At 38.5% G+C, this 110941-nt stretch overlaps 8 protein-coding genes and 2 long non-coding RNA genes across 15 annotated transcripts in view; 6 read left to right on the plus strand and 4 right to left on the minus strand.

Annotated features, from left to right (window-relative positions):
• The window catches only part of LOC137250380 (protein transport protein Sec24D-like), a 12766-nt gene extending 7610 nt beyond the window's left edge, over positions 1-5156 (plus strand). For 2 of the 4 annotated variants that reach the window (XM_067783051.1, XM_067783053.1), the window contains exon 10: positions 2799-2873. The gene's annotated coding sequence lies outside the window, so the exon portion shown is untranslated. Of the gene's footprint in view, positions 1-2623; positions 3184-3242 lie in introns of those variants that run through there. The other 2 variants (XM_067783052.1, XM_067783054.1) reach the window with 2 other exon arrangements.
• A 1315-nt stretch (positions 5157-6471) lies between these two features.
• LOC137250376 (cobalamin trafficking protein CblD) lies at positions 6472-8760 on the plus strand. Its single transcript, XM_067783036.1, has 4 exons — positions 6472-7212; positions 7268-7434; positions 8124-8288; positions 8352-8760. The coding sequence occupies exons 1-4, from the start codon at positions 7002-7004 to the stop codon at positions 8634-8636; spliced, it is 828 nt and encodes a 275-aa protein (XP_067639137.1). The 5' UTR covers positions 6472-7001; the 3' UTR covers positions 8637-8760.
• Positions 8761-19552: 10792 nt separating this feature from the next.
• On the minus strand, positions 19553-20342 carry LOC137248207 (COMM domain-containing protein 3). Its single transcript, XM_067779081.1, has 2 exons — positions 20124-20342; positions 19553-20055 (listed from the first exon to the last, which is right to left on the minus strand). Exons 1-2 carry the CDS (start codon positions 20245-20247, stop codon positions 19592-19594), a joined length of 588 nt encoding a protein of 195 aa, XP_067635182.1. The 5' UTR covers positions 20248-20342; the 3' UTR covers positions 19553-19591.
• An 821-nt stretch (positions 20343-21163) lies between these two features.
• LOC137248208 (piggyBac transposable element-derived protein 3-like) lies at positions 21164-23248 on the plus strand. Its single transcript, XM_067779083.1, has 2 exons — positions 21164-21425; positions 21515-23248. Exon 2 carries the CDS (start codon positions 22128-22130, stop codon positions 23118-23120), a length of 993 nt encoding a protein of 330 aa, XP_067635184.1. The 5' UTR covers positions 21164-21425; positions 21515-22127; the 3' UTR covers positions 23121-23248.
• Positions 23249-25307: 2059 nt separating this feature from the next.
• On the plus strand, positions 25308-27695 carry LOC137250374 (uncharacterized). Its single transcript, XM_067783034.1, has one exon. The coding sequence runs from the start codon at positions 25502-25504 to the stop codon at positions 27641-27643; it is 2142 nt and encodes a 713-aa protein (XP_067639135.1). The 5' UTR covers positions 25308-25501; the 3' UTR covers positions 27644-27695.
• A 300-nt stretch (positions 27696-27995) lies between these two features.
• Nle (notchless) lies at positions 27996-54556 on the minus strand. The gene is made up of 4 exons (XM_067783035.1): positions 53343-54556; positions 52537-53014; positions 28308-28413; positions 27996-28221 (listed from the first exon to the last, which is right to left on the minus strand). Exons 1-3 carry the CDS (start codon positions 54316-54318, stop codon positions 28401-28403), a joined length of 1467 nt encoding a protein of 488 aa, XP_067639136.1. The 5' UTR covers positions 54319-54556; the 3' UTR covers positions 27996-28221; positions 28308-28400.
• A 1030-nt stretch (positions 54557-55586) lies between these two features.
• Positions 55587-62333, plus strand: LOC137248209 (uncharacterized). Of its 2 annotated transcripts, XR_010952122.1 has the most exons (3): positions 55587-56000; positions 56077-56541; positions 61846-62333. It is a non-coding gene; the product is annotated as an uncharacterized lncRNA (long non-coding RNA). The 2 variants fall into 2 exon arrangements; XR_010952121.1 differs by having other exon boundaries at positions 55587-56541.
• A 940-nt stretch (positions 62334-63273) lies between these two features.
• LOC137250367 (uncharacterized) lies at positions 63274-71325 on the minus strand. Its single transcript, XR_010952927.1, has 8 exons — positions 68865-71325; positions 68575-68804; positions 68244-68517; positions 67903-68190; positions 67665-67843; positions 67476-67609; positions 64894-65278; positions 63274-64834 (listed from the first exon to the last, which is right to left on the minus strand). It is a non-coding gene; the product is annotated as an uncharacterized lncRNA (long non-coding RNA).
• A 64-nt stretch (positions 71326-71389) lies between these two features.
• Positions 71390-95392, plus strand: LOC137248682 (putative nuclease HARBI1). Its single transcript, XM_067779585.1, has 5 exons — positions 71390-71659; positions 79496-79557; positions 91718-92805; positions 92870-93369; positions 93443-95392. Exons 1-3 carry the CDS (start codon positions 71390-71392, stop codon positions 92532-92534), a joined length of 1149 nt encoding a protein of 382 aa, XP_067635686.1. The 3' UTR covers positions 92535-92805; positions 92870-93369; positions 93443-95392.
• On the minus strand, positions 94984-103175 carry LOC137250366 (uncharacterized). Of its 2 annotated transcripts, XM_067783014.1 has the most exons (3): positions 101332-103175; positions 97604-101209; positions 94984-97303 (listed from the first exon to the last, which is right to left on the minus strand). In XM_067783014.1, the coding sequence occupies exon 2, from the start codon at positions 100199-100201 to the stop codon at positions 98945-98947; it is 1257 nt and encodes a 418-aa protein (XP_067639115.1). In that variant the 5' UTR covers positions 100202-101209; positions 101332-103175; the 3' UTR covers positions 94984-97303; positions 97604-98944. The 2 variants fall into 2 exon arrangements, with proteins under 2 accessions (XP_067639115.1, XP_067639114.1); XM_067783013.1 differs by having other exon boundaries at positions 97604-103175.
• Positions 103176-110941: the final 7766 nt, after the last annotated feature.

Raw genomic sequence — 110941 nt, forward strand, 5'->3', positions numbered from 1 at the left:
ATAGAATGGAAGAGGTGTTAGATAGGCCTCCAACCCCACCAAGGTGATGATGTGTCCACTCACATTATCGATTGGTACCAAGGTAAGCGAGACTTGGGGGCTGGTCAGACCCGCTTTGACCTGTGTACTTGGTACATGCGTGAGGTTAGGTCTTCGAAGACAGGCACTCACGTAAAACCTACACTCGCTGTTGCTGGTAAGTCAAAATACAAATTGAAAAAAATTTCTAATCTTAAATTGTTAAGTAAAATTATGAAAAGATTGTGTCCAACTCCGGAAGAAAAAACTATAAAATTTGTGTCAGTGAAATGATAATTATTGCTTTTGATTGGTATTTTGAGGCATCGTCATCGAGTTCCTTCTGATCGTATATGCCGGTTCTTTTGCATTCTTTTACATGCATAAAGTGCCGTTTAAGCCTTCCTCACCCACTCCTCCACGTTGAGCTTCCATGACAGCTTACTGTCTAGGATCATTCCTAGATATTTTGTGCAAGGTTTCCCCGTAGGGTCGCCCCTCCTAACTTAGGCCTGGTCCAATTAGGGGCCTTGTACCTCTTTGTAAACAAGACCATATGCAACGTCATCTGCATAAACCGTAAGTTTTTCTGGTCCCTCGTAGAATCCCCTAAGCAGTTGGTTAATGACCAGCGTCCACAGCAGAGGTGATAGCACCCGGAGTGCCCCTGTCCACTAATTTCGTGGCCGCATACAATCCCCATTGCGATGTAATCTTACTGCAGTTTAACATGCAGTCGATCCATCTGGGTAAGGCTGGATGTACTTTAACGTAATTAAGACCATCAATAATCACCCATTTAGAAAGCCCCGGCAATGCTTAAGAAGACTTCTAGAGCATATTCCTTATATTCCAGGGCTTTTTCTATGCTTATTACCACCCTATGCAATGCGGTGTCTACTGACTTGCCTTTGGTGTACGCTTGTTGTGTTGTGGAGAGCAGCTTTTCATCCACGTTGGACTTTATGTACACATCTATCAGCCTCTCAAAGGTTTTGAGCAGAAATTATGGGTCTATAATCTTTGGGATACACGTGACCGATCTTCCCCGCCTTTGGTAGGAAAGCTACACGAGCAGTTCTCCAAGAGTGCGGTACATGATTCAGTTTATGCACCCATCGAATATTATTTTAAGCCATCCCACGACCGCCCTACTTGAAACTTGTAGCATGGCCGGACATGTACCATCTGGGCCCGGCGATTTCACCACCACTACGAGGTCCTCAGTAGTGTAATTAGGCAGCATATATGAATGCAGCTATTTCCTTACCATTACTACAGCTCGCACCCGTCCTTCCGTTTGCGCATAGTAAACGCCAAATCCGCGCGCGCTAAGTCCAGATCCCTTTCTTCCCGATGGAAGCCACGGCTCCTGGATCAGCGCGTTAGGAGGAGGAGTTCGCTCGACGCCACTTTACTGTGTTGGAGGTTTATCTGTATGACTCGCAGTACCAATGGGCTGCTTGTCCCCCTCCAGCACCTTCATCGTGACGTCGTCGTCCTCCTCTAGCCCTTTTGGTTTAGAGTGTTCGAAGCCCCCTTCAGCCTCTTGTACCTGTTGTGCCGGGTGTTCCTCTGTGCGACTCACAGCACCATCTGGCTGTTGGTCCCCTTCTACCACATTCGGGTTGACGTGGGCTACCTCCACCTGTCTTTTTTCCCTTAGGCTTTTGAGGTCCTTTTCGACGTCCACCGTGTTAGGACTTTAATACCCGCGACTTCTTTTCCTGAGTCGCATATACATTTTGCCTGTACCTAAGGAGATTTTTCCAAGCTGCGCGTACAATATATCCTCCGCCTGCTTGTTTATTTGGAAGATGTATAACTAACCTTCGTCCGTAGGCCGAGATACAGTAAGGACCTTCGAATCCTGTGTCGGTATGTTCGGATTCTGATTCTGCAAAAGTCGCAGTGTATCCTCCGACTTCATCACGCATGGTATCCATACCTTAACTTTTGTTACCTTGGGGATTTGCGCTTTATCCACCATCTCAAAACGAGCGTTCGTGCCCTGCCTTTGGAGGTTTGGAACCACTTCCTCCAGCCATCGCAAGCTCGCGATGTTGTCGCACGCTATCATCTTCATACCATTATACCATCCCCCGAATCAAAGGTTGGAAGGAGCTTACTTGGTTATTCCCGCATCATCTTAAGCATTAAGCTAATAAGCTCCTTTTCTACAGATCTGGAGATCGGCTAAGACCTCACACCAACGACGATTTTCGTTACAATTGCTAGTGCATGCTCTCCAAGATGTAGATCCTGATCGAAAGTCACACCCAAAATTTTAGGGTGTAAGACAGTCGGTAGGGTAATGCCATATGGTCGACATTTGGCGCGGTCATGTTTTAAATAAGGTCACCGATGATTTGGTTGGTGACAATATCAGGTTTCGCGAGGCGACAAAACTGGAGAGATTGGGGAGATAGCTGTTTATTTTATTACAAAGCTCATCGATGTAGGAAACAATAGCATAGGCGTAGAAGCAATAGTGACTCCTGGTGGTAAAGGTAGCTATTGATATGTAGAAGTTAAGCAGAAGTTTGAATATGAGTTTTTTAAGTTATAGCAAAAAAAGCGTTGAGGATTTTTAATATCTTACCAGGTACCTTCGTACATGTTTCTAAGAATGAAGAATAAAACCTATTCAAACTCAATTTTCACCAGGACAAAGCCGCTGAGACTTCGCTATACTTTAACATACAATACGTTACCCCATTTTAGCACAACTATCATTTTTTGATTTTATTAAATTTTATAAAATGTTTCTTCCTCTACAGTTCTATTTCGGTATGGGATGGTAAATATGGCTTTCGCATTTTCTCCATCAATAACTGTGAAAAGGTGGAAGAAATCTATGCGTGTAAATCTCACATGTTATCTTGGTCGAGCGTTTCTTCAATAGCTCTCTAGTGGTGATGGTGACAGCAGAGAAACCCAACTGTTTACAAATGTTACACTTCAAAAAGAATCAAAATATCTGCCATTGCGTCTACGGCTCAAATACCCACAGTATATGAATGAATCGATTGCACCTAATTGTCTGCCTAACGGATAGTATACATATTCATCAAATCGAAAATATTGCACCAAACGAACTGGGTCTGAATACTGAAACAGTACACATATTCAAAATCGATGAGGAGGCTGTGATGATGGTATAGGGTGAGTTGTTGAATAACATACGAAAACCACTTTAACCCATCTATATATTTGCATTACAGCTAAAGCGTTACAAACAGCAAAAATTGCTGGCGCCAAGCAATTGGAAAAGGCAGTGAAGCTTTCATCACACCGTACGGATGGTGTAAAGTTAGAAACTGCTGTTGTAACAGCTGCCACCGACACAACGGTCATCTCTACTTCGCCGAGTAGCGGCTCGTCCGACTATCTATCGAAGACAGTATAATCATATCTTTTGCCAACACAGGTTAGCGATGTGCATGCACAGGAAATGATTTCAATTGGAAAACAAAAATCAATTAAGAGAGTTGATTTATTATTAAAGTATTTACTTTTCTTTATATCAACAGTATTAATTTAAGTTGCAATATCACGTACATATATAATAAGGGCGGCGGCCACCGTGGTGTGATGGTAGCGTGCTCCGCCTATCACACCGTATGCCCTGGGTTCAACTCCCGGGCAAAGCAACATCAAAATTTTAGAAATAAGATTTTTCAATTAGAAGAAAATTTTTCTAAGCGGGGTCGCCCCTCGGCAGTGTTTGGCAAGCACTCCGGGTGTATTTCTGCCATGAAAAGCTCTCAGTGAAAACTCATCTGCTTTGCAGATGCCGTTCGGAGTCGGCATAAAACATGTAGGTCCCGTCCGGCCAATTAGTAGGGAAAATCAAGAGGAACACGACGCAAATTGGAAGAGAAGCTCGGCCTTAGATCTCTTCGGAGGTTATCGCGCCTTACATTTATTTTATTTTTTTATAATAAGGGATGTGATACGATTGCTGTCGGAATTAGATTTGAAACCAATCAATACTCCTGCTATGGGTTGTAGAATTATTGTTTGAATAATTAGATTTAGAACAATAATAAGTCTGACTTAATTACAAGTCGTACATTTTTAAGTTCATCAATTATGACAGCAATCGGATTCCACGACACCTTTGAATATTATTGATCTGAAAAAAGAGTAAACCTAATCTGAATTTCTACTAAGCTTTAAGTTGTAGATTATTCAAATAATTGGAGTTTTTTCTAAAGCTTAAAATTATTTTCTGCTCGCTTAGAAAAGATTTCAATTGGAAAACAAAAACCAATTAAGAGAGTTTATGTTATTATTAAAGTACTTACTTTTCTTTATATCAATTGTATTAATTTAAGTTGCAATATCACGTACATATATAATAAGGGATGTGATACGATTGCTGTCGGAATTAGATTTGAAACCAATTAATACTCCTGCTATGGGTTGCAGAATTATTGCTTGAATGATTAGATTTAGAACAATAATAAGTCTGACTCAATTACTAGTCGCACATTTTTAAGTTTCATCAATTACGACAGCAATCGGATTCCACGACACCTTTGAATATTCTTGATCTGAAAAAAAAGAGTAAATCTAATCTGAATTTCTAATTAGCTTTAAGTTGTAGATTTAAATTGATTCAAATAATTGCAGTTTTTTCTAAAGCTTAAAATTATTTTCTGTTCGCTTGGAAAAGATTTCAATTGGAAAACGAAAACCAATTAAGCGAGTTTATTTGTTATTAAAATACTTACTTTTCTTTATATGAACTGTATTAATTTGAGTTACAATTTCATGTGCATATATAATAAGGGATGTCGTGATACGATTGCTGTCGGAATTAGATTTGAAACCAATCAATACTCCTGCTAAGGGTTGCAGAATTATTGCTTGAATGATTAGATTAGAACAATAATAAGTCTGACTCAATTAATAGTCGTACATTTTTAAGTTCTTCAATTACGAGAGCAATCGGATTCCACGACACCTTTGAATATTTTTGATCAGAATTTATACTAAGCTTTAAGTTGTAGATCATTCAAATAATTGGAGTTTTTTCTAAAGCTTAATATTATTTTTTTGCTCGCTTAGAAAAGATTTCAATTGGAAAACAAAAACCAATTAAGCGAGTTTATTTATTATTAAAGTTCTTCTGTTTTATATGAACTGGATTAATATAAGTTCCAATTTCATCTACATATATAATAATATTGAAAATAATAAATATTGAAAATTCAATTTTTTTGGTTCATATTTTATTCATATGGCTGCTCCTGGTAGAGTAAATCTGCAGGTAAAATTCACGTTATATGGCGGTTATATAAATGGTAAAACCGCAGTAAAATTGATTGTCAAATGGCTCGAAAATGTAGAGTGAAATGACGGAAAAATGACCGCCATTTGACGAGCATTGTGACGTGGGTGAGCAGCACAGTACTATGCTCACATCCTATAGGTGGGAGCGGAATGCACTATCACATTAATAGGAACGAAACGGAAAATTTGGTCACAAAACCTAATCCGCCCATGCAAAAATGACTATGAATATAACCGCTGCAGAAAGTCACAATGACCGTAAAATGACTAGTAAAATGACGTGGAGCGATTTTGCAGGGTTGTGACGTATGTGAGCAGCACAGTACTATGCTCACATCCTATAGGTGGGAGCGGAATGCACTATCACATTAATAGGAACGAAACGGAAAATTTGGTCACAAAACCTAATCCGCCCATGCAAAAATGACTATGAATATAACCGCTGCAGAAAGTCACAATGTCCGAAAAATGACTAGTAAAATGACGTGGAGCGTTTTTGCAGGGTAAGTGTGTTATCTTATCTGTCAACTGCCTGACAGGCTGTTCAATACATTGTTTACTATATAGTTTGGCAGCTTAATTCGAGGTTATGTTGCGAATAGAGTGGAAGGCACTCGCAAGCCGTGAAAATAGGCACTCGAATGGAGTGGAATGAAGAACAGTAGGAAGACCAGAGTTGCATTGGATCAATCATTGCATCAATATTAAAGATAAATTTAGAAAAAATAATTAAATACTTGAGTATAAGCAAACATTTTCTTTCAATTACTCCAATTAAGGTGTCCTAGATGCTATATATTCCAAAATTATAACATTTTATGTCTGTTTAAAAATTTAACTTCAATTTCCCTAAGATTTCCGTAATATGGCCATTAGTGTTGTTTGTGTGTGTGTGCAAATTTTGAGCGATCAGCTGCTAGTTGCACTACTTGCTAAAGTTTACAATGGTTCAATATGGCTACTTTTCACGGGTGATAGAAAGAGATACAGAATGAGACAGTGATAGTTATTTACAAATCAGGTTATCCCATCACTTTGGAATTTTGACGTTTATGCAGAAGATATCACACTTAGTCATCATTCACAATGAGCCAGAGCTCGATAACTCAATGGAACGGTCCTATTACAACAATCACATGAAAATTGCCTATTTCAACATTCCTCGTGTTCCAATCATGGTTCAACTATAAATCATTGTTTATTATAAATCATTGTTTACTATAAATAATTGTTTATTATAAATCGTTGTTTACTATAAATATAAATAAAATTTACAATGGTGCATGCAAGAATGTACGTTTTCATACATCTCTTCCATTCTTAAAGCAAAGGCAATCCATTGAACAGCTATTGTGAAACTTTTGATTTGACAACCGAAAGAAAAAATAGACGAAGTACGAAAATATATTCGAAATTAACTTGTGTTTTTATCAAAACATCAAAATAAAATCCTCCACGTCTGCTTGTGGCAAATAGATAACTAAAAACCTAGAAGAGAGTCCATATATTCAAAGTTATTGTTTAGACCAGAAGGAAAGTAACAAAACAAAAAGAACAAATAGCTGGCTGTGCAGTTTCGAAAATCGAAAAATTATATTGGAAGTAGTTTAATTAAATAAATGTTCAGACTTTGAAACAAAGAACAATATACATAATAATACACTGTAAACAAGGCCATTTTAATGTCACTTTCGCTTTTGCGATGTCTTAATAGGGGTGGAGGAGGGGTGCTAAATGCCTTCAACAATGCTACTAAATTAACACTGCCAACGTCGTCATCAGCATCAGTGCCAATATTAGGTGTCACCAGTTCAGCAAGCTATTCACGACGTAGCGATTCAAAGAATCTTGATAGCGTTTTTAAAGTGGTCAAATCGAAAGCGCGCGAAGAAGGTAAAATAATTGAATGTGCTTAGAAATGTATCTTCTGAATATAGCAAAATTTCAGATGACTCTACTTTTCTTGGCGGCGAGTGCGGGCCAAATTGGGAATTATTAGCACCTAGAGGAAATCGTTTTTATTTTCCAAATGCAGTTGGTCCCGCATGGCAAAGTGCATCAACAACTATTACACTCGAGGCGCCACTGGAATCACTTGTTGATTTTGATGGCAAGGTAATTCTAAAATCCAGTTACGCAAGCTTATATTATATGAATTAATTAATACCTACAATGTTTACACACACGAGCTTGTGCTGAGGTAGGAGCGTCCTCCGCCTATTACACCGAAGATCCTGGGTTGAAGTTCCGGGCAAAGCAGCATTAAAAATTTAGAAACAAGTTTTGTCAATTAGAATAATGTATTTTAGAATTTTTTTTTTTTTGAACTCACAGGCCGATTTAATATACATATGTTGTTATTTGATATTTCGACTTCAGTCTGAAGTCATCATCAGGAACCTTCAGATATGTTTATAGAGTCTTCTAGTAGAAAAGTCGAATAAATAAACAAATAACATATATTATTTTTATTTAAATCGGCCTGTGAGCTCAAATAAATGGAAAAATAGTTTATACCGATGGCCAAAAACGCAACAAAACCCTTAGAATATTGTTATGGCAGTGATTTGGCGAACACTCGATAGTGTATTTCTGCGATGAAAAGGTGCTCAGTGAAAACTCATCTGCCTTGCAGATGCCGTTCGTAGTCGGCGTAAAACACGCAGGTCCTGTCTCGCCAATTTGCATGATCAATTTAAAGGAGCACGACGCAAACTGGAAGAGAACAGTGACCTAAAATATTCGGAGATTATGGCGCCTTGTATTTATTTGCACACAATTTTTTATTAATATTTTGTTTGCAGGATACGAAACAAAATACAATGCTGGTATTCACGGTCCGTGAATGTCCATCTTTAATCAGAAAATCACTGCACGAACTTTTTCCAGCACCTGAAGTAGTATCAAGTGAGAAATTAGCTTTGATGACTTTGCGCTTTTCAGGTGATAATGAGCAGGGCGCAAGAAAGGTTTGTAGCGACTGACTCTACATAAAATATAAAAATATATATTAAAGTATTAAAAACTTACAGTTTGTTTTAGCAGCACGTGAAATTACCGCACGCTTACGCTTGCATGGGTATTGGGCCGATTTTATGAATCCTTTTAGTGGCAAACCATTTTATTCTTGGGCAAATGGTAAAAATCTTTATAAAGTCGATGATCGCTTTAGAGGTCTTAATATGAAGCTAATCAAAAAGAATCACTGTACGGTCATTAGTACCGAGGATGGGGAAGCAATTTTTTCTGGCGCCATATACACAAATGCCCCATGTGACTATTTACAAATTAAATATTTAATTGACGAACAGGTCTAGCAAAGAAAAAACAGATATTTTATTTATGAATCCAAAATTGTTATTAGTTAAATTACAAAAACAAATTTTATATTTGTATTAGTTCACACCTTAAAAAAGCCTTGTTATTACAACAATGGGATAATTGTGCTGTGTTAATCTTCTTCATAGAGTTGGTAAATAATTTTTGTATGGCCTTCTAATCGTATTTTTTTGGACGCCTAAAATAGTATTCAAAACTGTTATTGATGCCGAAAATCGGAACTATAGTACGTATTTCAAAAAGGCTAACAATCAAGTTTTGAAAGGCAAATGAATTTTAAAATTTACAATAGGGTTCGAGTTGGTAGTTTAGGGATGTAAATCTTAGATATTAATTAATAGAAAACAACCTGGATCCGTTCAAATGATGAACCGAAAATTAACAAAAATAAAGGTTCTGCAATTTGTAGAATCAAGATAAATGACACCGTTGAATTTCAAAATCGGGATAGAAACTGTAACCGATACCGTTTCTGTCACAGAAACGTATTATTATCGGGTTTGTCAATCCATATATTTGTGTTTCTTCAGTCTCCACCGCCGTTTTGAGGTTAGCAAACATTTTTTTTGCAATGATTTATCGTCGGCTTATATTCAATACCATCGATTTTGTTGTTGTAGCGATAGACACTACCCGAGTTTCCCGCTCAAGCGTACATCCGTGTCCTTCTGGCAATAACGCTGCCCAGCAGGTCGCATCAACTACCCGCTGTTGCTCGCACCAAATGCCTCGAGCTAATGCGGGCGCTTTAAACCATCACTACGTAGCATGGATAGAAGCAATGCCGAGCACCGTCTTATTCTTGGCGATTTCAAGATATACCACGGCCTCCGACATTCCAGCTTGCCAGTCGACTGGCACTGGAACCGATGCTTTTTGTTAACTCAAAACGAAAATATAACGGTATGCCGAAATCAATGGAGTTTGGAGGCAAAGTTGCTTCCTCAACTCAGGAAGCATGTGAGCTCTTTGTCGACTTCTTCGGGTCGGTATTTAACAGGTTCCGGACAGTTAGTACGTCATGTGATACAACTGCCATAGCGGAGTCTGTAAATATTGGTCAGTTCACGGTTACAGAGGAAGAAGTCCTGGAGTCCCTTATGAACCTTGATGTATCTAAGGGGGCTGGATATGATCTTCTGCCACCCTTGTTCTTAAAGAATTGTGCAGTTTCACTCTATCCGCCTCTTACTAAAATCTTTAACAAGTCCCTTGAATGTGGTAATTTCCTTGACGAATGGAAAGTGGCATTCTTATCGCCAATTTATAAGTCTGGCCCTCGAAACAAGGTAGACAACTATCGACCCATTGCCAAGCTATCCATCATCCCAAAGCTGCTGGACAAAATTGTAAATGACCAGCTATTTGCAGTTTTTAAAAACTATATTGTTCCTCAACAGCATGGTTTTTATCCAGGGAGATCCATCAGCACAAATCTCACAATATTTGTTAATTTTGTGGTTAATGCGATTGAGGACGGCGAACAAGTGGACACTCTGTAACTGATTTCGTAAAAGCTTTCGATAGTCTCAATCATAATCTTTTACTTAATAAACTCGAGAAACTCGGAATCCACTCCAACGCCCTAAGTTGGCTCCAAGTTCCAAAACAGGAAATTAATAGTAAAGATCGGCAGCAATCTCTCCAAGCCTATAATCGTTACATCAGGAGTACCACAAGGTAGTCATCTGGGCCCTTTACTTTTTTCTTTATTTATAAATGATATCTGCCAATGTTTTAAATTTTGTAGTTGCCTGATGTACGCTGATGATCTAAAACTTTATTACAGAGTTAAACACATTAGCGACTGCATAGAGCTACAGCAAGACATCTGGAATTGATAAAATGGTGTAATAGTAACGGTCTTTTCTTGAACTTCTCCAAGTGTAACATCACATTCACTCGGAGAAACGCATGCATAATGAACAGCTATTACTTTAACGATAGCGACTCATTCAATCGTACAACTACTGTTAAGGATTTAGGAGTATACTTAGACTCGAAGCTTAGATTCGACTTTCATAGGGAGTACATAATCAGTGCTGCCAATTCAAAACTCGGCTTTCTCAAACGTAATTCCAAAGACTTTTTTGATCCGCTAACGCTGAAGTCTTTACATTAGCCTTGTAAGATCCACTTTGGAATATGCCTGCATCATTTGGGACTCAGACTTTGTAACACATTCCAGCCGGTTAGAAAGAGTTCAAAGGAGATTCACTAAATTCGCGCTTCGACGAATGTTCACTTTTGAATCGATGCCATCTTATGCACTAAGATGTAGAATTTTAAATATTCAGTGCCTTAATACTCGAAGGAAAATTTGTGGTATTTTCTTTATCAAAGACATTTACGGCAACAAAATCGATTCTCCGGAACTACTTTTTCTTCTCCCCTTCTATGCACCTGAAAGGTGTCTAAGGGACAAATACATTTTCTACGTCCAAACGCGTAGAACGAATTTTGGAAATGATGAACCTATTCACAGAATGATCTCCTTATGTAACTCTTTTTGCAATCATGCCGATTTTAGCTCATGTAAAGAACATTTTAAAGCTGATGTTATTGATTACTTTCTTTTCAATTAATATGTTTCAGTATTCCTATTACTATATAAATGTTCTTACATGTAGTTTTATTTAAGCCGTAGCGAATTTTTTACAAAAATTTTTGTTATAATGTCGTTGTATTTATAAATTGTTACCATATATTTTTCTATCTCGATAATTTTTGTTTAAGTTGTTACATATCTGTGAGGACTATGTCCGGTAGATAATAATAATAATAATAATAAAGCATCTGACGACCTACCCATACTCCTTTCAATGCAGCGACCGGCTAATTTTATTACTTCAGGAAAGCGCCCTTTTCTTTATGTTTGCATGACAGATCCGATACTGGAGCGGGAAAAGGGAACGGTAATAGCGGAAGCAGCAAAATAAAATGCATCCGGCCCCAATGAAAAGAAAACCGGTCGCTACCTGTCTTTCACGAGCTTTCCAACAACTAATTTCGCTGATCGCATTCACTAGTATTCCGACAATATTGAATTAACAATAGAATATGATTTATAGCGAAAATAAGGTCAACAAAAGTTGAAACAGGGTAGGATTGTGAACACGTTCTTTTCAACCTCCCAATTTATTTTGAGCTGTGTTGATCGGAGACTCATACATTCCGGCAGCATAAAATACCAATATAATAATTTTATTACTTCAGGAAAGCGCACTTTTCTTTATGTTTGCATGACAGATCCGATACTGGAGCGGGAAAAGGGAACGGTAATAGCGGAAGCAGCAAAATAAAATGCATCCGGCCCCTAGGAAAAGAAAACCGGTCGCTACCTGTCTTTCACGAGCTTTCCAACAACTAATTTCGCTGATCGCATTCAGTCGGTCTTAAAAGGTGGACCGCAAATTATCTGGGTGGTCGGCAGGCATCGGTGCAATTTAGAAACGAAACATCAAAACCAAGGAGAATTAAACAAGGGGTGCCACAGGGTGGTGTCCTATCCCCCATTTTGTTTAATTTCTACATATCTAAGCTACCTTCACCACCGGAAGGAGTCACAATCGTTTCCTACGCCGATGACTGCACAATAATGGCCACAGGCCCAGGCCCAAAGATCGATGCGCTATGCAATAAAATAAACGGCTACCTCCCTGACCTCTCCAGTTTTTTCGCCTCGCAAAACCTGGCATTATCACTGACTAAATCTTCCGCGACCTTATTTACAACATGGACGTCCCAAATGTCGACCATTTTGAACATCCACGTCGATGGGACTACGCTACCGACCGTCCTACACCCCAAAATCTTGGGTGTGACGTTTGATCAGGAACTACATTTTGGTGAGCACGCAGCCGCAATTGTTCCGAGAATACAGAGCCGTAACAAAATCTTCAAATCCCTCGCTGGCAGTACCTGGGGAAAAAATAAGAAACGCTCATGGCTACATACAAAGCAATTAGCCAGCCGATTATGTGCTACGCGTCACCCACATGGTCGCCAAGCCTATAAATTACCCACTGGAAGAAATTACAGGCCTGCCAAAATACCGCTCTCAGAATCGCCACGGGCAGTCTTCTTATGTCCCCAAAACACCATCTGCATAATGAGGGGAGAATACTCCTCACCAGGGAGAGAAATGAGATGCTGATCAAACAGTTCCTGTTGAATACCCAGAAACCTGAGCATCCCAACAGACATCTGATTGATAAACCAGCACCGCCTAGGGGCTTAAGGAGTTGTTGTTGTTGTAGCAATGCTCGCCCCTCCTAATAGCCGCGACCGATCACAAATTGTCATCAATATCCTCTAACGGGAGTCCAAGGAAACTTGCCGTTTCAACAGGGGTGGACCATAAGGAAAGGGGTGTTAGAGGCGTTGGTTCCACATTACAATTAAAGAGATGGTTGGTGTCATGTGGGGACACATTGCAAGCAGGGCATACATTTTGTATGTCGGGGTTGATTCTGGATAGGTAAGAGTTTAACCTGTTACAGTATCCAGAACGAAGTTGAGCAAGAGTGACACGCGTTTCCCTGGGGAGTATGCGTTCCTCTTCTGCGCGTTCTGGATATTTTTCTTCAAGTACTGGATTCACCGGGCAATTCCCGACATAAAGGTCCGACGCCTGTCTATGGAGTTCACCAAGGACCTGCTTGTGTTTTTCCGCTTCATACGGCTGGGTTCTCAGGTGCCGTATTTCCTCAAAATGCTTACGGAGATGACTCCTTAGGCCCCTAGGCGGTGCTGGTTCGTCAATCAGATGTCTGTTGGGATGCCCAGGTTTCTGGGTATTCAACAGAAACTGTTTGGTCAGCATCTCATTTCTCTCCCTGATGGGGAGTATTCTCGCCTCATTATGCAGATGGTGTTCTGGGGACATAAGAAGACAGCCCGTGGCGATTCTGAGAGCAGTATTTTGGCAGGCCTGTAGTTTCTTCCAGTGGGTGGTTTTTAGGCTTGGCGACCATATGGGTGACGCGTAGCACGTAATCGGCTGGCTAATTGCTTTGTATGTGGTCAAGAGCGTTTCTTTATCTTTTCCCCAGGTACTGCCAGCAAGGGATTTGAGGATTTTATTACGGCTCTGAATTCTTGGAACAATTGCGGTTGCGTGCGCACCAAAATGTAGATCCTGATCAAACGTCACACCCAAGATTTTGGGGTGTAGGACAGTCGGTAGCGTAGTGCCATCGACGTGGATGTTCAATATGGTCGACATTTGGGGCGTCCATGTTGTAAATAAGGTCGCGGAAGATTTAGTCGGTGACAATGACAGGTTTCGCGAGGCGAAAAAACTGGAGAGATCAGGGAGATAGCCGTTTATTTTATTGCATAGCTCATCGATCTTTGGGCCTGGGCCTGTGGCCATTATTGTGCAGTCATCGGCGTAGGAAACGATTGTGACTCCTTCCGGTGGTGAAGGTAGCTTAGATATGTAGAAATTAAACAAAAGCGGGGATAGGACACCACCCTGTGGCACCCCTTGTTTAATTCTCCTTTGTTTTGATGTTTCGTTTCTGAATTGCACCGATGCCTGCCGACCACCCAAATAATTTGCGGTCCACCTTTTAAGACATGGCGGAAGGGTAGACCCTTCCAGGTCTTCCAGTAACGAGCCATGGTTGACCGTATCAAAAGCTTTTGATAGGTCTAACGCTACGAGTACTGTTCTATGGTGGGGATATTGATTCAAACCGCAATTTATCTGGGTGCTAATGACATTTAGCGCGGAGGTAGTGCTATGGAGCTTTCTGAAGCCATGCTGATGAGGGGCTAGCTGCAAATGTGCTTGGAAATGAGGGAGCAAAATGGCTTCAAGCGTCTTTGCCACTGGCGATAGGAGAGATATCGGACGATATGACTCACCTACGTTAGCTGGTTTCCCAGGCTTTAGTAGCGGGACCACCTTGGCCATTTTCCATTTCTCGGGTATGACAAAGGTGGAAAGAGACAGGTTGAAGACATGCGCTAAATATTTGAAACCCTCTTTCCCTAGGTTTTTAAGCATCGGCATGGCTATGCCGTCTGGGCCCACTGCTTTGGATGGTTTAGCGCGACCAATGGCGTCCTCAACCTCTCTAGCGGTGATGGTAATTGGTGACGCGCTGAGTTTGTGTTTATGTGCACGTCTATTGGCTCTCCGTCTATCTTTGTCGACCGTAGGATGCATTATATATTGTCGGCAGAAAGCGCTCGCGCATTTTTTCGCATCCGACAGCACCTTATCGCCAAAGGCGATGGAAACTTTGTCTTTGTGCTTAGTCGGATTCGATAGGGACTTTACGGTGGACCAAAGTTTACCTACACCGGTAGAGAGGTTACAACCTCTTAGGTGCTCTTCCCATTTCGCCCGCTTGTGTTCGTCCACAAGCAATCTGATGCGTTGGTTTATATCCCTTATTTGGGGGTCGCCTGGATCAAGCTGTCTTATAAGGTCGCGTTCCCTCGCTAAGCTCGCGGCCTCCGCCGGGAAGTGGGGCCGGATTTCGGGAATTCTCCCGGCGGGAATGAAATGTGCCGAGGCGGATTCAATGACCTTACGGAAGGCACGCTCCCCTTGGCGGGCATCAGTCGGGATAGGGAGGGTAGCAAAGCTGCTGTCTGTTGCAGATTTATATTCTTCCCACTTTCCTTTTTTGAAGTTTATGAAAGTGCGTTTTTCGGTGACGATGAAGTCGGCGGTACGCTCGAACGAAATAAGTATGGGCAGGTGGTCGGATGCCAATGTTACCATCGGCTGCCAGTTGACGCAGTTTACGAGTTCTGCGCTCACGATTGAGATATCTGGCGAGCTATGACAGCTTCCTACCATACGTGTGGGGGCGTCTCCGTTAATTGTGCAGAACGTCGTTTCGTCTATTTGATCCGCCAACATCTCACCCCTACTGTCCGCCCGCAAGTTTGAATGCCATAGGTCGTGATGGGCATTGAAATCGCCTAAGATAATGCGATTGTTGCCAGTGAGTAAGGCCTCGATATTAGGGCGGTATCCACTGGGGCAACAGGTGACAGGAGGGATGTAGATGTTGATGATTTCTAGATTTGCATCACCTGACCGGACAGATAGGCCTTGACGTTCTAAGACATTGTCACTGCGGTCGATGCCAGGATCAAATATATGATATTGCACAGAGTGGTGTATAATAAACGCGAGGCCGCCTCCATTTCCGCTCTCGCGGTCTTTCCTGTGGACATTATAACCAGAGCAGGTCTGCAATGCAGATCTTGCTGTGAGTTTAGTCTCTTGAATCGCAGCAATGCGGATGTTGTGCCGCTTCATGAAATCGACTATCTCCGTAATCTTCCCATTTAGTCCATTACAGTTGAACTGCAGAATTCTGAAGTGCATGAGGGGTGACGCCGCCACTCTAGGGGTAAGTGAGGGGTGACTACGCCTAGGTTGTGGAAGGCCAGGACGCAATTGCTGTTGTGGCCTTGGGACTGGGCGCCCTTGGGCAAGCATAGGGGTACCCGGATGATTTGGGTTTGCGACCTGGCAACATGGCGCGATGAAACCCGTCGAGGGGTTGTCGTCGCGGAGACCAGAACATCTAGGAAAGTGGCACCACCCAAGGCAGGAGCTGCATTGAGCGGATGTCGCAAACCTATATATTCTGTGCTGGCAGACGGTGCAAACGGAGGCAGGGACTAAGAGTCTGTTTCCCTGACCTGCACGATTGCTGCCAGAAAAGAGGGGAGGAGAAGAAGACGGGGGCAGGGGCTGATGCTCAGCATTGCTACCAGCTCTACTACGAAGGTAGTAGTTATGAGTGGTATCAGCTGTTTGAGTTGTTGGCGCCGTGGGGCGCGAGCAGCAGCGGGTACTTGTTGTGGCTTGCTGAGCAGCGAAGCTGCTGGAAGGTAGTGGGGATACGCTTAGGCGTAGACTACGGGACGCCCTTGGGCGTGAGCAGCAAGGAGCCACAAAAGATTTATAAAAGTTACGTGGACGTCGGGTATTGGGATCAAGCCCAGAACAACCTGTCCGATGCAACCATCCCTTGCACGAGACACACTGAACAGAGTATGACCGTCCTAAAAAGATTCTTTTCTGGCAAATGCAGCAAAACGATTTCTCAGGACCGGGGTGAGGAGACGGACCCGGATTGGGTTCGATACCTTCCCGGAGTAAGAGAATATGTAGCAGTCCTGCTGCAAGGAGCTGCTGGGAGGATGACAATTTGTGGGAGGGACGAAACAAATTAAATGGGGTCACACTGAAATGACAGTCCTTGGTCGGAAAAAATCCCGAGTCGCTCCGGTACATAGAACCGACTGCCTTGGGAAGCGGGGCTTAAGGAGTCATCTCCGTGAGCATTTTGAGAAAATACGGCACCTAAGAACCGAGCCGTATGAAGCGAAAAAACACAAGCAGGTCCTTGGTGAACTCCATAAACAGGCGTCGGACCTTTATGCCGTGAATTGCCCGGTGAATCCAGTACTTAAAGAAAAGTATCCAAAACTCGCGGAAGAGGAACGCATACTCCCCAGGGAAACACGTGTCACTCTTGCTCAACTTCGTTCTGGATACTGTAACAGGTTAAACTCTTACCTATCCAGAATCAACCCCGACATACAAAATGTATGCCCCGCTTGCAATGTGTCCCCACATGACACCAACCATCTCTTTAATTGTTATGTGGAACCAACGCCTCTAACACCCCTTTCTTATGGTCCACCCCTGTTGAAACGGCAAGTTTCCTTGGACTCCCGTCCCGTTTGTGATCGGTCGCGGCTATTAGGTGGGGCGAGCATTGCTACAACAACAACATCGCATTCACTTGTATTCCGACAATATTGAATTAACAATAGAATATGATTTATAGCGAAAATAAGGTCAACAAAATTTGAAACAGGGGAGGATTGTGAACACGTTCTTTTCAACCTCCCAATTTATTTTGAGCTGCGTTGATCGGAGACTCATACATTCCGGCAGCATAAAATACCAATATAATTGAAAAATATGTGTTCCAAATTTTGTTACCTTATCTGGAAACACGTCCTTTCCAACTACCCTTAAAAAAGTGGTTCCCAGACTGTTGTTGTTGTAGCGATTAGGTTACTCCCCGAAAGCTTTGGGGAGTGTTATCGATGTGATGATCCTTTGTCGGATACAGATCCGATACGCTCCGGTAACACAGCACCATTGAGGTGCTGGCCCGACCATCTCGGGAACGATTTATATGGCCACATTAAACCTTCAGGCCATACCTCCCTCCCCACCCCCAAGTTCCATGAGGAGCTTGGGGTCGCCAGAGCCTCGTCTGTTAGTGAAACGGGATTCGCCGCTCGAAGGTGAGGTTGACAATTGGGTTGGAGAAGCTATATATTGCGCTACACAATCCCTTGAATCCCTGGTTCCCAGACTGGTGCTTTGTCATGTTAGTAAATATGCTGATCGGAATCACTTGACGTTCCGACAGTGTATTCAATAAAATTAACTATTCAGTTCCATTCCGACTGATGGCTGGCAAAGCGAGCATGCTTTCGCAAGGCCATCGCTTCATCTTCGGCACGCTTTTCTGGCCAGTAGAATACCCGAAATGATATCCCATTTCACGGACCAAAGCTGCAAACTTAGCAAGAGAACGTTGTTGTTGTTGTTGTAGCGATAAGGTTGCTCCCCGAAGGCTTTGGGGAGTGTTATCGATGTGATGGTCCTTTGCCGGATAAAGATCCGGTACGCTCCGGTACTACAGCAGCATTAAGGTGCTAGCCCGACCATCTCGGGAACGATTTATGTGGCCACATTAAACCTTCAGGCCATTCCCCCCTCCCCACCACCAAGTACCATGAGGAGCTTGTGGTCGCCAGAGCCTCGTCTGTTAGTGAAACAGGATTCGCCGCGGATAGGTGAGATTGACAATTGGGTTCGGAGAAGCTATATATTGCACTGGCAACCTGAAGGGTTGCGTTACACAACCCCTTGAATCTGGTATTTTAGTCGCCTCTTACGACAGGCATACCTACCGCGGGTATATTCTGATCCCCTAACCCGCTGGGGCCAAGAGAACGTACCTAGCGAGAATACTTGACCCTTGAGATCTTCATATTAGGAATCTCAACTTGGATACTATGCGGATGGTAAATGAACACAAACGTGCCAAATAGGAATAGCATCTAAAGAGATGCAGTCTCTCTGCGGATGTGGGCAAACTGTGGTCAACCGTCAAATCCCTGTCTAATCCAACCACACAGTCCAGTATCCATCCACGGCTTTACGACGTGGAAGGAGCAGATTACGCAAATATTGTACACTTAGACACTTGGAGACCAATTGCAAAGCGAGTAGCATGGCATTCATATGGTACACTGGTATGAATGTTGGAGAGTCGAGTTCAAGACACGGTTCACGAGAAGCTAGCTGATGAAGAAGTGAAATTCAGAAACATGTCCTAGTAACCATGGCCGTTTGCAAACTTTGCAATTATTCTCTAATATCAATAAGAGCAAGTCTCGCTAATTAAAAATACAGTTGTACGCCACGTCGATGGTGTTACGCTGCCGAGTGTCAGTCACCCAAAAAATCTTAGGGGTAACGTTCGATAATACTCTCACCTTCAAGGCGCATGCCACCGAAATTGGTATCTTAAGTATACAACCGCAACAAAATTCTCAGGTCGCTTACCGGTGGCACCTGGGGACTATTCCCCACGTACCACGTACATAAAAATTGACCAGCCGCTAAAGTGCTACGCGTAAACAGTTTGCTGGCCTGGTCTTAAAAACATATACTGGAAAGGCTGCAGGCATGTCAAACTAATTCCCTCGAACTGCCACGGGATGTCTTCTTATGACCCCGGCGATTTGTCACGTTACTCTTGCAAAGGTTGGCTATCTATGTACGTAAGCTTGCTCATCTGCTCATCAAAATCATAAATACGTCTTGTTCATTCGTAGGGATATTAGGTATGTACATAAATATTTATTCCGAAGCTATTTTTTCACAATGCCGCTCTACCTCTTTAAGTTTGTTAATTAACAATTGCATCTCCTCCGTGCTGCAAACAAATTCAACAACAGTTTCACGCTCTCCTCGAGTTTCATGGTATCGTCCAAGGTTCAAAAGAAAACTTACTTCGCCAGAACTGCTGTCGGATGTCGATGAACGTACATCTGCAGTAATACGCCACTGTATGTCTGTTATGTGCGGAAAATCACTGCCCAGGCGATGATGACGCAAAGTCAAGTTAATGCGATTATCTTCATATGTACGCACCAATTCCTCCAACACATCATCATTAATGTCAAAACTTTCTAGAAGTGTACGCAAGGAGCTGCCATCGCAACCATACTTTGTGGCTTCAGCTAATAACAAGACTATAGCATATTCACTAAGTTTCGCTTTATCAGCATTTGTCGCATAAATATCTGGAGCAGATGGTACATCTTGAATGGGAGAGGTACCACTTATTAGTGGACATATACATATGTATGCGAATCTCCGCCTCACTTACTTGCTTCACAAGAAATAACGTGCTTAAGAGTATTTGCTATGAGTTTCTTGGTAATTTCCATATTAACATCTTTTCCCAAATGCTGAAGACCTTTTACAACAAGTCCGGATAGTTTTATAGGCATTTTGATAACAATTTTATTGTTTTATTCATGGCAGAACGACACAAGTGGTAGCATGGCATTGTACAGGTTTACAAGTATGATATGTATGAGAGGGAAACAATTCCTTTCCCTTTCTAACACACGGCAGTTTGACACTTCGGTCAGTGTCAAACTAGCGTGGAACCCAGTGGAACCTGCGTGGAACATGAGTTTTGACACTGAACGAAGTGTCAAAATTACCGGGGTTGCTTCGTCGAAAGCGACACAGGGAAGCAAGAAAGGGATCGGAATTTCAGATATGGGTTGCTGTGATGGTAAATTTTTTTGAACGAATTTAGTAGGAAATTTTAAGTGCACCCATATGGGTCCTTTAGAAAATTATAAAAAAGTCTTCAATTGGGGTATCTGAGGACGCGTAGTTATTCCAGAATTAAGAATACAAACACGTGAGTTAAGTTTTTCTACCCGTTCAAAAGTTCTCCGCGAAAAACAGTTTGAAACCGAGGTCGACTGCAATAACCCGTCCAAAAAAGCGGAAAGAAAAATGAATAGACACGTTTTGTCCTGTTGTCAATAGTCCGAAGAGAAAAAGTATTCGAATTATTGGAAGCGAGGCCAAAACGGGTCTATTAATAACTCCCCCGACGGTTTTGGTCGTGTTTTAGCAATCGTACCCGGTAATAAAGTATCACAATTTGTTAATTAAAATTCTCCAAAATATATGGTTATTAAAGAGAGATGTAATTAAGTGCTCGTTTGAAAGTAAATAAGTATATTTTTTTGTAATATAAGAAAAAAAAATTTTAAGCAGTTTTCGATAGCAGCTACTAAACTTTTTTTTGTCCTAAGAAGTACAACAGTGCCAAATAGCATCCACAAAAAAAACGAACAAGAACAAGCATTTTATCAGGTGAGCGTGGCTGTATATGATGTTTTATACATTTTTTTTTTAATAAAATTATGTTAAACTTCTTGATCGTTAAAAAGATCGGTAGTAATATGGGGATGTATTTTTACTTCAAGCTCAAGGCACAGTAAACCTTTGTCACTCAATGAAATCATTTATGAATTGGAGAAATTAGATGATGATAGTCCATTTCCAAGAAATGTAACCATCTTTCCACCGGACAACGCCAATTGTGAACTTAACGATGAAGATTCCGGTGATGAGGAGATAGTAACATTGAGCAATCTTCCAGGTTTGATATAGATCTTATATAAATGTTTGAGAGTTTATTGTGTGAAATATTATTTTATATACCTAACATCGTTATTTTTATGTATGTAGGTTCTCAACTAAGAGCTCCGGCAGAGATTGAATGCATGTCCTCTGACAGTGATGATGACGATGTACCTTTGTCTTTTTTGGCTAAAAGGGGTCGAATAACCGAGGAACCCATAGCTGAGCAACGTGAATCAGAGCTTTCTCTACCCAGTTTAACTACAACAGCCATTACTTTCGTTGATCCAAAAGTATCCAACAAAGATAAATATACTTGGAGAAATCGCCACAATCCCTGCGGCCAACTAGAATGGGGAGAAATTCAGGGGGCACGATACCCTTAAAGTCCATTATATTATTTTGATTGTATGTTTGACGATGGCGTAATAGATCTTTTGGTTACATACACCAATATTTACGCCACTCAAAAAAACAAAGTTGGTAATGTAACAAACAGCGAGATGAAGTGCTTTCTGGCAGTTCTCCTTTATAGTGGATATGTTGTAGTTCCAAGAAGATACATGAATTGGGAAAAATCATCCGACACTGATTTCGATATTGTATATAACGCCATTTCAAGGGATAGAATCACATTTATCATGACTCACCTTCACTGTTGCGACAACACTCAAATAGCTGCGAAAGCGACAAATTTGCCAAGCTGAGACCACTGTTCAGTATGTTGAATGAAATATTTCTCGATATGGCTCCTTTTGAAGAAGTTTACAGTATTGACGAGGCTATGGTGCCTTACTACGGAGGACACAGCTGTAAACAATTTATCCGGGGAAAGCCAATTAGATGGGGGTATAAATTTTGGGTTTGTGCGACTAGATTAGGATATGTATTATGGTTTGATCCATACCAAGGCCAAGCAGCAGTTATTCCATCGGCTTATAAACAGTTAGGTCTAGGAGCTGCTGTTGTTTTACGTTTTTCTGATTGTTTACAATTTTGTTACCCAGATGTGCTTTTTCACCTATTCTTTGATAACTTCTTTTCCTCTATTCCTCTCTTTCACGAATTAGGTGAAAGAGGACTCAAAGCCACAGGAACAATTCGCGAAGACCGTACACAAAACTGTCCTTTACCGTGCAATAAAGATTTCAAGAAAACAGAAAGCGGCACATTCAAGTACAAGTCAAGTCAACCTGGAGATATTTTGGTTTGTAAGTGGAATGACAATAGTGTGGTGACTGTGGCATCAAATTCTGAAACAATAGAACCTTTACATAAAGCAAAACGATTTTCCCAGCAGCAGAAGAAATATATAATGATTGATCAGCCAGCAATTATAAAAAGTTATAACCAAAATATGGGTGGGGTCGATAGGTCCGATCAAAACATCGGACTCTATCGTACATCTGTTCGTGGTAAAAAATGGTATTTTTCATTATTTTCTCACTGCTTGGACATGGCCACACACAATGCATGGCAACTTTACAAAAGAAATGGAGGAGAGTACGATCATCTCTTATTCCGGAGAACTGTCGCCAGAGGTAACTTGGAAACACATAAAAAGAGTGAAAAACGCGGTCCCTGCCCTACTCCTAGAACTTATAGGGAAACTTCACGTTACGATAAGATTGATCATTTAATACAGTGCAATGAATCTCAGCTTCGATGTTGGATTTGCAAAAAAAATACAAACTTTACTTGCCAAAAGTGTTAAATTCATTTGCACCCTAAATCATGTTTTGTAGCATATCATACTCCTATATAGATAAACTGGGTACTAATTTTTTTCTTTAAATAAATTAAAAATAAAGTGAATTGAAATGAAAATGAAATAAAATAAACCATTTTCAGTAAAAAAAGTTGTTTCTTTGGTTGGAATAGGGTAAGATCGACTAACTTGTACTTAAATGGGCAGGTACCTACCTGCTTATTACTACTGATCGTTATAAAGATCATCATTTTCCAAGGTTTTCAGAAAACTCAGATTTTTTTTACTATTTTTCCTTGTTTACTAGATGCATTATGGTAATAATATTAAAAAATCACGTTGTAACTAGACAAAAAATAGTTTTAGTAAGAACCGGGTTAAGCTTATAAAACACAAGGTTATCCTTCCATTGGTGTTAATCTATAACACCATGTTATATATTCAAATTTTAATGTCTTTAAATTGTTGTACAGTTGCTCCACCAACACACAGGTAATACACTAAGGCCAGAACCATGTGCATAAGATTCTGCGTAATTAAGGTTATTATATATTTAGATTTAATGGTTTACTCCAAGTACGATGAATTATATTTAGATTTAATGGTTTACTCCAAGTACGATGAATTTTAACCTTTTCAACTATTTTTAATAATTTGTTGTCATTTCGATTCCCTCACTATCCGCCATTTTGTTCTCAACCGCATGAATAGCGTCCTTTTATAGCACGCAGTTGAGTTGTGTGGAAACGAACTTAACGCGACGACGTTACAACACGAAGTGGATAGTGTTTTTCAAACATTTGTTTAGACGACTGGTATATTGCATTATTTACATATTTTAAAATGTTTGCATAACTGGCTGCTCATTAACTTGATTTTAGAAATGGATATTATATATATTTTCTGTAAACACATTTAAAAGAAAAGTTGATTTGAAACACAATGGGCAATTCATGGCACTTCAATTTATTAACCGCGAGCAAAAAGAACTACCTACCTGTCAAATAATAGCTGATAGGGTGAACGGCTGCCGCGAATGGCCAGAGAATGGAAGAAATGTTTGTTTTTTGCTCGCGGTTATTAAATTGAAGGGCCATGAATTGCACATTTGTTTCAAAACAACTTTTGGTAAAAGTCTAGTTGATGGGTCGACTGCTAATACGCGTAAAAAAATATCGGAGAGGTGTGAAAAGACGCGTATTAAGCTCTAGAACAATAATCCGAAGGCGGAAAAGAAAAATTGTTTCTCTGTACGGAGATATTTGCAGTTGAAGTTGGAGATTTTCATGTGGTTGTTGTAATGCTGGGATACCCACGCAAAAAACTTTGTTTTGCGCGGATATAGTTTTAGTCTCCAAACCGGTGTTGGACCCACCCAGGGTAATTTTTTATAAGTGCGGCCGAAGGCCGCCAACGCAGAAAGCTGTTCTGGGCAAAAATACTATGGATACTACCCCCGGTTTCGGAGGTACCCGTGGGTCTTTTTTCGGTTTTAATAAATCCAGATAGAAGCCTGGTTCAATTTGTGAGCCAGATAATTTGTTAATAACTTCTTTTTAGCTTGGCAACACTGCCTTTAATATACCTACTTTTTCAAAAATAGATGTCGCTGCTTAGCCTTTCTCCGTATGAGTTAAATGAAAAACAGCGGCGACATCTGCCTATAACATTTCACGTGTGCGAAAATTTCACGACATCTGCTTCTCAAGTCTCTCAATGATCCAGAGCATTCCCGTGAGAATTGAGCGAGCCGGAGCTGTAAAACTCACAGAAAGACGGCAATTGTTTTTATCAAACATTCGCCGCTATAGTGGCTATACAATGCTATAGCATTGTAAACTTTACCAAGTAGCGCAACTAACAGCTGATTGAAAACTTGCACACACACACAAACATCACTAATGGCCATATTACGGAAATCTTAGGAAAATTGAAGTTAAATTTTTAAACACATAAAATGTTATAATTTTGGAATATATAGCATCTAGGACACCTTAATTGCAGTAATTGAAAGAAAATGTTTGCTTAAACTCAAGTATTTAATTATTTTTTCTAAATGTATCTTTAATATTGATGCAATGATTGATCCAATGGAACTCTGGTCTTCCTACTGTTCTTCATTCCACCCCATTCGAGTGCCTATTTTCACGGCCTACGAGTGCCCTCCACTCTATTCGCAACATAACCTCGAATTAAGCTGCCAAACTATATAGTAAACAATGGCCACTAGTATGAATTCACAATGGAAGGAATATAAAGATTTTTCACTTGTATGAGTTCACAATGGTATCAACTCCCAATAAATGTTTGCAACGTATTTATAAATCATATCATATGAAACTCAAATCCCCATATAAGGCACAGTTAATTCCAATCTTTACAGCGTCATGTCGGTATTGGTTCGCCATGCGTTCTCAAAATGCTCCCTGCTTAATGTGATACGCGGTTTCAAGAGTTTGATCGATGTACATCCAACAGTGCAGAGATCACTTCAAAATGGCGATGCAGTTGTAGCATTGGAAACAACAATTATTACACATGGTATGCCATATCCAAAGAACATTGAGACAGCACTCGAGGTGGAACAGCTAGTAAAAGAAAATGGAGCAGTAGCAGCAACAATCGCAATTATAAACGGCCGTTTAAAAGTGGGTTTAACGCGAGACGAAATGGAACAACTTGCATCTAAGTCGCCCAAGGATGTGCAAAAATGTTCAAGACGGGATTTATCTTATTTAGTTGCAATGAAACGGAGTGGTGGAACCACTGTAGCTGCAACTATGATTATTGCACATATGGTTGGTATAGATATATTTGCAACAGGAGGTGTTGGTGGCGTACATCGTAATGGACATATAACAATGGACATATCTGCCGACACCATAGAATTGGGGCGTACGCCGGTGGCAGTAGTCTCAAGCGGTGTTAAATCCATTTTAGATATACCACGTACGCTGGAGTATTTAGAAACACAGGGCGTATGCGTAGTCACATATAAAGTTGATAGCCTGGCATTCCCTGATTTTTATACACCTGATAGCGGTTGCAAAGCATCACACAATCTTAATGGGCCTTCCGATGCAGCTGATTTAATAAAATCCCTAAAAGAATTAAAACTTAAATCAGGCATTTTGATCGGTGTACCCATACCAGAACAATATGCAGTCGATAAAATTATGATAGAACAGGCAATCAAACAGGCTACATATGAGGCACAGTCACGTGGTATAACCGGGAAGGATATAACACCCTACTTGCTGGCAGCAATAGCAAAAATAACCAATCGACGTAGCCTTGATGCAAATGTGGCTTTAATAAAAAATAATGCTTGTACGGCAGCACAAATAGCACGCGAATTGTATAAGAAAAACAATACAAGTTATAACGTGTTAAATGCAAGTATATATAACACCGCAACTTCTTCAGCAGCAGCACCACTTGTTATTGGTGCATCCATTTTGGATCTGTCCATAACTATGCGCGACGAGTTTCCGCCCATATTTGATGGCGCTACGTATCCTGCAGTGACAACTGAGTCCGCGGGTGGTGTAGGACGTAACATTGCTGAAGGCATTTTTAAGTTGTATGGATCAACAAATTTTATTTCTATTGTTGGTAATGATCAAATTGGACAGAGTTTGTTAAAAATGATGCCAACACAACTGCAAAACTTTGTTAGTGTGGATGATAAGGGTGCCACATCGCTGTGTACATTGCTTCTAGACAAGGAGGGAGATTGTAAAATCATCTTGGGTAATATGGAGATACATGAACAAATAACACCAGAAATGATTCAACAGCAAGAGGAGAAACTAAATAATGCACCTATTATCGTTATGGATAGCAATCTGTCATTGGCAGCTATGGAATGTACACTACAATTAGCGTTGAAACATCAAAAGCCTGTATTTTTTGAGCCCACCGATATGCGTATTGCTCACAAACCATTTACATTACCAAGAAAACTTACAAAACAAATTAAAATTATATCACCAAATATTTACGAACTATATACAATCGTAGAAGCTATCACTAAGAAGCCGATAGCTGCTAAAAGTAACAATACAAAAAATATTGCATTGGATGAAATAAAAGATTTGCTAGCATTAGTAAATGATCAGTTCGATTGCATTATTTTGACATTGGGCGCGCAAGGTGTAGTACTCAGTTTCAATGTCGATATGGTGGCATCTGGTAAATCGTTATTCGATGCAAACACTGGAAAATATTTGCCGCCTAAAACAACGTCCCAAAAAACAAACAATTCTGGTTCTATGCGATTTTATAACGCTTTAAAAGTTGAAAACATAAAAAATGTTTCAGGTGCTGGTGATAGCTTTACAAGTGGTTTCATAACTGCATTATTGCGTGGCTATAATATTAAGGCTTGTGTAGCATTTGGTTTTGTATCAGCAGAAAGAGCTTTACAATCGAACTCAGCGGTACCTACATGTTATTTTAAGAATCAATTTGAAGAATCAGTAAGCTTAAAAAGAGTTTTAAAAAATCTTAAAGAAATAATTTTGTGAGTTATATCCTGCACAGCATTTGAATGATTAAAATTAATTTTTTTTATACCAATCCAGCTTGTGAAGTTTTTGTGACTAAATTCTTGCTACCATACAGTTGGAAAAAGTGTCGGTATTACTTCTACGAGCCACTTTACAGTTTTCTCGTCCTCGCAGTCAACGAGGAGGAGCCCTGCTTGGAAGCACACCCCGCAAAAGACTAGGGCATGCCCATACCCCTGAACACTCCGTCCATTATACGCTGTGGGAGATCCGTCAGGTCCTCCTGACTTAGGGCATCCACTGGGTAGTTCTGGGCTACAGCTATTCGGATACCCCTGAGGGCTAACAATAGTGCCATAGTACAAATAGATTTATTTGTGTACTCACAATCGTTTATTTTTAGGAAATTATTTTAATAAAATATAGCTAAACAAAAGCACTACGACCAAAATTGCCCAAAGCTCGCTAATAGCCCGAATGTCCATCTTTACAACCAAAACTTTATTTATAGATTTGGATTCCAAATAGGAGCAAAAAAGGGACCCGTACATAAAAACAGCAATCAGAAATAATATATATGATGATAGTAAGCACATCTATAAAAAATAGTAATGTTATATATATATAAATATATATCGATATTTAAATATTTAATGTCTAAATAATCTACAAATATACCTACATTCATATACTTGCTGTTGCAAATTGTGCATTTAGAGTTGAGACATTTTTTGAATATTTTTGCTGTTTATGTCCTCTTATTTACGTATCGGCATTAGTAAGCCCACCTGCAAATAAAAGGAAGGTATACATTTTGCGAGTAATACATGATATCATCAATGTGGGAAGGAGTATCAACACTCAGCAAAGGTGAGCTTTGCTCTAAAAGAAAAAGTTTACCACCGTGGTATGGTGGTAAAGTGCTCCGCCTACCACACCGAGGATCCTGGGTTTATGCCCCAGGCAAAGCAACATCAAAATTTTAGAATAAAGTTTTTTTTTAACTATAAGAAAACTTCTAAGCGCAGTCGGCCCTCGGCAATGTTTGGCAAGCACTCCGAGTGTATTTTTGCCATGAAAAGCTCTCAACGAAAACTCATCTGCCTTTCAGATGCCGTTCGGAGTCGGCATAAAACAAGTAGGTCACGTCCCGCCAATTTGTAGGAAAAATGAAAAAGCACGACTCACATTGGAAGAGAAGGTCGGCCTTAAACCTCATCGGAGGCTATCGTGCTTTACTTTTTTTTTTACTTTCTAGTTCTTCCAACTATTCACATGAACCTTGTTCACGTCGTAGATGAGAAGAGGTCTTGCACGATAATAGTAACAGCTGCATAAAAATCTGAAGTACAGAGCCACAATAAAATTCTGAGGTTCTTGTTGTTGTAGCAGTGCTTCGTCCCACAAATCGTCATCAATATCCTCTAACGGGAGTGCAAGGAAACTTGATGACCGATGGCATCCTCAACCTCTTTGGCGGTGATGGTAATTGGGGACGCGCTGAATTTATGTTTATGTGCGCGTCTGTTGACCCGCCGTCTAACTTTGTCAACCGTAGAATGCAATATTGTGGTTGTTGTTTTTGTTGTAGCGATAAGGTTGCTCCCCGAAGGCTTTGGGGAGTGTTATCGATGTGATAGTTAGTTAGTTATTTATTACGGCTTAAAACCTAATTCAAGATAAAAACAGTTGTTGTTGTTGTTGTAGCGATAAGGTTGCTCCCCGAAGGCTTTGGGGAGTGTTATCGATGTGATGGTCCTTTGCCGGATTCAGATCTGGTACGCTCCGGTACCACAGCACGATTAAGGTGCTAGCCCGACCGTCTCGGGAACGATTTATGTGGCCACATTAAACCTTCAGGCCATCCCCTCCCTCCCCACCCTCAAGTTCCATGAGGAGATTGGGGTCGCCAGAGCCTCGTCTGTTAGTGAAACAGGATTCGCCGCAGATAGGTGAGGTTGACAATTGGGTTTGGAGAAGCTATATATTGCGCTGGCAACCTGAAGGGTTGCGCTACACACCCCTTGAATCTGGTATTTTAGTCGCCTGTTACGACAGGCATACCTACCGCGGGTATATTCTTACCCCCTTACCTGCTGGGGGTATACAAATTGTACTATTCTATTATAGGTAGAGTTTTACAAAATTCATATAATTTTGCCTTAAAAACTAAGATTTCATTGCAGTTTTTAATTTCCAATGGGAGCTCATTGTAACCCTTTAGGCCTATGTAAAAAATGTTTTGCTTATCTATTTCTGTTCGAAAAAATGGCAATTTAAAATTATGTCTATTTCTAGTATTTATATTGTGTGTTTGCTCCATTAGAACTACGTTACTACCTAAATATTCAGGTTCATGGTATGAAAATAAATTTTTTGCTTGACACTCAACCAGTTCAACTTTCTTAACATATCAGCCGTTCTAGCATCTCTACGTTTTTTAAGAATAAACCTCATACATCTATTTTGAAGCTTTTGTAGCTTATCAATATCTTTGTCCGCTATTATGAATACTATCGATGGGCAATACACAAAATGTGGTTCAATAATAGATTTATAAAGAATTATTTTATATTTTTCTTGTATATACTTGGTAGATCTCTGCACAACACCAATATTTTTCGCGGCTTTCGGAACTGTGTAGTTTATATGTTCTTCAAATTTAAGTTTGTTATCAATTATAATCCCTAAATATTTTATGCTATTAACTTTTTGTATGGTTTCATTATTTATTTTTAGCCCACTTAAGTCCTCATCATTAATATTTTTTCTTGTTATGACCATATATTTGGTTTTGTTATACCTTTCATGAAAATGAAATGGTATATTAATTTCGGCACGAAACCGAAAATTGTAAGTCCTTAAAGGAAAATAGATAGACCCACCATTAAGTATACCGAAATAATCAGGTTGAAGAGCTGAGTTGATTTAGCCATGTCCGTCTGTCCGTCTGTCCGTCTGTCCGTCTGTCTGTTTGTATGCAAACTAGTCCCTCAATTTTTGAGATATCTTGATAAAATTTGGTGAGCGGGTGTATTTGGGTGTCCGATTAGACATTTGTCGGAACCGACCGGATCGGACCACTATAGCATATATCCTCCATACAACCGATTTTTCAGAAAAAGAGGATTTTTGTAATATCTTACCCAATTTAACAGATTGAAGCTTCAAACTTCACCATATACTTTCGTATATTGCACATATTGTTGCCTGAAAAAATTGATGAGATCGGTCGTATATATAGTATATATCCCCCACAACCGATTGTTCAGATAAGGAACTTTTCGTAATTACTGCCCTATTTTAAGAGCTAGAGGCTTCAAATTTCAGCGAATGCTTACGTATATAGCATATATTGTTGTCTGAAAAAATCATAAAGATCGGTGGTATATATAGTATATATATGGTGGTATATATAGTATATATATATAGTATATATATATATATTTTCGCAAATTTTAGCCCCATTTTAACAGCTAGAAGCTTCAAATTTCACCGAATATTTAATTATATAGCATATATTGTTGTCTGAAAAAATCATAGAGATCGTTGTATATATAGTATATATCTCATACAACCGATTGTTCAGATAAGAAACTTTTCGCAATTTCTACCCCATTTTAACAGCTATAAGCTTCAAATTTCACCGATTGCTTACGTATATAGCATATATTGTTGTCTGAAAGAATCATAGAGATCGGTTGTATATATAGTATATATCTCATACAACCGATTGTTCAGATAAGAAACTTTTCGCAATTTCTACCCCATTTTAACAGCTATAAGCTTCAAATTTCACTGATTGCTTACGTATATAGCATATATTGTTGTCTGAAAAAATCATAGAGATCGGTTGTATATATAGTATATATCTCATACAACCGATTGTTCAGATAAGAAACTTTTCGCAATTTCTACCCCATTTTAACAGCTAGAAGCTTCAAATTTCACCAACTGCTTACGTGTATAGCATATATTGATGTCTGAAAAAATCATTGAGATCGGTGGTATACATAGTATATATCTCATACAACCGATTGTTCAGATAAGAAACTTTGCGCAATTTCTGCCCCGTTTTAACAGTTAGAAGCTTCAAATTTCACAAAATGCTTTCGTATATAGCATATATTGTTGTCTGAAAAAATCATAGAGATCGGTGGTATATATATTATATACTTCATATAAACTGTCATATTGACCCCTTTTTTACGGCTAGAAGCTTCAAGATTCATCAAATTTCATCAAATAGTTACGTTTGCGTCATATATTTTTGAAATACGTGATTCGTAGCCATAGTTTTTACATGCAGACCACAAAAAACGTGAAGCATTGCATCCTCACACAGACTACCTACCTATTTTTTATTTTATATTTATCTTAAAAATCGTTTAGATATGTTCAAATTTCACCAAATGCTTACGTGCATAGCATATATTGTTGTCTGAGAAAATCATAGATACCGGTGGTATATATAGTATATATCCCATACAACCGATTGTTCAGATAAGAAACTTTGCGCAATTTCTTCCCCATTTTAACAGTTAAAAGCTTCAAATTTCACCGATTGCTTACGTATATAGTATGTATTGTTGTGTCAAAAAATCATAGAGATCGGTGATATATATAATATATATATGATGGTATATATAGTATATATATATAGTATATATATTTTTTTTTTTACGATTTCGTCCCCATTTTAATAGCTAGAAGCTTCTAATTTCACCAACTGCTTACGTGTATAGAATATATTGATGTCTGAAAAAATTATTGAGATCGGTGGTACACTTAGTATATATCTCATACAACCGATTGTTCAGATAAGAAACTTTACGCAATTTTTGCCCCGTTTTAACAGTTAGAAGCTTCAAATTTCACAAAATGCTTACGTATATAGCATATATTGTTGTCTGAAAAAATCATAGAGATCGGTCGTATATATATTATATACTTCATATAAACTGTCATTTTGACCCCTTTTTTACGGCTAGAATCTTCAAAATTCATCAAATTTCATCAAATAGTTACGTTTTCGTCATATATTTTTGAAATACGTGATTCGTAGTCATAGTTTTTACACGCACACCACAAAAAACCTGAAACTTTGCATCCTCACACAAAGTACCTACCTGTTTTTATACCTTTCATGAAAATGAAATGGTATATTAATTTCGGCACGAAACCGAAAATTGTAAGTCCTTAAAGGAAAATAGATAGACCCACCATTAAGTATACCGAAATAATCAGGTTGAAGAGCTGAGTTGATTTAGCCATGTCCGTCTGTCCGTCTGTCCGTCTGTCTGTTTGTATGCAAACTAGTCCCTCAATTTTTGAGATATCTTGATAAAATTTGGTGAGCGGGTGTATTTGGGTGTCCGATTAGACATTTGTCGGAACCGACCGGATCGGACCACTATAGCATATATCCTCCATACAACCGATTTTTCAGAAAAAGAGGATTTTTGTAATATCTTACCCAATTTAACAGATTGAAGCTTCAAACTTCACCATATACTTTCGTATATTGCACATATTGTTGCCTGAAAAAATTGATGAGATCGGTCGTATATATAGTATATATCCCCCACAACCGATTGTTCAGATAAGGAACTTTTCGTAATTACTGCCCTATTTTAAGAGCTAGAGGCTTCAAATTTCAGCGAATGCTTACGTATATAGCATATATTGTTGTCTGAAAAAATCATAAAGATCGGTGGTATATATAGTATATATATGGTGGTATATATAGTATATATATATAGTATATATATATATATTTTCGCAAATTTTAGCCCCATTTTAGCAGCTAGAAGCTTCAAATTTCACCGAATATTTAATTATATAGCATATATTGTTGTCTGAAAAAATCATAGAGATCGTTGTATATATAGTATATATCTCATACAACCGATTGTTCAGATAAGAAACTTTTCGCAATTTCTACCCCATTTTAACAGCTATAAGCTTCAAATTTCACCGATTGCTTACGTATATAGCATATATTGTTGTCTGAAAGAATCATAGAGATCGGTTGTATATATAGTATATATCTCATACAACCGATTGTTCAGATAAGAAACTTTTCGCAATTTCTACCCCATTTTAACAGCTATAAGCTTCAAATTTCACTGATTGCTTACGTATATAGCATATATTGTTGTCTGAAAAAATCATAGAGATCGGTTGTATATATAGTATATATCTCATACAACCGATTGTTCAGATAAGAAACTTTTCTCAATTTCTACCCCATTTTAACAGCTAGAAGCTTCAAATTTCACCAACTGCTTACGTGTATAGCATATATTGATGTCTGAAAAAATCATTGAGATCGGTGGTATACATAGTATATATCTCATACAACCGATTGTTCAGATAAGAAACTTTGCGCAATTTCTGCCCCGTTTTAACAGTTAGAAGCTTCAAATTTCACAAAATGCTTTCGTATATAGCATATATTGTTGTCTGAAAAAATCATAGAGATCGGTGGTATATATATTATATACTTCATATAAACTGTCATATTGACCCCTTTTTTACGGCTAGAAGCTTCATTATTCATCAAATTTCATCAAATAGTTACGTTTACGTCATATATTTTTGAAATACGTGATTCGTAGCCATAGTTTTTACATGCAGACCACAAAAAACGTGAAGCATTGCATCCTCACACAGATTACCTACCTATTTTTATACCTTTCATGAAAATGAAATGGTATATTAATTTCGGCACGAAACCGAAAATTGTAAGTCCTTAAAGGAAAATAGATAGACCCACCATTAAGTATACCGAAATAATCAGGTTGAAGAGCTGAGTTGATTTAGCCATGTCCGTCTGTCCGTCTGTCCGTCTGTCCGTCTGTCCGTCTGTCTGTTTGTATGCAAACTAGTCCCTCAATTTTTGAGATATCTTGATAAAATTTGGTGAGCGGGTGTATTTGGGTGTCCGATTAGACATTTGTCGGAACCGACCGGATCGGACCACTATAGCATATATCCTCCATACAACCGATTTTTCAGAAAAAGAGGATTTTTGTAATATCTTACCCAATTTAACAGATTGAAGCTTCAAACTTCACCATATACTTTCGTATATTGCACATATTGTTGCCTGAAAAAATTGATGAGATCGGTCGTATATATAGTATATATCCCCCACAACCGATTGTTCAGATAAGGAACTTTTCGTAATTACTGCCCTATTTTAAGAGCTAGAGGCTTCAAATTTCAGCGAATGCTTACGTATATAGCATATATTGTTGTCTGAAAAAATCATAAAGATCGGTGGTATATATAGTATATATATGGTGGTATATATAGTATATATATATAGTATATATATATATATTTTCGCAAATTTTAGCCCCATTTTAACAGCTAGAAGCTTCAAATTTCACCGAATATTTAATTATATAGCATATATTGTTGTCTGAAAAAATCATAGAGATCGTTGTATATATAGTATATATCTCATACAACCGATTGTTCAGATAAGAAACTTTTCGCAATTTCTACCCCATTTTAACAGCTATAAGCTTCAAATTTCACCGATTGCTTACGTATATAGCATATATTGTTGTCTGAAAGAATCATAGAGATCGGTTGTATATATAGTATATATCTCATACAACCGATTGTTCAGATAAGAAACTTTTCGCAATTTCTACCCCATTTTAACAGCTATAAGCTTCAAATTTCACTGATTGCTTACGTATATAGCATATATTGTTGTCTGAAAAAATCATAGAGATCGGTTGTATATATAGTATATATCTCATACAACCGATTGTTCAGATAAGAAACTTTTCGCAATTTCTACCCCATTTTAACAGCTAGAAGCTTCAAATTTCACCAACTGCTTACGTGTATAGCATATATTGATGTCTGAAAAAATCATTGAGATCGGTGGTATACATAGTATATATCTCATACAACCGATTGTTCAGATAAGAAACTTTGCGCAATTTCTGCCCCGTTTTAACAGTTAGAAGCTTCAAATTTCACAAAATGCTTTCGTATATAGCATATATTGTTGTCTGAAAAAATCATAGAGATCGGTGGTATATATATTATATACTTCATATAAACTGTCATATTGACCCCTTTTTTACGGCTAGAAGCTTCAAGATTCATCAAATTTCATCAAATAGTTACGTTTACGTCATATATTTTTGAAATACGTGATTCGTAGCCATAGTTTTTACATGCAGACCACAAAAAACGTGAAGCATTGCATCCTCACACAGATTACCTACCTATTTTTATACCTTTCATGAAAATGAAATGGTATATTAATTTCGGCACGAAACCGAAAATTGTAAGTCCTTAAAGGAAAATAGATAGACCCACCATTAAGTATACCGAAATAATCAGGTTGAAGAGCTGAGTTGATTTAGCCATGTCCGTCTGTCCGTCTGTCCGTTTGTCCGTCTGTCCGTCTGTCTGTTTGTATGCAAACTAGTCCCTCAATTTTTGAGATATCTTGATAAAATTTGGTGAGCGGGTGTATTTGGGTGTCCGATTAGACATTTGTCGGAACCGACCGGATCGGACCACTATAGCATATATCCTCCATACAACCGATTTTTCAGAAAAAGAGGATTTTTGTAATATCTTACCCAATTTAACAGATTGAAGCTTCAAACTTCACCATATACTTTCGTATATTGCACATATTGTTGCCTGAAAAAATTGATGAGATCGGTCGTATATATAGTATATATCCCCCACAACCGATTGTTCAGATAAGGAACTTTTCGTAATTACTGCCCTATTTTAAGAGCTAGAAGCTTCAAATTTCAGCGAATGCTTACGTATATAGCATATATTGTTGTCTGAAAAAATCATAAAGATCGGTGGTATATATAGTATATATATGGTGGTATATATAGTATATATATATAGTATATATATATATATTTTCGCAAATTTTAGCCCCATTTTAACAGCTAGAAGCTTCAAATTTCACCGAATATTTAATTATATAGCATATATTGTTGTCTGAAAAAATCATAGAGATCGTTGTATATATAGTATATATCTCATACAACCGATTGTTCAGATAAGAAACTTTTCGCAATTTCTACCCCATTTTAACAGCTATAAGCTTCAAATTTCACCGATTGCTTACGTATATAGCATATATTGTTGTCTGAAAGAATCATAGAGATCGGTTGTATATATAGTATATATCTCATACAACCGATTGTTCAGATAAGAAACTTTTCGCAATTTCTACCCCATTTTAACAGCTATAAGCTTCAAATTTCACTGATTGCTTACGTATATAGCATATATTGTTGTCTGAAAAAATCATAGAGATCGGTTGTATATATAGTATATATCTCATACAACCGATTGTTCAGATAAGAAACTTTTCGCAATTTCTACCCCATTTTAACAGCTAGAAGCTTCAAATTTCACCAACTGCTTACGTGTATAGCATATATTGATGTCTGAAAAAATCATTGAGATCGGTGGTATACATAGTATATATCTCATACAACCGATTGTTCAGATAAGAAACTTTGCGCAATTTCTGCCCCGTTTTAACAGTTAGAAGCTTCAAATTTCACAAAATGCTTTCGTATATAGCATATATTGTTGTCTGAAAAAATCATAGAGATCGGTGGTATATATATTATATACTTCATATAAACTGTCATATTGACCCCTTTTTTACGGCTAGAAGCTTCAAGATTCATCAAATTTCATCAAATAGTTACGTTTACGTCATATATTTTTGAAATACGTGATTCGTAGCCATAGTTTTTACATGCAGACCACAAAAAACGTGAAGCATTGCATCCTCACACAGACTACCTACCTATTTTTTATTTTATATTTATCTTAAAAATCGTTTAGATATGTTCAAATTTCACCAAATGCTTACGTGCATAGCATATATTGTTGTCTGAGAAAATCATAGATACCGGTGGTATATATAGTATATATCCCATACAACCGATTGTTCAGATAAGAAACTTTGCGCAATTTCTTCCCCATTTTAACAGTTATAAGCTTCAAATTTCACCGATTGCTTACGTATATAGTATGTATTGTTGTGTCAAAAAATCATAGAGATCGGTGATATATATAATATATATATGATGGTATATATAGTATATATATATAGTATATATATTTTTTTTTTTACGATTTCGTCCCCATTTTAACAGCTAGAAGCTTCTAATTTCACCAACTGCTTACGTGTATAGAATATATTGATGTCTGAAAAAATTATTGAGATCGGTGGTACACTTAGTATATATCTCATACAACCGATTGTTCAGATAAGAAACTTTACGCAATTTCTGCCCCGTTTTAACAGTTAGAAGCTTCAAATTTCACAAAATGCTTACGTATATAGCATATATTGTTGTCTGAAAAAATCATAGAGATCGGTCGTATATATATTATATACTTCATATAAACTGTCATTTTGACCCCTTTTTTACGGCTAGAATCTTCAAAATTCATCAAATTTCATCAAATAGTTACGTTTTCGTCATATATTTTTGAAATACGTGATTCGTAGTCATAGTTTTTACACGCACACCACAAAAAACCTGAAACTTTGCATCCTCACACAAAGTACCTACCTGTTTTTATACCTTTCATGAAAATGAAATGGTATATTAATTTCGGCACGAAACCGAAAATTGTAAGTCCTTAAAGGAAAATAGATAGACCCACCATTAAGTATACCGAAATAATCAGGTTGAAGAGCTGAGTTGATTTAGCCATGTCCGTCTGTCCGTCTGTCCGTCTGTCTGTTTGTATGCAAACTAGTCCCTCAATTTTTGAGATATCTTGATAAAATTTGGTGAGCGGGTGTATTTGGGTGTCCGATTAGACATTTGTCGGAACCGACCGGATCGGACCACTATAGCATATATCCTCCATACAACCGATTTTTCAGAAAAAGAGGATTTTTGTAATATCTTACCCAATTTAACAGATTGAAGCTTCAAACTTCACCATATACTTTCGTATATTGCACATATTGTTGCCTGAAAAAATTGATGAGATCGGTCGTATATATAGTATATATCCCCCACAACCGATTGTTCAGATAAGGAACTTTTCGTAATTACTGCCCTATTTTAAGAGCTAGAGGCTTCAAATTTCAGCGAATACTTACGTATATAGCATATATTGTTGTCTGAAAAAATCATAAAGATCGGTGGTATATATAGTATATATATGGTGGTATATATAGTATATATATATAGTATATATATATATATTTTCGCAAATTTTAGCCCCATTTTAACAGCTAGAAGCTTCAAATTTCACCGAATATTTAATTATATAGCATATATTGTTGTCTGAAAAAATCATAGAGATCGTTGTATATATAGTATATATCTCATACAACCGATTGTTCAGATAAGAAACTTTTCGCAATTTCTACCCCATTTTAACAGCTATAAGCTTCAAATTTCACCGATTGCTTACGTATATAGCATATATTGTTGTCTGAAAGAATCATAGAGATCGGTTGTATATATAGTATATATCTCATACAACCGATTGTTCAGATAAGAAACTTTTCGCAATTTCTACCCCATTTTAACAGCTAGAAGCTTCAAATTTCACCAACTGCTTACGTGTATAGCATATATTGATGTCTGAAAAAATCATTGAGATCGGTGGTATACATAGTATATATCTCATACAACCGATTGTTCAGATAAGAAACTTTGCGCAATTTCTGCCCCGTTTTAACAGTTAGAAGCTTCAAATTTCACAAAATGCTTTCGTATATAGCATATATTGTTGTCTGAAAAAATCATAGAGATCGGTGGTATATATATTATATACTTCATATAAACTGTCATATTGACCCCTTTTTTACGGCTAGAAGCTTCAAGATTCATCAAATTTCATCAAATAGTTACGTTTACGTCATATATTTTTGAAATACGTGATTCGTAGCCATAGTTTTTACATGCAGACCACAAAAAACGTGAAGCATTGCATCCTCACACAGATTACCTACCTATTTTTTATTTTATATTTATCTTAAAAATCGTTTAGATATGTTCAAATTTCACCAAATGCTTACGTGCATAGCATATATTGTTGTCTGAGAAAATCATAGATACCGGTGGTATATATAGTATATATCCCATACAACCGATTGTTCAGATAAGAAACTTTGCGCAATTTCTTCCCCATTTTAACAGTTATAAGCTTCAAATTTCACCGATTGCTTACGTATATAGTATGTATTGTTGTGTCAAAAAATCATAGAGATCGGTGATATATATAATATATATATGATGGTATATATAGTATATATATATAGTATATATATTTTTTTTTTTTACGATTTCGTCCCCCATTTTAACAGCTAGAAGCTTCTAATTTCACCAACTGCTTACGTGTATAGAATATATTGATGTCTGAAAAAATTATTGAGTTCGGTGGTACACATAGTATATATCTCATACAACCGATTGTTCAGATAAGAAACTTTACGCAATTTCTGCCCCGTTTTAACAGTTAGAAGCTTCAAATTTCACAAAATGCTTACGTATATAGCATATATTGTTGTCTGAAAAAATCATAGAGATCGGTCGTATATATATTATATACTTCATATAAACTGTCATTTTGACCCCTTTTTTACGGCTAGAATCTTCAAAATTCATCAAATTTCATCAAATAGTTACGTTTTCGTCATATATTTTTGAAATACGTGATTCGTAGTCATAGTTTTTACACGCACACCACAAAAAACCTGAAACTTTGCATCCTCACACAAAGTACCTACCTGTTTTTTATTTTATATTTATCTTAAAAATCGTTAAGGTATGTAGATCTGTTCACTATATATTTCTTATCTTATACATCCGATTATTCGGAGATTACGAACGGGATAAGATCATTGTTCAGCCCCATTCATGAAAGGTATGAAGTCTTCGGCACAGCCGAAGACAGTCCCGTTCTTACTTGTTTATATTAAGCTTTAGCCTATTCGCACATAGCCATGTGTATAAATTGTTGAGATCATTTTGCATTTTTAATACCGCATTAGTAATATTATTGTCACTGATCATAAGTAATGCATCATCCGCAAATAGTTTGATATCACATTCTTGTATCGCATTAACTATATCATTTATATCAGGCATGCTTAACCAACGAACCGATATCATTTCGTTACGATAATTAACGTTAATAAACGAAACGAAATGACTTTGTTTCGTTTATTAACGTTGATAATCGTAACGAAATGATATTGGTTCGTTGGTTAAGCATGTCTGATTTATATATATTAGGAACAATATTGGTGCCAGGACCGAGCCTTGTGGTAAGCCTATGGGCACTTCCAATACATCAGATATCGCTGTTTTTATAACTGTTCGCTGTTTCCTATGTTTTAAATAACTGCGGAACCCAACAAGCTCTATGTCTTTAATACCAATTTGTTGAAGTTTCTTGATTAGGATCATCTTTCCACTCCGATATCACAAAGTTAAGAGCTGTTTCACACGAATGTTTTTTCCTAAATCCCGACTGTTGATTGACAAGTATTTTGTTTTAGTATATATATTTTACCAATTGATTCTTAACATAAACTTCAAGGATTTTAGCGTCACTTGATATGATGTTTATGGGTCTAAGCTCTTCTGGCTGTATTGTCTTTTTAATTTTTTCAACTGGAATCCCCGTTGACATTTTCCACTTTTCTGGTACAATACCATCTTCCAAACTGCTATTAATTATTTGGGCATAGAAAAACCCTGTATACACTAGAGAGTCCTTCATTACGCCATCCGACAGAATGTTCCTGCCACCTATTTTGTATTTAAACTCTTGCAGGATTTTTATAACTTCATCAGTCGTTATTTTAGGAAACTTAAATTCAGAATTGGCTTGACTACCGCTGAGTGCTATATCGAAATATTCTATATTGTTATTTATTTCTATCACACTATTTATAAAAAAATTGTTAAGGCCATTTGCCAAGGCAAGTTCATCTTCTACCAATATACCATCGATTACAGCAGTTGCTATAAAGAGTATATTAGTAGGAAAAAAAAATACTAAAGGATTTCCTTCTACAATGAAGCTTAACGATCATACTTCGAGCGATAATGCCATAATTGCTAATATGTTTGCGGATTATTTCAAATCTAGCTATTCGAATGCATCCGATTCGGTGCCGTCAGATTATACATCTAGTTTGTCCCCACTGAATTCAGCATTAGTTCCTTTTATTAGTGCTGAGAATGTTCTTTGGCATCTGGAAAATCTGAAAATATCTTACATTGCTGGACCTGATCAAATTCCGCCGGTTGTGCTAAAAAATTGTGCACAATACCTATATCGACCTCTAGCTTGTTTATTTAATGCCTACCTGAAGCAAGGGATGTTTCCTATGAAGTGGAAAGAGTCATTTATAATTCCTCTCCATAAGAGTGGCAGCAGATCTTGTGTCACAAATTACAGAGGAATAGCTAAACTCAATGCCATTCCCAATCTGTTCGAAGCCATTGTCACAAAGCAACTGGCGTTCAGTCTATCTTCGGTTATTGACTTATCACAGCACGGATTTTGTAAGGGAAAGTCAACAGTGTCTAACCTTCTAGAGTTCACGACCCTTGTATCCAATAGCTTTAAATCTAAATGCGAAATGGATGTTATTTACACAGATTTTAGTAAGGCGTTTGATAAAGTATCCCATTCTCTGCTCTTACACAAACTCGACCGGTTAGGTTTTCCTCCTTTACTTCTCTCTTGGGGTTCTTCTTATTTAAATAAACGTAAACAAACAGTTATTTTTAACAACTGTTGGTCCAAATTCATCAATGTAACTTCTGGTTTTCCACAAGGTAGTCACCTTGGTCCTGTGTTATTTCTACTATTCATTAACGACCTACCAAGTGTTTTGAAGCACTGTAAGCCGTTGATGTATGCGGATGACGTGAAACTTTTCAGTTGGATCTGAACAGCCTAGTTGTATGGTATAATGCTAACGTCATGTCACTAAACCTTCCGAAGTGTAAGTTCATGTGTTTTACACGAAAACCCTTTAATTCCCATGAGTATGTGATTGGAGACTATGTTATTAAGCAAGTTACCAACTTCCCTGACCTATGTGTTACAATGGACCTTAAGCTTGACTTTAGGTTACATATAGAAACTTGCGTTAATAGGGCTAAAGGTACTTTGGCGTTCGTGAAGAGGTGGTCTAAGGAATTTAATGATCCGTACGTTACTAAAACTCTTTTTACATCATTGGTGAGGCCAATATTGGAATATGCTTCGATAATCTGGAGCCCACGTTATCAAATTCACTGCGATAAACTGGAATCGGTCCAAAAACAGTTTCTGCTTTTTGCTTTGAAACAATTGCCTTGGGACACGTCAAGGATTCTTCCACCGTACTAGTGATGGACGATATGGCGATTTTGAGCTATCAGCGAAAATAGATATGGCTATTTTTGAATATCGGCTATTTTTTATAGCTATAGCGATCGATTTATTTCAACAAGCGATTCCATACAGAAGAGCGATTTTGAGCTATCAGTGAATATAGGTATGGCTATTTTTTACAGCTATGGCTATTTTTTACAGCTATGGCGATCGCTTTAATTTATCTTTAATAAGCGAATCTGCAATTATTTGTATACTTGTATATAAAAAATGAATGTTTAACTCTTTTTACCAGAGTAGATTGAATGTTATACATTTATACTAAATTAAATTTTATTAGAATATATGAACCAAAATTGGAATAAAAAGAAAAAAGTATGTACCTTTAATTGTAAACTAATGTAATGTGAAATTCTAATTTTCTGAGATGTTATGATATATATTATTAACTGGCTGACGACAATATGTTCAGACTCGTATTACACTCAATGAGATGAAACTAGCTGAAATAAATGTATATGCATCTTTGTTTTATAATTTTGTTAATTGAAAATGCTTTGATTTTTAAATGTAAGAGGAATCAACCCGAAATAAATCTGTATATGTAACACCATAAAAACATGATTTATTTACTATATTATACTACACCGATGTATTCAGAAATACTCCGTATGAATTTATTCTGAAAGTTGTATTTGGCTGCATAAATTTGTACAGTAAAGTGAATCAATTTTTAATTAAAAATACAGAGGAAAAATATAGCAAATTCTTCAAACTATTATAAAAATATTCTTTAGCAGAAAATTAGCCACCCACTGCAGTGCCCTAGAAATTAGCCGGAGAATTCAACCATATACAAACCATATGACAAATCTTGAATTGCATTCTCCCAAAAACCTTAAATTTTGAGTTAATCTGTTTACAATAAGACGAGTGATATATGTTTCTATAATTCTTTTATTTTACCATCAAAAACACAAATTTTATAAAACTGTTAACGGCTACTGCCTAGAAGTATGAACTTATGAATAACACAGGCAATCAATCTTAGGCCAAGTCTAAAGACCCATGTCTATTTGGCGTCACATAGTGTAATTAAAAACAAAAAAATTCAGTCATTCCATTTCTTTTATACATTTCATGAAATTAAAGTTTAAACTTATATTGCTTGTTTAATATTTTGACAAATATTAATTATTTTATTATAAATACTTAAATATAAAATCAAAATATGACGAATTTTATATTTTATGATTGGCGTTTAAAAAGATAAGGATTTTAGCCTTTTCATCATCTAAGCGCATTCTTCTCTCGCTTAAAATAAGGCCGGCTTGAGAAAAAAGTCTTTCACAGGGAACCGATGTTCCTAAACACCCCAACTTTTCGCGAGCTATAGGAGATAGATTGGGATACTTGTAATTGTTTTTCTGCCACCATAAAAAAGGATCAACTTTTCGTGCAATTACAGTTTCTTCTATATACCTCTGCACTTCGATAATTGCTTTTGAATGAGTTGTGCCTTGCGGTCTCTTTGATCTTTGCGTTGATTATTCTTGAGTTCGATCTTTCGCTTGTCTGTAAAAATTACCCAAACCACGTGGCTGCTTTTCTAGCCGACTTCACAATGTCGTCGTTCTAGTTGTTGCACAAGTTTGCTTTGTTCCGTTCGCTGTTTCGGAAAGTAAAGCACACAGATGAGCAATGATGAACGATATCTCCCTATCGATGATTGCATCGCTGCTATTAGTATTAGAATTTCATGCTGAAGGAAAATCGCCAATCGCTATAATCGCTATTGGCGATATTCTGCCAGAGGTGATTGTCATTCAAAAGAATCGAATGAAGAAAAAAGCCAATCACTGATATATTTGGATTGCAATAGCTATAGCTATTAGCGATTTGTCAATAGCGGCGATGCAATCACCAATAGCGAAATATCGAGCCATCACTACACCGTACTGCAGCCGGTTAAAACTATTACAGTTGCCTACATTACAGAGCCGTAGGGAGATGCTTAATGTCTTATTTATAGTAAAACTCTTAAGAGGGATGATAGCTAGCCCATTTCTGCTTAGCGAAATTAAGTTCAACGTGCCAGTCAGACCGTCTAGATATTTTCAACAACTGCATATAAGTACATGCAGAACGAACTTTGAAATGCATGACCCACTTCGTGGTATTTGTCATGATTTCAATAATCACTGCAAAAATTTAGATACATGCGATCCGATTTTCAGGATTAAAAAGTACCTACTTACTACCTTAATTATGTAAGGTGTAACCCCCTATACCTCTGTGTCTTTGCATTTGAATGATTTAATACATAAGTATGTCTGTATGTTTTGTTTGTTTTTTATACTATACGTTCTTTAGTCTGATTAATTGTTAAATTTGTGGACTAATAAATAAATAAATAAATAAATTACCGCTTTATTAATACCATCGTTATCCCGCGCCAAGCAGACCGTCAATTTAAGGTACTTCCACATATCTTTGGCGTTGTTTTCATTCATTATAACTTTATTTTCCATGTATTAATTTTCTTTATTTTAACTAGGTTTTTATACATTTTATTAATATTTTTGTATTCTTCCCACAGTCCTGTCTGTATAGCACATGTATACAAATAAAATTTGTTTATTTATTTGTGCAAGTTCTCTATCGTACCACTTATTCATTAGTTTTATATGTACTTCTTTTTCATTGGTTAAATTTTCCATCGCTTGCGTTAAAATGTGGTTCACTAGTTCAACTTTATCATCTATTAATAAATTTTCATTGAAAGTAAAATTAAAGGACCTAAGTAGGTTTAATAAACTGTCATTACTATATTTATCCCAAGCAATTATTTTCTTAATCACTCTCATTTTATATGATTTAGATATTTGAACATTGAACATTATTGTTTCATGATCAGAAATTCTGTATGCTTGCAAAGATTTACACTTTATTTCTTCAGAATTTGAATATGTATATGAGATCAATTTTAGATTCAGTTGTATCCGTTATTCGTGTATTAAAATCTACTTTTTGAACCATACCCATCACGGAAAATATTTCATTCAGTTTTGTACTGTATGTTGATATGTGATTCATGTTGATATTAAAATCACCAACTAGTATATTGTGGTTACTTTTTTCATATTTATCAATTAATATTTCATTTAAATAGTCTAGGAAGGCTGCATCACTAGTGCTGGGCGAGTGGTAGAGCACCCCTATTTGCCACTTTTTTCCAAGTTTTTTCAATTTTATTATAATGCACCACAAATTCATGTTTACACTACCATTATATATTATATTAAAATTTATTTCTCTATGTACATATATTAATCACTCTCATTTTATATGATTTAGATATTTGAACATTGAACATTATTGTTTCATGATCAGAAATTCTGTATGCTTGCAAAGATTTACACTTTATTTCTTCAGAATTTGAATATATGAGATCAATTTTAGATTCAGTTGTATCCGTTATTCGTGTATTAAAATCTACTTCTTGAACCATACCCATCACGGAAAATATTTCATTCAGTTTTGTACTGTATGTTGATATGTGATTCATGTTGATATTAAAATCACCAACTAGTATATTGTGGTTACTTTTTTCATATTTATCAATTAATATTTCATTTAAATAGTCTAGGAAGGCTGCATCACTTGTGCTGGGCGAGTGGTAGAGCACCCCTATTTGCCACTTTTTTCCAAATTTTTCAATTTTATTATAATGCACCACAAATTCATGTTTACACTACCATTATATATTATATTAAAATTTATTTCTCTATGTACATATATTAGTACTCCGCCAGTATGCCTACTGTGGGAAACACATCTTATCATTTTAAAATATGCTATTTCTAATTCATTATCTTCAATATCTTTTGTTGTACACGTTTCAGAGCATAATATGATTGCCGGCTTGAGAACTTTAACCGTCCAATTCACTTTTATTCGAAACTATACTATTAATGTTTAGGTAAATACATTTTAATATATTGTTATCAGCTTTTGCAGACTTGCTTTTTCGATTAACTTTTGCGGGAATATAATCTTGAAGTTGATTTGTAACTTATGAGTAGTGCGTTAGTTGCTAATAGCCAAGCCTATGATTTTTTGCACTTAAGTGCTTTAAATAAACCGGGCATTGTCGGCTATTACACAAGTGATTTACATCTAGTCCTAAGGTTAATTTTTCATTGGCCTTTATGCAATTTATACACTTGTTTATAGGCGTTTCATTACACTCCGTGGTTTTATGTTTACCCAAACATTTGCTGCACACCTCATCACTTTTACACTCGGTCGCTTTATGGTTGTATCCTTTACATTTGAAACATGTTGTCAAATTAACACCATCGTAAAACCTGCATCTTTCCCATCCTACGTTTAGTTTATCTTACTTCATAACGTTGGTAAACATATCTTCATCCACCTCTACAATTGCATTATAGTAGTTTTTGTTGTTTGTTTTGACATTGTATTGTTTAATAATTTTTATTTCGCCCTGCTCTCGGCATTTGTTTTGGTTCTTTAAACACTCTATTAATTCATTATTATTTTTTTCAAAGTGCAAACCAGTTATAAATATTCTTGGTTTATAGTCCCGTGGGATCTTTATTTCATATTCATCACTTATTTGTTTGTCCATAATTTCTTTGATTTTATCTCTTTCACTTTCATTTATAATATCAATCACCATAACACCATTTTGGCCTGCTTTGATATCAGTGATTTTTAGCTCTTTAGGGTTATTTTTATTGTTTAAATCTTTTTTTTTTCACTAGTTTGTTTTGTTTTCGGCTTCACAATGATAGGAGTGCGTTTCTTAAATGGTCCTTTGCCGGATACAGATCCGGTACGCTCCGCGGTACCACGGTACCACAGCACCATTAAGGTGCTAGCCCGACCATCTCGGGAACGATTTATGTGGCCACATTAAATCTTCAGGCCATTCCCTCCCTCCCCACCCCCAAGTTCCATGAGGAGCTTGGGGTCGCCAGAGCATCGTCTGTTAGTGAAACAGAATTCGCCGCGGATAGGTGAGGTTGACAATTGGGTTTGGAGAAGCTATATATTGCGCTGGCAGCCTAAAGGGTTGCGCTACACAGCCCCTTGAATCTGGTGTTTTAGTCGCCTCTTTCGACAGGCATACCTACCGCGGGTATATTCTGATCCCCTAACCCGCTGGGGGAACCCTTCCAGGTCTTGCAGTAACGTGCCATGGTTGACCGTATCAAAAGCATTTGATAGGTCTAGCGCAACGAGTACTATTCTATGGTGGGGGTTTTGATTTAAACCACAATTTATCTGTGTGCTAATGGCATTTAGCGCGGTGGTGGTGCTATGAAGTTTTCTAAATCTAAGCTGATGACAGGCTAGCTGCAAATTTTCTTTGAAGTAGGGGAGCAAAATCGCTTCAAGCGTCTTGTCTACTGGCGATAGGAGAGATATCGGACGGTACGACTCACCTATGTTAGCTGGTTTCCCAGGCTTTATCAGCGGGACCGCCTTGGCCATTTTCCATTTTTCGGGAATGACAAAGGTGGAAAGGGACAGGTTGGACATTTAATTTTTTTTTTTTATTTATTTATTTAAAATTATAGTCGACTCAAAAACAAAGCGGTCGACTGCTAGAATAGTAAATTCAATTACAAGAAAAGAATTAAAGTAAATTATATATAATTATACGCATTACAATTTCAATTATAGTATACAGGAAGTAACAATGTTATGGGGGCCATCGTGAGGAGCTCAGAAGGGAGCTTAAGCGAGGTGCTCATAAAGGAACCGGATGCCCAGTAGGGGGCACACGCGAAAGAGAAATAAAATTAAAATATCAGGCTAAACCAAAGATATTTATTTATTTATTTATTTATGCAAAGGGGCAAACGAACACTCAAGGCTAATGCAGTTGTACAAATTGTGACGTGAACACCAACGACGCAGGGGACTATTTCTAGCAAAATTTTGCTGTGCTAAATATTTGAAACCCTAACTTTGTCAACCGTAGAATGCATTATATATTGTCGGCAGAAAGCGCTCGCGCATTTTTTCGCATCCGATAGCACTTTATCGCCAAAGGCGATGGAAATTTTGTCATTGTGTTTAGACGGATTCGATAGGGACTTTACGGTGGACCAAAGCTTACCTACACAAGCAGAGAGGTTACAACCGCTTAGGTGCCCTTCCCATTTCGGTAATAGTCTAGTTGAGGGGTCGACTGCTAATACGCTACCAAAAATATCGAGAGAGGTGTCAAAAGACGCGTATTAATCTCGAGAACAATAATCCGACGGCGGAAAAGAAAATTTGTATCTATGTCCGGAGATATTTGCAGTTGAAGTTGGCGATTTTCATGTGGTTGTTGTGGTGTTTGTACCCACAAAAAAAATTGTGCATCACCGTGGCGGTTTTTCGTTAATATCTTTTGAACGAGTTAATATTTTTATTTTCCGCCTTCTGATTATTAATACTGATGCCAAGACGCGTCGTTTGACACCTCTCTCGATATTTTTGGTAGCGTATTAGCAGTCGACCTCTAGACTAGACTATTATCTCCATTTCGCCCGCTTGTGTTCATCCACAAGCAATATGAAGCGTTGATTTATATCCCTTGTTTGGGGGTCGCCATATAGGAGGTAGTTCCATTTAGTGTGACGTTAGCCACTTGACTTTTGCGGGGACAGTGACAATTTCACCAAAAACAAGCTACCAGATTGAAAACTGTTGCGAATTTTTCTAATTTTGATGGATTTCATATTAACGGATACGACTAAATTACTTTCATAGTTATTTTAAATAAAAAAGAAAAAGAATGAGTTGGAAATATTTTAATACGAAATATCAGAAAACCAGGTTTTTAATAAGTTTTTCGAGCTCCCCAAAAATTGTTTTGGTGGAAGGAACATGGATCGAAGTATGCAAAGCAAGGGAATATAGCCTTCTTAAGTGTTCGTACGTTTGCTCAGAACATTTTGACAAAACACACACCTTTGTCAATTGCTTTCTCAAAGGAGGTCCTTAAAACCAACACCTCAATTTCTTGATAAATTGGCTACAATTCCACATTTTTTATTTTTTTATTTATTGTATAATTCAAGCGTTGAGCTTTAGGAGGGAATTGTTAAGCCATTTTTTAGGGAGAACATTACCCTGTAGATCTGCAGGTTAGTCACTAGTTATGAGAGTGTTTTTGCCCGTTGTACCAATAGTCACCTTGAGCAAAGCCGCTTTTACACATTCTGGGTCCTTTTAGCATTGACATAGATGTTCAGACCTTGGCGGTACACTTTTTGCATGTTTTACTGTATTCTAAATCGATATATATGCATATAATCCGTGCTAAAGCATTTTATTATTGTCTCAGATGACCACTGCGTTTTCATCCTAAAGGAAATTTCCATCTCGAAAAATCAAAATTTCGCCTTAAATAGAAACGGTATGGCAACGCTTCTTGCAAAACAACGAACATTATGAAACTTCAAAAATCTCCAAATACGTCAAAAAATTTTGAGTGGAACTACCTTCTTTTTTGTACCATGCTTTGGACTAGGTAGGCAGTTCCAAAGTAAAGTCCTCTCTCGGCAAACGAAAATCATACTCTACAAGTCACTATACCCTTTCTGCTATATGGGGCAGAAGCATGGACCACAACAACAGCAGATGAGCCGGAAAGTGAGGCCGAATTTCGGGAATTCTACCGGCGGGAATAAAGCGAGCCGAGGCGGATTCAATGACCTTGCGGAAAGCACGCTCCCCTTGGCGAGCATCAGTCGAGATAGGGAGGGCAGCAAAGCATTTGTCTGTAAAGAATTTGTATTCATCCCACTTTCCTTTTTTAAAGTTTATGAAAGTGCGTTTTTCTGTGACGATGAAGTCGGTGGTACGCTCGAACGAAGTATAGGAAGGTGGTCGGATGTTAATGTTACCTTTGGCTGCCAGTTGACGCAGTTTACGATTCTTGCGCTCACGATTGATATATCCGGCGAACTGTGACAGCTTCCTACCATACGTGTGGGGGTGCATGCAGCCGCAATTGTACCGAAATAAAAACCCTCAAATCTCTTGCTGGCAATACTTGGGGAAAAGATAAAGAAACGGTCATTACCACTTACAAAAGCAATTGGCCAGCCGATTGCATGCTACGCGTCCTTGATATGATCGCCAAGCCTAAAGACTACTCACTGGAAGAAGCTACAGGCCTGCCAAAATACTTCCCTCAGAACCGCCACGGGTTGTCTTCTTATGTCCCCTGTACACCATCTACATAATGAGGCGAGAATACTTCTCATTAGGGAGAGAAATGAAATGCTAACCAAACAGTTCCTGTTGAATACCCAGAAACCCGGGCATCCCAACAGACATCTGATTGATGAGCCAACACCGTAAACATTACGAGGAAATACGGCACCTGGGAACACAGCCGTATGAAGCCAAAAAACACAAGCAGGTCCTTAGTGAACTCCAGAAAACAGGCGTCGGACCTCTATGCCAGGAATTGCCCGTTGAATCCTGCACTTAAAGAACAATACCCTAAACTCGCAGAAGAGGAACGCACACTCCCTAGGGATACGCGAGTCTAGTTCAACTTTGATCTGGATACTGTAAGTCCCCCCCAGCGAGCTAGGGGGTTAGAATATACCCGCGGTAGGTATGCCTGTCGTAAGAGGCGACAAAAATATCAGATTCATTAACAGGCGAGATCCGACGACCCCGAACTATTCATGGATCTAGGGGGTGGGAGGGCGGTATGGCCTAGAAGGTCGCATGTGGTCACAAGAATCGTTCCCGAGATAGTCGGGCTTGGTAGCGGAACGTACCGGATCTGCATCCGGCAAAGGACTATCGGGGAGTGTCCTTATCGCTACAACAACAACAACACCAACAACAACATACTGTAACAGGCTAAACTCTTACCTATCCAGAATCATACCCGACATACAAAACATATGCCCTGCTTGTAACGTGTCCCCACATGACACCAACCATCTCATCAACGCCTCTTATTATGGTCCACCCCTGTTGAAACAGCAAGTTTCCTTGGACTCCCGTTAGAGGATATTGATGATAATTTGTGATCGGTCACACCTATTGGATGGACTGCTACTACTACTACAACAACAACAACAACAACAACAACAACAACAACACCAACAACATCATCAACAACATTAACAGAATAAATTATTTCTTATTTTGACTCATCACATACGCAATAAATTCCCTGCATGCGAAGTCCCAACATGACACAATTCTTAACATATAATTGGAACCAGCAATATTTGACGGGTGATTATTTCGGATCTTGTGGTGAATTCGCTGTTATTAAAGCAAGACGCGCCTTGCTACCAAACAGCTGGGAGGTTTTGTAATAATAAACGCTAAAGAAGACATTTATCATGTCTCCGCATGTAGGATTATGCGTAAAAAGGTGTTTGCATTATCAATTTTGACGGAAAAGTTAACTTTCAAAAAATAATTTATAAAATCCCTTAACTTAATTATGCAATACTTACAGTTTTACAACTTTATCCTTTCCTCCAGATGCTACTCGGCTTCCATCTGGCGCCCAGTCTACAGCGAAAACTTCATCTGCATGCCCCGGCAGTTCTTGTGACAATTTTTTCGTTTGAACGCTCCAGACTTTTAACGTTGAATCTTTACTACCACTAACAATTAAACGTGAATCTGCAGACCAAGCTATTGTATACGCTGCTTGAACGTGTCCCCTGAATGTAGCTATAAATTGACCATCTTGGGCACGCCATAAACGTATTGATTTATCGAAAGATGCAGATGCAATAAGTTTTACATCTGGTGAGAATTTAACATCATTGACGACATTTTGATGGCCTGTCAGGCGTTGTATGCATTTATTTTTATTAGAATTCCATAGGTAGAGAGTGAAATCATCCGAGCACGATACCAGAGATTCTACGTCATCTGTACAAACTTTCTTGAATCTTTGCAATGCCATCTCTTTTAGTTGCTCCTCTGTAATGATTAAGATTTGAAAATTTTAATAAAAAAACATATATGCATATATCTGTATCTGAGATGTTGACAGTCGTAACTCCAAAAAGGGGTTATTGTAATTTTTAACGTTACTCGGTCTTCTTGACCTTTTGGCAAAAGATCGTAGCTCAGATATTGTTGGTTTTCTATACTTTTAAACTTGAACATTTTCCACATCCATTTCTCATTGAGGTAAAAATTTACTTGCTTTCCTCATTTATCAACATGTGCATTATTGGACATATGAATGTTTATTTCTATGTATATATAAATTAGAGGTACTTAGGCCTTAGTAATATACACTTACTTGGAATATTTGAATATTTAAGCTTACGATCGGTGACTGGATGGAAAGGTCCCGTACGCAGTACATAATCCGTACTCAGAGCAATGTTATTCACCCAATGTGCATGTCCGGAAAAGGTTCGACAAAGCACTCCATCACTTGCACGCCACATTTTGACAGTGCGGTCTTTAGACGAAGTGTATATAAGGCCACAACCTCCCCATCGTACCGCTGTTACCGCACCTGTGTGTCCTGCAATATTAAGAACACATTGACCGAGCACAATGTCCCATATGCGACAATCGCCATCACTACCAGCACTGGCTAAGCGGCGACATTCGGGATTTTGGTGATATGGCTCCCAACTTAAGCAGTTTATCCATTTTTTGTGACCAGTTATTGTACGTCCAACTTGTTTACCATTAGTTGGATTCCACAAAATTATATTACCAGCTTTACAAGCACTTGCTAACACTTTGCTATCGGGTGACCATGACACGCACATCACCCATTGTTTATGTCCTATACATGTGTAATGTGGTGTCTCGGTATTTAAATCCCATAACCGCACCGTTGCATCTCCTGAACCACTGGCTAAATGCTCGCCGTCAGGACTAAAGTTAATGGAAATCACTGCTTCAGCATGACCAGGCATAGAACTTGTACAACGTGTGACGGGACGCACTTTGAAAACTGCTTGTGGTTGATATACAATTTGAATTACATTTTCGGTGTCAATTTCATTCAAGTTCAACGTGCCGTAAAGTGTATTCTTGATTTCTTCGTCATCCACAAAAAAGAGATAAGGAGTGGGTTCTTCGTTTTTTAGTAATGCATTACAAATTAATCCTAGCTGCTCAACTGTTACAGAAACCGGTAAATCAATGGGCGGACCAGCCTCTTCACCTGTGTCCGATACAAAACGAGCTTGCACGGTTCGTTCATCGTCGATTGGTTCTTTAACTTCGATTTTTTGCCGTTTGGGCATCTTGTCCATCAAAATTGATGAAATATCTACACGTGCGACCTAGAGATGTTACAAACAAAGCGATGATGGTCTTTGTCGATATGGTGGTGTGATAGGCTTTCACTATGACCCTACAAGAAACGCTGATAGCTTTACTAAACACTCGCACTTGTAATTGACAATGCTGATCCTGCGATGACGTAAACATTGATACTCAAATTTATGTATGTTCCTTTGTTCGCACACGCATATCCGCGTGTACCCAACGACAGCCTATAATCATGAAAAAGGACTCAAACTGGGAAAGCTTCGGACAGCTGGTACAGAACAAAAGAACATACAGCAGATACCATTATGCATGTGAGACAGATACATAATTCTCAACGGAATTTTATGTATGCGAGAACAGTTTATCCGATTTAATCATGTTGTCACTACTGACTGTCGCATGACAATCAAATGATTATCACGGTTGTTTTGTTATTTTTTAAATTGCGCAATTTTCAACCGACGAATACCAAATAAAAAATAAGTTTAAAAAATGAAAAAGAGAGCATTTCAAAGCTCCATGCTAAAAGAAAGAAAAACAATCGAAAATAATATTAAAAAATACAAAAAGCTGTCGGAATGTGTGGGGCGCACTCAAAAAATTGATGCGGGAAAAATAATAGTGGTTAGTGGTGATTCATTTTTAAATGTGTTTCCGCATGAGGAAAGCGCTATTCTGTTGTTTTGGTATTTTCTGAATTTAAATTGAACATTCTGAACTCGAATTCTTATAAAACTATTTATTTTAAACAAATAAGAAACACGTATGCTTTTATCACGTACAAAATTAAAAACGTAATGAAATAAAGTAAATAAAAAGCAAAAAGCATTGTTTCATTTTTGGCGGAATATAACAATGGTCATTTATGATAGTATAATAGTCAAACCTGATATCTACAGTAAACTATCATTTATGAAACTTTTTGATAGTTAGAGTGTCAGCACTGATCCAGGAAAAGGAATGAGAGTGAGCAGTACGGCTATATACTTAATCAGTAGGTCATGTTGGTGTATAAGAAGGAGACAAAAACACACGTACACAGTTGTTTACATCACATTTGCGCAAGCCCCCTTAAGTTTGTGATAGAAAGTTTGTATGAGGCGATGATCGTTAGGTTGACATTGCTGACAATCAGATGATAGTCATATGATCAGTGTTCTTGTAGGATAGTTCACCCACACATTCAAAGCTTTTTTCGCTCTCCACTAACACATCGACGTTTCTTGCTGTCATCGAAATGACAGCGTCATCTTAATACGGCAATTTATTAATTATTCCGGGAAATATTTTAAAACGATGAAAAACTATAATTGTGGTAATTAAACTAAAAAAGTGCTTGTGCTACGGGCTTTTAGGTGTGACGAGTGTTAGCTGTTTATGCACTTCTAAATTAACCTGGCGCATTAACTAGAGGCAGCCAAGTCGTCTTGCCACCAATTGGAATTGGAAGATTCGATTTCCAAAACCAAAAAAGGTAACGGTTTCAAGAGTGCGCACAACCTAAACAAAAGACGCGTGTCGAGATCCGTTTTTAGAATCTGAAAGTTGTATAGAATCGACGGGATGGCCTAGAAGGTTTCAGGTGGTCATACTCAATCGCTCCCGGGGAGTACCTTATCGCTACAACCAAAGCAACATTATTTACTCTGCTTTTCATTCATACGTATGTGTATTTTTAAATAATAAAAAAAATGTATATTCTAATATACATATATCATCTCTGCCGGGGTGCGATTCAGCTCAGGATATGCCAAAACAACAAGAAACCTACAATTAAATGCAGATTCACGTGTCATTTGCCAAGGATTTACCGGTAAACAAGGTACTTTCCACAACCAACATGCTTTGAAATACGGTACAAAATTGGTCGGATGTATCTTCCCAAAAAAGGGTGGAACTACGCATCTTGGTTTGCCAGTATTTGCTTCGGTAATTTATATTGATTTGTATTGATTAAAAATTGCAATAGTAGATAATGTAAAGCTAAAAATGCAACTGATCCGCATGCAACTGTTGTTTATGTGCGGCCACCAGGAGCTGCTGCTGCTATCATAGCAGTATTACAAGCACGACATTTCTTTGATTGGTTGCATAATCGAAATTGTGCCCTAACATGATATGGTTCGCGTTAAGCACGCTATGTTAAAGCAAAATAAATCTCGTCTAGTCAGGCCCGATTGTCCAGGATCATCGCACCAGAAAGGGTAAGTAAATTGCCTACCATATTAAATATATAAACAACATGAATGAATTTGTTAGTGATAATTTTTCATGCTTTTGTTGATAATCAACTGAAGAAGGTAAATACCAAAGAGTTCGAAGTTCATGTAAATACCAATTGATTTCTTTAAATAGCGTTTGGAGAACAAAACCCATATGTATGTATGCATACAACTGCATAGAAAGGGAGGGATTAATTAATTATGATCAGTAGGTTTATAGGATTTTTATTATTTTCCCTGCGTCGCCGTTGCCATTACATTGCGTTAAGAGAGGACATCAACACCTTACCCACAACCAGTTAAAATTTTAGTAAATTTTGCTCTTTTCATTACTGATTCAAAACGTGGGAAGTTATATATGTAGCATTCCATGGAGAATGGTAAATTTTAGCAGACTTTCGCATTGCGGTCATTATTAATATTCAATCCCTAGAAGGTTCAATGTAGTCATATCAATAGGTCCGGAGATGGTCGAGTTAGTACCTCAATGATGCTTGTTACCGGAACGTAGATAGATAATTTATTGAGGATTGCACAGTGATTTGTACATCTCCTTCACAGCACCTCATCGTAGCCGAGTTCTTTGATGAACCCTAGCAGAGTTCTTGGCTTGAGGAATTAAATGTGGGAATGCACTGGCCATGGTGAGCCCATAAACTTAGCCCTACGTTTTGAGATTGCTTCGTATTCTTGGAGGATATGGTCCGCCGTCTGCTGATCGATCACAAAATCGGAATGTGTTATTCGATAGTATGCCCACTTTCTGCATACGGCTGCTCAGTCTATAATGCCCTGTAAGAAAGCTCTTGGGATTCTTCGGTTATCTTTCTATAGGTCTATTATCGCCCTGTAGCGACTTGTGCCAAGGAAACAGAAAGTTTCAACAGGGGTGGACCATAATGAGAGGAGTGTTAGAGGCGTTGATTCTACAATACAGCCAAAGAGATGGTTGGTGTCATGTGGGGCCACATTATAAGCAGGACATATGTTTTGTATGTCGGGGTTGATTCTGGATAGGTTAGAGTTTAACCTGTTACAGTATCCAGATCGAAGTTGGGCTAGAGTGACTCCCGTTTCCTTAGGGAGAGTGTGTTCCTACTCTGCTAGTTTTTTTCTTTGAGTACAGGATTCACCGGGCAATTCCTGGCATAGAGGTCCGACGCCTGTTTGTGGAGTTCACTCAGGACCTGCTTGTGTTTTTCAGCTTCATACGGCTGTGTTGTCAGGTGCCGTTGTTGTTGTTGTAGCAATGCTCGCCCCACCTAATAGCCGCAACCGATCACAAATTGTCATCAATATCCTCTAACGGGAGTCCAAGGAAACTTGCCGTTTCAACAGGGGTGGACCATAAGGAAAGGGGTGTTGAAGGCGTTGGTTCCACATTACAATTGAAGAGATGGTTGGTGTCATGTGGGGACACATTGCAAGCGGGGCATACATTTTGTATGTCGGGTTGATTCTGGATAGGTAAAAGAGTTTAACCTGTTACAGTATCCAGAACGAAGTTGAGCAAGAGTGACACGCGTTTCCCTGGGGAGTATGCGTTCCTCTTCCACAAGTTTTTGATAATTTTCGTTAAGTACTGGATTCACCGGGCAATTCCCGGCATAAAGGTCTGACGCCTGTTTATGGAGTTCACCAAGGACCTGCTTGTGTTTTTTCACTTCATACGGCTGGGTTCTCAGGTGCCGTATTTCCTCAAAATGCTTACGGAGATGACTCCTTAAGCCCCTAGGCGGTGCTGGTTCATCAATCTGATGTCTTTTGGGATGCCCAGGTTTCTGGGTATTCAACAGGAACTGTTTGGTCAGCATCTCATTTCTCTCCCTGATGGGGAGTATTCTCGCCTCATTATGCAGATGGTGTTCTGGGGACATAAGAAGACAGCCCGTGGCGATTCTGAGAGCAGTATTTTGGCAGGCCTATAGTTTCTTCCAGTGAGTGATTTTTAGGCTTGGCGACCATATGGGTGACGCGTAGCACGTAATCGGCTGGCTAATTGCTTTGTATATAGTAATGAGCGTTTCTTTATCTTTTCCCCAAGTACTGCCAGCGAGGGATTTGAGGATTTTGTTACGGCTCTGAATTCTCGGAACAATTGCGGCTGCGTGCTCACCAAAATGTAGATCCTGATCAACACACCCAAGATTTTGGGGTGTAGGACCTTCGGTAGCGTAGTGCCATCGACGTGGATGTTCAAAATGGTCGACATTTGGGGCGTCCATGTTGTAAAAAAGGTCGCGGAAGATTTAGTCGGTGATAATGCCAGGTTTCGCGAGGCGAAAAAACTGGAGAGATCAGGGAGGTAGCCGTTTATTTTATTGCATAGCGCATCGGTCTTTGAGCCTGGGCCTGTGGCCATTATTGTGCAGTCATCGGCGTAGGAAACGATTGTGACTCCTTCCGGTGGTGAAGGTAGCTTAGATATGTAGAAATTAAACAAAAGTGGGGATAGGACACCACCCTGTGGCACCCCTTGTTTAATTCTCCTTGGTTTTGATGTTTCGTTTCTAAATTGCACCGATGCCTGCCGACCACCCAGATAAATTGCGGTCCACCTTTTAAGACATGGGGGAAGGGTAGACCCTTCCAGGTCCTGCAGTAACGAGCCATGGTTGACCGTATCAAAAGCTCTTGATAGGTCTAGCGCTACGAGTACTGTTCTATGGTGGGGGTATTGATTTAAACCGCAATTTATCTGGGTGCTAATGGCATTTAGCTCGGTGGTAGTGCTATGGAGTTTTCTGAAGCCATGCTGATGAGGGGCTAGCTGCAAATTTGCTTGGAAATAAGGGAGCAAAATGGCTTCAAGCGTCTTTGCCACTGGCGATAGGAGAGATATCGGACGATACGACTCACCTATGTTAGCTGGTTTCCCAGGCTTTAGTAGCGGGACCACCTTGGCTATTTTCCATTTCTCAGGTATGACAAAGGTGGAAAGAGACAGATTGAAGACATGCGCTAAATATTTGAAACCCTCTTTCCCTAGGCTTTTAAGCATCGGCATAGCTATGCCGTCTGGGCCCACTGCTTTGGATGGTTTAGCACGACCAATGGCGTCCTCAACCTCTTTAGCGGTGATGGTGATTGGTGACGCGCTGAATTTGTGTTTATGTGCGTGTCTATTGGCTCTCCGTCTATCTTTGTCGACCGTAGGATGCATTATATATTGTCGGCAGAAAGCGCTCGCGCATTTTTTCGCGTCCGACAGCACTTTGTCGGCAAAGGCGATGGAAACTTTGTCTTTGTTCTTAGTCGGATTCGATAGGGACTTTACGGTGGACCAAAGTTTACCCACACCGGTAGAGAGGTTACAACCTCTTAGGTGCTCCTCCCATTTCGCCCGCTTGTGTTCATCCACAAGCAATCTGATGCGTTGGTTTATATCCCTTATTTGGGGGTCGCCTGGATCAAGCTGTCTTATAAGGTCACGTTCTCTCGCTAACTTTGCGGCCTCCGCCGGGATGTGGGCCGGATTTCGGGAATTTTCCCGGCGGGAATGAAATGTGCCGAGGCGGATTTAATGACCTTACGGAAGGCACGCTCCCCTTGGCGGGCATCAGTCAGGATAGGGAGGGCAGCTAGGCGGCTGTCTGTAAAGGATTTATATTCTTCCCACTTTCCTTTTTTGAAGTTTATGAAAGTGCGTTTCTCAGTGACGATGAAGTCGGCGTTACGCTCAAGCGAAATAAGTATGGGCAGGTGGTCGGATGCCAATGTTACCATCGGCTGCCAGTTGACGCAGTTTACGAGTTCTGCGCTCACGATTGAGATATCTGGCGAGCTGTGACAGCTTCCTACCTTACGTGTGGGGGCGTCTCCGTTTATTGTGCAGAACGTCGTTTCTTCTATTTGATCCGCCAACATCTCACCCCTACTGTCCGCCCGCAAGTTTGAATGCCATAGATCATGATGGGCATTGAAATCGCCTAAGATAATGCGATTGTTGCCAGTGGGTAAGGCCCTGATATTAGGGCGGTATCCACTGGGGCAACAGGTGGCAGGAGGGATGTAGATGTTGATGATTTCGAGGTTTGCATCGCCTGACCGGACAGATAGGCCTTGACGTTCTAAGACATTGTCCCTGCGGTCGATGCCAGGATCAAATATATAATATTGCACAGAGTGGTGTATGATAAACGCGAGACCGCCTCCATTTCCGCTCTCGCGGTCTTTCCTGTGGACATTATACCCAGAGCAGGTCTGCAATGCAGATCTTGCTGTGAGTTTAGTCTCTTGAATCTCAGCAATGCGGATGTTGTGCCGCTTCATGAAATCGACTATCTCCGTAATCTTCCCAGTTAGTCCATTACAGTTTAACTGCAGAATTCTGAAGTGCATAAGGGGAGACGTCGCCACTCTGGGGGTAAGTGACGGGTGACTACGCCTGGGTTGTGGAAGGCCAGGACGCAATTGCTGTTGTGGCCCTGGGACTGTGCGTCCTTGGGCAAGCATTGGGGTACCCGGATGATTTGGGTTTGCGACCTGACAACATGGCGCGATGAAACCCGTCGGGGGTTGCCGTCGCGGGTACCAGAACATCTAGGAAAGTGGCACCACCCAAGGCAGGTGCTGCATTGGGCGGATGTCGCAAACCTATATATTCTGTGCTGGCAGACGGTGCAAACGGATGTAGGGACTAAGAGTCTGTTTCCCTGACCTGGTGTTCCGTCGTGCCTGGTGTTGTTGGGTGAGCGGCCACGCAAGGCAGCAGGGTACACATGCACCATTCAGGAGGATACCCTCGCTGAGCCCAGAAAATCTGGGAAAATTAGATGTATTGCTCAGATCCAGCAAACGAGTATGTTCTGTACTGGCATATGATAAACTTGCAGACAACCAAACGTTTACTTTCCTGTCCAAAAGGGAATTGGTGCTCGGCACTGCTGCTAAAGAAGAATACACGTAGTCATATCAATTCGTTCCCGGGTTACTCGGGAAAGCAGTTTTAGCAGTACTTTGCCCGTTTCAATTTGCACATCCATTCAAAGAACTTCGCATAATGGATTAAACAGTCATCTGCATTTATTCGTTTTTGTTTTTGTAGCACGCCTAATTTACTATCTATTACCCCAACATCTATCAATTATCCCTTGTTATAATCTTCGGGTACCCCCGCTACCGGAAGATGCCTTGGCATGGTGGAGGTTCACTTGAATTTACTTTACAGGTCCTGATTCTGGTTATCTGAAATCCCCTTGAGTATCTTGGATTTATTAAGTACTTCCGGTTATATTAAAAACTTATTATCTATCCTTACTGATATTCGTTTCTTTTTCATTCTAGGTAATTCGATTTGACGATGTGGGCATAGCAATATTCCAGCTGTGGCTGTAAGAAGAACGTACATTTGCTCAAACTACAAGAAAACTGCGACAACTGTCCCTGGGCCTTTTTAGTATCACATATAAGGCCCTACCACGCATATTATGGGAAAGGGTCAAGTTCAAAGGCTCAACATCACCTGCAAATCGACTTTGATAGCACGAAATATGGCTGCATATATTCCGGTATTATATCTACAACACTCATATCTATGCAAACTGATACTAACAACACCACCCGCGCAGGAAAAATTGAGCACCATCAGTGTGAGCTTCGAAACTCAAAATGGTTTCAGAAAGGGCACGACTACGAATGAGTTTATGTCTTACATATGTAGTTTGTACATATAAATATGCACATATGTAAGGTTTACTAGAAAATTAAGGAAATTATTTGTAAAAACTATTGTATACATAATTTATTCATAATTAAATATTATTTAAACAAAAGGGACGCGTTTCATTCATATATAAAGCGAATTGACAGAAGGTAACCGGCACGGGTAACCGATAGGCCAGTTACCCGTGTTGTTGTTGCATATGTTTTGGTTAGCGATAACGAAAACATACCTAATGAAGTAACTTAAAAATGTATATAACATCGAGCGAGAAGGAATGTCGAAAACACAATAGGTAAGAGCGAGAAAGCGAGTCACACGTACACTATTTTGAGAGAGCGCATGCGTTACCTTTTTCCCGACAGCAATGTAAAAGTCATTAAGACGATAATTGGTGACCAAGTTATTGGTAACGATTAAGTAATCGATTAGGTAACGGGTAGCTGTCTTGTAGGGGAGAAGGTGGCGCCATAGCGGAACGATACAAGGTGGCAGCATGGTGAAATACCTACAAACATAAAAATCCCATGTACTTTGTTTTCGTAAATTCGATGGACAAATGTCAAAATCGTACTGCGCCGGAAGTTGATGTATGAAATCAAATAAAAAAAGTTTATAATCTGCTGTTACATGGTGCCACCTTGTATATTTCCGCCATGGGTGGCGCATTGCGCATGTTAACATTACCTGCAAAAACGCTCCACGTCATTTTACTAGTCATTGTGACTTTCTGCAGCGGTTATATTCATAGTCATTTTTGCATGGGCGGATTAGGTTTTGTGACCAAATTTTCCGTTTCGTTCCTATTAATGTGATAGTGCATTCCGCTCCCACCTATAGGATCTGAGCATAGTACTGTGCTGCTCACACACAGTCACAATGCTCGTCAAATGGCGGTCATTTTTCCGTCATTTCACTCTACATTTTCGAGTCATTTGACAATCAATTTTACTGCGTTTTTACCATTTATATAACCGCCATATAACGTGAATTTTACCTGCAGATTTACTCTACCTGGAGCAGCCATATGAATAAAATATGAACCAAAAAAATTGAATTTTCAATATTTATTATTTTCAATATTATTATATATGTACATGAAATTGGAACTTATATTAATCCAGTTCATATAAAACAGAAGAACTTTAATAATAAATAAACTCGCTTAATTGGTTTTTGTTTTCCAATTGAAATCTCTTCTAAGCGAGCAAAAAAAATAATATTAAGCTTTAGAAAAAACTCCAATTATTTGAATGAAAGCTTAGTATAAATTCAGATCAAAAATATTCAAAGGTGTCGTGGAATCCGATTGCTCTCGTAATTGAAGAACTTAAAAATGTACGACTATTAATTGAGTCAGACTTATTATTGTTCTAGATCTAATCATTCAAGCAATAATTCTGCAACACTTAGCAGGAGTATTGATTGGTTTCAAATCTAATTCCGACAGCAATCGTATCACAACATCCCTTATTATATATGCACATGAAATTGTAACTTAAATTAATACAGTTCATATAAAGAAAAGTAAGTATTTTAATAACAAATAAACTCGCTTAATTGGTTTTCGTTTTCCAATTGAAATCTTTTCCAAGCGAACAGAAAATAATTTTAAGCTTTAGAAAAAACTGCAATTATTTGAATCAATTTAAATCTACAACTTAAAGCTAATTAGAAATTCAGATTAGATTTACTCTTTTTTTTCAGATCAAGAATATTCAAAGGTGTCGTGGAATCCGATTGCTGTCGTAATTGATGAACTTAAAAATGTACGACTAGTAATTGAGTCAGACTTATTATTGTTCTAAATCTAATCATTCAAGCAATAATTCTACAACCCATAGCAGGAGTATTGATTGGTTTCAAATCTAATTCCGACAGCAATCGTATCACATCCCTTATTATATATGTACGTGATATTGCAACTTAAATTAATACAATTGATATAAAGAAACGTAAGTACTTTAATAATAACATAAACTCTCTTAATTGGTTTTTGTTTTCCAATTGCAATCTTTTCTAAGCGAGCAGAAAATAATTTTAAGCTCTAGAAAAAACTCCAATTATTTGAATAATCTACAACTTAAAGCTTAGTAGAAATTCAGATTAGGTTTACTCTTTTTTCAGATCAAGAATATTCAAAGGTGTCGTGGAATCCGATTGCTGTCATAATTGATGAACTTAAAAATGTACGACTTGTAATTAAGTCAGACTTATTATTGTTCTAAATCTAATTATTCAAACAATAATTCTACAACCCATAGCAGGAGTATTGATTGGTTTCAAATCTAATTCCGACAGCAATCGTATCACATCCCTTATTATATATGTACGTGATATTGCAACTTAAATTAATACTGTTGATATAAAGAAAAGTAAATACTTTAATAATAAATCAACTCTCTTAATTGATTTTTGTTTTCCAATTGAAATCATTTCCTGTGCATGCACATCGCTAACCTGTGTTGGCAAAAGATATGATTATACTGTCTTCGATAGATAGTCGGACGAGCCGCTACTCGGCGAAGTAGAGATGACCGTTGTGTCGGTGGCAGCTGTTACAACAGCAGTTTCTAACTTTACACCATCCGTACGGTGTGATGAAAGCTTTAGCTGTAATGCAAATATATAGATGGGTTAATGTGGTTTTCGTATGTTATTCAACAACTCACCCTATACCATCATCACAGCCTCCTCATCGATTTTGAATATGTGTACTGTTTCAGTATTCAGACCCAGTTCGTTTGGTGCAATATTTTCGATTTGATGAATATGTATACTATCCGTTAGGCAGACAATTTGGTGCAATCGATTCATTCATATACTGTGGGTATTTGAGCCGTAGACGCAATGGCAGATATTTTGATTCTTTTTGAAGTGTAACATTTGTGAACAGTTGGGTTTCTCTGCTGTCACCATCACCACTAGAGAGCTATTGAAGAAACGCTCGACCAAGATAATATGTGAGATTTACACGCATAGATTTCTTCCACCTTTTCACAGTTATTGATGGAGAAAATGCGAAAGCCATTTTCACCATCCAATAACGAAATAGAACTGTAGAGGAAGAAACATTTTATAAAATTTAATAAAATCAAAAAATGATAGTTGTGCTGAAATGGGGTAACGTATTGTATGTTAAAGTATAGCGAAGTCTCAGCGGCTTTGTCCTGCTGAAAATTTAGTTTGAATAGGTTTTATTCTTCATTCTTAGAAACATGTACGAAGGTACCTGGTAAGATATTAAAAATCCTCAACGCTTTTTTTGCTATAACTTAAAAAACTCATATTCAAACTTCTGCTTAACTTCTACATATCAATAGCTACCTTTACCACCAGGAGTCACTATTGCTTCTACGCCTATGCTATTGTTTCCTACATCGATGGGCTTTGTAATAAAATAAACAGCTATCTCCCCAATCTCTCCAGTTTTGTCGCCTCGCGAAACCTGATATTGTCACCAACCAAATCATCGGTGACCTTATTTAAAACATGACCGCGCCAAATGCCGACCATATGGCATTACCCTACCGACTGTCTTACACCCTAAAATTTTGGGTGTGACTTTCGATCAGGATCTACATCTTGGAGAGCATGCACTAGCAATTGTAACCAAAATCGTCGTTGGTGTGAGGTCTTAGCCGATCTCCAGATCTGTAGAAAAGGAGCTTATTAGCTTAATGCTTAAGATGATGCGGGAATAACCAAGTAAGCTCCTTCCAACCTTTGATTCGGGGGATGGTATAATGGTATGAAGATGATAGCGTGCGACAACATCGCGAGCTTGCGATGGCTGGAGGAAGTGGTTCCAAACCTCCAAATGCAGGGCACGAACGCTCGTTTTGAGATGGTGGATAAAGCGCAAATCCCCAAGGTAACAAAAGTTAAGGATACACTGCGACTTTTGCAGAATCAAAAGGGCTAGAGGAGGACGACGACGTCACGATGAAGGTGCTGGAGGGGGACAAGCAGCCCATTGGTACTGCGAGTCATACAGATAAACCTCCAACACAGTAAAGTGGCGTCGAGCGAACTCCTCCTCCTAACGCGATGATCCAGGAGCCGTGGCTTCCATCGGGAGGAAAGGTTTCTGGACTTAGCGCGCGCGGATTTGGCGTTTACTATGCGCAAACGGAAGGACGGGTGCGAGCTGTAGTAATGGTAAGGAAACAGCTGCATTCATATATGCTGCCTAATTACACTACTGAGGACCTCGTAGTGGTGGTGAAATCGCCGGGCTCAGATGGTACATGTCCGGCCATGCTACAAGTTTCAAGTAGGGCGGTCGTGGGATGGCTTACAATAATATTCGATGGGTGCATAAACTGAATCATGTACCGCACTCTTGGAGAACTGCTCGTGTAGCTTTCCTACCAAATGCGGGGAAGATCGGTCACGTGTATCCCAAAGATTACAGACCCATAATTTCTGCTTAAAACCTTTGAGAGGCTGATAGATGTGTACATAAAGTCCAACGTGGATGAAAAGCTGCTCTCCACAACACAACAGGCGTACACCAAAGGCAAGTCAGTAGACACCGCATTGCATAGGGTGGTAATAAGCATAGAAAAAGCCCTGGGATATAAGGAATATGCTCTAGAAGTCTTCTTAAGCATTGCCGGGGCTTTCTAAATGGGCGATTATTGATGGTCTTAATTACGTTAAAGTACATCCAGCCTTACCCAGATGGATCGACTGCATGTTAAACTGCAGTAAGATTACATCGCAATGGGGATTGTACGCGGCCACGAAATTAGTGGACAGGGGCACTCCGGGTGCTATCACCTCTGCTGTGGACGCTGGTCATTAACCAACTGCTTAGGGGATTCTACGAGGGACCAGAAAAACTTACGGTTTACGCAGATGACGTTGCATATGGTCTTGTTTACAAAGAGGTACAAGGTCCCTAATTGGACCAGGCCTAAGTTAGGAGGGGCGACCCTACGGGGAAACCTTGCACAAAATATCTAGGAATGATCCTAGACAGTAAGCTGTCATGGAAGCTCAACGTGGAGGAGAGGGTGAGGAAGGCTTAAACGGCACTTTATGCATGTAAAAGAATGCAAAAGAACCGGCATATACGATCAGAAGGAACTCGATGACGATGCCTCAAAACTAACAACCAAAAGCAATAATTATCATTTCACTGACACAAATTTTATAGTTTTTTCTTCCGGAGTTGGACACAATCTTTTCATAATTTTACTTAACAATTTAAGATTAGAAATTTTTTTCAATTTGTATTTTGACTTACCAGCAACAACAGAATCATGTTTAATTGTACGCCGCACAATCATTATAGCATCATGTAACGAAGCTCAGTTTCTTTCAAAAATTGTTCGGCACTGCCACGTAAAATCAATGTATATGTTCTAGCATTAACGCAACCTTTAAATAATTATAAACTATAAAAATGAAGTTAATGTCAAACCCACTATCAAACCTTGGAAAATGTTGAAATGTTCACCACCAACTTGACGTTCTTCAAAGTAATCACATTGACCCAAAACACTTGAATTAATATCATTAGCTGTAGTCATAACAGCTCCACCACAAGCTTTCATTGTACGTTTCAAATCTTCTTCTGGTACACTAACAGAACATTTCACGATCTGCAAAATACTGTGTACCAACATCACCAATTGGTAGTTTAGAAAACACAACATTGGTGCCTTACTTACCTATTTTATTGTACAGGAGACGCCATTCAGCATTAACAATTTTCTGATACTCTTGGACATTGGAGACCATTGCTGTGGCAGAGCATTTTTAAAATAAAGCACTTTGTTGTTCCTTTGATTGGCGCTTCCACATGTACAGCCATTTCATATTTTGGTCATGCATAATTATAATGCTTTACGTATAACTTTAATGATGATACGTGCATGCACACCTTCCTCAACATATGGTTTAACTTGTTTTAAGATTTCACCTGCTTAAAGTACTACTGAAGTGGTGCCATCGCCGACCTGATAAGAGAAACATTTTTATTCTACACATTCTAATATAACAAAAAACTTACCTCATTTTGAAATTTGGCGATGTCTACTAGAGTTTTACGGCTGGATTCACAATATCCAATAGTTTCATAATGGTTGCCCCATCATTTGAAATTGTGGCCTTAACACTGGAATCAACAATATGCTTGTCCATACTACGTGAACCCAATTGAATGCGAGGCATTGATGTGGATATGAGTTGAGGTTTACCATGAGAGCTATCGGTACCCAAGCATTTTTTACACAAATACTCATGGACGTTCATATTTATCAAATGTTGGAAATATGCAGTTGGCACTGTTGACAAAAAATATGGATCAATGAACACAAGTAAAAGTGAAAGAATTTTTTTACCATCTCTTGTTACTTTACACATTAGACATTGGAAACGACGACCAGCATCTACAAGTTGCTATTGAGCCTTGCAACGATTAGATCTAATTGCACCCAATTCACCAAAATTTACAATGGGTGGCTCATATTCACCCTCATCCGTTCGTGCCATTGGTGAGGCGGTAAGTGTAATGGACAAATCTGTTGTTTTTAATAAATCAGCTGTTGCAGGTATGCAATACAAAGACGACCTGCAAAGAAGAAAGATCAATGTAATTGCCAAACAAAACATTAATTTCGATTATCGATACCTAACGTAACGTGGCGAGGAGTTACCCTGATGTTGTTGTTGTTGTTGTAGCGATAAGGTTGCTCCCCGAAGGCTTTGGGGAGTGTTATCGATGTGATGGTCCTTTGCCGGATACAGATCCGGTACGCTCCGGTACCACAGCACCAGTAAGGTGCTAGCCCGACCATCTCGGGAACGACTTATGTGGCCACATTAAACCTTCAGGCCATCCCTTCCTCCCCATCCCCAAGTTCCTTGAGGAGCTTGAGGTCGCCAGAGCCTCGTCTGCTAGTGAAACAGGATTCGCCGCGGATAGGTGAGGTTGACAATTGGGTTTGGAGAAGCTATATATTGCGCTGGCAACCTGAAGGGTTGCTCTACACAGCCCCTTGAATCTGGTATTTTAGTCGCCTCTTACGACAGGCATACCTACCGCGGGTATATTCTGACCCCCTAACCCGCTGGGGGGGAGTTACCCTGATCTTCTACCGCATATTTTGTGGTCACCAATGGTGGTAATAAACCCTGTTCATTAGTAATAAAAGCACCACCAGCGCTATTTTGATTTTCAATGATAACGCTTATCGGATTTGGCATCTGACATTTAAAGCAAATTTCGATGCCATTGAATTTTATTTATCTAAATATAACTTTGATATAGCTTGCCTTAATGAAATTTTTTTAACTAGAGTAAGCACTCATAGAAAACTTATAGGATTCAATTTAATCAAGAAATATAGAGAAGATGGTTATGGGGGTGTTGCAATAGCCCTCAAAAATACCATAAAATTCAAAAAAATAAATTTTGTTACCAACTTTGACATTTTAGTTATACAAACAACAAATCTTAAACCAAACCTAACTGTATGCACTGCATACCTTCCACCCAGTGTAAATACCTCCGAATTCAGCATTGAAATTCAAAGAACTCTAAATTTTCTTGACTCGCTCCCAAATACGCTATTCATCGGAGATTTTAATGCCAGGCATAGCAACTGGGGTGACACATTAAGCTCCAGCAAAGGAAAGCATCTTTTCAATTTGATTCAGGAATCTACCTTCCAAATACTTAATAATGGAGACTACACGTTCCAAAAAGATAACAGATCACCAGGTGGATCTGTACTCGATCTCGCTTTTTCCAATTTCAATGCCCCTTTTAAATGGTCAGTGGATAAAATCAGAATTGGGGGTAGCCACCACTATCCTATAACTATTGACATAAACAACATCAAAACAAACACTTCCACCTTTTTGTCCAAAAAAAAGTTATTAAAAAACTTAAGTAACCTTGAATGCGAATCAAATTTAGAGATGTTTGAAAACAAATTCCAGGAAGAAATTAAGAATGCTACTGTCACAAAAAGTGATTCCAAAATACTAAAAAGCTGGTGGGATGACAATACTGAAAAAATTTATAGGTTTTTTAATTTTACTTTTAAAAAAGCCAAACGATATCCAAATCCTGAAAACTATCATGCTCTAACAGAAGCGAGGAAACGTTGGAAAAAAGAAATAAAGCGAGCCAAAAAAGTCAATTTTGATAATAAAATTAAAGAACTGAACTCCGGTATTGATAAAAATGGGTGGAATTTCGTTAAAGCCATCAGGGGGGATTATAGTTCTAATAGTAAAAATGCATGGAACAGTGAAAATAATTTAAATTTCCTGACCATGTTACAAAATCAAGTTCATCAAATATCTACCAGACTAGAAATAAACATTGCCATAGACACAGATCCAAACTTAATCATAACATACGAAGATCTGCAAAATGCTCTTAAGAAAAAGAAAAAGGACACCGCTACTGGAGCGGATAAAATTTCCTACAGCATGATAAAGTCACTCCCTGATGTTACTTTAAACAATTTTCGAGCAGCACTAAATGACATTTTTCTGTCCAACAAAATACCAGACAGCTGGAGAACAATAAAAATTGTTCCAGTCCCAAAAAAGGAAAAAGACCTGAATAATTTCGAAAATTTTAGACCTATCTCATTAATATCTGTCCCGCTCAAATTATTAAATACATGCATTAAAGACAGAATATATAACTTCTTAGAAAAACACAACAAGTTACCTTTATCAACTTTCGCTTATAGGAAAAACAGATCGGCAACCTCATGTGTAAATCACATTTTGCATCAACTCAAAGTCCTGAAAAGTAATAAAGCTCACTCCATTTTATGTACAGTCGATTTCAGTAACGCTTACAACAACAAAGTTCGATCACTGCAAAACAAATTCTTACGTAGATCTTTAGGCCTCACTCCGTCTACGCCGGTACCCCTACTTTATGCTATCGCAAACGAACTTCCACCCCAAGGAAGATGTAAGTGGCTTATGGCAAAAGAAATGGTTACGATATTCACTACAAATGGTCCAATAAGAACTTCCATAACTGAGTATACGCATTTAAACACAAATTGCACAACAATTTACAACCAATTCAAATGGATTTTCGACAGTCTTGGTACGGTGGATTTTTCTTTCCCTTACCCCAAGATCATCATCCAAGACAAAATTTTAAACTTAAAAAAAGCCAATATGACTAATGAATATGCTGTTGCAAACTATCATGAAATAATTGACAATTACAAAAATTTAGCCTTTGACATTATATTTACAGATGCCTCTCTTGGCGAAAACAAAACTGGTTGTGGTATTTTTTATTTGAACACCAACAGCGAACACTCATTTTGTTTGCCTTTCAAATCCTCTTCTGCCTTTGGTGAAATATTAGCCATAGAGGAAGCCATTAATTTGGCCATTACAAACGAAAGTGAAAGTATAGCTATCTTCACAGATAGTCTAGCGGTTTGTCACATTTTAAAAGACCATCGAACCAACAACTATATAGCTCAAAATATCTTTCGTACTATTCAACATCACAATTTCAATCAAGTACACATACTCTGGACACCCAGTCATATGGGTATAACAGGAAATGAAAGAGCTGATACAATTGCCAAGAAAGCAACCGAAACTGACATCTTCAAAGATTTTAAACTTACTATACAAGAGGGTCTTAGACTTATTCGAAATGAAATATACGACACTTGGTACAACGAATTTTTGGAATTTTCAATTGAACATCCAAACTTATATGCAGACATACATAGAACTAGGAAAAATCACTGCTGGTTCAGGAAATTAAAATTTCCGACTACGGAACTGAAGAGACTAAACAGAACAGGCAGGTCACACATATGACAAGTCCTATTTATTTAAAATTGGCGCCAACAGATCCGAAAGATGTAGATGCGGCCATATTGATGACTACATTCATCAAACTTTTGTATGTAGAATTCTTAGCAACACCCGTGACACCTTCAATCTATTTAAAAATCATCATAATTTTAAAGATATTCTATGTGAAAACAATTTAGCCAAAATCACTGAGCTCATACATTTTTTTCAAAAAGCCACTGTTAAATTTTAATTAACCTGACTAGCTATCAATGCTTAATAAGTTTCATGTAAATAACATATTTCGTACCTTATATGTATATAATAATGTTTTGTATAAAGGATACAACAAAATTTTGTTTGTAATCCTGTATGCCATCCACCAAGCATAATGCGGCAGTTACCCACCGACGTGTGCCGTACGTAAGGACGTTTGTCGTACGAAGCACGTTTGACCGAACTCTCAAGCCCGTAGGAATCAATGTGTGCGTCTGTGTACATGTACATAAGATATTTGTGTGTGTATTGTTTACAGATAAGCACTGTTGCCATTGACCATTTTGCATGTATGCTTATGGAAACATCAACTTTTTCCAATTTAATTTTTGATATTGTAAAAGGCCGGAATACTATTAAATAAGTATAAATAGATTAAATATTTATAATCAGCACTTTTACATAATTATTTCGAATTATTTTCACAATTTTTCAAACTTTAATTAGGCGTTTTTGCATAAAATTGCAAACGGTCAAAAATTAGCGCACAAAAGTTTACTAGGCAACTCTGTCTAGTGAGAGAGCGATCAGCTGACACGTTCTTACGGAAAAAATCAAACTTGTTTTGATTTCTACGTTCCGGGCTACGTACGTACGGGCGTTGCACGTCGGTGAGTTTTCGTTGACATTGCACACTCATAAGATAGGTCGTGTCAGCTGACACGTTTTTTCTACGTACGTTCGTGAGTAACCACGGCTTAAACCAATGCACGTCGGTTACACACCCTACAAGAATACTGACTATCATATGACTATCATCTGATTTTCAGCAATGTCAACCTAACTATCAGCGCCTCATACAAACTTTCTATCACAAACTTAAGGCGACTTGCGCAAATGTGATGTAAACAACTGTGTACGTGTGAGTTTTTTTCTCCTTCCTCCTACACTAACATGGCCTACTGATTAAGTATATAGCCGTACTGCTCACCCTCATTCCTTTTCCTGGATCAGTGCTGACACTCTAACTATCAAAAAGTGTCATAAATGATAGTTTACTGTAGATATCAGGTTTGACTGTTATACTATCATAAATGACCATTGTTATATTCCGCCAAAAATGAAACAATGCTTTTTGCTTTTTATTTACTTTATTTCATTACGTTTTTAATTTTGTACGTGATAAAATCATACGTGTTTCTTATTTGTTTAAAATAGTTTTATAAGAATTCGAGTTCAGAATGTTCAATTTAAATTCAGAAAACAACAAAACAACAGAAGAGCGCTTTCCTCATGCGGAAACCCATTTAAAAATGAATCACCACTAACCACTATTGTTTTTCGCGTATCAATTTTTTGAGTACGCCCCATACATTCCGACAGCTTTTGGTATTTTTTAATATTATTTTCGATTTGTTTTCTTTTAGCATGGAGCTTTGAAATGCTCTCTTTTTCATTTTTTAAACTTATTTTTTATATGGTTTTCGTCGGTTGAAAATGGAGGAATTTAAAAAATAACAAAACAACCGTGATAATCATTTGATTGTCATATGACAGTCAGTAGTGACAACATGATTAAATCGGATAAACTGTTCTCGCATACATAAAATTCCGTTGAGAATTATGTATCTGTATCACATGCATAATGGTATCTGCTGTGTGTTCTTTTGTTCTGTACCAGGTGTCCGAAGCTTTCCCAGTTTGAGTCCTTTTTCATGATTATAGGCTGTCGTTGGGAACATGCGGACATGCGTGAGCGAACAAAGGAACATACATAAATTTGAGTATCAATGTTTACGTCATCGCAGGATCAGCATTGTCAATTACAAGTGCGAGTGTATTAGTAAAGCTATCAGCGTTTCTTGTAGGGCAGTCAGTATGACTTCAACATGTCATATAAAATGCGCTCGCTAAACAAACGTCAATTGACCAAATGTCATTTCGTTTCATTCAACAAATTTGTACATACAAAACCTTTTGTAATAAACTACAAAACCTCACACGAGTCGAATATAACCTGGAACCCAATAACTAAAACGCAAATCTGGAATCAATAATGCGGCAGTTACCCACCGACGTGTGCCGTACGTAAGGACGTTTGTCGTACGAAGCACGTTTGACCGAACTCTCAAGCCCGTAGGAATCAATGTGTGCGTCTGTGTACATGTACATAACATATTTGTGTGTGTATTGTTTACAGATAAGCACTGTTGCCATTGACCATTTTACATGTATGCTTATGGAAACATCAACTTTTTCCAATTTAATTTTTGATATTGTAAAAGGCCGGAATACATATTAAATAAGTATAAATAGATTAAATATTTATAATCAGCACTTTTACATAATTATTTCGAATTATTTCCACAATTTTTGAAACTTTAATTAGGCGTTTTTGCATAAAATTGCAAACGGTCAAAAATTAGCGCACAAAAGTTTACTAGGCAGCTCTGTCTAGTGAGAGAGCGATCAGCTGACACGTTCTTACGGAAAAAATCAAAATTGTTTTGATTTCTACGTTCCGGGCTACGTACGTACGGGCGTTGCACGTCGGTGAGTTTTCGTTTACATTGCACACTCATAAGATAGGTCGTGTCAGCTGACACGTTTTTTCTACGTACGTTCGTGGGTAACTGCCGCATAACACTATTGGAATCACATCACATGTGGAATACAACATGGCCTATTAGAGATTCAATTAATCCTGGCGGCCATAGAACTTTGAACCCAAAAAAAAAAAAAAATAAGTTTGCGAGCTTTAAAATATATATATATGTGATCTGAAGAACTCCCTGTTAATTTTAAATATTTCCGGAGATATTCCATTTAAAACTCAAAATTGAAAAAATTTTCGACCACCAAATGTTTTGCTGTCTCTGCTGAATTAGAAATGGCGAATTTTTTTGCACGCAAAAATTACGTATTTTGCTATCCCTATAAAAATATTAGGTGCGAGAGAGCACGATACATTGTGGGAAAGCTAAATTTGTCAACATGCTATTTCATTTGAAGAATTTTTCATTCCAAATCGTCACCCCTGTCAAAAATTCGTGTGTTTGTGTGCGTTTTTGGTCAAACGATTTTTGCAGGGTAGTCATCATTCACAATGCTCTGGCTCACGATAAAATCTCATTGGAACGATCTGGATCAACTTTATGAGAGCTGACAGCACTAAAGGGCTCCGACGATTAACAACTAGCTTGACTGAATTTTTTTATGTGTGCGTATCGGTTATTTGACGTTTCGACATTTGCATTGAGAAACCGTAGCGTTCGGACGTGAATATGTCGCATTCCGATGATGATTTCTTTACTTGCAACTACAGCAGTTTTATTAAATACAAAGAAAAGGAAAAAGAGTGATAAAAAGAAATTGTGGATGAAAAGCTTGTACGCAAAACGTAATACATTAATAATTGCAAAAAATTCTAATATAATCGCCGGAGCCCTTAATATAAAACATCTGTTTCACAAATCACATTCAAGATTGCGCATGTAAACAAAAGATCAGCTGTTTTTTATGGGCAATTTTTACGTCATTTTCCTTTAGCTCTTGTTTTTTTTCTCTCTTTCTTTCATTTGCTCAAGCAGTCAAGTGTGACGTGGTGCGCAGAACGAAGCAATTTTGAACTCGTGAATGCGCAATCTTCTGTGTGTGATTTGTGAGTGTTACCAATTCAAAAGTGGCTGTCAAAAAATTTAGTACAAAAAACGGAACGAACAGAACTTTTATACGGATCAGAAATTGAACCAGAATCACAACGTCGTTGTTGCATTCTTTGTGAATGATGACAAAGTGTGATCTCTTATCTGTCAACTGCCTGACAGGCTGTTCAATATGGCTACTTTTCAGCGTTTTGACAGGCTGTTCAATTTGGCGGCGCCTATCTTCAGCGAGTGATAGAAAGAGATACAGAATGAGACAGCGATAGTCAAATACGAATCAGATGATCCAATCACTTTGGAATTTTGACGTTTATGCAGAAGAGATCACACTTTGTCATCATTCACAATGGTTGCATTTGCATGTTAAATTTCTATCCGTATCTGATACTCTGATACTCGCGTAACTTTTGATATGTTATACAGCCGAATAAATACGTTGAGCGAATGTAGCGAAAAAAAATTTATGCTCAGCAATTCGACGTAAAATCCCAACCGCTGAGTGGATCAAAAAAACTCAACGGTGCGTTCAAAAGGTTAACACCCAACGACTGATAAACAGTTGTGTTTACTAATAAGTTTTTCTGTATAAATTAAGCGGGGATTGCGCTCATTGCTTTTAATAATAATAATAATTTGTTACCTACTTCAAGGTAAAAAAAATATATATATATAAATAAATTTTTTACATTACATGCTTAATGACTTACAGTATAAAAATAATTTAACTTCAAACTTATTAATATTTTCACAGTCTTTTATCGCATTTGGTAACTCTTTGTACATTTTATAACCTATATATTCTAAAGTCTTCTTCATAATATATTCATAATAAATTTCAATGTAAAATAAAATATCGACTATTTTACAGTAAGCAAGTTTAACATATTTAGCATTGTAGTTTTTGGTGTTCTAAGCGAACATTTTAAAATTAATAGCATTGCCTTGTTTTGTTGTATCTACAGTTTTTTATTTGTGAGTCATTTGCTAATAGCAGGATTGTTGGCTTTTAAGGGCTTGTTTTTCAGTGCGAGTTTAAACAATACTTAAAGTTGACTAGAGTTTAATCTTGCCACTTTGTCCAATAACAGCAAATTTTACAGCTCATCTCAGGTTGCGGCCGAAGTGGCAGGGTTAAACTCTTGTCAACTTTAACTGGACTTTAAACTCTCACTAAAAAACTGGACCTAGAACATTAGAACATTTATTTATTTAAATATTTTCCTAGCACAGCAATTTGGTAAATTATTTTACAGTACTAGTCAGAAATTGTAAATAGTTAAATTTAAAATGAATTAATATGACAATAGAATTAACAACAAGTAATAAACAATACAACAATAATATTAGTAAAGATAAAAATAGTACTTATACAAATATGATTATTAGACAATAGGGAAAAGGAAAAAAAGGAAACAAGATGACGAGATAATACAATTTCATTAGCAAGAATACAAAAATAGTTTCGGCTTACAAGTCATTGTAAAAAGTGGTTAGCTAATTTTTGAAGTGCCGAGCATTTCCTATTTGTCTAAGGCAAGGTGCACACGAGGCTACGCGTCATAGACGCGTACAAGATATTTCATATAACTACAAATTCTCTACGCCTCAAGATCTGCACACGAAGCTATTTTCGAGCGTCGCTACAAAAAGCAAACAATTATTGAAAAAAATAAAAAATTAAATTTCTTCAGCTATATCCGTCCCCGAAACCAAAGGAAAATAGGTATTAAACGTTGTTTGCATCCCCGTGCCTTTGTAAATTATGAAAGACAATTTTAAACCACCGCGAACTAGAGAAAAGGGTGTTTATAGTTTCCAACACTTTTCAGCCTTTTAAACGCTTCAACAATGTCTAACCAAGCTGTTGTGGTGTTTAACACTCTTTTTCGCTTTGGTAATATACCTTTCACGCACTTTTATTAACTAAAGTGTGCAGCTCTCCATTCAAATACATGTGTTCGGCATCAAAGCGTACAAATTTCGCTTGCAGCGTCTATGACGCTTGGCCTCTTGTGCACCTTGCCTAAGTCTTGCGGGAAGAGCGTTCCAAAGGTGTATGGAAGTAACGTAAATGTATAAAAACATTTATTTAGAGCAATGTTTACTTTTTTAATGACACGTTTTAATTTTTCCCAAATTCTTAAATATAATAAGCCTTGCGCTAATATCTATATGACACTACTTCATTTTCGTATATTTTATCTTCAATTTTTTCCCCACTCCCTCCTAATACGGCTTCAGTACTGGTGTAAGTGTTGTTATGGATACGCATTTTCATTGGAGCAGCAAGGAAGGCAGTCGGCATGATCTAGTGGTGCTCTGTGGCTAGTCATGTCGGCTGGGCGGGGTTCTTGCCAACCTTGCTGTCCTGCGCCATAAACAGAAAAATTCCTATCATGCCTGTTCAAAACAAACTGTCAAAAAGCGTAGAACTCATTCAAAACGCTTACATTTCAAAATAAAACGACATCTGGCAGAGCCGGATGCCACGGACAGACCCTTAAACATTCAAAATTTAAAATTCAAAAAAATCTAACGCAAAAAAAAATTAACCGAACCGGTAATGACCGGTTACTAACTTACTGAAACAAAGAAAACTAAAACGGCTGAAAATAAAAAGGCCTAATATACATCGGGCGCCGCGTGTGTTGTTGCGACGCCCGGTACTTGACCCCACCCTCAATAACCATGACCACCGACGCACCTATATTTCGGTGGCCCCTTACCTGTGTTACCTATGCCTTCTAAATCAAAAGAATGCCAGCATTCCCATTTTAATCACAAATGTTTATTCAAAATTCATTTCAAAATAGCTCATAGACTATGGATTCAACCATTTGCGATTGTCGTTAAACGTATACCGCATTCTTGAAAATGTCCAATACTATTATATATATATATCTGTATATGTACGAATATTAGCTTACATAACTATATTTCTTTTTGTACGTTTAATTATTTCATTTAATCCCTCATACGCCTAGTACGGATATAATATATAATTATGTAATACAAATTATCTAATGGAAAAAAATATATGTAATGAAAACTATATTAAGATTATATTTATGTGTGCAAATGAATAGCCCTCGTATAAGGTAGTAGTTTCTCTAAATGTTGTTTTAAAACCAACATTGTTTACTTGTAACAAATAAATAAAAAAGTGTACCTATAGGTTCCTGCAAAAGATTCGCAAACGAGCTCGCATGCGACTATCGCCAGGAAACTGGGAAAGTAAAATTTGTTAATGTATTTGTGTTTGGTGGTTATAAAATATAACTTCGTGTTCTAATTCCCTTTTTTTTTTGGTTTTAAAATAACTTTTCTGTGTATTTTAAAGAAAGTTTTCTGTTGTTTTGCAAATTTACAATATTTTTAATTGTAGTGCTATATAAATTGTAATATGTGTTTTAAGAGCGTAGCTTGTTGAAATATTAGGTTCAAAATTATTTGCTTCATAGTACATAGAGTACCAACATGTTGTTACTTGTACGACGCACGCAAATTTGGGTCTTAAATACAAGCGCGCAATACGGCAAACAACAATCTGCCGATACCATTCATTATTATATTAGTAAAATAGTTTTCGAATTTCTTACACCATTTTGATTCATTTAAGTACATAAATTTTTCTCTACCATGCAGGTACATATATAACTTCTAACGATTTTCAGCAATGATTTATATATGAATATGTAGGTATCCGTAGAGTGTTTGTGTTTATGAAGTTAGCTATCCTAGGCCTATGTATACCTATAGTTATGTTATCGTATATGCATTTAATATATGTGATTGCGTATCCAAAAAAAAACGCTATAGAGCTAAGTTAATTATACGTTATAACATCGTTCCTCATCTTTTGTATTTTGTATATACATATGTATGTATACTAGACTAAGTGCTAAATATATATATTTTTTTTTGTAGTAATTAATTTGTTGTATGTTTTGCCAAAAAAAAGTTTAGTGCTCATCACTTTTTATGTTGGGTGTGTAGATATTTTATATGTTGTCATAGTAGTAGTATGACGTAGTACATGTATTGATCATATATAGGTATAAGTTTACAAGTGTTGTATATTACTTTTTTTTCCTATTAATTATAAGTAATGAAGACGGAAAAATAGGGTATTTAAAATATTTCAAGATGCGTTATTCTTTAATCAACTCCTTTTCCTGCTTCTGCTTCATTTTCTACTGATACCCAACTTTTCTCTTGGTTTTTTATATCACCTCACAGGAGGTTTAAAAAGGATTTGTACATGCATATGCATTTAGGTAGTAACTTTTGTCAGTGAAAAATCAAATTCTTAAACAAAAAAAAAAAACTCGTCCTCGAATGCACTGGAAAACTTCATTTTACTGATATTGGATTTGTCGTCTTTGTTTTAGCGTAAATTGGAATATAACAAATTTGCCTTACTTGTTTTCGCTATGGACAGAACTCACCCACTGTGTCGGTATTGTTGTGCTGTTGTGCTAATATTACCATTTCCACTATGTGTCGGGATCTCTCTTGGCGTTGGATGCTCGTGATTATGATGATGATGCGTACTCATGTGGTGGGAGTTATGATGCTGTGTCTGTTGAGCTAAATTATGAGTCGACGAGACTTTCAATAGCAGCGATCTCTTGCTCCGAGGAAACGATTTTCTTCAGACACTGTACGCCGTTGAACTTTTTGAGTGCGACCGTGTCACAGTTTTGATAACGTTGGTTGAGTAAATTGCCCTTTCCTCTCCGCCAGTTGAGGCTGTGGTCCGCTTAGGCTGAAATATTTGATATGCGCCTACGCAAAGGCAATTAGTGGCGTGGAATTTTTTAATTTTTCCTTAACTTGGAACAGTGGCCAGAGAATTAATTGGGTAACGAGTGCAGCAAAATCAACGAATGCTATTTCCTTTTTATATTTATGCCTCATCAACACTGTTATTAATCATTTAACAATCAGGTGCTTAACGCCGTAGGCAATACCATCAATATCATTCAACCAACTGCATAGCTGTGCCCCATATGGAATTACCTGGAAACGAAAATGTTCCTTCCTTGATGCAAATCCGCAAATGAATTATTTAGTTTGGGTTATAGATCGGGTATTTCCTCAGCCTCTTTCAGGAATCATCCAAGTAGGTACTAGTGAATCGAAGACTTCGCCGCTGGTGGCAACCAATATTTTTTTATTTCAGATCGGGCAAGTTCTAGCAAAATGAACCTTCCTCCTTACCCAGCCAAAACGAAAAGAGAAAGCAATCAAGAAGACAACCAAACAGCCAACTTCCGTATCTGGTTCCCACCGATAAATCGATACACCGATATTCTGTCGCAGCGACTCGAATTGTGATCGCTATATTATTTTGTTCAACCCAATGTTTGGCTCATATCCCTGTCATAGTGTACCTATACCAAGTGTGTTCACTAAGCGATAAACGTCAAAACTACAAACAGCCTCGCTCACCTGATGGAAATCTCAGGTCTAGAGTCGCATTTTTGGTCTCAACGACAACATTTTTGACTACCAATCGTATGGACTTTTTCAATTTTTCAATCATTCGGAGCATTCGGTAATGGTATCCATTTTGAATTCGCTGTCATTCCGAATCCATCGAGTGCCTGTCAGAATGCTTGACAGATAAGTCAACACACTTGTACTTGTACACTATGATCCCTGTCACGCCCATATCCCTGTCAGCCATTTCAAAGTCGTCGTGTTGATGATACGCGTATGGGATTCAGAGGCAACTTTTAAGTCGTGAGAGAATTATGCGCATTGTGTTGATTCGTTTTGCCTTTTTCGTCTCCTTTTGACAATTCCTATGCCAGTGAATTGGAAGAAGACCAAAGTCAGCTGATGAGATGGAATTCTTGGCGATGCAACCCGCACGAAATTAACACAGAAAGTGTTTAGCCACCCCAGGCGACCATAAGTGAGGGTGAATCCTAACCTTTTCACCTATCACTAGCCAACTAGTACCTTCGAAAGGGTGCATCTCCTAAGTGGCCCATAACAGTGTGTAAGCTATATTCCAAAAAAAAAAACAAAGAAAATACAAGAAAAATACAATCTAGTTTGTTAAAAACAAACGAGCCAGTTTGTATTTCGTTAGGTTTTTTGACATTCGGTTGTTTTTTCTTAACTTTTTCTGACAAATCAAAATTTTATTATTTAGTTTGAACATTTTCTGCATAAATATACAACTAGTATGAACTTTCGTGTGAAATAAAAGACCCACCAGAGCGCGAAATAGCTTTTACATGTTATTTGCATTGTTTTTGTTGTAAAAAATGTTAATGAAAAAATAAAATTTAAAACATAAACATGTCAAATTACTTTATTTTGTGGAAAACGTTGGTCTCTCCTTCTTTTGTTGGAAATTGTTTTTGAAATTTGAATCCAGCAAAAATAAAGTAGTGTCATATAGGTATAAGTTGCTATATGCAGTTCTAAATTAAACGCTTAAGAAGGTCAAAATATGACATATTTCTTATGCATGCAAACGGGACTTGATTTTAATTAATTTTAATAAATTCTTAACTTTGGGTATTTGTTTGACTTCCGTAGTGGCAGTTTTTCTAGCCGTGTTTTTTACAGGTATATACGTCTACGTTTATCCTCACTTAGATAATGTTTAGGAGACCCATCGAGCGGCAGTGGTTAAATAACTAGCTACAGAACATGTTGTACCGAAAAGCGGAGACCTACATCTCTGTTGGCCATTATGTATAACCTATAGCTGAATCGGTTGCCGTGAATAGTGGACACACACCATTTGTAGAGGTAATACCATGGGTAATACAAAGAGGTAGTTAGAGGTGAAACATAGACACATGGTGTTTTCTTTTCTACACGAGAATGTCGGCTTCACGCCAACTCTTCAAAAAGTTGTGTTCTGTTTAGCGAAGCCTCAGTAGAGGGTAGCATTATCTTTTTTTTCAACAACCTACCCCTAAATATTGCCAAAAATGCAACATTACTTGCCCTCGCTGCCATTGACGGTGCCCTGTCAATCAGCTGATGAATCACATTGACAAATAAACACAGTATACTATCTGTCACTTTCTAGCAAACATAAATCACCTACGATAAAGCAGCTCCGATAAAGCATGCAAAATTTTGACATTTCATTTGGCGGCAATGTTATTTTTCCAAGATAAATTTTTGCTAAAAAAGTTACATATTTTGCAAATAAGTGAATTATTATATTTGTCGGTTCGAGGTGAGTATGCTAACGCGAAAAAACAAGACAATATACATATTTATGTACATATTTCAATTCCATTGCTAATTGCATATTTCTCATTATTATAGAAGTACTAGGAGATGGATAAACGACTCACATATTTTGTATATAGCGCCGTCGACGATCTTTTGGAGTCATCGTCTTCCTCATCAGAGGCTGTCCTGCGAGGACAGGCACCTTGTAGTGGTGCAGGGGCTTACGCCGATCGTAAGTGATTGCGAGCCGGCCGGATAGTGGTAGCCTGGCTACTAACATCCGGCTGATTCGTCGCGCATGCGAGCGGTAACCAGGAACTGTCACCTCCTAATCCAGGGTGTTATGCGACACCGTGCCCATTGGACTGGTTTGCAGCCAGGAGGTCTACAACACCGGCTGTATTATAACGGCGCCTCCCTGACACCGGGCCGCCTTGGGGAGTAACTATGGCCTTACCGCGTCAAGGGGCTCTGCCGCGGTGGACGAACCGAGTTCCCCTATATATTAAAATAGATTACTACGCTTGCCAAGTCAAGCATGTGATCGTACGAAAAAGATGATGAATACAAACATAAATAATAAAAACCAACAACAAAAACAAATTGAAGGAAAAGAGATGAGGTCAAATGCTAAAAGCGGCGGTAACAACAAACGCCGAAGAGAAAAACAGGGCGAGAGAACTTACTCCCTGAGTCATCTAAACCTGACGGCGGAAGAACTTGCCCTTTTCGAGGAGCATGCCAGAGACGACGATGACCAAACGTCCGGGAGCGAGACGGTGAAAAAGGTAAAGAAGGACACGGCAACCAGACTCCAGCGCCAGAGTGGGCAGAGCACCACCAAGACGGTCAGCGAGGACAAACAACACCACGGTGGGTCAATCACCACCGTGAAGAATGTCATGGCCAACAAAAGTGAACAGCACAGTGGGCACAGCACCACGAAACCAGAGAGCAGCGCCAAACCACACCACGGTGGGTTAATCACCACCAGTGGGCCAAGCCGAGCAGAGGCTAAGAAGAGCGATAGGAGCCCGGAAAAGGGGCACCCATCCACCCAAGAAAAAAGCACACTCAGCTACAGCCACTGCGAAAATCGGCAAAGGAGAACCCGAGGGGATAGGGAAGAGCAGCGGGAGAGTCGCAAACGCTCACCCTCTAGAGATAGGCATCGACACAGCAGCAGAGAATCAGCGGCCAAAAGACATCTGGGTGAAGAATGTGACCGCGAGTACCCAGGGGGACGAAAACGATCCAATCCAAGGGACGAGAAGGTCGAGCGAGACAGAGGAAGGAAGAGGTCATACACGAGACATGAAAGTCGTTCGCCGAATAAAAACGTAAATGCCAGAGCAAGGTCATCGTCGTTCGCGGACTCTGGCACAGAGCGGCATCATGGTGCAAGCTGGCCCGAACTGGGAGAGCCAGGTGGCTTTGACGACCCTAGAAGAATCGGGCTAAGTGGAGCAGGTAAGAAGTGGTATCTTCGATACCTAAAGCAAGGAAGGACTCCGGACAGTGCACGCGAGAAAGCACTGCAGCACATGAGGCCAAGTAAGAAAAACCCGCCCGCGCGGAAATCAGGGCGTGGCGAGCGAGAAACGGCGAGGGGCGAGCATGCATCGCATCACCGCGGGTCATATAACCGCAGGCACCAACAAAGCCGTAACAACAAACAGAGCGCTCCCGCTGACAACCTGAGAGGAGGTCAGGCAAGACGGGAGGACGCACCACAGTCCAGGGGACAGAGGGCTTACCCCACACCTTCCACCTCGCGTAGGGCGAATGCGCCGCCGCCAGCACCTGGTGCATCAACTTCACAGGTGAGGCCAAGAATGCAAGGCTACTCGGATGCTTTAAAGGGCATACGAATGGCGGTGCTTCCAAGGCAATATCCGGCGGAGGTCCTGAGCCAGGAAGAGCTGACGCGGCTGCAGGATACCATAATGATTGAGGTATCGAAGGGTTGGGGAAAGCAATCTCTGGCCTTCTGCGGTGTATATTTTAGACCAGGACTACTCCTTGTAGACTGCAAGGATGAGCAAACAGCCGAATGGCTGACTAATATCACACCAACTCTACAGGGTTGGGAGGGCCCTGCCCTTATTACGAGGAAAGGGGATGATATACCACCGACGCATACCGTCACTATGTATCTCCCCAGGAGCAATGATCAGGAATTCGCGCTTAAACTGCTGAAGGCACAGAACACATTCTTAAATGTCGCGTTGTGGCGTATAATCAGCAGCAGTGCCGAGGAGGGAGGCCTACGGGTAAACGTAGCTATCGACGAGGCATCATTTATAAAAATAAAAGAAGCTGGTTTCAAGGTGAACTACCGGTTTAGCTTTGTCCCGGTCAGACCCTGGAAACAAAAAGCCCCAGCTAGTGTGGAGCAAACCCACTCACAATCGCAGATCGCTGGGGAGCAAATCCCAGAGGCACCAACAACATCCACCCAGTGCCCAGCCGGCGTCTCCTCAGCCATAGGCGCAACACCCGGGTTAATCACCGGTCAGGAGTCTACGCAAGCTCCCTCAACACAGGAGCTACTGGAAGGGCTGAATTTAGAGAACCTAGGTTTAGAGGATAAAGGAGAGGAAACCCTGCGGCTGTCCGGTGAGGACGAGCTGTTAAGGTTTCAGCTCTGACCGACTCACACACAAAGGTTGCCCAGATCAACCTGCACCATGCTAAAGCTGCTTCGGCAGTAATAGCACGCAGGTTCGCCTCGGAAGATCTGGGCATAGCACTCATCCAAGAACCTTGGGTGTATAAGGGTCAGGTGAGAGGACTAAAAGAGAGAAATAATAAGGTAATTTGGGATCTTTCTCAGGAAAGACCAAGAGCGTGTGTAGTGCTTAACAATTCCATTAACTACTTTTGCATTACAGAGTTTATGAGTCAAGACCTCGTAGCAGTTCAGGCGGTGATGGAAATACAGGGAGAGCCAAGGAACATCGTCTTCGCAGCGGCCTATTTTGCGGGAGATAACCACGAGGTCCCTCCAGAGGGTGTGAAGAAACTGACGGAATATTGCAGACGGGCAAAATTACCGTTAATTATGGGATGTGACGCCAATGCGCACCACGAGGTATGGAACAGCTCAGACACCAATTCAAGGGGTGAGTCCGTTCTTGAATTTATTATTAGTAATGACCTAAGTATATACAACGTTGGGAATTCACCAACCTTCATCACTAGGTCTAGAGAGGAAGTCCTGGATATAACCCTGGGTAACGATCTGGCTGATGAGCTGGTCTCGGGATGGGGGGTTTCCTCTGAACCCTCCATGTCGGACCATCTTATTATCCAGTTTGTCATCGGGGCTATACCTCTAGAAGGACCACCAAAGCGAAATCCCAGGAACACAAACTGGGATATGTTTAGAAATGCAATACAGGAAAATCTTGCCACTATAGAGAATAGGAACAGAGGAACAAGTTATATGGAATTAGAGATCAGGGTTAACAACTTCAACAGTGTGATTATTGAAGCGTATAACTCTAGCTGTCGTGAATCAAAGGGCCCAGGGAGTAAAACCCCCTGGTGGTCGAGGAAGCTCTCGGAAATGAGGAAAACCGTGCGCAAACTCTTCAACCAAGCGAGACGCACGGGAAACTGGGAGCAGTACACAGCAAATCTAACAATATATAACAAAGAGATTAGGAAAGCTAAAAGAGAGAGCTTCAGGAAATTTTGCGAGGACATAACAGAAGTTCCAGAGGCAGCAAGGCTTCATAAAGCCCTAGCCAAGGACCAAAGGGAGACGCGATTATCGATGAAACTCCCCGATGGAACCTATACAAGGACAGAGGAGGAAAGAGCACATGCCCTGCTTGCAGCGCACTTCCCGGACGCATCCTCGGAAACCTCGCCGGAGGAGGTTCGAGAGGTAAGACCGACACCCACAGATTGGAACCTCGCCAAAGAACTCTTCAGCGACAGCACAGTTAAGTGGGCAGTAAGGTCTTTCCAGAGCTACAAATCTCCGGGAGTGGATGGCATATATCCAGCCTTTCTGCAGCAGGGAGAGGAATTGATCCCACACCTGGCCAGGATTATGAGGGATAGCCTCGCACTGGCATACATCCCAACAGTGTGGAGAAGAGCAAAAGTGGTCTTTATACCTAAAGTGGCAAAAAAGGACTACTCTAGCCCAAAGTCCTTTAGGCCTATAAGCCTGACATCCTTTGCTCTGAAAGCAATGGAGAAAATTGTAGACCACGAGATCAGATCAAAGGTTCTCGATAGAATGCCACTACATCGAGATCAGCATGCATATAGGACAGGCAGGTCGACAGAAACTGCATTGTATCAACTGTCCACAGAAATCCAAAGTGCGTTCGAGTGCGGGGAGATAACGCTGTGCGCATTTTTGGACATAGAGGGGGCTTTCGACAACACGACACACGAAAGTGTGAATCGGGCACTCGAGAGAAGAGAGATACAACGTCCAATCCGTATGTGGATAAACGCCTTATTGCGTACGAGGACTGCCGAAACCTCAAGTGGGGACGGTACAGTAGAGATCAAAACAACGAAAGGATGTCCGCAAGGGGGCGTCCTGTCACCCCTGCTGTGGAGCCTGGTAGTAGATGAACTTCTACAGAGGCTCTCAGAAAACGGAATCCGATGTCAGGGGTACGCGGATGATATTGTTATCATCGTAAGGGGCAAATTTGAGAGCACCCTTTGCGACATAATGCAAAGGGCATTGAGGCTAACGAAAGAATGGTGTAATGAGGTAGGGCTAAGTATCAACCCTAACAAGACATCCATTGTGCCCTTTACCAGGAAAAGAAAACTGGAAGGGATTAGGCAAATCACAATGGATGGAGTACAGATGGAGTACACGACTGAGGTGAAATACTTGGGAGTCACGTTTGACTCCAAGCTCTTATGGAGGAAACACGTCGACAATACCATATTAAAGGCTACAAGAGCAATAATGGTGTGCAGACGTATTGCAGGAAGATCCTGGGGATGCAGCCCAAAGATCCTAAGATGGATGTACACTATGATAGTGAGACCTATCATAGTGTACGGAGCAGTTGCGTGGGCATCAAGGACAACCATGGTGACCGTACAAAAATCACTCACGAAGCTTCAACGCTTAGCGTGTGTCTGCATTACGGGAGCTATGCGAACATGCCCGACGGCAGCAATAGAGGTGCTGATTGAGTTAACGCCTCTACATATAATAATTGAGCAGGCAGCCAGGAGAACTTTAGTAAACATAGCTAAAGAGGGATATGGAAGAGGCAAAGTGATACAGTCACGGAGCATGGCGAAGCTGCAGGAGCAGATTCCACTTATCCAACTTCCCAGAGATGATACGAGGAAGATAATTAAGTTTGAGAAGCGCTTCAAAATAGAGCTGGGGAACAAATGTACGTGGGACACTTCCAGGATTGAAGCGCTTCACCAGGAACACACCATAATATGGTACACCGATGGCTCGAAGACACCGGAGGGCATAGGAGCGGGGATCGTCGGCCCCCGAACCAAAATATCCCTACCACTCGGAAAATATCCGAGCATCTTCCAAGCCGAAGTTGTTGCCATAAGCCGGTGTGCAGAGATAAACTTACAGCGGGGATATACCAACGAGAAAATCGCTATACTCAGCGACAGTCAAGCTGCACTCAAGGCATTATCATTAGTTGAGATTAAATCATCAACAGTCCTTGAGTGCGTAGAGAGGTTAAACAGTCTAGGAGTTAATAACACCATCCGTCTAGCATGGGTACCTGGACACAGGGGAGTGGATGGTAACGAGCGAGCGGACGAGCTTGCCAGGTTGGCAGCGGCCGGAAAGCCAATAGGTCCCGAGCCTATGGTCCCAATAGGGTCACATACAATAAGGGAGGAATTTAGACAAAAGGAGGCGTGCCTCAGAGAACAACACTGGCGTGAAAGTCCAGGACTTCGGCAGGCAAAGGCACTAATAGGAGGGTACAATTCAAAGCGATATAAGGCTATGATTAATCTCCCAAAAATTAGCCTTAGGATTTTAACAGGTATACTCACAGGTCACTGTAGGCTAAAGAGCCATATGCATAAATTGGGTATATCGGCTAGTAGCCTCTGTCGATTCTGTGATGCCGAAGATGAGTCTGCAGAGCACATCCTGAAGGAATGTGATGCAGTCGCGAGACGAAGGCTTAGGATCCTAGGATCATCCAAATTAGAAAATAGTCACATACATTCTCTGAAGCCAAGAACCATTCTGGATTTTATCAGAGAACTCGGCTTGGATGAAGTGTTGTAAAGAGAATGAGGGCACAATAGACCAATAGGTCGCAGTGCTTAACCTCACAACATCTATCTATCTATCTATCTATCCTCATCAGACGACGAGGAGCTGGCTCTAGTTTTTCACCCAACTAATAAATATTTGCGCGTAATGGATTTTGTGCAAGGCGTAGTCAATTTGTACACTAACGTCGAGGTAAGTTTTTGGGAAGGATGCAATTACCTTTAGTGCAATAGGTATCTTTATAAATCTCTGGCCAATAGCACTAATATTTTTCTTTTACGCATTCCTAGTTCAAAAAACATTTTCGAGTTGAACGTGACAGTGCGGAGTATTTAATTTCTAAATACTCTATTAGCCCATATTATGCAAAGAGGAGTTATAAAGGAGGAAGGCCACAATTAGCCCCAAACACACATAGCTTAGGTATTTGTAAATAAATATTTATACATCGTCGCCCGCTTGCCAGAAGCATTAATGTGCCAAAATGAAAATGTCGGGAAATCGAGTTTCCAAGTTTATTGCTCCCACAAAATTAAAAGAATTTGTTTCTAATGTAAAAGTTTATCTATATATTATACTCACTCTATGCTCTTTCAACTGAGATAATTGCTCTGCTCGCATCCTTTCTATTTTTCGAGATTTAGCACATTCATTTTTCTGGCACGACAAAAATTTAAAAACTGATCTAATTTTTTGTTAACACAGCTATACAAAAAAATTTAAAGTAGTCGGATCAGGTAATGCGACTCATGTTTTCTATACATTTTGATGTGCTGAATGCAAATACACTATAAGAATGGTCCCAAGTGGTCGTGGTATGGCCTTAACTTCAAAACAAGTAAAAAAATCACTGCAGATTGATTTGTAGATAACGTTAGGGCCAAGCCAATACCTGCTAGGCCAATTCTGTTGGCGGATTGGGATTTGGAGCACCACAGTACTTGGGAAAACAACCGCGGCTTTGACTTATCGAAAGTATGTATGTAAATGAAAGTCATGCATTCAATTCAATTTCATATAAACTAATGTGTTTTTATTTAAGATATTATTGCAAATAAAAACTAGTTCTTATTCTGATCAGAATCAGAATCTTCTTAAATGTTGGGTTCGGGAAAAGCGTTGCTCTCAAGATTTTTATAAAAAGAATGAAATTATTTTGGTATAACCAGTTTTTCGCACAATTTTGTTGTTGTTGTTGTAGCAGTGCTGCGCCCCACCTAACAGCTGCGACCGATCACATATTGTCATCAATATCCTCAAACGGGTGTCCAAGGAAACTTGCTATTTCAACAGGGGTGGACCATAATGAAAGGGGTGTTAGAGGCGTTGGTTCCACATTACAATTAAAGAAATGGTTGGTGTCATGTGGGGACATATTGCAAGCCGGGCATACATTTTGTATGTCGGGGTTGATTCTGGATAGGTAAGAGTTTAACCTGTTACAATATCCAGAACGAAGTTGAGCTAGAGTGATCCGCGTTTCCCTGGCGAGTATGCGTTCCTCTTCCGCAAGTTTTGTGCACTGTTCTTTAAGTACTGGATTCACCGGGCAATTCCTGGCATAAAGGTCCGACGCCTGTTTGCGGAGTTCACTGAAGACCTGCTTGTGTTTTTTGGCTTCATACGGTTGATTTCTTAGATGCCGTATTTCCTCATAATGCTTACGGAGATGACTCATTAAGTCAGATGACAGACAGTCCTTGGTCAGGAAAAATCCCGAGTCGCTCCGGTATATAGAACCGACGGCCTTGGGAAGCGCAATTTTTTCAAGTATTTTAGTTTTGATTCGAGAAGAGGCAACGGCTTCGAATAAATTGGTTTGTCTTCAATTTAACAACTATCTTTTTTTCTGATATTCAGCTATTAAAAATTCTTCATCGGTATAATTTTTTATTAAGAATGCCTTATACAGCTCATCTTTTACTTATATCAACTAGCATATATATCGCATGGGTAGTTTTATAGGTCCCTGAGTAAAATAATTATAAATAAAAAATCGTTATACAATTGTGTGTGAACCTCGAAAAGTTTTGGTGAGTGAAACATGAATGTGCTATATGAATGTGCTACATTCATTTTTCTGGCTCAACTTTGTGTGATTGAATTGTATATTCATGAAAATGGCACTACAAATTATTGGGATTTCCATGTGCGTAGGAAGCTCTAGATTTAAGTAGAACCTAGAGAATCTAAAGGGTAATATAACGAGGCCTATAACACAAAATCGGAAAAATTGCACATTCATGCTTCTGGTTAGTAGGCGACGATATATATAATTGGCCAAGCGATAAACATAAGTTTGCGAGATTGACACCTCCTTTTTTATTTTAGGTTTTGCAGCAACAAGACCACTATACGAGAAGTTAGCAACTTATTCAATATTTCATATTCCTTTGCTCATTACATGATAAACAACATTACATCGTTTCTCGTTGAGCTTTCACGGAATGTTATAAAATTTCCGCAAAGTGAATATGAAAAAGAGGGTATAGCAAAAAACTTTGAAGCGATATCAGGATTTCCAAACGTATTAGGCTGTATTGACGGGACCTATATTTCGATAAGGGCGCCAAAACTAAAATTTCGTTCAACATACATTAACAGGCATGATACCATTTCTGTGACTATGCAGGGCATATGCGATGCAAATTTAAAATTTTTAGATGTTTTCACTGGTGTACCGAGCAGAGTCCATGACTCGCGTGTTCTTAATTTATCGTTTATAAATAAACAGCTACCAACTTTATGTTTGCCAAAATATCACCTGTTGGGCGATTCTGCATATCCGATAAGAAACTACTTGTTGACACCCTTCAGAGATTACGGGAACTTAACGCAACAAGAAAAAACCTACAATCTCAAATTTTGTCAAACTCGTGTACGAATCGAAAACGCGTATGGTTTGTTAAAGTGCCGCTTCAGGCAACTCATACGATTAGATTTCCATGAAGTTGAGACTACTGCAAACTTTATATTAGCGTGCTGCGTACTTCATAATATTTGCATAGACAAAAAAGATAAAATAGAAGCAGAAGAGTATTATGTTCCCCCTGTTACTGTTGACGATCATTTTCTTCCTGAAACTATCGACTCAGTCCTCACTGACCTTTGCAAAATAAAGAGAAATCAAATCAAATCACTGTTTTAAAAAACAATTCCTATTAAAACTTCACTTTTTTTATGATGAAATGAATGAATTATTACTATCCTGAATATAATTAAACAAACGACGAGTACAACCAACCACCAACAAATATACAGTGTTTGCCCGCTACCGACAGCGAAATATCGAACCACGAAAAACTAGTAAGCGTCCAGTACCGCCAGCAATACCAGTTAAATCGTGGGAACATAATTAGAATTAAAGCCTTTGGAACTGATATCAACACCACCTGCGCGCCAACATCAATTGAATGAAGGTGAGCTAAAAATTTGCTAATTTGTGTTTGTGGTCCTATACTTCTGACGTTTAAATTTTTACAGACTATGGATTGTGGGCTCTTAAGTCTATTCGATCCCAATGAGGAGACTCATGATATTGGCAATGCAAACAATAACAGCGTAAACCGCCGTAAAGAAAAGAAATCTCGAAAATCATCTAGCAAATCAGACGGCGGTAAAAATAAGAGACAAAGTGAGTGCAGAAATTGTAGCAGTAGTGAAGGAGAACTAGATTATCTCAATAATAAAACTATTGATTTTGATCAAGGAATTTTATCACCTGAACCACAATTGGGAAATATAGAATATAAACTAAAACTAATTAGTCCATCCAAACATCGCTTTGAACATCTTTTCACTCATATGAAAAGCAAGGTTTGGAACAAGAGTCAAATGAATTTCACATAGACGAATTTTTTCTTGTAAATGCAGTTAGTCCTGTAGTTGATGACAATATGCAAATTAAAATAGGCCCGAATCAAACTTTTCCACCGCTATTAGGCGATTGTGATGATGAACCATATGACCCACTGCTGTTTCAGGTAAAAAATACAAATTACGATGCAGCTCATAGTTTGCTTAATTATAACCATTTCATTCATATTAACGTTTTAGGCCGAAGTATCAGTACTGTTTCATGCTACAGCAATTTATGTAGTTTTCCAGACCACCATGCATATCGCCAGCATTCAGCAAACAGCAGTTATCCGAGCAATTGACCCAGCCAGCATTTTTTGAAAATTTTGATCAAAAAATATTTAAATACCATACCCCAAGATGATTAAAAACGTTCAAATTTAAAAGCATTTTCTGTTCGAAAATTAACGTATCGTCGGGAGAAAAAAGTACCATAAATGCATATATGTAATATTTCTATATTGCTAATACAAAATACTCGCAATAAGTTTTGAATTCGAAATCAAAACAAGACAGCCTACAAAATTTTTGTGATTGTAGAAGCATAAGTGTGACAAGAAAAAATTAAAATTTAGGTACATTCGTTTTTTGAATACAAAAACAAAAACATTTAAACCGCAATATATCGGCACTCTGATGTTTGGGAATGTACCTAGCCTTTTGTAGCAATAAAGAAGTATTACATATACCATAAATGTGATTATTCTTCAATCATTGTAAAATTGGGCTTTAATTGTTATAGAGTAATATTTGAATGCTTTTCAAAGTCATTTTCTGATCATATTCGTGAATATATTTCAATCGTTTTTGTTGAGATTTTTGAATCATTTTTGAATGCCATTATAATGCATTTATTCTTCATAAAGCATTCAAAATAGGATCTACATAATAATCTTATTCCATCAGGGGAAGAAAGCATGCGAAAATGAGGTTTTCGAACCACAGCTAACTCGCAAACAAACTTGACCGATATACACCTCGACTGCAACATCCAGCATCAACTATGATCGTCAACATCTTGAAATACGGATACGATACGGGATGTTGAAGCCGTATCTAGGTATGTCAAGACAGTTTCACTTACCTGTGGTTCAAATAGCTCTCAACCTATGTATTGACCAATCATTATGTATTTTCTGGGAAGTTGAAGGTGAGAAATGGTTGGGAAAATCTTCGTTCACGACAAGCATTACATTATTTTTGTCTTGAAGAATATCTTTTGCATAAATAATAAAATTTTTATATATTTTTTCTTAGCTTCATGATTGACAAAATATGTGTATGTGAAAAAAATAAAATTTTTAATAAAAAGTAAAATTTCAACAAGTATAAAATTCATTATTCAGTCAACAAATATATTTATAAAAGATTCGGAAAGCTGAATGAAAAATTATTATAAATTTTTGATCACCTAAAGTAAACACATTTGATTCAAATATGTTTCCAAAATGTGATTGAAAAACTGGTTTTTAAAAATTATTTCAAAAAGAGATCGAAAAATGCTTTTTAGTTTTTCATCATCAAGGGAATTCATATTTGATTATTTTTTTTGTTCAATTGTATGATAACTCATTATTTATTCAGAAAGAGTAATCAAATTGTATTGATATGTAGGGAAATTCAAAATTGAATCACCAAAATCCTGAGTGGGGATGAGCTTGAAAAGATGGGTACCAATGATAAAGCTTTGGATGCTTTTTGTGAAGGCGCAAACAAAGGCATCGGCGTAGTTACTAAAGTATTTCCACTGAACAAACCAAAAGGGCAAACGCATTAATACACATTCTAAATTAAAGATACTTGTATTTGATTTGAAATCAAATTCAAATCTCAAACCAAATTATCTTTTATTTAGACTGAGAATAAAATCACAAATAAAATTTATCTTATCCTGCAGACCGACGTTGTCACCAAAATAGTGTGCAGTTGCCATTGTCATTACAAAGACTCTTTATATATACATATGCATGTAATTATATTTATTAAAAATTAAGAGAACATCCGCTTGCTTCATGCAGGTACTTTTTAACAATTTAACGAAACATACAATATATCAAGACTAGAAATATGTAATAAAGGAATGAATATAATTGAAAAGATCTAAATTTAGATCTATACCTTCTCAGCATTTTATACAAAGTTGTAGTATTTATGCATTTGTAAGGACATATACATGTGTGTTCAAAACATACATGTTAAATTCCAATTAGAATTATCAATTGATGCAATTGGTTTATATTCTCTAATTCATTAAACAATTAGAAATAGTTCAACTAATTCCCATTAGATATTTGAAATTTTTATTCTAATGGTAAATCTAATTGCAATTAGTTAATAAATAAATAAATGTAAGGCGCGATAACCTCCGAAGAGATCTAAGGCCGAGCTTCTCTTCCAATTTGCGTCGTGCTCCTCTTGATTTTTCCCTACAAATTGGCCGGACGGGACCTACATGTTTTATGCCGACTCCGAACGGCATCTGCAAGGCAGATGTGTTTTCACTGAGAGCTTTTCATGGCAGAAATACAATCGGAGCGCTTGCCAGACACTGCCGAGGGGCGACCCCGCTTAGAAAAATTTTTTTCTAATTGAAAAATCTTATTTCTAAAATTTTGATGTTGTTTGCCCGGGAGTTGAACCCAGGGCATACGGAGTGATAGGCGGAGCACGCTACCATCACATCACGGTGGCCGGGAGAAAGAGGAATACGTTACAAGAAACGTTGAAGGAAATTGCTGCTAGGAAAGAGGCCAGAGAAAAGAGACATAGGGAGCGAATGGAGAGGGCTGATAAAATGGAAAGCCTTTTGGAAAAATTTATGGCAGAAAATATGTGGAATACTGAATTTATATCTTAAGATAAGACTGAATCGATTCAATTTTATTATTTTAAATTCACTATTATTTTGAACCATAGATGTTAGGTAATGATTAGATAATGCTAATGATTGCTAATTAACCTTCATTTGCGAAATTCTCTAATTCATTAAATAATTAGAATTAGTTCACCTAATTCCCATTAGATAATTGAAATTTTTATTCCAATGGTATATCTAATTGCAATTAGTTACCATTAGCAAAAAAAATTGGGTTACCTTTACAAATAGAAATATAATTGACTTCTGCTAATGCAATTAAATATTCAATTAGCTCGAATTAGAATCAATTATTTATATTTATTTACATCATTATTCGTTCACTTCAATAATTCTTTGAAAAAAATTTATCTTTATCAAAATAATTGAATCTAATTCGAGCTAATTGAATATCTAATTGCATTAGCAGAAGTCTATTAGATTTATAATTGTAAAGGTAAACCAATTTTTTTGCTAATGGCAACTAATTGCAATTAGATATACCATTGGAATAAAAATTTCAATTATCTAATGGGAATTAGGTGAACTAATTCTAATTATTTAATGAATTAGAGAATTTCGCAAATGAAGGTTAATTAGCAATCATTAGCATTATCTAATCATTACCTAACATCTATGGTTCAAAATAATAGTGAATTTAAAATAATAAAATTCAATCGATTCAGTCTTATCTTAAGATATAAATTCAGTATTCCACATATTTTCTGCCATAAATTTTTCCAAAAGGCTTTCCATTTTATCAGCCCTCTCCATTCGCTCCCTATGTCTCTTTTCTCTGGCCTCCTCTTTCCTAGCAGCAATTTCCTTCAACGTTTCTTGTAACGTATTCCTCTTTCTCTTTTTTTCCTTTAATTCTTTCTGATCTTTTCTTACGACTTCTTGGCTAATCAGTTTAATCGCTGGCTCAATCGAATCGTCTAATTGGCATATCTTGTTTATCTCCTCTTCGAACAGCACTTTTTGACGTTTTGCCCCTGTGCTAGAATTGTTTTCCACTGCTGCCTTCTTACGTTTCATGATAGTTTTGTACCTTTCTTCACATTGCTTGGCAGTTTTTCCCTCAAGCTCTTCGCATATTTTAGCCCACATATCTCTTTTTGTTTTTAATTTCTTCATCGGTCCTATTTCCGGCAAGTAAGTCGCGTACCTATCAAGCAGAAGCCTGGTTTCCCCTTCCGACCACACTGCAAAAAAAGTAGTTTATGGTTAAGTATTACGTTTACATATAAAAAGCTTTAGTGCATATTCGAAGTGACTTTCTGGGTATGCCTGGGGCGAATATAGAAACTGCTGTTATTACAATTATAACAAAAAAAGGACACGGGCGGTAGCCCTCCTACTCAGAAATACCCTGGTTCATGCTTTCTGCTTAAATTAACGAGGTTTGGTGTTCTTTTAGCATTGGTATTGGTAAAACCAGTAACAAAAAGCACTTATGAACAAATTTTAATACAAATAAAGTATATTTAGCCGTAAAAACTCACCTGTTACAGTTTTACTACTCCCTGGGCTTCCAGCTTTTAATTCCATCCTATAGGTTGTTACAGGCACGATTGCACTGAACTCTTCGCTTTCAGTTTTTATATCTATTGTTTCCATCGTAATGGTTTTAAATAAATCAAATCAATTTATTAAAACAAATGAATTTTATTTGTATAAATATAATTTGCGAAAGTTTTTATTTGGCGCGATGAAAAACCACAGATGACAGGAGAACAGCTGATTACGTGACAGGGTTACAATTTTTGTTCTTTTCAAGTCATGCAGGGTGGCACTGAACATTTTAAGTGAGCTACAAATTCACAGGGCGAAGTGAGAATCTTGAAAATTTTTGCTCCCGAAAGTGGCGACATTTTCGTCTAGAAAAGAAATCACCAACATATTTCAGTTGCATCTGAGTATAATAGCTGCGATACATAAGCAGTTTTTCATATAGATGAGTTTTTTTTTTTTTGGGGATTTGAATACTCGTTTTGTGAGTATTGATGATGGCACGGATATTTATGTGTCCGCTATAGCGCCAGGTTGTACTTGGGTAGTGATGTATTTCCTTGGTTGTATGTTGATTGCTTTATTGTGATGTTTCTGCCATATTAGGGTGGAGGTGCAAAAAGTAATATATTTACAGATAATTACAAAACGATATTGTATTTTACAACTTGATAGTTACAATTAAATGAGATTTTTATGGATTTTTTGTTTTGACAATGATATTGATTAAATGTGATGAATCATGAAAGATTAAGTGATGACTAGATAACTAGTGACTTACGTATCTAAAATTAAATGAAGGTGTGAAATTTGTTAATGTTTAATATATACATAGGTATATAACCTTTAGTGTTTTTAGTTTAATTTGTTACTACCTGGTAGTATCAGTCTTGTATTGAGATGATGATATGTTAGATCACATTATTTGTACTTTAGTATATAAGGTACTTGTATAAAAAATTTTTTTTTTGTTTTCCCGAAACCCTTTCTTATTTAGAGTTTTTTTTTTTCGATGTATAATGCTTATATATGTATATGACAATTTGGTAATTTCATAGCGCGCAGTCCAGTTTAGCTTTGTGCAGGAATTGAATTAGTTCATTGTAAGATTTTATGTCTTTTGAGTTTATGAGTTCTTTAATGTCTTTAAATTTGGAAAAAATGCTATAGTAGGTTCTCAATGACCTATGTTTTGTGCAATCAAAGATGAGATGTTTCGGTGTTTCTGTGACATTGCAGGTATTGCATATGTCAGTGACATTATTGTGAAAACGTCCAAAGTAGGTTTTGTTGTATGTGCGTCCGATGATGATTCTGTTCAGTAGTTTAATGTCTTACGGTTCCATGTTTATTTTTTTGCTTTTGAACCAGGGTTTCTTTATCTTGCTGGCTATGCAATCAATGGTACTGTCATCCCAATTAGTGCATTTTGTTTTTATTTCCTGTTTGGTTGCCGTCCAAAGCTCCTTCTCAATCTTCATAAGAGCTTCATCAGGCGTGAGTGCGATTGTTAAGTTTTTGCCTATAGTTGTTGCAGTTTTTGCTGATATATCTGCTTTTTCATTAAATTTGATTCCAACATGACTTGGAACCCAGGTAATTGTAAGCTTTTGAATGTTAGAGTGTGCTACCAGATTGTGAATATTGGCGATAATGTAATTTTGTGTTGTGGCTGTTTTGAGTAATTTGATGGCAGCGAGGCTGTCCGTGAAGATTGCTGTTTTTCTCCAGTTGTTCTTATGGGCTAATTCGACTGCTTGTAGTATTGCTATTAGTTCGCCTGTAGTTGATGAAAGTTTGTCGTTGATGTTGAATAGAAAAGAGACATTTCTGGCTATATCATATACGGCGCAGCCTGTATTGGTATCACTGACTGATGCGTCCGTTGAAATAGTTATGTAATCCTCGCTGTGTAGTTTTGTTAATTTTTCATAGTATATACCTTTGAGTTGTTCATTTGTTATGTTGTTTTTCGATCCTCCAAGTTCCGATTCCGTAAGCGTTAATTTGTTGTGTATGGTAAATGACACATTGGTGTTGATTCTGTTGATTATGTGTTTAAATTGGTTGTATGTATGACTGTAACTGGAGTTGATGGGGGTTCCATTTTCCAGATCATTTTTGAGTTCCGAGTTGATGTACCATTGTTTTATTAATTCTTTTGAAGTTAGCCAAGTGGCCCTGTAGATGGGGGGTAATTCGCAGGCTAAGGCATATCTAGCTAGTGTGGGTGTGTTGGGAGGGACCCCTAGACATCGTCTTAGGGATTCATTTGCAATTGTTTGCAATTGTTTGTCGAAGCTTTTTGGTGCATTCGCATAGCTGGTACTGGCATATTCCATTTTGGATCTGATAAAGGTTTTGTAGATATTTAGTCCAACTGCAGGTGCTAGACCGGCTTTTATTGTTGTGAGTCTGTTGAGTAAATTCTTTGCGGATTTGGTGTTGTTTTTTATGTTTTTTACGTGATCTTTGATTGATAAGCTTGTATTGATAGTTCGTCCGAGCCATTTAATTTTTTGCGTCTGTTGAATGTTTTCTCCGTTGATTTGTACGTTATGATTTCTGTTGTTCCCTGTGGCCATGTACATGAATTGCGTTTTGCTGAAGTTAAATTTTAGGTTGAGTGAGTTGCATATTGCTTGAATTTCGTTGACTTTTGTTTCAAGCTTAAGTTTCGCCGTGTTAATGTTGTTGTCGTACACGACTATGGCAATGTCGTCTGCGAACTGGAAAACTTGTGTGTTTCGGTCGTTAATGCTGTGTAGCTTGGACGTATAAATGTTAAAGAGTGTGGGCGACAAACAACTTCCTTGAGGGAGTCCGTTATTTACTTCGACGACCTGTTTACCCAGGGTTAGTCTTCGTTTGGAGAAAAAATTGTGTATCCAATTTGCTATTTTTGTGTTGATGTTGAACTCAATTAGTTAATATCGTTGAGATCCTTGTTTGCCTTTGGTATGGGAACTATTTGTATGTTCCTCCACGAGTCAGGAACTTCGTTGTTGTTGAGCTGTGTACTGAGGGCTTTCAAAAGGGCCTCTTTTGATTCGAACGACAAGTGTTTGATCATGTTGAAGGTTATTTTGTCACATCCACCGGCTGTCGATTTTTTCTTGTTCAGAGTTTTGATGAATTGGTCTATTTGAAACTCGCAGTTGTCGTTGTTATTGTAGGTGTAGTTAACCCTTATGGGAGCAGTTGTTGTGCTTATTTGATTTTTGAGTGTTTCTAAATATGTTTGATTATCTTCTTCTGCCCAGTCATTGGTGCTCTTTTGTTTGCCTTTTACATTGTTAATGAAGTTCCAGGCATCTCTGGTGTTGGAACATTTGTTTATTTCCTCTATTTTGTTGGTGTAGCTTTCCTTTTTCGCCTCTTTCACAGCCTTGACCCATTCTTTTTTGGCTTCTATAGCTTCGTTCATATCAACAATTAAGTTTGTCTTATTTGCTTTTTTCCTTTTGGCAATATGTAGTCTGTATAGTTTGTTGAGTGATTCATTCCACCATGCTTTGGGTTCTCGTTTAGTTTTGTTGAGATCAATGCTGATTGTATTTTTGATTGCTTGTATGTCTTTTTGTAGATTGTTGAAGTCACTGAAAGTAATCGAGTTTATTTTATTTAGTAACATGCTGTTTGGTATGAAGATATTTGGACTTTTCTGGATATTGTTTATGCTGATTTTGATAGGATAGTGTTTGCTGCCTCCTATGCTTACTTGAATGCATTCCCATTTAATGTTATCTTGTTGTAGACTAGTAAACGTTAGATCCAGTACTGAACCATTGTTGCTTCCGATATTGTGAGTTTTTGTCCCGTCGTTTAGACATTTTAAGTTTGTGTGTTCGATTTCCTTCTCCAGTGTGTTTCCTTTGGGTGTGTTGATACTGTCGCCCCAATTGCAGTTGCGTGCATTGAAGTCGCCTAATAAGATTACATTGTTGTGATTGCTGAGAAAATTCAAAACTTTATTGATTTCAGTTTCAAATGTTCTGTTGTTCATGCTTGGTGGAAAATAAGCATTGCAAATTATTGTGTTGTTGCTAAGGTTGGTGGTTTTTGCTATAATGATATCTTGATTTGTAGTATATTTAATTTTGGTAAATTTTATGCCTTTCCTGAAGCCAATGGCTACGCCTCCGTAGCCGTCGTTTCTGGTTTTTTTTAAAAGATTGAAATTAATCAGTTTTTGATTATTTGTTTGCTCGTTGTGGGAAAAGATTTCCTGCAAGCAAACAATATCAATGTTGTTTAAATTGTTAAATTGATCAATATATGATTTGTTAGCTTTAAGACTTTGTATATTATATTGTAGTATTTGCATCATCATGATTGTGGATATTGTTATCGATTCTGTCCTTTAGATTTTTTTTGCACATGTTCCCTATTAGCCTGACTAGGGGTTCATCAGTATCTATTTCGAATTTTTTTACTAGTAGTGTGACTAGTTTTTCTATTTCTGAGACCTTGTCCCAGTTGGGGTTGAGGAAGACCGGTTGTGGCTTAGCGCGCGGAGTTTTTGGTTTCGGTTCATTTGTGGTGGTTTGTGTGGGTTGTTGTGCCACCCGACTATATTTGATTGTTGTCATTTTCCTGTTCACAATATTATCATTGTTTATTGTCGGTGTTGTTTTTCGGCTTATCGGCGGAAAGCTTTCTTCATAATTGTTTAAGATCGCAAACCGGTTGTTGCTGTCGTTCGATAGATTATAAATGTCATGCGCTTCTTTTTTTGAAATTTTTTTAATTGTCATTATTTCGATGATCTTTTCCTCCTTTTGTCATACGTTGCATTTGTTTTTGTTCAATGAGTTGTGCCCTTCTTCTCCACATAGAATGCAGTTGTTTGTCTTGTTGCATTGGCTGCTGCAGCCTTCCTCCTTCCCGCACATTATGCATCTGTTTTTCCCTTTGCATCCTGCCCTGGTATGCCCTAGTCTACCACAGTTAAAACATTGCCGCACTTTTGGTATGAAGTGAGTTATTTTCAGGTTCACATAAAAAAGCTCAATAGATTCTGGTAGATCGCTATCTTCGAATCCTAGTTTCACAGTAAAGGTTGGTAAAAACTTTGTCCTGTCGTCGGGGTCCCTCCTCATTAGCCTACACACTGATTTTACCGGGATGCTGGATATAATATTCTTTAAAATTTCGTCCTCTGAGAACTCAAGAGGAACTTATCTAATAACCCCCATTGTTTCCACTAAGTTCCGTGGTATAAAGGCTTTCATGTTATTTTTGTCTAAGTTGGAATTTTCTAGACATTGGTTTGCTTGTTCGAAGGTGTGAAAGTATATTTTGTAAAGGAATCTTCCTATTGCATTTATTTTTTTAATGCCGTTTATTTCAAAGTTTTGGATTTTGTGCCATAGAAATAGGCCATTTTTCATTCGTTCATTGTTACACAGCGAGCTTTTTGATGTGTCTATTAGGACACAGAAATCACCTCTGTGCAGTTCTGTATACTTCGCATTATATTCTTCTATTTTTTGACTGGAAGTTAGATTACCGTTTTCTGTGTTGTTAGCCGTCTTAGTATTGCTAGTCACTACATTGCCGTTTGCTTCTACTTCCATGTTTTTTTCATTTTCCGCACTTTTTTGTTTGTGTCTGTGTTAGACTTTTCCAATGTCTTTGCATTTGCCGCCAAAACTTGAGCGTTTGCCGCCAATTTGGCAAAAGTACCTTTCGGCACTAGCATGCCTTGTAATGGTATTTGTATATTCTTGGTGTCGTCCGTTTTTGTTCTTTTTGGGTCGTCATCTGTACCTACTTTGGTGCGTCTGTAATTTTCATTGCTCTCACTTTAGGTTTTTAGTTGTCTTTTCCTCTGGTTTTCCAACTTTTTCTGACTTCGGCCTACTTCAAACCAATTTGCGTCAGGCTTTTCATCAGCGTTGGATTCGCCAGGGCCTTTAGACGCCGTGGCGTCGGCCATTATGTTTGCGAAACGTCTAATGTGTACAATTTGCACTTGCGTATGTCATAAAATGAGAAACTTACTAGTTAAAATGTAATTTTCCCTTCACGCTGGACTGCGCACTTCACATAGAACTTTTCTTTTTACATACACTTATATTCATATTTGGTGTTTTTAATTTTTGTTATACACACTTAAAATGTCTTAATTAATTGCACTTGGTTTGCTTTAAATTTTAGGAGCAACCTCCACCCTCGGTTTGTCAAAATGGAATGATAGATGAGTTTAACACAAGCATATGCATTATGAGTAGATTGCACGTATTTTTATGGAGAATGGTAGAATGAGCGACACTGGCGCCATCTGATATTGAAAAGTAGCCAACTCACCAATTTTGTTCCAAGCAAATCATAAGAAGAAGAATTTGACATTTGCTTTGGCTAAGGGTGTTGGCACACTTTGCAAGTGAAATTATTTTTCCACTCGTTGGTAAATTTTATAACATCTTTCGCAAGTAAAAACTGCAATATAACAATTGAAGTCGACACAAAATATGTTAGGAAGTATTTTTGTTGTATAGGGAGAATGTTTATAACAGTGATTCCCGAAATTCTGTATGTGAATGGGCAAGGCGAAGTAAACTTAAATTGCCAAGTCTGAAATTCCTTCATATTTACAAACGCAACATCTTGGTTGATTGTGGCGATGTTATTGGAATGCATAAGCTTGTGTTAAACGCATCTATATGAAAAATGTCATCGTGTCACGGCCTTAATGCGTATTGAAATTTCGGAGTACTAATTTTCTAAGCAGCAATTTCAGAGGTGTAAATAGGGTTTAAGCTGCAGACAATGGGGCGTTATCGGCAACCGTATCGTAGCCAACCAATTGGTTTTTGGTTTTCCGCCATATCCATAACCTAAAAATATTTGAGTTGGTGAATTTAATAGCTTTTTGTAGATTTTATTTATTGTTTTGAATACGCTATGACTAAGAGACTTATTTTTGGTGAAACATGTTTGTAATTTTTCGCGTTTTCTTAATTTTTATGAAATTTTCACGATTTTTAGGTTAAGGCACTATTATCGATTACAATGTATCGTATAGGGTTACGTTAGTGATACAAATACAAATACAAACGGCAATGCAAACAAAATGTATCGTATAGGGTTACGTTACGGATACAAATGCCAATACAAACGGCTGTTATGGAATCGCATTTACAGTGGAAGCAGTAAGGAAGGCGGTCGGCATGATGTGTTGGTGCACAGTGGCTAGTCATTGTCGGCTGGGGCGGGTCCTTGCCAACCTTACTGTTCCTGCGCCATAAACAGAAAAAAAGTTCCTATCATGCCTATCAAAACTAGCTGTCAAAAAGCGCAGAGACGACTCAAAACGCTTATAATTCAAAATAAAACAACATCCGCCCGAACCGGATGTCACGGACAGACCGTTAACATTCAAATTAAAAAAAAAACTCAAAAAAATCTAACGCAAAAAAAAATTTACCGAACCGGACATGGCCGGTTACTAACTCTGAAAATAAAAAAAAAAAAAATACTGAAAATAAATACAAAAGGGTATAAACAAAAAGGGCCGAATATAACTTGGGGGCGCCGCGGGTGTTGTTGCGACGCCCGGTGCTTATACCCACCCTCACAATCCATGGCCACCGACGCACCTAATCTTTCGGTGGCCCCTTACCTGGTAACCCTACGTGCCTTCTAAATGAGCCAGAACACCAGCATTCCCATTTTAATTACAAAGTTTATTCAAATTTCATTATTATTAACGTATGTATGCTACAAAAAAAAATGTTTACGGTAGTACAGGTTTCTTAACCAGGGCTACCACCTAGGCTCCAAAGCCAAAACAAGGCTGCTTATAGCATCGTCCCAAGACAACTTCAGAACAAAAAAAAATGTTGAACTACGAGCAGCTATTTACGCTATGAAAATGTATGTATGTATGTATATGCGAACTTGACGCCTTTGCTGCTGAAGATATGCCCCTAGATGTTATATATCCCGTTTGTATAATTGTAGGGTCGCCAAAATTTCGCTCACGCAATTTTTCACCTTTCCTCTTTTTCTTTTTGCTGGAAACTCATGGCAATTTTCGCTAGTGATGGTCGGTCTGGTTTTTTCGATACTTTTTATCGCAACTTTCACCCCATCACTAGGTGTGTTCGCGCGAATACGCTCCCAAGTGGATCGTAGCCGTAGACCGTAGCAGCAGACCGTAACAAACCTGCTTCACTTTGAAGACCTGACGATGAAGCGAACAGGAAACCGGATCATCTGTGGGAACCCACTGCCAGGGATCTCCGACGACAAGCAACGTGGGGCACGACTCACCCCTGAGATAAGAGTCTCAAAGTCCTGCTACGATGCTAGCCGGGCAACATAGGTCCGTCAAAAAAAAAAAAAAACTAAGTAAAGTTGGGAATTAATTCTGTTTCCTAGTTTAAAAGGGCTTTGCGGCAATTAGACTTTTGTTATGGAGAACTCGTCAAAACTCCAAAAGATGATTTCTAGTGGGTATTGCTCCCACAGGAAGGCAAAACAACAAAAAAAAAAGGTGTAGACATTTTGATCTGGAGAACTCGTCCAAACTCCGAAAGGCTAGTTTGACCTAAGCGTGAACATCCTATGAGGTCAGTGCTCGGGGAGAATACTGGGCGAGATGTCCCCGACCGCCAAAACGCCCAGACAAAAAAAATTGTAAGTTTAAAATAAAAAAAACCAATTTAAAAATCTTGGTAAAAAAAAATAAAAAAAAATTACCATTACTCCCGGAAGGGGTGTGATGAGAATGCTGGCATCCCCTTCGAAGGCAGTAGGACTACAGAAAAAAAAACAAAAACAACACAAACTCATTCATACTCGTCCCTAGTGCTCCCAACCGCAACGCATAAGGGGGTCTTAAGGACCTGCCTCTGGGACTGGTTGGGACCACTAGGGTCAATTCCCTACACACACAGGTTGGTCCCAACACAACCAGCCGCAACGCAGAGGCGGTCTCTTGGACTCGCTAGTGGGACTGGCTGGGGGTGCTGAGGCCTCCCGATCATTCACCCGGGACACCCCTCCTGCCTCCGCCGCTATGGGTGGAGCGCTTCAAAGGCCGCTCCCCAGACTGGTGGGACAGGAAGAGGTGCCGCTTGGGACCCGGCTCAACCCGTCACAATCCAGGTGGTATTCTGTGGTACCACCTGAGACGTGCCTGAGCTGGGTCCTACTATTCACTCACACGCTCACTCATACTGGAAATCACAAATTCGGCAGATAAACTAAAAAAAATTACTTTACAAAAAAAAACCCAATTAGCGGACACATATTTTACCTAAGCCGACTAACGGACCACATTCCGGGAAAATAAAAACCCCACTTACAAAAAAAATAAAGTGCGTGCAGCACTGCCTCATCGGGTGAATGTAAAAGTCCGGAGGACACGACGTCAAGTCTCGTGACGCCTTCGACTACTGCCCCCAATGACCAGTCCGGACAACCTGATCCGTCAACCATTCCACCGCAACGCAGGTGGCTGCTTCTGTGGCTGCCCACCTCGGACTGGTGGAATGGTCAACTTCACACGTTGCCCGAACTGACCACTGAGACCAGCGCCTCAGGTGCCACGTTGGGCGCCATCTGTTATGGAATCGCATTTACAGTGGAAGCAGTAAGGAAGGCGGTCGGCATGATGTGTTGGTGCACAGTGGCTAGTCATTGTCGGCTGGGGCGGGTCCTTGCCAACCTTACTGTTCCTGCGCCATAAACTGAAAAAAAGTTCCTATCATGCCTATTAAAACTAGCTGTCAAAAAGCGCAGAGACTACTCAAAACGCCTATAATTCAAAATAAAACAACATCCGCCCGAACCGGATGTCACGGACAGACCGTTAACATTCAAAAAAATTCAAATTCAAAAAAAACTCAAAAAAATCTAACGCAAAAAAAAATTTACCGAACCGGACATGGCCGGTTACTAACTCTGAAAATCAAAAAAAAAAATACTGAAAATAAATACAAAAGGGTATAAACAAAAAGGGCCGAATATAACTTGGGGGCGCCGCGGGTGTTGTTGCGACGCCCGGTGCTTATACCCACCCTCACAATCCATGGCCACCGACGCACCTAATCTTTCGGTGGCCCCTTACCTGGTAACCCTACGTGCCTTCTAAATGAGCCAGAACACCAGCAGTCCCATTTTAATTACAAAGTTTATTCAAATTTCATTATTATTAACGTATGTATGCTACAAAAAAAAATTTTTACGGTAGTACAGGTTTCTTAACCAGGGCTACCACCTAGGCTCCAAAGCCAAAACAAGGCTGCTTATAGCATCGTCCCAAGACAACTTCAGAACAAAAAAAAAATGTTGAACTACGAGCAGCTATTTACGCTATGAAAATGTATGTAAGTGCGTGTAGCATATAAAGGGAGAGACAAAAAATGCTCCAACAGTTTCCCACTTTATTGGGCCGAAATTGAAAACGAATTTCTAATATGAATATTTAAGTCCGGCTAAGTTTGTCCTGTTGGGGGGTTCCTTTCTTTTCTCTTACTTTTGCTCGTAATATTTCAAGCTATATCTATCTTTATGTCACCCCCTTTTTTTTTGATAAGGGTTATAAACGCTTAGTGTGAGGAAAAAAAATTTAATTAAGTGTACTTATGGATAGTAAATATACTACATACAAAGTAAAAATTTGGTTTAATGCCCTTTTTTTCTTGTTATTCACAAAACATATTTTAGGGCTATAAAGTTTGGATACAAATTCCGATAATTGGGGCCCCTTACAAAATTATTATGTTATTGTAGTAGAACTTATTTTGAGTTTAACAAAATAACAAATTGGTATAACTCATAGTATAATGACACTAATATGTAATATGTACTAAGAAAATTTGTTATAAACGCAATTAAGATTAAATTTGGGGTAAATCATACTCCTCGAAGAAATTGATTCTCATATTCAAGTAAAACATAACTTTTAAATTTATAGGAAAATTAACGGAATCGTTTTACATGTTCAGGTAAAACGGGTACTTTTAAATTCATAGAAAAATTAACGAAATCGTTTACATGCTCAGGTAAAACGTGAACTTTTAAATTTATAGTAAAATTAATGAAATCGTTTTACATGTTCAGGTAAAACGTAAACTGTTTTGCATTTACCAGTCAGTGCTGGTATTGTTTTTTTTTTTTTTTTTTCTCGCTTCTAAGTTAATTAAACCTATCTACTTAACTTTACGTTACGTCTACTTTTTTTTTGCATGGTATAATAAGTTAACTTTATTACAAGTGGATGCAGCTTGCTCTCTTTAACTTAGGTATATGCATGTATGTATGTATTACGTGTTAAGATTCTATACTAGGGTGATAGCCTTGAATTTGAATATGTCTGTATATTAACAATATATGTTGTTGCAGAGTCAAAAAAAAAATTAAAGAACAAGGTTGAGACTACAATTACGTATATTTAGTTCAGTATTGGAACGAACTCACCGCTTTAACCGCTGATATTCGTTGTCGCAATTGGGATGGCTGCAGGCCTATGTTCGCTGCCCTGTGGTTGTTATTGTAGCTGGTATTGTTGTAGCCCATACGGTCGTAGCTGATACGGTTGCGCTAGCATTGTTATAGCCGGTATAGTCGTAGCTGATAAGGATGCGGCTAGTATTGTTGTAGCCGTTATGGTCGTAGCTGATAGGGTTGCGCTAGCATTGTCATAGCCGGTATAGTCGTAGCTGATAAGGATGCGGCTAGTATTGTTGTCGGTGGTGCCCGTGATAATAGTAGGCGCCGTTGGTGGTGGTTGGCGCTTTGGGTTGAGGTAACCGAGTGAACCGGGTGGCGATAAAGCTTCGTACTACCCTTTTCGAGCCGGATGACTTGGCTCTTTGACGTTGATTGTATTACGCGGCAGCGTACTGCTGGCCCTGGAGGCAGAGGTGGTGTCGGACGTTTTTCCGCAGATGGTAGGGTTCTTCGTAACGTAGAGGAAGGGGTTTATCTCACTAGGTGTGACTGCGAACGCCGACCTACTTCAACTGGATCTTGTGTCCACGCAACACAACCGGTGCAAGGTTTATTACCACCCAAAATAGACGCGTAGAAACGAGATTTGTTGGAAAGAACGGTTTCTTTGCTTTGCGCTATCGACTCTTTCCTAGTTTCTGGACAATCACCTGCTTACGCGCACAGCCGGCGAGGATGTTTTGTGATTAGTTGAGTATCGTTGGGGATGCGCAGTGACCAATAAGGTTACCAAAGCAGTATAGTTGAGTATCGTTGGGGATGCGAAGTGAGTAATAAGGTTACTAAAGCAGTATATTAGCGGAACTTGACGCCTTTGCTGCTGAAGTTATGCCCCTAGATGTTATATATCCCGTTTGTATAATTGTAGGGTCGCCAAAATTTCGCTCACGCAATTTTTCACCTTTCCTCTTTTTCGTTTTGCCGGAAACTCATGGCAATTTTCGCTAGTGATGGTCGGTCTGTTTTTTTCCTTGTTTTTCGATACTTTTTATCGCAACTTTCGCCCCATCACTAGGTGTGTTCGCGCGAATACGCTCCCAAGTGGATCGTAGCCGTAGACCGTAGCAGCAGACCGTAACACGGCAATGCAAACATCTTTTCGATTTTAGTGGGTGTATCATGGCGGAACGATACAAGGTCGCAGCATGGTGACATACCTGCAAACATAAATAAAAATTCCATGTACTTTGTTTTTGTAAATTCGATGGACAAATGTCAAAATCGTACTGCGCCGGAAGTCTATGTATGAAATCAAATAAAAAAGTTTATAATCAGCAGTCCCATGTTGTTGTTGTTGTAGCAATGCTCGCCCCACCTAATAGCCGCGACCGATCACAAATTGTCATCAATATCCTCTAATGGGAGTCCAAGAAAACTTGCCGTTTCAACAGTGGTGGACCATAAGGGAAGGGGTGTTCGAGGCGTTGGTTCCACATTACAATTGAAGAGATGGTTGGTGTCATGTGGGGACACGTTGCAAGCGAGGCATACATTTTGTATGTCGGGGTTGATTCTGGATAGGTAAGAGTTTAACCTGTTACAGTATCCAGAACGAAGTTGAGCAAGAGTGACACGCGTTTCCCTGGGGAGTATGCGTTCCTCTTCCGCAAGTTTTGGATAATTTTCGTTAAGCACTGGATTCACCGGGCAATTCCCGGCATAAAGGTCCGACGCCTGTTTATGGGGTTCACCAAGGACCTGCTTGTGTTTTTTCACTTCATACGGCTGGGTTCTCAGGTGCCGTATTTCCTCAAAATGCTTACGGAGATGACTCTTTAAGCCCATAGGCGGTGCTGGTTCATCAATCAGATATCTGTTGGGATGCCCAGGTTTCTGGATATTCAACAGGAACTGTTTGGTCAGCA

This window comes from Eurosta solidaginis, chromosome 4 (genome assembly GCF_040869045.1).
Source record: "Eurosta solidaginis isolate ZX-2024a chromosome 4, ASM4086904v1, whole genome shotgun sequence".
NCBI classification, from domain to species: Eukaryota; Metazoa; Arthropoda; class Insecta; order Diptera; family Tephritidae; genus Eurosta; species Eurosta solidaginis.

Excerpts from the sequence above, each read along its gene's own strand:
- LOC137250376 (XM_067783036.1), top strand. The coding sequence starts at position 7,002 with ATGTCACTTTCGCTTTTGCGATGTCTTAATAGGGGTGGAGGAGGGGTG. Across the intron at positions 7,435-8,123 it reads TTGTTGATTTTGATGGCAAG|GATACGAAACAAAATACAAT; the intron begins GTAATTCTAAAA and ends TTTTGTTTGCAG. Across the intron at positions 8,289-8,351 it reads ATGAGCAGGGCGCAAGAAAG|TTTGTTTTAGCAGCACGTGA; the intron begins GTTTGTAGCGAC and ends AAAAACTTACAG.
- LOC137248207 (XM_067779081.1), bottom strand. The coding sequence starts at position 20,247 with ATGCCTATAAAACTATCCGGACTTGTTGTAAAAGGTCTTCAGCATTTG. Across the intron at positions 20,056-20,123 it reads CGTTATTTCTTGTGAAGCAA|ATGTACCATCTGCTCCAGAT; the intron begins GTAAGTGAGGCG and ends CTCCCATTCAAG.
- LOC137248208 (XM_067779083.1), top strand. The coding sequence starts at position 22,128 with ATGTTGAATGAAATATTTCTCGATATGGCTCCTTTTGAAGAAGTTTAC.
- LOC137250374 (XM_067783034.1), top strand. The coding sequence starts at position 25,502 with ATGTCGGTATTGGTTCGCCATGCGTTCTCAAAATGCTCCCTGCTTAAT.
- Nle (XM_067783035.1), bottom strand. The coding sequence starts at position 54,318 with ATGGACAAGATGCCCAAACGGCAAAAAATCGAAGTTAAAGAACCAATC. Across the intron at positions 53,015-53,342 it reads TAAATATTCAAATATTCCAA|AGGAGCAACTAAAAGAGATG; the intron begins GTAAGTGTATAT and ends TAATCATTACAG.
- LOC137248682 (XM_067779585.1), top strand. The coding sequence starts at position 71,390 with ATGACTAATGAATATGCTGTTGCAAACTATCATGAAATAATTGACAAT. Across the intron at positions 71,660-79,495 it reads TCTTCACAGATAGTCTAGCG|TTTTCGAATTTCTTACACCA; the intron begins GTTTGTCACATT and ends TTAGTAAAATAG. Across the intron at positions 79,558-91,717 it reads AATTTTTCTCTACCATGCAG|GTTTTGCAGCAACAAGACCA; the intron begins GTACATATATAA and ends TTTTTATTTTAG.
- LOC137250366 (XM_067783013.1), bottom strand. The coding sequence starts at position 101,943 with ATGATGATGCAAATACTACAATATAATATACAAAGTCTTAAAGCTAAC.